Source organism: Biomphalaria glabrata, chromosome 3, assembly GCF_947242115.1.
Source record: "Biomphalaria glabrata chromosome 3, xgBioGlab47.1, whole genome shotgun sequence".
NCBI classification, from domain to species: domain Eukaryota; kingdom Metazoa; phylum Mollusca; class Gastropoda; family Planorbidae; genus Biomphalaria; species Biomphalaria glabrata.
The window spans coordinates 21,276,330-21,420,508 of NC_074713.1; the positions used below are offsets into that span (position 1 = coordinate 21,276,330).

The 144,179-nt window shown below is 37.2% G+C and overlaps 3 protein-coding genes across 12 annotated transcripts; 2 read left to right on the top strand and 1 right to left on the bottom strand.

Annotated features, from left to right (window-relative positions):
- Nucleotides 1-1,406: 1,406 nt before the first annotated feature.
- On the bottom strand, nt 1,407-92,849 carry LOC106063040 (synaptosomal-associated protein 25-like). 6 transcript variants are annotated; one of them, XM_056023951.1, is made up of 8 exons: nt 92,705-92,849; nt 88,907-89,012; nt 52,595-52,636; nt 24,385-24,433; nt 13,710-13,827; nt 10,774-10,911; nt 9,395-9,539; nt 1,407-4,288 (listed from the first exon to the last, which is right to left on the bottom strand). In XM_056023951.1, exons 2-8 carry the CDS (start codon nt 88,988-88,990, stop codon nt 4,220-4,222), a joined length of 645 nt encoding a protein of 214 aa, XP_055879926.1. In that variant the 5' UTR covers nt 88,991-89,012; nt 92,705-92,849; the 3' UTR covers nt 1,407-4,219. The 6 variants fall into 6 exon arrangements, with proteins under 6 accessions (XP_055879926.1, XP_055879923.1, XP_055879927.1 ...); XM_056023948.1 differs by lacking the exons at nt 24,385-24,433; nt 88,907-89,012; nt 92,705-92,849 and adding exons at nt 51,799-51,847; nt 72,418-72,864; nt 77,005-77,163; XM_056023952.1 differs by lacking the exons at nt 1,407-4,288; nt 24,385-24,433 and adding exons at nt 6,501-7,009; nt 51,799-51,847.
- A 123-nt stretch (nt 92,850-92,972) lies between these two features.
- On the top strand, nt 92,973-96,791 carry LOC106078823 (uncharacterized). 2 transcript variants are annotated; one of them, XR_001219898.2, is made up of 3 exons: nt 92,973-93,206; nt 94,815-94,897; nt 95,122-96,791. XR_001219898.2 is itself a non-coding variant. In XM_056023946.1 (3 exons), the coding sequence occupies exons 1-2, from the start codon at nt 93,326-93,328 to the stop codon at nt 94,833-94,835; spliced, it is 1,182 nt and encodes a 393-aa protein (XP_055879921.1). In that variant the 5' UTR covers nt 93,213-93,325; the 3' UTR covers nt 94,836-94,897; nt 95,122-96,791. The 2 variants fall into 2 exon arrangements, 1 of the variants encoding a protein (XP_055879921.1); XM_056023946.1 differs by lacking the exon at nt 92,973-93,206 and adding an exon at nt 93,213-94,486.
- An 11,149-nt stretch (nt 96,792-107,940) lies between these two features.
- On the top strand, nt 107,941-127,349 carry LOC106050329 (uncharacterized). Of its 4 annotated transcripts, XM_056023956.1 has the most exons (10): nt 107,961-108,067; nt 113,012-113,455; nt 115,404-115,528; nt 116,824-116,987; nt 117,362-119,897; nt 120,207-120,497; nt 122,477-122,596; nt 123,115-123,320; nt 125,204-125,321; nt 126,542-127,349. In XM_056023956.1, exons 2-10 carry the CDS (start codon nt 113,428-113,430, stop codon nt 126,893-126,895), a joined length of 3,942 nt encoding a protein of 1,313 aa, XP_055879931.1. In that variant the 5' UTR covers nt 107,961-108,067; nt 113,012-113,427; the 3' UTR covers nt 126,896-127,349. The 4 variants fall into 4 exon arrangements, with proteins under 4 accessions (XP_055879932.1, XP_055879931.1, XP_055879933.1 ...); XM_056023957.1 differs by lacking the exon at nt 113,012-113,455 and having other exon boundaries at nt 107,941-108,067; XM_056023958.1 differs by lacking the exons at nt 107,961-108,067; nt 113,012-113,455 and adding an exon at nt 108,982-109,447.
- Nucleotides 127,350-144,179: the final 16,830 nt, after the last annotated feature.

The following is a 144,179-nucleotide window of genomic DNA, read 5'->3' on the forward strand; positions in this document are numbered from 1 at the left end:
GTAGAATGAGACAAGCTGGGATTGTTGCAACACATTAGATTGAACTTGTTGACTTCAACTCATCAGATTTAATAGATATAGAACTTCAGAAAGTGTTGCTAAAGTATCTATTCTCAGGCCGCAGTCTGATTCCCCATTACAATGGAAGACCTATACAGTCTAGGTCAAGGAAAATTTCTGAACGAAACCATAATCAATTTTTAAATTGATATTCTCCATTCACAAAAATTGAGTGTGAAAGATAATAAAAGAAGTCACATCTTTAGCACTTACTTTTGAATGAGTTGAACTCAGACAGTCAAGACAGACAAGAAGTGAAAAGGATGCTAAGAAATTCCTTCCAGAAAGACATCATGCTGGAATGAAGAAACAGGCTAAAGATGTGAACTTTTCACTCTCAAGATTTCATTAATGAAAACTGTCACAGGTATCTAGCTGTCATCTGTATCCCTGGTCTAGAAGCACCTCAGAAAATACAATTTGAGCCATCTGTTCATGAAGATTCTTTTACCATATTAGGGGTTCTGTTAGATGAACAAGAGGATAACAATGACATAGGATTTAAAGTATGTTGTGGCATAAAACAGCCTTTGATAATTATCAAGGACTCCCTGGCAGGGCCCAACAGATATTCTACACTTCAGATATTGATAAATATCTGCAATGGGAATGAAACACCAAGAAGCTGGATTGTGATTCTGTTCAATATTATCAAAGGAGCCTCTCCAGATGTCCTGAAACAGAACAATATACATGATTGTGGAGTAGATGTTCTTCAGTATGCGGAGAGCTTCTTAGAAGACCCGTTGGAGATCTCCAGATCCTCATGGACAGTACAGAACTGGATCAGAGATGACGGGTGCTTCATCCATGAGCTGACACACATGCTACCAGGTCTCCAGATCCTCATGGACAGTACAGAACTGGATCAGAGATGACGGGTGCTTCATCCATGAGCTGACACACATGCTACCAGGAAGAAAAAGGCCAGACCTCAAAAACACTTAAAATCAAGTATGACTCAACACCACCAGAGCCCCCCTATGAGCACTGAGAACAAAATAATAACTTATTAGAGATTAAAAACTATAACAATCTACAGCCAACTCCTTTAAAAAGTACTTTGTTAGAAAGATATGAAGATTTTAAAATAGTTTTTAAAGACAAAAAAAGACTTCTATAGAATAGATATATATACCAGGTAGTAAACTTAACTGTTAACAGATTTTTAAAATGTCTCTCTATATTTTTGTTTGACATAAATTTTTTTTGAATGGTATGCAATTTTGAATGTTGTTGATCAAGTCTGCATTGTTGTCAACCTGACCTTTCAGAGGTTCGGCAAGATTGTTAATTGTTTATGCCTTAAGTGCAACATTACCTTAAAATGCTTCCAATGGTGTGTGTCACAAATAGCCTTTGATAAACAATCCAACTCCTGGCTTTCACTGAGAGGAGAAAAGGCAAAGGCGAGCAAATGTGCCTAAGCCAGTAAGCCTTTGGGCAGGAGGGGCTTTTTTAGCCTTTGTTGGTTACCCATCTAGGAGAAGGAAAACTTTGAATAAAAACCTCAGCTGTCTTGCGGCTATACCCAAACATTGGAAAGGCTATGGGAGACAACCCTGAAGAATAATCAGGAGCTGGTGACCTTAAGGCAGATTGTGGCAAAATGTGCTACAACCTTGCAGAACCAGGTATCAGATATTTCCATTCCTTTGGTCAGATCAACTGCATAGAGAGGGGAGAACTTCTGTGTGGGCAACATCGTTCCAAATAGAAATAATGCCCAGGCTTTCATCTCGCTTATCCAAAGCTCTTAGTAACCTCAAAAACTAGCTGGCTCCTCTACCATCAAAGTGAAAGCCACCTTAACTTGTGGTACATGTGTCTCTCCAAAATAGGGCTCCACATGCACATGAAAAAGTGCTCTACAAGATGAACCCTAGTCGTTACGACTAAAAGAGGCCAACATACACAACAACATGTACATATAGTGTGGTTTATTTTTCTTTTAAATATGCACATAATGGTCATATTAGTATTAATAAACTTTTGTAAAAGAAGTCAAGAATATTATTTAAAAGGATACAACCCTAACACTGAACTGTGCACTGTGAGGCAGCTCTAATAAAGAAAGCAGACATCCAGTCAACAAACGTGCACTTAGATCACTGTCCAATGGCATAAAAAAAAATTTTCTTTTTTTTTTTTGCAATAATCAAAGCAAAATAAAATATTGAAACCATATAAAAAAATCATTTTAATGACATTTCAGGAACTGTCTTTGAACTATATATGACATTAAATAACCTCAACACCACTTTGACTTATTTGAGATGGATACTAGATCTGTGTTGAACATTGTAAAACTTCTAAGAACATCTGAGCTTTCAGAACTATGGGGGAAAAGAATTATTTCATGCATAAGATTTTTTACTGTTTAATTTCCTTTTGTTCAACAGATGAGCAAATGGTCGGTCTATAATACACATACAATGTTCTATGGAAGTTTGACTCTGGCTAGGAGTTCTTAAAGTTAAAGAAACAAAAACTTTCATACAAGATTGAAACATTAAACAAAAAAAAAGATGAACATGCTGGCATTGACCTACTTATCATTTACCGTTCAACTCTTAAACTAATGCTAAACTCCAAACTAAGTATTTCTATGTTCACTCCTGTCTTGGCAGCAAGTAGGCTGCTCAGTCATCCTGGCATGTTCTCTTCAGGAAAAGGAGGAAGGGAGGAAAATGATTATACATGATGGTGGATTGATAAAACAACAAAAAGATCAATTCTATTCAGTTCACTCTGGACTTTGGAATAGTGTTGAGATTTTGTTCATTGTTTTCTGTTGATGATCTCAGGCTGTGGGAGTTATGATCAAATGTAATAGATAGGAAATATAGAGCACTTTTCTGGAGTTACACTACAATTACATAACAGACTATGATGTAACAATCATATCATGAACTGTTTGTTTGCTTAACAAAACATTACTTTTGCAGATTTAAGATAAAACAAAATCCTTCACATACAAACAAAATAACATTTAACATTGGACACAAATTTGAGCTTTGTATCACCTGAACATTTTGTGTGTTGAAAAATGTATTGAAGCCTAAACTGAAATATTTACCATGAAATTCATACAAATAAATAAAACCAAAACTGCAACTTGTCCATTGAGGAACGTTTCAACCACACGCACAGTCTGCTACACACACTGACACTCACCTTCATAGACTGCATATATTATATTTGGTTATCACAATTGAAGTGCAATTCATACTGGAAGGAGAGACAAACCTTAACAAAGGGCTTTCAAGCTACTTTATCATCCTTCACCTCACTCTTGTCTGCATAATACACCTAACATAACTTTACAAACAATGATAGAATTAGTGTACAGGGACCTTGGACTAAAATCAGGGATTGACACCAGATTGTTGTAATTCAATCTAACATTGAAGAAATTTCTCTTAACAAGTTTCTCTACATAAAACAGATTTGTATTAGAAAACTTACAAATACTTTCCTACATCTTTAGAACAGTTCAACCTTAATACAATTAACTGCTCTGAATACATCTTTAGAACAGTTAAACCTTGATACAATGAATTACATTGACTAATCTGTGACTATCTGAACTACTTTTATCCCTGACTTACTAGAGTCTGGAAAGACAAACTGTTCCAAGTAATATTCACACATAATACATAACTACCAGACTTCATAGCAAGAGCTTCTTATATAAAACAAGAGAAATTTCAGACAAGTTTTACAAAAATAAATGTATCTAGCGTGTCCTATATACATTGTAAAAATAACAAAATGTGTTTCTTATATAAAGAGACTGTATAATTGAACATTCTATTTATATGCGTTTGGTATAAAGAAGGTTGACAGTAAAATATTTTTCAAAATGTTTTTATTACATAAACAACCAAATCATTGTCTAATTGACAAAAACAAATTTCTTTCAAATTCAATACTTAGTATCAATAAATATATAACCAAAAAAAAAAATATTTCTAGTGATTATCTCCCCATGCTTAAGTAGTACATCAAGGTTTTTGTTTTCTAATATTGAAATAACAATTTCAGAAAAACTTAAACAAATGAGCATGATGAAATAAAAACAAAATGTCAAGACCTCATCAACATAGCTTTCACTCAATAGATAACAGCCAGTGGGACCTTTTACCACATGTGTCTATCATTGGTTCCGCAGTATTCGATTGGCTCGCTTGTTAGCTTCATCCACTCGTACGTTCAGAGACCCGCCCTGTTCCGCCACACAAAAATGAAAGGGAACAAAGAAAGTGAAAACAAAAGAATAAATAAAATAGAAAACGAAAAAACAAGCTACTAAATAAAAACAAAAATGTCATGGAATTATTTTATAACTGCTTATAAATATTAAAACACAAAAAACAAACTATGCACATTCTACAAAAGGGAAGATTCAAAGATAAGAGGAAAATGAAGTTTCAGGAGATAAGATTTCTAACTAATCAAGTTGAAGAAAACTATACATCATAGTTAATAGTTTTTAAAATATATATATATTTAAATACAGCTAGAATATCGCTATACAATATGGAAAATGAATAAAGTACAATTTTAAGACTAATTTTATTCTAGAACTGTTCTATTTTTCCAATATTTTAGAAATTACATCAAGAAAGAGAATCAACAAATTTTTGTATTTAAATAAAAAATCAGAAAGAAGAAAATGAAAAGGTGATTCTAGTATTGTACCAATATGTTAGATATGAAATCAGGGTAGAGGATAGTATTTCAAAAGTAAAGTTGAGTTTGGCTAAGTAAAATCAAAAACACAAACTACTAGTACTAGCTAAGTACTAAAACTGAAACAAATAAATAAAGATCACAGCAGTACATGCCCTTCTAACACAGAGTCCACATTCATCAACTCAAATGTGATCTAGGATCTATGTGTTGGTATGATTGAACATGTGGGTATGACTGAACATGTGGGTATGATTGAACATGTGGGTATGATTGAACATGTGGGTATGACAGAACATGTGGATATGATTGAACATGTGGATATGATTGAACATGTGGGTATGATTGAACATGTGGGTATGATCGAACATGTGGGTATGATTGAGGTGTGGGTATGATTGAGCATGTGGGTATGACTGAACATGCGGGTATGATTGAAGTGTGTGTATGATTGAACATGTGGGTATGATTGAACATGTGGGTATGGTTGAGCATGTGGGTATGACTGAACATGCGGGTATGATTGAAGTGTGTGTATGATTGAACATGTGGGTATGATTGAACATGTGGGTATGATTGAAGTGTGTGTATGATTGAACATGTGGGTATGATTGAACATGTGGATATGATTGAACATGTGGGTATGATTGAACATGTGAATATGATTGAACATGTGGATATGATTGAACATGTGGGTATGGTTGAGCATGTGGGTATGGTTGAGCATGTGGGTATTAATAAAGATGGAAGTTTGACACACAAACACAAATTGAGCAAAGAATTGTGTGTGTGTTATGTACACTAGTTGTTTAGCTATATGTTATAGATGTCTTTGTTCAATTTGGTCAATGTGCAAAGCATTTACAAAAAAAAAAACATTCAAAACTAGTGGAGATTTAACATTCAAGAACAGAAACTATGGGGTCGAAATTTGAGCATTTAAAGCTAACTCTTTTTTTCCCTGTTTGTTTCTTCTACAGTGTGAATTGTTAAATGTTTTTTTTGAAGGTTTCTCAAAACTCCAACTTCAATGTTCAACATTCCTTACATCAAGCCACAAATCAAACCTTGAATAAACATGACCTTAAGACTACGAAAACTTAACACACACACACACACACACAAATATGAAAATTAAAAACATAAAAATAACGCCAATTTTAACCAGTTCCATGAAAACAAAAAGAAGGACTATATCTAAATACAACAATACTAATTGTAGAGCTAACATACTGGGGGGGGGGGGGAGGGGATTGGGAGAAGTTGGGTGAGGGGAAACAGTGAGGATGGATGAGGACTGTAGTGGAGTATATGCTTTACAATATTTTTTTCTCTTAAATTATGAGCTAATATTTCTGATGTAACATATTGAGATGGAAAACAAAATATTTTAATGTTTGGTGTGAGCATATTTTAGCCACAAGGAAAAAAAAAATATTGACTTCTTTTTAAAAAGTGCCTAAAAGTTATTTGCATGCATCTAAATATATAAATATATACACATGTATATAACAGTTTATAATTTAAGTCCAACAACAGGTTAGCATGACAGCACATGGAGTGAGCACATTAAAATGGTGAACTGTTTCATCCAGAGAAAGAAAGTTGGCAAGTATGGAATTAAAAACAACACTGAAAGCAAAGAAACAAAACCTTCAGAAACAGCTTCCACACAGAGCATGAGAGCAAACAGTGAGCATCTAATTCTACTCTCTACAACAAACCATGAAGAAAAGAAAAGTATACAAGTTGATTGATTCTTGTTTTTATTGTTTTCTTTTTAAAGACCAATTAGGACAAACCTCTTAGTAGTTCCATTGAAAAGAAACATAAAATATTATCTGATTGAGGACTGTACAGAAGAAAAGACTGATAATATTATCCAATTATCATTAATAAAATGTTAATGGTACAATGCTTTGTCAAACTACTGACGCCATGTTGAAACAGAAATAAAAGCAAAAATACTTGTGACATTTTGTAGAAAAATGAGTTTCACTCTCAAAGACAATAATTGAACATGAAAAAAAAAAAAGCGATCTGATGAAAAATCGAACCAGGCTCTACAGCTAAATTTGTGACAACAATGGAGATGTGACAACAAAAACAGAGATGAAGTTTGCAGGTTGATGATGATGATGATGATGATGTAGAGGAGTGCAGCTTTGTTTTTTTTTATGATTTTTTATGCCTCCTTAAGTAGTTTGGTTGCCCTCTGGTTAGCAGCAGTGATGCGAACTTCATTAGACATGCCCTGTGATGGGAATCAGAGAATCAGTCAAGGATGTTATCAACAAAAACAACATAAAACATTTTCTCTGTAAGTAGTTAGCATTGTCATGCAATACAAAAAACACAAACTCATGATGGACTTGTGAACAATTGACTTAGTCCATTGGGAACCAAGCTACATGGTGTAGAAATATATTCTTCTCAAGTGATACATTTTTATTTTCTTTAAAAATGTGTAAGCATTGATATACAAGCAAAAATGAACTGCAGGTGGAGGTCAATGTTTTAAACATGTTATAGCATTGTTAGCAGATGATTTATTTTTTTAGCAGCTGTGCTGATAATCACACTTACTAACACCTGAAACATCTTTTTTAAAAATTTCAAACTGAAACTATTGCTACTACCACAAAGAAAACTGAATACAGAGTAAATTATTTTGAAAGGTAAAGAAACGAACTGCTCTGTATTTAGCTCACAAAAATATGAACCATCTTTTCTATGGCAATAGAAATTAAAGAATAGATACTAAGCAAACTGAATTTTTTTTTGGTTGTTTCAAAGTTTGAAGACTACACTGGTACATAGACAATATGTAATGGTCAGTTCTTGACTGAGACAAAAATGCCAATGATAGGATGATCACACCAACATGATGGACTGTGCAGACAGAAGCTGTTAAGTTGGGAGGAGATGGGTACAATACCATACTGTGCGTTGGATTTAAAGCTTACAGTACAACACAAAGATCTTGATCAGCAATGTCGTTCAAACTACAAGATAACTTAAGCGCCAGAGTTCTGTACAGACAGACATTATTAACTTTTCTCTTAGATATCTTCCTGTATTAAGCCAATTTCTGTCTAAACCATTGCCTAATTTCTGTCTAAAACATTACCTAATTTCTGTCTAAATCATTGCCTGATTCCTGTCTAAACCCTTGCCTAATTCCAGTCTTAACAGTTGCTTGATTGTTATCTGTTTAGTAAACCTTGTCTTGATTCTTACCAAGTTTGTTTCACAATTTCCCCCAGAATATTGACCAATAACTGTCTAGACCATTGCTTGATTCCAGTTGCAACCATGTCTTGTCAAAGACCATTGTTTCTGATGTTCTTATTATAATTATGAAATAATACTTAGTTCTTTAGAGCCAAGTGTGAAGGCCTACAATGATATTATCCTAGCCCTAAAAAAATGTGTGATTATCTGAAGGACACAAATTTTAATAATGTACTTTAAAAGTTAACTCAAAATAACTCAGATTTTATATGAACCAGCACTACAAAGTATAATTTGTATTAAGTTATCCATTCTTTATTAGATATTAAATTTTCAAAATTCCAAATAAAAGGGCTGATATCATTCAATAATACAGACATCAATTGATTATTTAATTAATCTGTAATGTTTTTTTTTAAAATCTGTCTGTACACAAACTCACTTTCCAATCAAACACAAGAGTACACAGGACCAGTGTCTAGGTTACAGGGTGTGTCATACAAAAGTTACATTTTCCAGTACAAATACATAACAAAGAATATAATTGCACTGAAGTTTTGCAGGCCTCATGAAAAGTCACATTTGAGTTGAGGTAGCTAATCAATTAAAGCAAATTTTGAAATATGTGGGTATTGGAAAGGGGTTAGTGGCATAATATATACATGTTTCAGTTGGAATATTTGTTACAAAAAATGAAACTAGCTTATTGGTTTAAAGGGCAAGTAAAAATTTAGTTCAATCAATTTTAAAATCAGTGAGTGTTATGTGGCCAGCTCAAGCAAAAGCTTTCTAAACTTTTCCCTATAAAATGTAATATACACATTAGCTTCTAAGTGAATATAAAATATCTAGTTATCAAGAGTAAAAAAGACACTTAACTAAAATTTATATATAAACCTTTCAGTTCTACCAATCAGTCACTATGTTCAATGAACTTTGGTGAATACTGATCTAAAGTATTATAGTGTTATTGAAAAGTATAGGAAAAGGTCAAAGTAGATGGGACATCGTTGTGCCTGAACGCTACTGAGTGATGAGTGAACTACATTGGAAGGTCATGGTTTAAGATTTCAAAAGCAATTAGCAGGTAGGCAAATATATGCAAGAAAAACTAAGATTTAGGCAAGCTAAGATTAGTAGATAATTCTGGCCAGGCCGTGTAAGTAGTGGGGGAAGAGATATATTGGCAATGTTAGGCAGACATTGTTAGTTGTCAGTTATATATGCAACTGGTCAAAGTACAAAGACAAAACATGGCAGGCTCTAATTCAATATTATAATGCACTATTAAGATTGACAGTAAAACCTGATTTACTGAAAGAGCTAAAAGGTCAAAGTAGGAGCTCTAATTTGACCTTGACCTATGGAACGGAAATGTTACTAATTGTCTCAAGGACAGTCTCACCTTCATGTTAATGCGATCTAACTGTTTGTTCTGGGATTCAATCTCATTACCCATGTCCACCGCCATGTTGCGGAGGTTACTGACCATGCCAGCCACTTCTCCAATATTCTGTTCCATCTCATCTTCCCTGGCATCATTAGTGATTCTGAAAAAAAAGCGGTGACAATGATTGAAACTATTACTACTACTACAAAGAAAATAATTTTTTAAATACAAACCAAACAAATTATGACAATCAGGTGTTTGGTAACTAGGTTATAAATTTATGCATAGTCTAGCTTTCAGAGAAACAGCTTTGAATAGAAAAATATTTCCTAAAACAAGAAAAAACCCACCTCCTTTAAACGACTTAAAGAACAATTATTTTTCTCTTAATCATTATGAATGTTGAATTTACAAACATTTTTTTTACCCCGTCCCCTTTCCTGGTTTAATGAATGTATAGATCTACTATCTTTACTATCCAATGAAAGGAATTCAGAGTTAGATGATGATGCACAAAGTGTTCCTGAACATTAATTTATGAAATGAATAATGCCTACAACTTCTTGTTCTCTAGCCAAACTTAAATTTATTTCTTTATATATTTTGAAAAATGTTTATGGTGTTAGTAATTCTTTTCCCAATGTTATACAGCCACTGTCAAATTTCTAGGACAATTGGTAGAGCCGTTTTTGACATTTGTGTCAAGGTTCCACACCCACCCAGAAAGTTCCAGGTTCCATGAAATTCTGAGTTGAAAAAATGTATTGTAAAAAAATCTAGAATGAACAAGTAAAAAGAGAACATTTCTAATGACAGAAAGAATTGAAAACAATGAAAATTTTACAACTAATTGATTGGTGTGGCAAGTGAATCAATTTTTTTATGTATTTAAAAATAAACTACACTGGTAATGTTTACAATAATTCATCTATATTTATTATATTTCTTAGGTACTAAAAAAAAAAAAAAAACTATATCTGATTACTCCTTTTTTTTTCTACTCTCATTAGACCAAAATGGTAATTTATTGCTAAGCTTGGAGATTTCAAAACAATATCATGGCCCTAGTTATATCAGCTAAATGTGCACATATCTTGCTGTATAGTCAGACTCCAATTAACCAATAACTGAATACACACATAGTTATATTGACTCCAACTGGGGCTGAAACATGAAGGCCAGCATTTCTACAAATTGCTTACATTGTCTTCTGTATGTTCTTAACAATGATAATTCTGTAGATATGTTGTTATATAACTTACTTGGTTTGGGTCAGTAGTAATCCTGTTCATACCTAGTTATATGCCCTCTCAAGGTAAAGAATACTGGTACAAGACTACCATTAATATAAAGAATTATAATGCACTCTTATTCCCCTAAACTCATGACCATACCTTGTTATATAGCCTCCTGTTGGTCCAGAGCCATTGCCTTGATCAACTACTACTCGAGGACCATTTGTGTTGACTTTACCATCTTCAGAAGCTTTCCATGTCTTGCTGTAGTCTGAGCCTTTCTCAAAGTTCTTGGACCTTGAAAAAAACAATAAAATTATATAAGTTGAAATATTATCTAAAGCATGTGGTGTAAAAAATCTTCTTTTTATGTTTCAGGATTTTGAATCAGTGTTGTGTAGCATTAAGATGTCAGACTCTGAGGTGATCTCATCACTACCATACAACAATGTAGTGACTAAAAAATGTTTCCCCCTTTACATTTTCTAATCTTTAACACTAGTCTGAACGTTTCTTCTATAATTCCCATTTTTTTTCAAACTGGTAAATGCTTAATTTTTTCCTCCCCAACAACCAACAACATTTAATGAAGAATTTTGCTTGTCTTTATAGTTTGTTTGTAGATGGTGAAAGCCTCATGGCCCAAATGTCCATTCTTTTTACATTGGTGTGGCAGGGTTTTCTATATTTGTTTCTATTGCAATGAATCTACAGCACACACCTAAACATCCCTCACCTCTTCAACATGCTTTCAAACCTGTGACCTCTAACCATCACCTCTTCAATATGCTTTCAAACCTGTGACCTCTAACCATCACCTCTTCAACATGCTTTCAACCCGTGACCTCTAACCCTCACCTCTTCAATATGCTTTCAAACCCCAGTGACCTCTAACCATCACCTCTTCAATATGCTTTCAAACCCCAGTGACCTCTAACCCTCACCTCTTCAATATACTTTCAAACCCGTGACCTCTAACCCTCACCTCTTCAATATACTTTCAAACCCCAGTGACCTCCAACCCTCACCTCTTTAATATACTTTCAAACCCCAGTGACCCCTTACCCTCACCTCTTCAATATGCTTTTAAACCCCAATGACCCCCAACCTTCACCTCTTCAATATGCTTTCAAACCCCAGTGACCCCTTACCCTCACCTCTTCAATACACTTTCAAAGCCCAGTGACCCCCAACCCTCACCTCTTCAATACACTTTCAAACCCCAGTGACCCCCAACCCTCACCTCTTCAATACACTTTCAAACCCCAGTGACCCCCAACCCTCACCTCTTCAATACACTTTCAAACCCCAGTGACCCCCAACCCTCACCTCTTCAATACACTTTCAAACCCCAGTGACCCCCAACCCTCACCTCTTCAATACACTTTCAAACCCCAGTGACCCCCAACCTTCACCTCTTCAATATGCTTTCAAACCCCAGTGACCTCTAACCCTCACCTCTTCATACTTTCAAACTCCAGTGACCCCCAACCTTCACCTCTTCAATATGCTTTCAAACCCCAATGACCCCCAACTCTTCAATACGCTTTCAAACCCCAGTAACCCCCAACCTTCACCTCTTCAATATGCTTTCAAACCCCAGTGACCCCTAACCCTCACCAGTTCAATACCCTTTCAAACCCCAGTGACCCCTAACCCCCACCTCTTCAATATACTTTCAAACCCCAGTGACCCCTAACCCCCACCTCTTCAATACACTTTCAAAGCCCAGTGACCCCCAACCCTCACCTCTTCAATACACTTTCAAACAACAGTGAACCCCAACCTTCACCACTTCAATATGCTTTCAAACCCCAGTGACCCCCAACTCTTCAATACCCTTTCAAACCCCAGTAACCCTCAACCTTCACCTCTTCAATATGCTTTCAAACCCCAGTGACCTCTAACCCTCACCTGTTCAATACCCTTTCAAACCCCAGTGACCTCTAACCCTCACCTGTTCAATACACTTTCAAACCCCAGTGACCCCCAACCCTCACCTCTTCAATATGATTTCAAACCCCAGTGACCCCCAACACTCACCTCTTCAATATACTTTCAAACCCCAGTGACCCCCAACCCTCACCTCTTCAATACACTTTCAAACCCCAGTGACCCTGAACCCTCACCTCTTCAATACACTTTCAAACAACAGTGAACCCCAACCTTCACCTGTTCAATATGCTTTCAAACCCCAGTGACCCCCAACTCTTCAATACCATTTCAAACCTCAGTAACCCCCAACCTTCACCTCTTCAATATGCTTTCAAACCCCAGTGACCTCTAACCATCACCTGTTCAATACCCTTTCAAACCCCAGTGACCTCTAATCCTCACTCTTCAATACACTTTCAAACCCCAGTGACCCCCAACCCTCACCTCTTCAATATGATTTCAAACCCCAGTGACCCCCAACCCTCACCTCTTCAATACACTTTCAAACCCCAGTGACCCCCAACCCTCACCTCTTCAATATACTTTCAAACCCCAGTGACACCCAACACTCACCTCTTCAATATGCTTTCAAACTCCAGTGATCCCCAACCCTCACCTCTTCAATATACTTTCAAGCCCAGTGACCCCCAACCCTCACCTCTTCAATATACTTTCAAACCCCAGTGATCCCCAACCCTCACCTCTTCAATATACTTTCAAGCCCCAATGACCCCCAACCTTCACCTCTTCAATATGCTTTCAAACCCCAGTGACCCCTTACCCTCACCTCTTCAATACACTTTCAAAGCCCAGTGACCCCTTACCCTCACCTCTTCAATATGCTTTTAAACCCCAGTGATCCCCAACCCTCACCTCTTCAATATACTTTCAAGCCCAGTGACCCCCAACCCTCACCTCATCAATATACTTTCAAACCCCAGTGACCCCCAACACTCACCTCTTCAATATGCTTTCAAACTCCAGTGACCCCCAACCCTCACCTCTTCAATACACTTTCAAGCCCAGTGACCACAAACCCTCACCTCTTCAATACACTTTCAAGCCCAGTGACCCCCAACCCTCACCTCTTCACAAGCCCAGTGACCCCCAACCCTCACCTCTTCAATACACTTTCAAGCCCAGTGACCCCCAACCCTCACCTTTTCCATGGCAATACACAGAGACCACAACATTTCTCCAGGCCTTCCAGATTCTTTTCAGCATCTTTCATGTCCTGGTTGATCTGATCCATACCTTCCTCTATCCTATCCAATTGTTCTGCAGACAAGAATAGAGACATGCATTATTTACCCAACAGAGACAAAAGTGAAATAAGTCTGTACATGAACAACTAGCAGTTCAATACATACATTCAATATCAACTTTACTTAGGGTTGAGACGGCATCATCTTACCAACACAGTCTCAATGAAATAATGTTTTCAAAGTGTCTTTTTAACAAATTCTATAAATATAACAATAAACTCTAAAGCCAATTGAAATAGAATTAATTTGGCATTAACAGAATATCAATTGTTTGTAACTTCACTTTGTTAAAAAAATAATCAACTATTTGACTTTTGATTCCCTGGTCTAGTGTGATAAACAGTTCAATGAGCTCTGTATTTAAAGTGAAACAAAGAATACATTTAAGTCAAATATTGCATTGGACAAATAAGTTGGGGCTTTTTTTTTCCTTTTTTGGTACGGAGTTAAACCACAACGCACATGCAGATCGGATATTACACAACTATGAAAGGGGGCAAAGTCACATGTAAGGAAATTGGAGAGAACATATGTCATGAGCTCAGTCTCTACATCACAGTCACTCAGTGATCCTCACATTTCTTCTGACAACCCCAAACAACACTTTACATTCCTACGTGTCCATCACTTGATTGAGTGTGTCAAAAGGAGTATCTTCAGTGGTGATCAGAAGACATACTATTTCCATCCCCTTTAGAAGATTTAGAATTTTAGATAGACACTAAAACAGTAGTAAGCAAAGTGTGACATCACAAGGGGCAAAGTCATGGTAATAACTTTCAAATGTAAGGGTTATGTAACATGTCTAGAGACAAGGTCAGAAATACATTGAATATTACATGTCTCTAGTCTGTAAAAACGAACAGAGATTAAGTTGCATTATGAGATGGCAGTTGGCCATGCAACTAGGGAAGTGCTGACAAGGGAGGGGAGAAGGTCGTCTCTCTCTCTTTTTAGTTGTGTTCGGGACTTGGACCTCTGTTCATGTCTACAAGAAAACTACAAAGAATGAAGTTCAATGAGATGTCGTCGTTTTCTCTTCCAAGTAGAACCGTTCATACCGTTGTTTTTTTAAGAGCGGCGTCTGCAACAAGCAGGGCCGGTCCTAGCAATTGCCCTATGCGAAACTGATTGCGCGGGGCCTAGTCTGTGTGGGAATAAGGATAATAAGTGAAATTTAAGATTTTGTATAAGAAAAAAAGTTCGACTTTACTAAGTTAAAAATTGCGATCTGTACTTTAAGAACCTTGTAACCAATGGCATGTTTATATGCTAGTGACTATAAAAGTAAATAAAGTATTGGAACTTCAGATTAAGGTTTAAATTCGCCCGATTATTACACGAAAGCTGACAATGCCTTTTTTTCTTTTATCACGCGTAGGATTGAGATTTTCCGCAATTAATGACACCCACAAATGACAATTTAGTCTATTTTTCTGGAGATTTTTAAGAGTTTTCAGAATATTTTAATAAATTCAGGAGATTTTCTTGAGTTTTTTCGTTTATATTTTGCAATTTAATAATTACATCCTGAATTAGCGCGGGGCCTATGAAAGCGCGGGGCCCACTGCGACCGCATAGGTTGCAGTGGCCTAAGACCGGCCCTGGCAACAAGACTCTAAACGTTCTTTTGAAGAAGACATTCCAATACGTCTCCGCCAACGCGATTCTACCCATCTCAGTCAGGTCAGAACAGTCGATTTCTTCCGTGTGTCATTTGACAATTCGACTGACGTCTTTTAAATGCCTGTTCCAAAACGTTTCGCTAAACACATTGAGATCGTACGACGATAGAGCCCATTAAAAAATGTGCCTCGATTGGCTCTCACTCTTTCGCACTCTGTTTGATCTGTAATCTACCAACATTCTCCAAAGATGGAGAAGTGGGCACAGTATACATCAGGAGAAGCATTGCTGAATCTCAAAATGTAGGAAAACGCTAGTTGCCAAGGAAAACCGCTAGAGGTTCTTAAACCGCCCCCGCTGCCTAAAACAAATGAGGAGGATTTCCGTCGGGGTGAGAGGCGCCTGAAGTAATTAATCTACAAAAAAACTGAATTGTTGTAGGATTCTATATCACTTTCTATATTTTTTTTTATTTGACAAATTGGGCATAACTTAAAATTAAAAAAAAAAAAAAAAAAAAAAAAAAAAAAACAAATGGAAATGCTTTCTTTTGGAAAGTTTATTAAAAACATGGAAATAAACTTGAAATGTAAACCAGGAACCAAGACGAGGAAGTCAGATGACTTAATGAGGGAGAAAGAGATCAATTAGAGAAGTTGAGTGGATGGATAACCGAAATATGAAGAGAAAAACTATAGGCCATAAGAAGAGAACAGTTGATAACGGGTGAAACAAAATAAATAAAAATATATATACATGACAAAAATTAATTCCCATACATAAAAGACAACATTGAAAGCCAGTCCTGTTGCTCCTTGTCATATATTCTGAGGGTAGCTCAACATAACAACACTATTTTGATGTGCCCCAAAGAAATTCAATGAAGATCAATGCATAACAGATTGCATAAACAATGATTGCACTTCAATGTGTTAATAAGCTTTCTATAACACAACCCCTCTATTGAGCCCAGCTGATAAAAAACATAAACTCCATTGGCCTATTCCTAATACACTACGCTGGCCGCCGGCCAATATCTGGCCAACCAAAGCAGACCTGGCCGAAAGCTGGGTATAAAGCTATTGAGTGCGGTACGAGCAGGAGGGGGGGGGGGGTGAGAGAAACTGAAGAGAATCGCTGAACAAATACAAAGGAGAGGTGGGGGAAAGGAGACCAACTCGACCCTGAATAGTTGAACTAAAAACACTAGGATGATATTACTTAGTGACCAAGACACACACACAGACACAAGTGCGCACACACACAAGCAACTGGAACAATGACAATGGAGGATGTGTGTTTTTGTTACTTGTCATTTCGTTTTACTCTGTAACATGATCAGCTTTTCAATTAAACTGAAAACTCCATAGCTGGACAAGATATCGGATACGCTTGGCACTAAGACTTGGTTCCAAAAGTTCTTCTCTTTCCTTTGGGGGATAGGGAGGGCAGAAACACAACGCAAGTGCTAACCAGACTTTTCCCAGATGTTTGTTTAGTGTGTTTAATATTTAGTGCAACTGTTTGAACCCAAGAAATGGGGTTGGGGAGCTGATCGGTGGCGAGCTGAAAAGAAGAGAAAAAGTAGGTGGAGGAGCTATGGAAAAAAGAGAAATACCCAAAGCAAAACAAAAAAGCAACAAGTTTATTGCCACAGGAACATTTGGCTCCTTTCGATTGTTATTAGAAACGCCCATGCACTCCAGACCATACAACTTTACGCATCATCAGTCAGTTTCTTATGAACTAAATTGAGATCAAACTTTTCACTATAAAACAAAAATTAAATATAAAATTACTTAATAATAAAAAACACGCGCTTGGATTGAGTGAAACTGCAACAACTATTTTGAGTCAACCCTAACTGTACACAATGGCATAACTCTCCTGGTCATGAGACTTGTACGCGTCTGCTATCTTGTTGACAAGTCAAACTCGCCTCTTTGAATGTGAGAGCACCGTTCATACGCTGCCATATATCTCATTATTGCAAGGTGTATCTCCCGTTACCTTAGCACATTTCCCATAGAAAACAACATTAATGAATTAGACTGATTACCAAGTTGGTTAAACTTAGGACTGGTTCGAGTGTTGTCATCGACAATGAATAATTGTGCAAAGTTTAAACTTCATCCGAGAATAGGTGGTAGGAGAAAAAACGTGTCTAAGACAGACAGACAGACGGACAGACAGACGGAGTGAGTTGATATAAGATTGGTAAAAATAAAAACTATTTCTTCAAGAATCTAAACAGAATTTCCCACTCCTAAATGTATACTATTTGTAATTCGCTTGAGTAGATGAAGTTCTCGGGTGACCCCAGCAGCAAGAGGCAGTCATTAATGCGAAATATTATGCCCATTTTTTGTTGGTTTTTGTTTTAAGTGGAAGGGGAGATGATCGTTTCTGAAAGAAAGACCCCTGCCGCTCACGCGAGTGCTAAGCCCTTGGGTTACTGTGACGGCTACAAGAGACTCTCGAGCAGACTGTAATAAAATGGTTCAATGGAGTGCCACTTCTCATCTAGACTTACACAACTAGGGACTTGGTCTCCTGGATGACGATCACCAACATAGTTTTTGTGTTTTTTAGAGTTTACGTTAGGACACTAATACCATGCTAGTTGTTGCCATAAAATAGAAGGGGATTCCGTACAGTTAATTAAAATAGATGTAGATTCCGTACAGTAATTAAAATAGATGTAGATTCCGTACAGTAATTAAAATAGATGTAGATTCCGTACAGTTAATAGGCTATAACCAACGTTTCTGAACGCCTTTTTGCTAAAAGTAATTCATTCTTTATTTAGCATTTCCTTTCCACTTTTTCTAGCGGTTCTCAACATTTTTGTTTTATTTAGCTCGGCGACTCTTTTTTACGATTCCCCACTATATGGCGACCCCTACCTTAAAAGTATTTTCGTTCATAAGCAGACATATCATAAAAATATGTCATTTTATTTTGTCAAACATATATTTCTTCTTATAATTAAATTTCAAATAAATGCAATTTTACCATTATAACTTGCATTCATTGACTTGCCTATAGCATATTCACCATGTTTTATGTTGCATGCTTATGGGACAATTGGAAAAGTATGACGGTTGCTAGTAAACTCCATCAAACAGTTTGTGCGGACAGAATATAGATTGAGCTTCACCAGATCAGGGCTTCTCAAGCAAACAAAACCACAACAAATGTCATCTGCCTCAAGTCTATTTCTTTAATGATAACTAACAGACTGTAAGACCATGTTTCACAAAATATGTTCATGGAAATGGAAGAGAAAAGGCGACACACATACAAGACGGTACTGAAACTACTTGATCCAGAATTGTGTAAATCACATTTTAAAAAATGATGTTCGCTGTATCGCTATAAAAAAAATTCAATAAAACACTTTTTGTGATGTCTCCGGAAATTGTTCAAATCCAAGCAAACGTTCCATCCCAGAAAGAATCATTGTTTCCGTTTGTCAGGTTCAAGAATATTTTCCTCAGAAAGAGTAGATAAAGTTACAAACATGTCAATAATATTTTCGTCCTTTTTTTTTTTTTTTAATTTTCAAAGCTGGAACATTTCGAAGGATCGGAATTTTCGTTTAGACAAAACGAGGCACGTGGCATTTGATCCTTGAAGAGAAGTTTTTCAAAGCTTCTTGTCATTCTTGACGCAGTACTTTCATTACTTATATCCGCCGATGAATCATACAATGAGTTCCGAAGACTTTTGATGTGGCTCAGTTTGTACCAAACGTTAAAATCCAGCCCATCAAATTGGCATACTTGGAGCACCATGTGAACAGATACCACTTATTTCTGTCCCAAGAGATTTGATACTTCTCCAAAAATGAACCAACTTTCTCATGCCATAGGAGTTTCAAGAGATTTGCATACAGATAAACTCGTCAATTGGCTGGTGATAGAACTTCGTTACAAATGACGCGATGTTGTTGTTTTGGTATTCCTGCTGGCAGATCAACACAAGTACAAGTTTGTCGTGATGTGAGACAGCTTGATCTAACTTGGTGACTTTCAACGTCTGCCAGGTCCTAGTTTTGGTGCTTGCACTCACTGGAGGACACGAATTCAACCCAAACGTCCCTTTCCGAAAAACCAGGCCAAGGGGAATCATTTTTAAGACTACAATGTCCATGATTTCTCTCCCCTGTGTGTAATTAATAGAGACCTACTAAAACTATTTCAGCACTTTAACGCCTGACTTTCTACATTCACCATGTTGCCTCCGTTGAGGCGAGGTGGAGAGGGTGTGGCAAAGGGGGGGGGGGGAGGGGGCATGCGGTGAACAGCCAATCAATACCACAAAAGTAAGGAACTCTTAATGCGACTAGGTTGAGCAGGAAAGGGTCAAGGTCGTGCCCATTGTTACGTGCTCACTAATCAATGCTGTCCCGTCTAGTCCTGGGTCAACACAGAGGGAGATATCCCCCCCCCCCACCTTTTTTTTTGTAAAACGGATGAATGTTTGGGGAGCCACTACACTGTCCAAGCGGTCATTAAAAGTTGATTAGATGGAGGGAGGGGGGAAGGACTCTAGCTAATCACGTTTGGACCCAGCCGTGCCTCGCCCCCCCCCCCCCACCTCCTTCCATTGAAGGGCGGTGTTCCTGCAGAGTAAATAAGTTTCGATCAACAAGGACGGAATGTTGGAATACAAGCTGGGTTTGTTTGTTTTTTTCTAAATACAAGAAGACCGTCTGTCTCGTGAGGATGTGTGTGTGTGTGTTTGTGTGTGTGTGTGTATACGACTGAGTATCGAGCCGCATTCCCCTTTTAGCTGAACTCCATTGAAAACTTTCTGTTTACAATCAAACCACGCAACACGAATGGACGCCATTTGAAGTGGCCTTTGTTTTTTTTTAATGATGTCCTAAAATCAGTTGACTAAATAGTATTCGTTTGTCTGTCTCAAAAAGTCGCAGCTCAACTCAAAAACTTCCAGGATAAGTTGAGGCAATTATTTATTACGTAGACTATTCCTAGACTATCGCTTCTAGAAGTACTATGCAGTGGTAGCAGTATTTCTTGATCTAATAAGATGAACTGTCTCTGAGACATTGGCACTAGCCTCTCACTGACTGAAAACTTTTTCTATTAGCGTCCTGCACATAGTGTCTGTAAACTCTTGTCACTAACTTGAGTAGTTGACATCCAACTGTACTGTTTAATGGACATTCAACTTCATTTAATTGGACATCCCACTGCATTTAACTGGACATCCAACTGCATTGATTACTGGACATCCAACTGCATTTAACCGGACATCCAACTGTAGTTAAATGGAAATCCAACTGTATTTAAATGGAAATACAACTGGATATCCTACTGCATTGCTAGCTGGAGCTCCAACTGCATTAAACTGGACATCCAACTGCATTGTTAACTGGACATCCAAATCCATTTAACTGGACATCAACTGCATAGTTAACTGAACAGAACATTGTATAGTTAACTGGACATCCAACTGCATTTTAAACTGGACATCCAACTGTATCATAACTGGACAGAATATTGTGTAGTTAACTGAACATCCAACTGCATTGTTAACTGAACATCCAACTGCATTGTTAACTGGACATCCAACTGCATTGTTAACTGGACATCCAACTGCATTGTTAACTGGACATCCAACTGCATTGTTAACTGGACATCCAACTGCATTGTTAACTGGACATCCAACTGCATTGTTAACTGGACATCCAACTGCATTGTTAACTGGACATCCAACTGCATTGTTAACTGGACATCCAACTGCATTGTTAACTGGACATCCAACTGCATTGTTAACTGGACATCCAACTGCATTGTTAACTGGACATATTTGATTTTTTTTTTGGCACGTCGGCCAATTTAGGCCATGTCGTGCCCATAAATCCTGAAGGATTATTTCCCCTGTATAGCTCAAGATCTAAATGTTATACAGCTAAGTTATTCAAAATAACTGTAGAGTTAACTGGAAATCCAACTGCATTTTTAACTGGACATCTAACTTCATTGATAACTGGACAGTAATTGACTGGACTTCAACCTGCACAGTTAACTGGACATCCAACCAGTACACAGCCAACTAAATGTAACAAATATTCCATTAGGAAAGGCGTGGATAGAAAGATGAGTGGAATGTTGGAGAAGTAAAGAGAGAGAGAGAGAGAGAGAGAGAGAGAGCAAGAATCTGTCGAAAGTTCAGTTCAGTGGAAAGCAATGGGAACACAGTCACATAACCTTTTCACACAGACGTATGGAGAACAAGGCGATCAATACGCTAGTCCTAATAGATATGGAGACTAGGGGACATAACTAAGCTACTCAAAACTAGCCAGAGGAGGGTAAAACAAAAAAGCTATCATTCTTTTTCCCACTTCATGGAACAGCTTTTGAAGAATATTCGCTACCCTCACCCCTCTCCCAACATTATACATAAACACACACACACACACAAATTTTATTTCGATGTTAAACCATAGAAATCTAAAAAAAAATAATTTTAAAGGCTTTTTTTTTTGGACGCTATTGAGAAAAAACTTATTGATTTTACTATATGCATTAGGCTATAAACTTTTTTTTATCTGCACGGGATATTGTGGAAACGTGATTCCGTTTTTATCGCCATCATGACCTGCATTATCACGGACGAAAGCTCCGCGCATATATAGTCAGACGTGAAAGAGAGTCATGAAGAAACGCCAGACGACCGAGTGCTGCGTCAGACAAGTAGATCATCTTGTTTGGGTTCCCCGCACTGGTGGGCTGAGGCAATGCTTTGGACTCACACGTCATGTAGAGGCTAGAAGGCTAATAGGTATGGTCAAACGCGAGCAAGCTACTCTGCCTCATCGTGGCGCTCGTGTGGAAACGACCATTAGAGGAAGTGGTTAGGCTAAACGGGTAGCAACACAAGACTCCCGTGGGGATGCCCACGGGTAGACAAGAGTCGACCCATTGCACGGAGCGGAGTTGTAAAAGAGTCCCCACCAACCTGTCACAAATCCGTGCGCCGTTCCTCAAGGGACCGTTGCATAAATGGCGACTCCCCCACGGTTAGCTTGGTATAACGAAGGAAAATGGCGGAGGTTCTCGGTGCACTCGGCCTTCGGCCGTGTCTAGCCCATGCGTTGGGGGCCAGATGCATCGGAAATAGCAATGCTTTACATAGGCATTGAATTGGGTCTCTTCCAGACAGAACTGTGTGTTCACACAGGTTGTTTTTTTTTATTGTTTGACGCTCAAACAGGGTTTATTTCAAACTTAGAGCTCGAAGAGCCTTCGGCTCAGCTCTTAAGACGATCAAACGGTATGGTCAAAGGGAATATAAACAGATTGGCCTAGACGAGATAGACACTTCAGTGCGTTGCATATAAAACAACGCAATCCAGTAAAAAAAGAGACGCCTCTTGGTTTAACAAGAATGAGCTTATAACAATTACAGTTTAGAGAAGTTTGAAATAAAAATGCAGCTATGAGAAACAGATAACAGATCTGAAATGGGCGTTTGGTTTGCTTATCAAAAGAAAGTATTTTTTAACAGCGAATAGAATAAATTTGTTTACAAATAAGCCAACAAGCTTCTCTTAATATCAACTAGAAGTCAGAACAAGCTGATAGCGGTAGAGCTTACGTCACACATTCCTATAGGAACCTAGACAAGTGTTTCTCAAACCTTTACTAGTCCCACATACTTTTTTTTATTTCGAAAAAAAAAAAAAAAAAAAAAAAAGGTATGTCCTTTAAACAGAAAGGTCGTCTTAGGGGGCGGGGGAGTGGAGAGAGGCTTCAAGCGTTTTTCCTGCAATCTGAACTTCAAAAATGCATTCTTCTAGCGTTTACATAATAGTCCAAAGAGCAGGGCTAGTCACGTCAAATTAGGGTCAAGAGAACCGAGTTACTGAAGTGTGAAAGACATGTCATGGACTTGGTCCTCGTAAGCAGGCCGGTCTAACCAATAGAAAGATGGTACATAGTCCTCGTAAGCAGGCCGGTCTAACCAATAGAAAGATGGTACATAGTCCTCGTAAGCAGGCCGGTCTAACCAATAGAAAGATGGTACATAGTCCTCGTAAGCAGGCCGGTCTAACCAATAGAAAGATGGTACATAGTCCTCGTAAGCAGGCCGGTCTAACCAATAGAAAGATGGTACATAGTCCTCGTAAGCAGGCCGGTCTAACCAAAATAAAGATGGTACATAGTCCTCGTAAGCAGGCCGGTCTAACCAATAGAAAGATGGTACATAGTCCTCGTAAGCAGGCCGGTCTAACCAATAGAAAGATGGTACATAGTCCTGAAAGATTTGGACCATTCTGATGCGAGAAAGACGGATAGGATTAAGCTGGAAGAGAAGAGTTAAAGTGTCTCTTGCAAAAGAACTATTCGAGTCGATCTTGTTGCAGACGCCTTTCAACGAAAGCGATAAAAAAAGATCCTTCTATTAAGAAGTTAATATTTTTAAACTTTCCTAAAAAAAGTTCTTTCACTTCATCTATATCGACACTATAACTACAATGCAAGTTCAACAGTTTTTTTGTGGGTTTTTTTTTGGGGGGTCCCTTAAAGAAAAATTAAGGCTTCAACGACCCACACAGATAGATAAAGTTGTTAGAAGCTTTGTAAAAAAAAAATTAAAAAATCGACCTAGACACAGCACTGAGTGGTGTGTGTCCAACATTAAATCACGTGACTCCACCTTAGTAACTTTGTATTTCTAGTTGCGCCTGTGTGTATGCTAATGCAAGTAGTTGAGCTCTAAGTGCTTCGTAATAATAGAAAAACAATAGCTGTAAATAAAAAATGAATCAGAATACATTCAGTTCCAAGCAAACAATAACAACACAAAAGCACAAACACAATTAAAGCCAGCAAAGAAAATAAGCTTTAAAAAACAACTTAAACATAAAATAAAAACCCAAGCAACAAAAAAGCCGTGTACATACCGCCTTGCTCATCCAGCATGACTATAGTCCTAACACCGACATCACGGGACTGAAAGAAGAAGGACAACATTGAAACACAGCTAAAGCACTGGCTACATCACAGGCATGCGTAGAAAAAAATTGGGTGGAACTAGAAATTATAAACAAATATACACAACTAAAACTTGTACAATAAATAAAAATAAAACTACAACATCTAGTACACCAACCTACTGTATGACTCTCCAATAAACGTAAAATATATACATAAACATATAATATTTTTGTGACTGCACTTTAAAAATATGTATAAAATAAATTAAAATATTCAACACTTTATTCCTATTCCAAACCACCTGTTTCAAGTTCAGTGCTCCACAATTTAATTCTTGTATACTAGAAGATGTACGTACTGCGACATGCAGGTGCATAAGTATTAAAGCTATACTTTCAGGAAAATACATTGCAAATATACTCTCTTTAAAAATCAAACAATTACGGCTTCTTTCATAGTTGAAGTAGCCGAGCGATCCGAGGGTATGGCTGTATGCAATAGTCTCTCTTGACGTGAGTTTGAATCTACTTCTGTCTGGAAGATGTGTACACCTTTTTTTTTTTTAACCATCAAATTATCATCAAAACGGCACAATGAATAAAAGAAGTCAGAGGTCACGTGAATAAATGCAGAGAGGTGGCGAAAACAGACGCTTGGTATGGAAACCTCAAAAGGGAGGGGGGGGGGACGACCATCACGCGCCGCCACCCAGTGGATGGTCATGCTGCTAACACTAACAAGCTCCATGAGTGCACAAAATAAAGAAAGTCGCTAAAGAGAATTAGCCCATATGTAGATATCAAGGTGCCCACCAGCTTCTAAGAGATCAACGCTACTGGTGTACATCAGTGTTTCCCAAACTGATTTCCGTGGAACCCTAGTGTTTCGCGAGGCATGAATAGGTGTTCCACAAACTACTGGAATAATACACCAGGTGTATTAATCTCTCTGAAAATTAAGCAAAGTGTTCCGCTAAATACTTAGAATGTGCCAAGTGTTCCATTAAGGAAAAAGTTTGGGAACCACTGGGTGTACATCATAAAAGGGAGGATAGTGTGTGAAACCTTGCAGTTAAAACCTATCGAATGACTGGCGACCTAGCTAACCTTTCACTGACAAGAAACAAACAATGAAGCAAGGAGGAATGAACAATGGACTGCCAGTCGTTAGGAGGTGAACTCACCCAGTGGCTTCCAAAGTTAGACAAGAAAGTAAATCAAAATAAGAGGGGACAGCGTCCACGTTTACCAACCCCCACCCCCACCCACTGGCGGATCCAGGGGGGGGGGCGGTGGGGCGATCGCCCCCCCCCCCCACTTTATATTATGTCGTTCCCTGTTGGCCGATTGGTGGGGGGGGGGGCGAATACCTCTACTGCCTTTCCCACCTAAACCCTTTGAGTGGGGGGGGGGGGCGGGGGCGGTCCGTTTTTATGGAGAAATCATAGTTTGTGAACAAAATTAGTTGAATTAATATATATATTGTATATTATGTCGCTCCCTTTCTGGTATCTTGGCCGATTCGGTGAGGTGAGGGGGGGGGCGATTGCATGTACTGCCCTCCCCACTCTAACTCTCTGAGTGCTGGGTGGGGCGGTCCTATTTTTGTGGAGAATCATAGTTTGTGAACAAAATTAGTTGAATATCTATATAATATAAACTACGTATTGATATGTGACCCATTGTATATTATGTCGTACCATACTCTAATCTCAAATTGTATCATTAATAAATTTAAATGAAAAAGGGTTGTACCAGGTGGGAGGGGCGATACATGCAATCGCATTTCCCCCCATCGGACAAATCAATACTTTTTCTTTTTGTATTATAGTTAAGAAATTACAAAATTTTAAAAAAATCTATCACTAATATAATTTATATATACTATAAATTAAATTCTTATATCGAGTCGTCCCACCCATATTCTTTAATACCAAATGCAATCTTTAGCAGAAATTATTAAAGGAGCGAGGATTAATCGTTTTCACTCTACCGCCCCTCCCATTTCCAGACAGAGTTTATATAATTTCACATGAATTTATCATAATTATTTTAAGAAAGACTGTGCATTGGAAAAGTTAGAATTCGAACGAAATTTTTCGGTATAACAGTCATAATTGAGATGAGTTATAAACTCAAATAATAATTTCATAGTCGCCTTTTACCAACCTTTACTCAATCTGATATTTTTCTAGTTAAATAAATTTGGGACTATAACTCACAATTTACACTTTGATCTTCTTAAATACTATTTATCGAATATTTTTTTTTTCGGCGGCGATCCTTAAAGCAAAAATCTAAATATGTGGGGTAACCTATCTTTTCAAGGAACAAAACAGTTTTATTAGCAATGTATTATGGGCCTATAAATTTATATTAGAATATTTTTCAAGTACAACATTATTCGAAAGGTCCTTTTTAATAGTATGAATAATGAGCTTTAGGTCAGGAGAATGCGTTTCTGCAGTGAAGAATGAAAGAAAACGCTTTTGGCGTCGGGGCTTCGCCCCGAACTCCATTGGTGAATAATGAGCTGTACTTGTCAGGAGAATGCGTTTCTGCAATGAAGAATGCAAGAAAATGCTTTTGGCGTCGGGGCTTTGCCCCGAATTCCATTGATGAATAATGAGCTGTAGATGTCAGGAGAATGCGTTTCTGCAATGAAGAATGCAAGAAAACGCTTTTGGCGTAGGGGCTTCGCCCCGAACTCCATTGATGAATAATGAGCTTCAGATATCAGGAAAATACGTTTCTACAGTGAAAAAAGCAAGAAAACGCTTTTGTCGTCGGGGCTTCGCCCCGAACCTAACAAGAGAACCTTATAGCGCTGCCCCAGTTGTTTTGTTTTTCGCCGAAGGTTGAGAAATGATAAATATATATATATATGTATGTGTGTGTGCGCGCGCGCGCTGTACGCACGTTTATGCATAGGGTTAGGGTTTACTGGGCGTTAGGGTTAGGGTTTGGAAAAAAATCGCCCCCCCCCCCCACAGTTCTGGATCCGCTAGTGCCCCCACCCCAAACCAATTAACGTCTAGGGTAAAGTGTTTTTTACTTAATTTCTACTGCAAAAAACTTAGACTATAAGATATCAAATGAAAAGAAAAATTCTAAAAAAAAAAAAGAGCAGCTACAAAACTTGCACTGAGTACAAAAACAATCAACATCTCCCTCGGCTTAGATGTTCTCACATACACGTCATCAGAAATTATCAGACAATCATTCAAAGACTAGAAGGATGGGTGGAACGGAAGCTGGGACATTGAAATGACAGAATGTGTCAGCACTACATTGGCCTTGTCTGTTGTGTGAGATAGGATGGCAGAGGCAATTCGGGGTGATCTAAAGGGTAGGAACCGTATGAAGGTAGTCAGTAAGATGTGTATGGAGTTAGTAAGATGTGTATCAAGTGAGTCAGTAAGATGTGTATGAAGGAAGTCTGAAAGATAGGCGTGCAGGGAATGAAGATGTTGCTTGTAAGTGGTGAGAAGATTTGAAATTACAAAATAAACAAGACAATATTTTTAAAATACTTTTTTTTTTAAACAAAGCTTATTTTAAGCTTAATTGTATCAATTAGTTTGGATCAGTCATGCAATTAAATTTGTAATAGAACTAGACCAACAATAATTAATCTGTTCGATTAGAAATATTTTTGTTTAACACATTTTCATACTTTAAGCTTTCTCGATGCGCTATGATCCTATCACTTGTCTAGTTGGGGGAAAAGGGGGACGGGGAAGAAGGGGGGTATCTCTGTGAGTGTCACCGTGATCGCTTTTTAAAATACATGAAGAAAAATACAACTTGAATTTGAACTCAGGGCTCAAGACTCCTCAAGGAGACTAATTCAACTTATACCACAACATAAGTCAAGAAAAATTTCTTTCCCTTGTTTGATACCAAATAACATTATTAATTACCGATCATTAGCTAAATGTTGTTTTTAGCGGCCCCCGAAAGGAGAATAGATTTGTATTAGTTTTGTGTGGTTAGTCTGATATTTCAGATCATTCAAAGTTCTGATGCAATGACTACTTTTTTCTTTTAGAAAAGTGAACCATTTCATTTTTAAAATTACACATGCAAGCAAATTTTCAAAAAAATACACCACTTTTAAATGAAAATCTTCAGGGGATGTAATTTTTTTTAAAAAGGTCACAGACTTCGTCAATAAATCAAGCTTCATTCATCGATTCGCGCATTCAATTGTTTTAAAAAAATTGCTTCTAAGGTCACAATGGAAAAAGTGTGCATGGATCATTATAAAATATATCTTCCAACTGACTCAATGAATGGAATACTGATTGAAATGTTGTTTGAAAAAAATAATTTTGATACAAACTTTGTTTTAATTATAAGTTAAAAAAAAAAGCACTACTTTTATAGCGCGCAGTTTTGACATATCCTCAGTATAGGTAGGTCTACACTTGTCAGTCTAAATAAGACTAAATAGAGCCCAGATCTAGATATATTTATAATATACATTTTATTATTGATTCTTGTTTTTAAGCTACAAAAATAATGAAACGAAATCCGAGATTGGGTGTGCGAGAAATAACGTGTGCAAACTTTGTACCCAATAGACAGACAGACAGACAGAGTGAGTTGCTATACGCTTTGTGAAAAAGAAAGAAAGAAGATAGAAAGGGGTTGGAGGGAAGTCTGGAAGATTCATTTTGAGAAGTTTTGGGAGTTGAAAAGGGATTAAATTAAACTAGGAAATACACGCTCTATGTCTATGTATGTATGGGAAAGGGGGGGGGACAGGGAATGGGAGAAACAAGAGAGGAAACCCGGGGAACTTTTGGTATAAATGGTTGCATGCACAAGGAATCTCATGGGAGAGGATGTATTCTGCAAGTACAGCGCTGGTTACTCAAAGTCTTAGGCACACGACAAGACAAGCCAATGTACTCACACTCTGGAATGTTTTAAAACCATCTTCTCACAACACATCTATACCAGTATCTATTGAAATATGACTTCAATACCAATTTTCAGAACTAAAAACATGCTTTTCCCTTCTTTCCTGTAATAAATTATTACATTTTCAAATCAAATGAACTTGTTTTTAGGAAGCATTCACAGGAAATTTGATTGTATATATCTATTGTATATATAAATATAGATTGTATGGATTGTATATATAAATATATATACAAATATATATATATATATATATATATATATATATACAGTGCTTTTTGTAAAAAATTAGGTGCCGGTACTCAGTAGTTGATTGCCTAACCTTTTAACAACTAAAAATTAATAATATACGTTAAAATACAAGAAAAGTAATAATTTTTTCAAAACAGTGCCGGTACGCCGTACCGGTGCGTACCGTCACAAAAAAAGCCCTGTATATATATATAAAGATATTGTATATATCTTTTATTGAGATACTTTCGCTACATATCGATCTCTATTCTTTAGTTTGATCAACTTTAGTTTCTAATATCGAATGCAAAAATGTTGTTAGCCTTTAAAAAAAAACAAAAAATTGTGAGCCTTGAATATGAACAGTTGATGTTGTTCTTTAAGCTATACCTTTCTCTTCTTGCTTTTTCATTTCTATCATTGATAGAAAGAGAGGCGCGGTGGCTGAGCGGTAAAGCGCTTGACTTCCAAACCGGGGGTCCCTGGTGAAGACTGTGATTTTTATTTTCGGGATTTTCGGGCGCCTCTGAGTCCACCCAGCTATAATGGGTACCTAACATTAGTTGGGGAAAAGTAAAGGAGGTTGGCCGTTGTGCTCGTCACATGACACCCTCGTAAACCGTAGACCACAGAAACAGATGATTTTTATATTATCTGCCCTATAGACAACAACTCTGAAAGGAGAACTATCTAAAGGAGAACATTGATTGAATACTTAGTACTAGTCGACCCACGGCGTAGCATACGCCGCTATTTAGTGACGGGTGAACACTTTCTGAAAAACACAGTTGTCCAAATGGGATAGGTTTGGACAAACGACTGTAAGTCAATAAAAAGAAGGAACCCTAAAGACAGCAACATACAATTGTCGACTGAAAACAGGTTTTGGAAGATATATGCATATCTTTTTGAACTTTTTGCCTTGTGCTTTATTAATTGTCAGGGCAAAGGCTAATCTATCGTAAAGATAAAAGGCAAATTTGAATCTGATGGATTCGGGGATATCCGGGGAATAAGGACAGTTTGTGAGGTAGCAACTGCGATAGTTTTACACTCCAGTACGATACGGTGAATGCAACCGCTAAATAGCAGGGATATGGAGAGACGAGCCGGATTGTAAACTCGAAGAGGGTCATGCGAACGTTTTAGGAAGTGATAAATGATAGTAGCGGGGTGCGGATCCCACCTACAGTTTGTGCAAAGCTTTTATCAGCTCAATCTGTCTGGTAGAGGGATTGAACACCTTATTTCTCCCAGACCCTTTCTCCAATAAAGTTGAAACTTTGCACCATTATTCACGGGAAAAGACAATGTATGAATCAATAAAACACAAAATAACCAAGCAGTCGATTAATTATTGGTAATTACTTTGTTTGAAGATTTAAACTATTATTTATTGTACCTAACAAAACATGAATTAATTTTTTTTTGATATCGAAAAGGGAAATAGCTTCTGCATATTTGCGTGATATAATTTCAGTGTGGAGTTATTTCCCTTAGATAATCTTTGTTTTTTTAAGGTTTATATATTTTGCTTGTTTGTTTTTGTTTTTATAGAAGTCAAGGGGAAAAAAACAGAACCACGATTTTAATTAGGATTACTTACTATCCAGTTTATGTGAGCATCTAATGGCCATGACTGGAATGATCGATCTACTAGATCTAGTAACAGTTATAAATATGAATGCACTCAATCAGATCAAATCATATTTCAAATAGGAAAACATCTTAAATACAGGTCGCTACTAGGTTTGTGTGGGTTCTATGAAATACTGCCCTCAGCCTTACTACACACACACACAAACACCTGTTTCTAACGCTTGTGTTTAAATTGTGTTTTTTTTTTCAGAGAGAGAAGCAAGAGGTAAATAACTTAAGTATTTCAAAACATATCAGCTGCGATGTCAAGAACACACACACACACACAAAGAATGTTCAACATTTCTCTTTCGATCTCTCCCTCACAGGCTCATGATATACACATAATGTGTGTGTGTGTGTAAGAGAGAGAGAGAGAGAGAGAGAAAGAGAGAGAGAGAGAGAGAGAGAGAGAGAGAGAGAGAGAGGGAATCAATATTTCAACCCTCCAGTAAATTCTATTTCTGTTCATCTGAAACCTTTCAGCTAGACAATAACGTTGACCTTCAGAAAGTATGGCTTCAAGTTTCTGGCTCAAATTATTCACCGAAATCTGAGACCATCAACACAGAGACATAGGGAGCTCTACAATGCTGCAGCCAGCAATAGCCCCACCCAGTGCCTGCCAATAGTTTGGTTCAACTTTTAACTCAGCCTTTTTTTTTTTTCCCTTTTCATGTCTACAAATAGAGGATGCAAAAAACTAGCTACCCAACAAAACAAGATGGAGATCATAAAGGAGAGAATCCTTCAGTGTGCAATACCCTCACCCTTTAAGGAAAGTCTACGTCAGAGTGACAGTCAATGGACACAACAGTTTATAACATGTCTACACCATCATGACATAGTGCGTCATAAGAGCCCGAGGACAAACAAACAAGTAATGGTTCAATTCAGAAGTAAAAAAGTAATGGTTCAATTCAGAAGTCAGGCAGCGTTTCTCAGGCTATTTGACGTGCATTCACTGGGGAATCTAAGGCGATCACTTTTTTGTGTTTCAATAAAAAATATTGACTATTAAACACGTAAAATATTTTTTAAAAATGAGAACAATTGAAAAGACGTTGATTCGTCTTCTGAGTAGGACTTTCTCGAAGGTACACCTGACAAAACAGGCAGCTCCAAGACATCTTGATGAACACGAAAATGATCTTAGGAAGATCACACCCACGTGCGCTAGATGTTTCTCCAACGGTCCTCACATTTCACTGTTGGCTCTTGTCGTCTTCTCCTTTATTTTATCTAAGTGGAAATGGGCGTTTTAAAAATTTAATATTATTAATAGTGGCCTCTGGACGCCAGAAGAATGCCTTTCTGCAGCTCAGAATGCAATAAGACGCTTTAGAAAGAAGGGTTAATTTTTGTTTCGTTGATGGGGAAGCGTCACTCGTAAACGTTGGAGATATGCTGATCTAAGGTCAAGCAATGGATTTATAGATCGTTCTGGAGCTGTTCGTCTGTCACATCTGGATCTCGCAAACTACAAGATTATTAAAATTCGAATTTCACCATTGCCTGTATGGTGATCGAAATACGCGCTAAGACTGTTTTTAGCGGCCCCCGAAAGGGGAAAAGACGCTATTAGTTCTGTGTGAAATGTCTGTCCGTCCGTCCCGTTTAGATCTCGTAAACTAGAAAAGATATGCAAAAATCCGACTTCACAATATTTTAGACCATTCAAAGTTCTGATGCAACGGCTACTTTTTTTTTCCCTGAAAGCGAAAATTCTCATTTTTAAAATCAGTTATGCAAGCAGTTTTTTAAAGAGAAAAAGCTAATTAGTATGCATTATAAGTTAGACCTAATTTAAAACGAATAGTAATCTTATAAACTTCATTTTCGTAAACATTTTTTTTTATATAAATAGCGGAAATTTTTTTATTTTTTTTTTGAGGATTCGAATATGAGATTGAGCCTTTTCAAAACAATTACATTATTTATTCCGAACCGAGGGTCCCGGGTTCGAATCCTGGGATTTTAAACTTCTGAGTGTACCCAGCTCTAATGGGTACCTGACATTGGTTGGGGAAAAGTAAAGGCGGTTGGTCGTTGTGCTGGCTACATGTCACCCTCGTTAACCAAAAAAACAGATGAACTTTACATTATCTGCCCTATAGACCACAAGGTCTGAAAGGGGAACTAGTTAGGCCAGGTTCACATCTAACTTTACATTCACTTTCACCTATCCTTTGATCTGCGGGACCGTTGGGGCACTACACAAGATCTGTTAACCTTCTTTCTCCATTCTTATCTCTCATTTGTCTTTGATATAATTTCATTCGGATGTTCTTTCTGAAAATATTGAAGCCTACCTGGGCGGACCACTGGTCGTGCGGTTTGCGCGCTGGACTGTCGTTCAGATTTATCGACGGTCGAAGGTTCAAACCCTTTCTGCTCCTATCCCCCGTCGTCCTGCGGGAGGTTTGGACTAGGAAGTAAACTATCTTCAACTCTGAAGGATTATCCGAATTATGTAAAACATTTTACTTCGGGGACCGATTGTGAGTTTGTGTTTCCACACAAACTGTCTTTTGTAACCTTGTTTTTTTGTTGTTTTTTTTTTGGTCTTTGTTATTTTAAATTAAGATTTAAAATAATAATGTACTATAAACTTAAATTATATTTGAGAGTGGCATATAACTGTTTTGTTTTCTTTGGCATTTATGTATTATTTTTTTATTTGTCTCAAAAGAATATAATTAAAAAAAAAAAGAAACTTTAAAAATATAAAAAAATCGATACTTATATATTTTAAGTTCCAAAAAAAAAAATACAATGACATATGCATATTGTATGCAAGCACATTTTTATACATTTATAAATGGATGAGACTGTGTTACATAATGGTTAAATATCAAGGGGCCACATACGAGTTTGTGTAATTCACAGTATTCTATTGAGAAAGAGACGCCTAACTATGAGTTTGATCTCTGATCTACGTCAATCTAAACGTGTTTTCTACTTCGCATCTGTCGGTCCTTCTGTCCACTACTTCAGAGTGTACAGACTCCCATGCCATGTCCACAACTCGATGGCTGTCCAAAGGTTACAACACTGACACTTCCGGGCAATACAGCAGCAGATAATCTTTCCCGCCACAAATCTAATGATTACGCTCTGGCGGCTGCCGTCCCTCCAGCTCCACCCCCCCTCCCCCGATTGTGTGCCTGGTGTCAAAAGCTGCTCCCATGCGTATTTGCGCACTAGCAATCACGCAATTCTGACGCAGAGGCGAACACAATGACAAATGATAGCTATAACATAGAACTTTCATAAATAGTATCTAACTGAATAAAAAATTGGAAGCACTGGGACCCGGAAACAGACATTTCATTGTGCAGACATGAACTTTTACCATACGCCCGTATGAATAACATGGGTTTTACCTAGTGACTGAGCTTCCTCAACGCAACATTCATCTACACACATCACCAATAGAACAGTGCAAAATAGAGATATATAGAGAAGTGAACGATTAGTTCGTTGGTTACTTGAACAAAAGATCTTTGTTCTCCAATCAGTTATTTGGTTACTTGAACAGAAGATCTTTGTTCTCCAATTAGTTATTTGGTTACTTGAACAAAAGATCTTTGTTTTCCAATCAGTTCTTTAGTTACTTGAACAAAAGATCTTTGTCCTCTAATCAGTTCTTTGGTTACTTGAACAAAAGATCTTTGTTCTCCAATCAGTTCTTTAGTTACTTGAACAGAAGATCTTTGTCCTCCAATCAGTTCATTGGTTACTTGAACAGAAGATCTTTGTCCTCCAATCAGTTCTTTAGTTACTTGAACAGAAGATCTTTGTTCTCCAATTAGTTCTTTAGTTACTTGAACAGAAGATCTTTGTTCTCCAATCAGTTCTTTAGTTACTTGAACAGAAGATCTTTGTTCTCCAATCAGTTCTTTAGTTACTTGAACAGAAGATCTTTATCCTCCAATCAGTTATTTGGTTACTTGAACAGAAGATCTTTGTCCTCCAATCAGTTCGTTGGTTACTTGAACAGAAGATCTTTGTTCTCCAATCAGTTCTTTAGTTACTTGAACAGAAGATCTTTGTTCTCCAATCAGTTATTTGGTTACTTGAACAGAAGATCTTTGTCCTCCAATCAGTTCGTTGGTTACTTGAACAGAAGATCTTTGTTCTCCAATCAGTTATTTGGTTACTTGAACAGAAGATCTTTGTCCTCCAATCAGTTCGTTGGTTACTTGAACAGAAGATCTTTGTTCTCCAATCAGTTCTTTAGTTACTTGAACAGAAGATCTTTATCCTCCAATCAGTTCTTTAGTTACTTGAACAGAAGATCTTTATCCTCCAATCAGTTCGTTGGTTACTTGAACAGAAGATCTTTATCCTCCAATCAGTTATTTGGTTACTTGAACAGAAGATCTTTGTCCTCTAATCAGTTCTTTGGTTACTTGAACAAAAGATCTTTGTTCTCCAATCAGTTCGTTGGTTACTTGAACAGAAGATCTTTGTTCTCCAATCAGTTCTTTAGTTACTTGAAAAGAAGATCTTTATCCTCCAATCAGTTCTTTAGTTACTTGAACAGAAGATCCATATCCTCCAATCAGTTCGTTAGTTACTTGAACAGAAGATCTTTATCCTCCAATCAGTTATTTGGTTACTTGAACAGAAGATCTTTATGCTCCAATCAGTTATTTGGTTACTTGAACAGAAGATCTTTGTTCTCCAATCAGTTCGTTGGTTACTTGAACGTAATATCCCATTGCCATCGCGTCTTTCATCTTAATCTTACTCTTTTATTTTCCAATAAATGTTTCTAAATTTAGACATCTCGTCTTTCCACTTTTTGTACTCGATCTAGATCTGTCTTTGTCACGGAGTGTTCAACCCGGGCAGTGCTCGGCATTATTCCAAATCTTCATATCTGTATCAATTACTGAAGGAAGCGGTCACGTGCAAGACTCCCACAATGCTAAAAACGCCTTTAGCGGTGACCAGTTTCTAATAGTTAGAAAGTGTTTAACATGAGAATAGATGGTCACTGAGCGTCAGAGTGTAGAGTTCAACCCAGGTGACTGGATATTCTGTGAAACTCAAGTGTAAAGCTGACATTTGAGTAATGGTCTAGTAAAAGAGGTTACCGTCACTGCTTCATCTTATACCTTGCTGAGAAAAAAAAATTCTTCCTTGCTGTCTTGAATTTTTGAATGAGTCATTGCAAGTTGAAAACAAATATAGACTGTTCATTAGGGAAATACTAAATACTGGCAACATTTAATGTCATTGTTTTTAGGTGAATATTTAAAGTGTGTTGTTTTTTTTAGAAAGTCAACAACCATACAAACAAAATATGTAGGCTAGCTTCTTGAGAATGTTTCCCTGCAATTAGATGTATCCATCACTGACCTATAGAAGCAGGCTCGATATATGCAGTCAATCTACACAGCCGTTTTTACAAAGCTTAGATCAACTCTGTCTGTCTGTATGGTAAAAGGTGTGTATGTCTGTCTGTATGGTAAAAGGTGTGTACATGTTATTTCTTCCACACCTATTCTCGGATTAAGTTGAAACTTCGCACAATTATTCAATGGCATAGACAAGACATGAATCAATAAAAAAAAGTAGTCAATTAATTAGTGGTAAATAATTATTATGTTTGATATCAACAAGGGAAACTAATTATTTAGTTTTCACATATACGGCTAAATTTTATGGATTTAGTCCTCTTTAATATTGTTAACGCTATTTTTCTCTCGCGCATTCTCAGATCAAGTTGATACTTTAAACAATTATTTATTGTACCTAACAAAACATGAATCAATAAAAAAAAAGTACCCATTTAGTCAACTTATTATTGGTAATTAATTATTTTGTTTGATATCGATAAGGGAAATAACGCGTATATTATCGATAGATATAGTTTTAAGGGCGAAGTTCTTCACCTTTGTTTAAAAAAAGGATATATATATATATATTATATATTGCTTGTTAGAAACATGTTTTTTTTATCAAAGAAGTAAAGGTGCGTTGAAGTGTTTTTGTACATAGACCTAAGTCCTGAAAAGAGAACAATGTAAGCTATAAAGGTTTTACAATAAGTACACATGAAAAGACTTTCTAGCAACAAGTCTATGGTCTGCGGGCCTTTTTAGTGTACGGACCAAAGGTTTGGAACACACTCCCCATTGATCCCAGACAGACAACAATGCTACACCACTTTTAAGAACATTAAAACCTATCTGTTTAAAACTTTTTAAGATTAATTGTCATTGCAGCTGTCATGTTTGTGTTTGTAATATTATTACAGCGCCTTGAGCCTACATTTTGTTTAACAGCGCTTTATAAATAAAATTATTATTATTGAATTATTATTGTAAATAGGCACATGAAGTCATTATTAATCTCTCAGGAGCCGATGTCGCCTTTAAATGTCCACCGTTATAATGAAGCGCTGATCTACAGAGTCAGTGAACAAACTGCTGTCGTAGCTCATTTAACTGAGTTCTAGCCTCAAAGGATTTAAAAACAAAACAAAAAGACAAGGCAGCCACTGGACAAACAGCTCCCCAAGCCCCCTCTAGAAACTGAAAGCTACGCCCGGAGAACACCAAACAGTTCTTATGATGCCTTCCTAACTGCCCTATAGGAAACAATAGAATGAGGCTGCTGGACGTCACTGCCATGTTGTTTTTTTTATGTCATTTCGACTTGAGTGAGGGGGGGGGGGGAACCGGCACGGAGTGTGTAAAAACAAAAAAGGTGGGTGGGGGGGGGGGTATTTAGTGGTATTTCAACAAGAATATTTTAATTCATCCTAAGAGGACACGAATGTTGAAACAAATCGCAAACTTTACATAAATCCGTAATACATAAATATACCCCCCCCCCTTTTTTTTCAACAAAAAGCTGGAAGAAAATGTGATGAGAGTAGAACGGTGAAAGAAATTAGGAAATTAAGGGGGGGGGGCAAGGGCGGTGCTAACATTTGGAACCAATCAATGTCAATTACAGATGTGGCGTATGGGGTGGAAAGTGTCAAATCCCAGAGGTCACTCTGGCGGACACACTGGGGTGGCCTTCCCCCCCCCCCCCCATTTTAACCTAAAAATGAAAGAATTAATTTATCCTGTAAAAAAAAAAAAGGGATAGCGTGGGTGGTATCATTGAAACTTTATTGTCTCAGAGAGTGTTGGGTTCGTTTGTAATTTTAAAGAATAGCATTGCTCTTTTTTTTTTTTTTTTTTTTTAAAGGACAAAAGAGGGTGAAGAAAGGTTGACATGGGAACTGATTCCATTGTGAGAACGAGGCCAAGAAATTCCATTTGTTCTGCTGGTTAGTGTTGTTTGAAATCAAAGAAGCCAAAGTCGTCGTCTTTTGATGTGTTATGGGACCACTGTGCCATTGATTCGATTTCTTTTGATTGGGAATAAAACCTAAATACAAACAAGGTTACAAAAGACAGTTTGTGTAGAAACACAAACTCAAAATCGGCCCCCGAAGTGGTCCACCCAGGCAGGCTTCAATATTTTCAGAAAGAACATCCGTATGAAATTATATCAAAGACAAATGAGAGATAAGAATGGAGAAAGAAGGTTAACAGATCTTGTGTAGTGCCCCAACGGTCCCGCAGATCAAAGGATAGGTGAAAGTGAATGTAAAGTTAGATGTGAACCTGGCCTAACTAGTTCCCCTTTCAGACCTTGTGGTCTATAAGGCAGATGATGTAATGTTCATCTGTTTTTGTGGCCTACGGTTAACGAGGGTGTCATGTAGCCAGCACAACGACCAACCGCCTTTACTTTTCCCCAACTAATGTCAGGTACCTATTAGAGCTGAGTGGACTCAGAGGCGCCCAAAGATTCCAAAGTTGAAAATCCCAGTCTTCGCCAGGATTCGAACCCGTGAACCCCGGTTCGGAAGCCAAGCACTTTACCGCTCAATCTTTTATTCCAATCCTAAAAAAAAAAAAGAAAAAAAAATTCCGCAATAAAAAAAAAAGGTTCATAAAATTGTACTTTACAAGATTACTATTCGTTTTAAAGTAGGTTTAACTTATAATGCATACTAATTAGCTTTTTCTCTTTAAAAAACTGCTTCCATAACTGATTTTAAAAATTAGATTTTTCGCTTTCAGGAAAAAAAAAAGTAGCCGTTGCATAAGAACTTTGAATGGTCTAAAATATTGTGATGTCGGATTTTCAATATCTTTTGTAGTTTACGAGATCTAAACGGGACGGACGGACAGACATTTCGCACAAAACTAATGGCGTCTTTTCCCCTTTCGGGGGCCGCTAAAAAAGCAAACTTGTTGAGTATTTGGTTAACTAATGCTGTCATGGTGTATATGACTCTGTTGGCTGTCCTCTCTAGTGTGAATATTAATCAGCACAGTGGCGCGAATAATATGCATGTCATGTTTTTATGGCAGAGTGAGTTTTCTCTTAATTATAAACAAACCTTAAAAACTTTCACCTCTGGAAAAAAAAAACGAAATACGTAAATAAGGTTGTGTGTGTGTGTATATATATATATATATATATATATATATATATATATATATATATATATATATATATATATATATATATATATGTGTGTGTGTGTGTGTGGGTGGGTGTGAATTGTAGGGGGTTGAACATTTTTCCTGCTGTATTTCCTGCTTACATTACAATTACGCCAAACACTCTTTCAATGAATAGTGGTAAGAAGGGTTAATTAAAAAAAACAAATAACAGAAAATTAAATGAAACGCATTTAAACACAGTCTCATCTTTCATTAAGTCAAGAATATAAAGATTTGGACTTTGTTTTGAATCTCTCTCGTTGCTGTGTTCGGCCCTAAAGGAAACGCTACGTAAAAGCTCATTACTTTTAGTATGCCTCCAGCATGACAGTACCAACCTGTGTAGACTGAAGGTCCAATATTAAAGATGTCATTTGACTGAAGCCTATGACTATTCCATCTTGGCTGCTGGAAGGAACGGTTAAAATCAGGTTTCGAATCCAGATGAGCGGAAAGGCCAGAATCGAATTTTGATCTAATACAGAAGGATCAATCAGAATCGAATTTTGATCTAATACAGAAGGAGCAATCAGAATCGAATTTTGATCTAATACAGAAGGAGCATTCAGAATCGAAGTTTTATCTAATACAGAAGAAGCAAATAAGAATCGAATTTTGATCTAATACAGAAGGAGCAATCAGAATCGAATTTTGATCTAATACAGAAGGAGCATTCAGAATCGAAGTTTGATCTAATACAGAAGGAGCAAATAAGAATCGAATTTTGATCTAATACAGAAGGAGCAATCAGAATCGAATTTTGAACTTATACAGAAGGAGCAATCAGAATCGAGTTTCGACACTATGGACGGAAAAGACAGAATGGAGCTTCGATCCCAGATTGGCAATGTTTCACACTTGCCGCTCTTACGTAACTAACACGTACTCTCTATTTGACGAAGTTTATTTACTTTCAAGTCAGAAGAATAAACATTTGGAAGATAAAAGTGAATAGCACAATCAAAAGTCAATTAGAAGTTTTAAGTCGTTTTGCACACGCGCGTTGAGATGGTGGTGTCCCTTTTACCCTTCTTGCACACGTTACTCTTTTGATTCATCCAGTAGAGCTATACAGATGATCTACCCGGTACTTCTCATTATATAAAATTCATGAATAACCTATTAGCGGGAAATAAAAGAAACAGAAGTGGTTAACAAAATCGATTGAAATAATTGATCAGGAAATATGGAACGAGAATACAAAGTTAATTAAAGCGTGTAAAAACAAAATCACAGGGCATAATGGCCAATGTGACCTTTTTTTATAAAGCTTCATCTTTTTTTTTCTCTCTTATAATATCTAAAACTATATTAGAGTTTTTGTAATGAGCTATCCATCTGAATCTTATCTCTGATTCTGGTAAGCCTACTAGATCCCTCTCTATCTTCATGCCATATTATCACATGTATACACCAAACAAGAGCAATGATGAGCACTCCAATACATTGCTCAGTTTATCTTAACACGGACAACAAGACTTCAGCCTCACACAAACACACATGGGCATAAGTGTGCCGGGCATAACCACACCTCACCTCATCTTGAGAGAGAGAGAGAGAGAGAGAGAGAGAGAGAGAGAGAGAAAGAGAGAGAACTTGGCAAATTCATGCAATTAATTGAACATCAACATCCACTTCTCCTTTCTATGGTTGATATGATTTTGTGTCAGTGAACTCCCCTGATGAAGTCATCTCTCCAAAACGTTGTTTCGATCAACACCAGCATTAACTGATGATGTCATTACCAATATGTGTCACTTTATGCGCGCCACGGACGGCATCAGTTGTCAAGATTTCCATCCTTATAGGACAGATGTACAGAAAAAAAAAATAGCAAGGGGGGAAGGAGTGAACGAAACCAATTAGAAACTCGGGTCAAGTTGCTCGGGAAACGGATTTTGACGTAAGTACGCTTTAACCCACAGGTGAGTGAGTGCAATGCTGTCACCAAAGCTACTCCATATGTTTATGGGGAGGAGAGAAAGCGAGGCAGAGAGAGAGAGGGGGGGAGGAGACATTAAAAGGTTAATGTACTGGTCAATGGCTACCTTGGACATTAGGTCAAACGACGTATGGGCAATTAGAGATCAATCAAAAGAACAGCTTCCTCGATGTCGCGTGGCTCACTATCCTCTGTGGAATTTCTGAGGCACGCGTTTAGGCTGTGTTTTTCCTAAACACTTGTATTTTTGGTTATGTAACGCGCTTTACTTCCTCATTGTGTGAATGGTCAGAGTGGCTTCTTTCTGCGTCTAGAGTGGGACAGGAAGAACCAATGAAATGCCAGAGTGCGCCTGCGTTGGTTGGCGGAAGGAAGTGTCCTCTCGAACTGCTCTATGGGATACAGAAAAGCAAGTCTATTTCATCCATAAGGATTTTAGCCGTTTGTGTGTTGGAATAAGTGGCGGCTATGTAAGAGACCATGTGAATGTATTTTATGTCAAGGGCTACAACTGATGGGTAAAATAAAAAGGCGCGTGTAATGGACGAACAACTAGATGGTAGAAAGAGATGTCCCTATCGGACTGTTGACATATTTAATAGCTACTAGAATTTACGGGCCGAAAGTATGCGTGTTTCAAGGGAATTATTATGCGGGCCATTACAATGAAAGAACAAAATGTCTACGATTAAAATAAAATCTTTATTTTTACAACACACGGATATCAGCTGGAAGATATATAGATTGATAAATAAATAGATAGATAGATACGTGATATGTATACATTTTTCCCCACTCACACGAGTTCATTCTGGACCACATGACGTCAGAAGTATTTTGAGCCCTTCTTATGACTATGTTAGTAACTTATTTCCCCGTTGCCGTCCTTAACGTCATAATTACCTACTGTTCAGCGTAACACAGCATTTGTGTAAGTTATAGTTTACAGACACAAAGATATAATTACTTTTATGTTTGTAAACGTCCCAATGTCCTAGCAGTGGTAACATAAAATTGGGCTCTCGACAAAAAGTGTCATTCTACGTTACTTGTAGTTCCATCCCAATGTTAGGGTGATTGCGATGTATGCTGGCTGGAGAGCAGTTAAAGACTGGACTCTCCAGACTTTAGTTGTTACCACATAGCAGCAATATTTCGCCACCTCCTCGATAGCCGTCTCTCCTATTTTCAACAAGACTGACTAACTCAGCGACATCAATCAACCGTGGCCCCCCGAGCGCTCTGCCAACCCGGCTGCCAGGGCATGACATAAGAGTAAATGTCACAAGAGAAAGAGGAGCGCTGAGGGCGCAGTGAGAACGACGGGGTAATAAAACAGGAACGAGCTCTAGATGTGAATAATCAATACTCATATCTGCGACATTGACCCACTACCAATGACCCCCTTTCCTTTTGGGTGTAGTGACCTACCAGCTGTGTTTAAGTCACATCCAGTACTAACATTTCATCTACACAAACACACACACACACACAGCTTCAAGCTTCATGATGCATAAGTTACGTGGAAAGAACGAGCAAAATACCAAAAGAAATATTATTTAAAAAACAAAACAAAAAAAAACAAACAACTAAGCTTTTATTAAGTGTATCAATTAGTTTGGATCAGTCATGTAATTAAATTTGTAAAAAGCCTCAGAAGAAAATCTATAAAGGAGACTAATTCAGCTTATACCACCACTTCAATCAAGTACTATTTCTTTCCCTTGTTTGAGATGCCAAACAACGTAATCCATTACCAATAGTTAATTGACTAATTTTTTAAAAATCGATTCTTGTGTTGTCGGTTAAAAAAATACTTGTGCAAAATTTCAGCTTGATCCGAGATTGGGTGTGGGAGAAATAACGTGTAAAAACTTTTGGACAGAGTGAGTTAATATTAGCTTTGTAAAAATGTGCAATAAAAATTAGCATAGATTTGTAATATTTTCTTAGGCTTTCAGTTGGAGTTGGAGGAGGTGACAGCTGAAAGAGCAGAGGCCTAGTGAAATGAAATGTTTTGTTATCTGGTACTATCCAACTTGTTCTGAAAACAATGTGCTAAATTGAGTTCTGGACTAGATGATACCAAGGAAACAACGAAACGAAACAGCTAAAGACCTTTCTTAGATATCTTTCAGTACAGCAGCTTCACAAAACAAAACAAGATTACAAACAGAGTTTGTGTTTTCAGACAAACTCAGAAGCGGCCCCCGAAAGGAGGAATATGAAAATGTGCAACCATTGATAACGGCTGATAATAGCAAATGCTCTTCCACCTACCCCTCTGTCCTATTTTTTGGCTGGGCACCCCCTTTAACCTGCATAATAAGTTGCCAGGGCTTTATATAAACACCTCAATTCCGTTTAATGTCACTTGTTCAAAACAGACGTGGCCTGAAAAGGACGACATAGTTCTCGAAAGACATTTCCAGATTCGTGGACAGCGAAAAACAATGGTCGCATTATCTTTGTATAGAAACAAAAATGTGTTCAGTTGAAAACTAATGCTGGCTTGTGTTTGTATGTGTGTGTGTGCTCTCGCAACAAACAATACAGTATGCAGAATAAGGGCTAATTAAACAAAATCATTTATTCAACCAAAACAATGGGCCAATAAAATGTCAATAGATCTAACACAAAAATCCAGTATAAAAAATAATATCACAAAGAACAAATACAATGTACTACGATTGAAGATGTAAACAGTAGAAAGACAAAGTCACACGCGAGGCTGAAAGTACATGCAAATGTTTTATTGAAAGAAGAAAAAAAAGGAGCAACAATGTATCTCTCTGTTGAATGATCTTTTTAGCATGTCCAATGATTGACAAGATCAGAAGCTAGATTTTCTTCTTTTGACAGTTTTACTCTTCGATCTAAGGCCTGTTTTCCGTTTGATCTTTATATTTTCAGCAACTTATATTTTCTGAAACCACCGCACCAAGAGTTGCAACATGCTTTTTTTTTAGGTTGAAGAAATAAAATTCGAGCTTTTTTTTTTAAATAATACAAAATGAAATAAATATAAGACTAAACTAAACTTGGAAAAGAGGTTTGCCGAGTCTTTTAAAACAAAAGGTTCTGACGTCTCTTGATCGACAACAGAAGATACATGTGTCAGGCGTAAGTGAAGATAGCAACACATTTCAAACTGTTCAAAACTATCTGCACAAAACGTAGTTGAACTCTCATCTTTATGTTTGTTATAGTATCATACATTATGTTTGTTATCATACATTATGTTTGTTATCATACATTATGTTAGTCAACAGCGCTTTACCTTCAACGATTATTACTGTTACTCAAATAAGGCAAATGCGTAACGACTTCCTGCTCTAGCGAAGATGGCGGCTAATGTTTTTTCTAATCTGATGCTGCAGTGATGTTAGACGAGAAGTAGAAGAGACAGAAGAGGAGAAACGTTTCCAAAACAGAATGACCTCCACCAATGAAACAGATCCAACTGTTTAGAAAGACGCGAGGTGCAAGACGGTGTGTACCAAAACAGGATGACCTCCAGAGGATGAGTCACGAATGAAACAGATCCAAATGTTTAGGAAGACGCGAGGTGCAAGACGGTGTGTACCGAAACAGGATGACCTCCAGAGGATGAGTCGCGAATGAAACAGATCCAAATGTTTAGGAAGACGCGAGATGCAAGACGGTGTGTACCAAAACAGGATGACCTCCAGAGGATGGGTCACGAATGAAACAGATCCAACTGGTTAGGAAGACGCTACGTTGAGGACGAGGAGACAATCTTGTGAAGCATTAACTTTGTACGGCGATGGCGTAGCTAAGGTTTGGGAGAGGGGATCCAAATTTGAAAATCCCCCGGGCCCCCACTTGAGGGGCCCCAAATGAGAGTCCAAATTTTTTTACATTAAATATTAAACCCATTCCATGTTATCTTGCTATTCATGTTGTTATGTAAATAAGTGACCAGTTTGCATGTATTCAACATATTAGACATATATTTTTTAAGTACATTATCTCATGTCGTCGAATGTAAAAATGCAGGGGCCCCTAAAGAGGCCAAGTTCCCTTGCTACGCAACTGTTGTACGGGATAGGATTTATATAATAAATTTATTGTTTGATAGCGAAGTTTGATTTAAAGTTGAAATTCAGTAAGTTGTCTTTGAAAACGGTTATAAGAGCCTTTGATAGTCATTGCATGTAGTTTATACCATGGCAGGTACAAAACAGTATATTCTCTTTTAACTCCCAAAAACTATTTCCTATTCCTTCGACCAATCTATGACTAGAACTCTCACCTATATACAATAAGCACTCATAAGGACGAGGCAACGTATGATAAAAGTTAGAATTCTATTTCTTGGTTTCTAGTATCAAGGAACTTCTAAAACAGCATGGACCTTCCCTTGGATCGGCTACAGCGGCGCTATATTTGGGGCTCTCTTAGAACTGATACCTACGTCTAGGTGTTACTGAACCATGGCTAGTTACTTCGAAATAAGACGTGGCTGAGTGGTATAGCGCTTGGCTTCCAAGCCGAGGGGTCCCGGGTTCGAATCCGGGTGAAGACTGTTATTTTTAATTTCAGGATCTTTAGCTCCAATGGGTACCTGACGTTAGTTTGGAAAAAGTAAAAGGCGGTTGGTTGATGTGCTGGCCAGATGGTAAGATCTGAAAGAGGAACTTACTATACACATATTTCTGTATGACACCGCATTTTACAATAAATCGAAATGGATCGTAAGGGTGTGTGTAAAAAAAATAAAAAATAGGTCGCTAGTTGGCAGAAATGTTAATGAGAATATACCAACATTTTTTTTCCCAGACAGGAAAAATCTGAGATCAAATTGTCTCTTCGTCTGACCAAATCTTTTGTGGTACTCGTGACTTGACACATCAGTATAGATTTGAAGTTGTTTTGTTTTCATAGTATTCAGCATTTGTTGTTCAAAGTATTAACATATTTAAATAATAAATGGTTATTGTTCTTAGCACTGAACTGTGGCTCAAAGAATTGAGCTGTTGCTGTTTTTTCTTCCTTCCTCATATGGTGACCTGAATTGACATGAGCGTACTTGCAACATACTCCAACACAAGAATGAACTGTTTATTGAGGTGGGCACCACTGACATATGTCTGCCTGTTTATTGAGGTGGGCACCACTGACATATGTCTGCCTGTTTATTGAGGTGGGCACCACTGACATATGTCGGCCTGTTTATTGAGGTGGGCACCACTGACATATGTCTGCCTGTTTATTGAGGTGGGCACCACTGACATATGTCTGCCTGTTTATTGAGGTGGGCACCACTGACATATGTCTGCCTGTTTATTGAGGTGGGCACCACTGACATATGTCGGCCTGTTTATTGAGGTGGGCACCACTGACATATGTCTGCCTGTTTATTGAGGTGGGCACCACTGACATATGTCTGCCTGTTTATTGAGGTGGGCACCACTGACATATGTCGGCCTGTTTATTGGGGTGGGCACCACTGACATATGTCGGCCTGTTTGTATGCTGCTAATCTTCCGTCCGTTTAGTTAGCCGCGCATTCAAATGTCAGACAACAGAGTTTGTTGTTTGTTGTTGTTGTTTTTTTTGTGGACAATTTTGTAGGAAAACGTCCTAAACAATAACAAACAGTTCTGGGATTAAACAATGGCGTCGTGTGAGCGAACGTGCACGCACTGCGCGAGTGTGTGTGTGTGAGTTTCTCAGAGGCTGTGGGGGTAATAAGAGTTGAGGGCGGCAAGGAAAACAAGACAGTGTGATATTTTAGATGGCGTGTTAAGATGATCAGGCGTGGGTGGCAGTCGATCAGGAAAAAAAAGGGGGGGAGGAGGGGGGAAATAGTCTCGGATATAGAATACAACAAGTCTGTTAAACAATGACGTTGTCATGGAAACTAGAAGGCAAATTTAGAAGCAGCTGGAAATGGATCCACCCTCAACTCTCTCCCTCTTCTCTCCCTCTTCTCTCTCTCTCTCTCTCTCATGTCTTTCTCTCTCTCATGTCTTCCTCTCTCTCTTTATCTCTCTCAATGCTACAGATGGTGTTACAGAGTACATACGACTCGTACACACACGCACACACAGATGACCTTTTTTTTTTGTTGTTGTTCAATGATTCTGTTGTGTTTTTAATTTCTTAGCAAGGCTTAGTTCATGTCGTGGTCGCCCTGGGGGGAACAAAGGGTGGGGGGGAGGGGGTTAGGGTTAGGGTGCCACCTCATTGTTAAACCAGTACATGTTGAACAAATGATTGTTTCAGCCTCTCTCGTCATGTGTCTACCGAATTTGTGGCCATAATACTCGGACTTGACAAAGCAAACAACTATCAAAGTCTAGGATACGATATATTGACTTTATTGATATCACACACAAGTACCTAATTACTACTATTTAATTCATTAATTTGAGGCGCTGTGGTGAGTGGTAAAGCACTTGGTTTCCGAACCGGGGGTCCCGGGTTCGAATCCTGGTGAACACTGGTATTTCAAATTTCGGGATCTTTGGGAGCCTCTGATTCCACCCAGCTCTAATGGGTACATGACATAAGTTGGGGAAAAGTAAAGGCTGTTGGTCGTTGTGCTGGCCATATGACACCCTCTTTAACCGAGGACCACAGAAACAGATGACCTTTACATCATCCGTCATATAGATTGCAAAGTCTGAAAGCGAAACTTTACTCTTTTTTTAATTAAATTTTGTTGTTGTTTTTTATTGAATCAAGTTTTGTTTGGGGCATTGAATAATTGTGGAAAGTTTCAACTTAATCCGAGCATAGGGAAATGGCACAAAATGTATACCAGACGGGCACAAAGAATGAGTTGATATAAGCTTTGAAAAAAGGAAACAAATCTTGTGTCGAGAAAGAATAATAATAAATGGCTAATAAAAAGATGTCGAAGGTTATGCCCCCCACCGCCAACTAACTTCCCAGTGTCTTCAGCTCCAACAGTAGACTCAATGTGTTGTGAATCGCCTCCGTTGACAGCACTTAGCTCTAAAGCCGGGACATCAGTATCCATCAAACCGCGAGCCCAACGTGAGGTCTAACGATAACGAACGGTGTGACAAGCTAATGGCTGATACTAACTACCCAATGTATGCAGAACCTAAAGTTACGTCTGTGACAACACGCTTCACACACACACACACACACACTGTTGTTGACGGTCGTTGACTTGTAGCAGCATACTGCTGGTAGAAAATTAGATCTGAACTTGTAAAACTTGAAATCACTTGAAGAGCTTCTTGTGTGAACAAGACTAAATATTAACTTTTATTACAACATAATCAAAATCATCTTGAGATGAAAATAAAATGAATGTAATAGACTTAAGTAATAATATAAAACAGTATTCTGAACAAAATTGAACTCACTACAAAAACACGTCTTTTCTTTATGGCAATCTGGAGTCGTCTGTCCTACTTCAGAAAGCTGACGACAATGCCGCTTATCCTGCATCATTCACACTGCATAGCTAACCACTTCCACTGTCACCTTAAACACTCATACACACTGCATAGCTAACATCTTCCACTGTCACCTTAAACACTCATACACACTGCATAGCTAACATCTTCCACTGTCACCTTAAACACTCATACACACTGCATAGCTAACATCTTCCACTGTCACCTTAAACACTCATACACACTGCATAGCTAACATCTTCCACTGTCACCTTAAACACTCATACACACTGCATAGCTAACATCTTCCACTGTCACCTTAAACACTCATACACACTGCATAGCTAACATCTTCCACTGTCACCTTAAACACTCATACACACACAATCCATAACACACACACACAAATCTTTTCCTTACATGCTTTTTTTTTTAGAACCTAGTTTTCTGAATGAATTTCTATGTATTAATTTGACCCCCGTATCAAGCTCGTGCAGTCTTAAAAAGATCAAATCCTATTGGGGGGGGGGGGGGCAATCTCGAGGTTAAACCCTAGACGTTGGGTGGTAAAGAGTATAAGTCCTGAACAGATCTAAAGCAAGTGGCTTCTCCGACCTGTCCAAGTGAGATTACGAAATCTTAATGTTGAAAAGGGAGGGGGGGGGGGTTGATAACATACAAACAGACATTTTTACTGACGGAACATATGATGTCTTGAAAATGTTGAGACCTAAATTGTTTTGTATTCTCAACTATTGTATTTTAAAAAGTTCACCAAGGAAAAGTGCTGCTAAAAATACTCAACTCAGATTGAGGTCCAATTCAAATAAATTGATAATAAGATTCCTGAAATAGAATTGTACACATTATTGAGGGAATTTGTTTGTTTGTTTTTTAAAAGGTAAAATGTCATTGTCATATCCAAAATACTTTGGGATTGATCTCATATTACTTAGTTTATCAATTAACTAATTGGTTATTTTTGTATTGATTCTTGTGTTGTCAGGTAAAAGAAATAATTGTGCAAAATTTCAGCTTAATCAGAGATTGGGTGTGGGAGAAATAATGTGTACAAACTTCTTACATACTGACAGAAAGACAGACAGACAGAGCTGACATAAGCTTTGTAAAAAAAAACAGAAATGACATAGATTAATTAATACACGTATAGCTTAAACACTTTCGCTTCACAGAAATGTGATTGTGTGATAGTATGTGCCTGTGTCTTTGTATGCTTGTGACAAAATGGCGTGTGTGTTTGTGGTGCATGTGTAAGAGCGTGTATGTTTGTGGTGCAAGTGTAAGAGCGTGTATGTTTGTGGTGCAAGTGTAAGAGCGTGTGTGTATGTTTGTGGTGCAAGTGTAAGAGCGTGTATGTTTGTGGTGCAAGTGTAAGAGCGTGTATGTTTGTGGTGCAAGTGTAAGAGCGTGTATGTTTGTGGTGCAAGTGTAAGAGCGTGTGTGTATGTTTGTGGTGCAAGTGTAAGAGCGTGTATGTTTGTGGTGCAAGTGTAAGAGCGTGTATGTTTGTGGTGCAAGTGTAAGAGCGTGTATGTTTGTGGTGCAAGTGTAAGAGCGTGTATGTTTGTGGTGCAAGTGTAAGAGCGTGTATGTTTGTGGTGCAAGTGTAAGAGCGTGTATGTTTGTGGTGCAAGTGTAAGAGCGTGTATGTTTGTGGTGCAAGTGTAAGAGCGTGTATGTTTGTGGTGCAAGTGTAAGAGCGTGTATGTTTGTGGTGCAAGTGTAAGAGCGTGTATGTTTGTGTAAGGACTGCAATCGTGTTCAACCCTGTCGTCCTGGAGAGTCCAACATCAACTACCACATTTTGTGAAGACAACAAAACACAAGAGAAACTGTGATGCCAATGAGTGAGCTGCACGAACACTGCTCAGAACTCAGTCATAGATTTTCATATTTACAAGGGAGTCAGCCAAGAACTGTGCGTCATCTGAGGGATTTATTTGTAGTCACAGTTGAACCTTAAGACAGACAAGCCAAATAAACATTTAAATCCAAAACACAAACAGTAAACACCATGAACAGCTGAAGCTCAAGGGCGGAAGGAACATCTATCAGACAGACATTCCAATACAGATGACCAGACAAACTGACAGCAGACTCGTAGAAATGATTGGAGAAATGAAAACATAATAATTAACTCATTAGATGAAGAGAAGGACGGACAGACAAATGAACAGACAGATACCACAATCAGATTTCGCTAGTAAATAAAACAAAAAATAAACAAGTAAATGGGTCAAAAAATAATTGACTATTTCAATTGAAACTATTTTCAGCTACTGCCGCCGCTAGGTTGATGATTCAATTACTGGCATTTAAAGAAAAGTAGCGACAGGAAAGCAGCCAGACAACGTCATGCTAAAACACAAGAGAGAGAGAATGGTATGGTTGTGATCAGACCAACAAAGCGGGAGATAATAAGGAAACATCGAGTCTAGATTCGAAACGAAATGAAAACATCTAGAAATAGAACCAAATATACTCCATTACAAAATATACAACGTCCAAAGCAACCAGCAAAATAAACAAAACTAAAATGATGAAAATAAAAATAAAAATCTTTAACTCAAAAGTGAAAAGAATATGGTTATAAAAAAAAAAAAAACACCACCAAATACAAGGGAGGTAATAAACTAGCGTCAAGGCCACACCAATCAAATCAAAACTAGTGCGAGTGATGAACACGGCTTACCTCCCTGCTCATCCAGCATAACCAATGTCTTTATTCCCGCCTCTTTACTCTGGAGACAGACGGAAGTGGAATGGGGAAAAAAAAAACACTGGCTATTTGATCTTCAACACACATGCACAACATCCAAGAACTGTTCTTAGTCATACACAGCACATATTTGTGTATGTCTACTTTACATTTCTGATTTTCAGGGCTTTAAAGTAAGTCTTCCGTTTAATGAAAATCTGCCATCACCTAATAGCCCTCGAGATACATGAGATACATTATCATAGGCCCGATGCCAAAAAAAAATATAAAAAATTGTGTCCTTTGAAGCAAATTCTCACAGGCTCAATGCATTTAGAAAGATGCCATTTGTAATGGAAGAAATGCTGCATATTTCGGAAGTCTCTTGGACGTCGAGACACCTAAAGTGAGAACACTTTGCTCACATTGATTACTTTTGACTGTACTCAGACAAATCTGCTAGCTACGAACAATCTAGTCCTCCTCAATGGGCCAGATCTTCTAGAGTTGGGTTTTTTTTTCTGCAAGTAAAACTTTGCCTAAACTATATTGAAAAAAAAAATCAACAGAATTGATGTTAATTTGCTAGTAGATAACGTCACCCACCCCCGGCCCAACAAAAAAAACAAAAAAAAAACAGGTATATTGTTGACCTGACAATATGGAGACTTGCGTGTTCTTCCTCCAGCTCATCAGCTCCGTAAAGACGGTCAAACCCAAGAGGGTCAGCCAACCGCACGATCAGTAAGTACATTAGCCCAAACTCTAGAGAGGAAATCTCTGCACTTACCTCTTCACACATGGCCAGCATACGTCTCGTGCTTTCCAGGGACTGGAGAGAGAAACAAAAACATTCTATTTAAAATCAAAGAAAACTTTTCATGAGACTAGCTTTCCAAGTCCGTCACATTCCTCCCAAAGTCAAGTTTCAGAAGCAATGTGAGCAGTAACCAATCTGTAATCATGAGTGCAGTGTACGGGTACTAAGAGATTGTATTTATTTGGCCTTCTCATTTCGTTCCATAACAAAGCTTACAACAACTCACTCTGTCTGCCTGGTACACAGTTTGTACACGTTATTTCTCCCACTTCCCATTCTCGGAGCAAGTTAAAAGTGTAAAAGTTGACACAATTATTTATTGTTCCTAACATGAAACAATTAAAAAAAAAAATTAACAATTAGATTAATTAAATAATGGTGTTTAATTGTGTTTGATATCGAAAAAAGGAAATACATCTTATAGCATAGAGATTCTTACACGTGTGTGTGTGTGTTTGTGTACAAGCAAGAGTGCTCACTGGATTGGTTTGTTTACATTGAACATAATAATTGACTTATTTCTCATATATGCATTTGACACACATTGACAGCAGCTGAGAACCTGAACAATCAGGTAAGTGATTAACAGAGCCTTGCACTCCTTCAGGGAATAGAGGACACACACACACGCACGGACACACACACACATGTATATAATATATATTTACAGAGAGAGAGAGAGAGAAGTATACACAAAAAGTATACAATATATCTCTGTTGCTTTTTATACACATATGTATATTCAATTTCTAGATGAAACAACGGAATCAACTATAGCACTGAAGTGACTTGTAAGGGCGCTACAACATTCTAATCAACTTCGTATCTTAGCAAGACCTAGATATGCAGGATGTGTTAGCAACAAATTGAACAACTTTATCCCTTCCCTCCTGAATGAAAAACACAATGTTAAAAAAAAACTATTTCCTAACGATGGGAAGTCTGTTCATGTTTTCATGACACGAAGAGATTGTCAGACAAAAGGATATTCACAGAAATCTGCTATTAGTTGAAACTTTTGATTGTGACTCTAAGGAGATATAAAGGTTTGAACCATTACATGAGAGATCTAGAAATGTTGAGTTGGTTAACAAACACTCTGCACACCGGATACACCAAACTGCTTGCTATTTTTGGAATTGCTTCCAATTTATGAAAATCTATCCTGAACAGACTGATACACTTCAACATGAGGGTTAATGTCATACACACCAATCTATTGTGCTGTTTGCTGGGTAGACAATGATCGAAGTCGAATTTGACTTAAACAAATAGAAGGAATCTATAGAGGGTCATACGAGCTCAGTGCACAGTTTAAGAAACAGAATACATGCATTGGCGTTGCATGAAGAACATTGGTAGGCGCCAGCTGTATCTTTCATACCGGTAGTGAGTCTTTCAATGAAATAATGTACCCAGGTAGCCAATGTTTGTAAAGGAACACGCCTTCACCCAAAATGCTCGGGTCACACTGGTCTCGCAGAGAGAACCAACAGAGTTATGTTTTCTTTTCTTATTGCAAGAATGAACTCTGAAGTTACCATCATCATTCACGAAATAGTTGCCATGGTTACTAAGGTTGTTCAGAACATATTTTATTACTAATATATATATATATCAGTCCGTCCGTCCGTCCCGTTTAGAACTCGTAAACAAGAAAAGATATTGAAAATTCGACATCATGATATTTTGGGCCTTTTATAGTTCTGATGCAATGGCTACTTTTTTCTTTTTTAAAAGTGAAAAATTTAATTTTTAAAATCAACTATGCAAGCAGTTTTTTTCATAAAAATACACTATTGTTACAACTATTCACTATTAATAGTAACAAACACGGGAGGCTATTTTGTAGGGGAGATGACTATTACCATATTTTTAACACATTTATGCAAACAGTTTTAGATTTTTCGTAAAATTTTTTTATCTTATGTACAATTGTATTGCTAGGTTAAGTACGTTCTATCATACCAACTACAACATTTACAACAAAAATGTTTACTTTTTTTTTTTTAAAGGAGGCACTGTGGCTGAGCGGTAAGGCGCTTGGCTTCCGAAACGAGTCCCGGGTTCGAATCCAGGTGAAGACTGGGATTTTAAATTTCGGGATCTTTGGGCGCCTCTGAGTCAACCCAGCTCTAATGGGTACCTGACATTGTTGGGGAAATGTAAAGGCGGTTGGTCGTTGTGCTGACCACATGACATTCTCGTCAACCGTAGGCCATAGAAACAAATGACCTTTACATCATCTGCCCTATAGACCACAAGTCTGAAAGGGGAACTTTAATATTTTTTTAAAGAGAAAAAATCTATTTGATATGCATATAAATGGAACATAATTGAAAACAACAATAAATAACTAGTTTTTTCATATTATCTCGTGAACTATTGTTCTGAGACACGGCCATAGGGCACTGAACTGAAGGAATTTTATATATTTTTTTTAGGAATTTTTTTTTGTTCTTGAGGCTTTGAATAAGAAATTGACCCTTTGCAAAACAATTAGATTAATTAGATAATCATTATATGACATCAGTTAGGCGAGGTTCACATCATAGCTTCGCATTCACTTCCATCTATCCCTTGGTCTGCTGTACCGTTGGGGCACCACACACGATCTGTCACCCTTCTTTCTCCATTCTTCTGTCATTTGCCTTTGATAGAATTTCATTGTGATTTTCTGAAAATATTGAAACCTGCCTTTTTTACCTGGCTGGGTGGACCACTTCGGGGGCCAATTTTGAGTTTCCACACAAACTGGTTTTGTAACCTTGTTTAAAACTTAAAAAACAACCATGGGTATCACAGCGAAACTACGGTTCAATTTCAACGGGGCATTCAAAATGGAGCGCATGTAAAATGTTTGAGTTTTACACAAACTCCAAACGCCGTGTATGAGCTGAGCACTTTAAAATATAAAAAGAAAAGGTTTTAATTTACAATTATTAGTATGAGTAGCGGGAAGTGGACAGACATCTTTTCTTTAATTCTCATGACATTATTGTCTACTGACCCCATCATTCTCTGTGGCTTCTCGCCATCCAAATGTTGAATTAAAGCGACAAAACCAACATCACCATTTTGAAAGGTATCGTAAGTATTGGTGCCTCAATGTATCAAGAACAGAGAACCACTGGGTTACATTATACATCATGTTAATGTCAGCCCAAACGTCATTTTCCGTATTATCTCCACCCCCGCCCCCTCCTTTCTCTCTCCTTCCTGTCCAGAAGTCTCCCCAAAATGATATTCCTATTATTTGTCTTTCAGACGGGTCGCGGAGATGTTCCGAAAATAGAATCTCACCTTGTCTGAGACTTTAAGAATGACGTATGTCTCCTCTTCGGGAAAAGCCGATGCGTTGGACAGCAGGAAATGAAATGACGAGGCTGAGGAAGTGGGGAAAGAGAGGGGGGAAGGGGGAAAAGAAGCTGCGGAGAAAATATTGTGGAACTGGTGGGAGCCGAGACAACAAATTTAGGCAACAATTGTTGTCTTCTGTCAGAGAACAGAGTCGTGCTCATTCCACGAGTAGGATGTATCTCATTGACATTGTATCGCCAAACAGACAACTGTAGCTTTACAGACTGCATGACATGCGTTGAGAGTAGCCTTAACAATCACATTCATAATTACATCTTTTATTGAGAAAAGCGTTCAATGACTTCAGCGGCGACTGAATAGCATTTAAGCGGTTCACCTTCACCTATTCCTAAGTCTGTAGGACCGTTGGGGCACCACACAAGATTGGTCGACCGTCTTCTGATTTGGAAGATATTTGATATTTTGGGTTTTTGGCACATCGGCACAATGCATGCCATGTCGTGCCTGTCAGGTTGAGGAGTTATTTGTGTTGTTAACTAGCTGTACACAATTAAGATCCCGAGGTTCAACCTGACAAGAACATCATTCAGACACAGTCGACATAGAGTAACCAACTTGCTACTGCTACCACTTGTCACCGTGATTTCGTAGTCAAACAGACCCTGACCAACTGACTTCACAATACTGCCAACATCGGCAACAATAAAGTTCGACCTCAGCTGATCCCAACTGATGTGTGGCGGCCCTGACACTCAACGCCGTCGATGATCACCAATCTGACAATGACACTCAAGACTGTACTATATATTTCTGAGACGACAATCGACGCCCACACTGGCATAGAATGGAGCTCAGTACATACAACTCCAACACTGGCACCCCTAGACAGGGGTCCAAAAATCATACTGAATAACAAGTCCAAGGAACTAGTACTTGTTTACACAGACTAATCTTTTACGGACCAACACATCGTCCGTTTCAACCAAATTCAGAGGGTGAACTGCCTCATGACAAAGAATGACCAATAAATGTCACCGGACTTTGTGACTTAGCAAAAACAATTCAAAACAAAAATACAAGGCACTCCCGCCCCGTACAAGTATTACGAGTAAAAGGAAAAAACTAAACAGAGCTCTTCTCTTCTTCTTCATCGTTCTCATTGTTATGTTGGAGTGTTCATATGACTAGACCAATACATGAGATGAACTGCGCAGTGGTTTCCAAATCAGGGAGCTCTCCATATAGTTTTCTTTCTATTGGGGTGATTTGGGGCCAATGTCTTATACGGGCCTCTTGGTAAAGAGAGCAGTTTTGGAGGACATGGTCGGCATTCTCTGGTGATACTCCACATGGGCATATTTCACTGGTTCCAATTTTGAGCTTCCGGTGCATGTGTTGTCGCATTCTGTTGTGTCCGGTCCTGAGTCGAAAGATTAGACGTTGGTCTTGTCGGGATAGCTTATAGTAAGCGTCATCTTTCTTGTGATTTGGATGAGAGCTCGTTTATTTCTCATTTATTTTGTTTAGAATTAATTTCTTCATTTCTTCTGGATAGAGTGCAGAGTTTATTTGAGAGTTAGTTCTCCCACTCTTGGCGAATGTGTCAGCCTTCTCATTTCCTTCTAGTTGTATATGGGCTGGTATCCATTGAATAACAGTTTTTTTGCTGTTGTTGTTGAGCTTTGTAAGTGCTGTTCTGAGGTTTTTAATATAGGAGGAATCAGAGTTTTGCAAGCTTTGGAGGGTTGTTTTTGCATCGGTTAGCAAGACAATCTGACTGTGAGGGGAACTTGGATGATTTGCTAGCATGGTAGCAGCTAGTGCTAGTGCTTCCCTTTCTGCTCTGTGATTGTCAGAGAGCTCTCCAGTTGCAATGGATTTTTCTAGTTTTCCTCCATCTGGCCATTCGATAAGTATTCCAGCTCCTCCATTTGTGGTGGCTTTATGGGATGAGCCATCCGTGTAAACTCTGATCCACTGATTGCTAGGGTAATTGGTATGTAGAAAACAGTTCACTATTTCCTTAAGCTCTGTTGGTCTGTAATCAGATTTTCTTTTTATGTTTTCAATATGGTCCCTTATAGTAGGAAGAGGGCTTTCGTCCCAGGGTGGAGATTCGTTATAGTGTATCGAGGATTCCAGAGTAATTTTTTCAAGTTGGTGTTTCTTTTTTAGGTTTAGAGATTCCTGTATGTAATTGGTCCTTTTGAGACGGTTTTTTGTGCCTGTTTTGTGGATTTTTGTTCTGAGTGGGTGCCTCTCCAAGGTTTCCAATTTAGTGAATTGGGAAAGGATTTTTATTTCTCTTCTTTCATCCAGAGAGATCAGGGCAGCGGTTTCCTCCATAGCTCTTATGGGTGTTGTTTTGATTGCTCCTGTCATTATCCTTAGACCAATATTTTGAACCTTGTCTATTTTTCTTAGGTTGGTTTGGGCTGCTGAGCCCCATGCTGAGGCACCATATTCTAGTACAGGTCTTACATAACTGGTATAGGTCTTTTTCAGGATGTTGTGATTAGCTCCCCAATCTGTGCCAGCTAATTTTTTCAAGAGGGATAGTCTCTGGATGCCTTTACTCTGTGTTTTATCTATTTATTTTTTCCAGGTTAGTGTCGGGTCATAGGTGACTCCAAGATATGTAGGGCTGTCATTTTTTTCTAAAGCTTCCTTATCTAATGTTAATTTTATTGTTTGTTGTTTTGTTGACAGTGAGAATATGGTATATGTTGTCTTTTTTGTGTTAATGGACATGCCCCAGTCTTTGGACCAATTATTGAGTATATCGAGAGCATCTTGTAATCGAAATTTCGATGTTCCTACATATTCTTCTGTGCTAATTAAGGCAAGGTCATCTGCATACATGCTGCTTTTAACTTTTCTTGGTAGGTTTTGATTTAGATCGTTTATGAATATTAGGAACAGTGTTGGGGATAGGACTCCTCCTTTGGGGACGCCATTTTTTATACCCACTGTGTGGCTTCTTTGTCCTTGCATGCAAACTAAGGCTTTTCTATTATTTAGATATTCCTTTATCCAGTTGTACATTTTGTGGGATATGTGATGCTGGATTAGCTTGAGCAAGAGACCTTGTTCCCAGACTTTGTCAAATGCTTTTTCTAAGTCAACCCACACAATTGTTGTTGGTTTCTTTTCTTGAAAGCCGTCTTCTATTTCTTGTGTGATGAAGGCGATTTGATCTTCTGTTGATTTGCCTTTTCTAAAGCCAGCCTGGGCTTCAGTGAGTAGGTTATTTACTCAAGGATCCATGTCAGCCTTCTATTTATCACTCTTTCCATCAGTTTGCATGTACAGCTAGTGAGGCTGATGGGACGGTAGCTATCCAGTTTATTTCTTGGTTTGCCGTGCTTTAGTATATGGATCATATGGCTTTTTTCCAGATGTTTGGAATTCTGCCAGATTTCCAGCTAGCATTGAATATTTGTAGCAGTTTTCTTTTGGCTTGAGGACCCAAGTGAAGAAGCATGTCATTAGATATTTTGTCTGGGCCCGGGGCTTGTTTTGGTTTGAGGACTTTTAGGGATTCATCTAGTTCCTTCATTTTAAAATTAGTGGTCATTCCCAAGGAGTAAGCTGGATTGTTTTCTTTAATTTTATCTTGTATTTCTGAGTTTACATCTTTATTTCTACTTTCATTAATTTGTATTTGTCCTACGCTTTGGAAAAACTTAATGAATTCATTTGCTGCTTCTTGGCCTTTCAGGGGTTTGTTGTCCTTTTCTATTACTATAGGACTTCTTTTTTCTTCCAGGTTGAGACATTTGGCTATTCGCCAGATTTTATGGCCGTCTCTATCTACGTTTAGTTGTTCTGTTTTTTCATGCCAACTTTTCCTCATGGCGGAAAGGTAATTTTTCCTAAACTGCGTGACAGTGCCCATGATTTGGAAGAACCTTTCTTTTATTTTGTCTTCCCATCGCTTTCTCTGTCTGCCTGTTCTTCTTTATCCTGGTACTGTTCACTAAAAAAAGGTCTTAGGGAGCCATTAGGAAATTGTAACATGGCCATAGAGTTTTAGTTTGCGTGTTTTGACTGTAGTTAACAGCTCATCGTGGGGTCCAATCGCTGTAATAATCTGTCTCTAATCTCTTCGTTTGTGATGCGGTCTTTGTATGTGATACCTAGGATCTTTTTGTAGCATTTCAATTCCATTGCTAGGATCCTCCTTTCTAGTTCTGCAGTCAGTGCTCAAGAGTCGCAAGCATATAAGAATGTGGCCATGACCAGGGAGCGCATAAGTATGCCTTTGTCTTTTCAGATGCGGTTCTGCAATTACAACCTTTCAATATTCTAGCAAGTACTTCGACTCATCGAGCTACACATTAAGATCATTGGAACATTGAAGTTCAAGCTTTTCATTTCATGGACTAATGGGCTGAGGTGTTCTTGATGGAACATGGACTTCATGGGCTGAGGCGTTCTTGATGGAACACAAACTTCATGGGCTGAGGCGTTTTTGATAGATGTCTTATGTCTACAGCAAAACGAATTGTCTTTTTTTTTAAGGGGTTTAATTATTATTATCTAAAAACAAATGTTTTATATGTTTGGGAATAGCTAATACAAGAGACACTATAGTGAAAATATTTTGTGACACAAGAAGAAGAAGAGCTCTTCAACTGGCTATCACCTTCCCATTGATGTCTATCGGGTTCCCGTTCTCCCGTGTTTCAATAACTGATAATCATCAAAGTCAAAACTTTCATAGTTTCATTTTTTTTTTCAAATTTTATTATAGTTTAGAACTTAGAAATGAACAGTAATAAGAAAAATGATTCAATTTTTAGCGGCCCCCGAAAGGGAAAAGACGCTATTAGTTTTGTGTGGAAAGTCTGTCCCTCCGTCCGTCCCGTTTCGATATCGAAAACTAGAAAAGATAGTGAAAATACGACATCATAATATTTTAGACCATTCAAAGTTCTGATGCAACGGCTTTTTCCTTTTCTGAAATCGAAAAATCTAATTTTTTAAATCACTTATGCAAGCAGTTTTTTCATAAAAATACACCACTTTTACAGCTATTAATTGTAACAAACACTGGATACTTTTTAGTAGGGGAGAAGACCATTTACCATATTCTAATATTCCACTGACAGTTATGCAAATGGTTTTAGATTTTTTTGTCAAATTTTTTTTTTTTTTTTTACATTTCTATTGCTAAGTTAAGTTCTGTCATACTAACTACTACATTTACACACACAAAAAAAATGTTTACTTTTTTTTTTTTTAAAGAGAAAAAAATCTATTTAGTATCAATATTAAGTTGGACATACCGTAATTTAAAACAACAATTAATAAGTAGTATATCATACTGACGCGAGAACTAAAGGGAATTCCTTTTTTTTTTTTTTTTACGGAAATGTTTTTTTCTCGAGGATTTGAATAAGAGATTGGCCCTTTACGAAACAATTAGATCAATTAGATATTCATTATAAGAGATTAGTTAAGCCAGGTTCACATCTAACTTCACATTTACTTTCAGCTATACTTCGGTCTGCTGGACCGCTGGGGCACCACAAAAGATCTGTCAACCTTCTTTCTCCATTCTTCACTGTCATTTGTCTTTCCCCACAAACTGTCTTTGTAACCTTGTTCAAATATCGTACTCTTTTTTTTTTACTAGAAATTCTCTAATGAGAAATGAAAACAAGTGTTCCATAGCAAAAAATGTTGGGAAATTCTGCTCAATGGAATAGTCAGGGATGATACGAAGGTGTATATTACATTCAACAGCTTGATTGATATCCTGGAGAAAGATGCGCCAAAATAATTCATGAATGAAAGTCATGTGATTGCAGTTTGTCATCGTTACAAAGCATCGAGCCTCGTTTGAAAAATGTATCAAGTCGACAGCCAATGAGAAATGTTCATCCTAGTTTCGGTAACGTGGAGTCAAGATATCAATAAATCAAAGCGATGGGTTCAAACATGAATTGTGGCCAATGTCAGATGTCATGATCTCAAACATGAATTTTGTCAAATGTTTGTTCTAAAAAATGATTGGCGTCCAATGTCATATATCGTGAAAAGCTTGTACTTTGTCAGATCTCAGGTTGTCAGATGTGAATTGTGACTAATGTCAGATGTCATTATCGCAAACATGAATTTTTTCGAAAGTCAGATGTCATATTTTGAATCGGAAATGGTCACAAATGTTCGATGTCATGGTCGCAACCATGAATTTGTTGAAATGTTAGACGTCATGTTCGAAAACACGAATGGTGTCAGATGTTACGCTGCTTACGACTTGAGTTTATTAAACTATACTTGGAAAAATGTGTATTTATTTTTGAAAAACGGAAAAAGTTTTCAAAACTTAGAGAACTCGATATCCAGACAGAACGAAATAAAATACGCGCCGCCACAGAAACTCCTAAATATGACAAAAAAAGGGGGGGGGGGGGGCTTAAAGGTTAATGGAATTAATGTTCCTTTCTTGTCTTCGTGATGTTCCTTTCTTGTCTTCGTGATGTTCCTTTCTAGTCTTCGTGATGTTCCTTTCTTGTCTTCGTGATGTTCCTTTCTAGTCTTCGTGATGTTCCTTTCTTGTCTTCGTGATGTTCCTTTCTTGACTTTGTGATGTTCCTTTCTGTCTTTGTGATGTTCCTTTCTTGTCTTCGTGATGTTCCTTTCTTGTCTTCGTGATGTTCCTTTCTTGTCTTCGTGATGTTCCTTTCTTGTCTTTGTGATGTTCCTTTCTTGTCTTCGTGATGTTCCTTTCTTGTCTTCATGATGTTCCTTTCTAGTCTTCGTGATGTTCCTTTCTTGTCTTCGTGATGTTCCTTTCTTGTCTTTGTGATGTTCCTTTCTTGTCTTCATGATGTTCCTTTCTTGTCTTCGTGATGTTCCTTTCTTGTCTTCATGATGTTCCTTTCTTGTCTTTGTGATGTTCCTTTCTTGTCTTCATGATGTTCCTTTCTTGTCTTTGTGATGTTCCTTTCTTGTCTTCGTGATGTTCCTTTCTTGTCTTCGTGATGTTCCTTTCTTGTCTTCGTGATGTTCCTTTCTTGTCTTTGTGATGTTCCTTTCTTGTCTTCGTGATGTTCCTTTCTTGTCTTCATGATGTTCCTTTCTAGTCTTCGTGATGTTCCTTTCTTGTCTTCGCGATGTTCCTTTCTTGTCTTTGTGATGTTCCTTTCTTGTCTTCGTGATGTTCCTTTCTTGTCTTCATGATGTTCCTTTCTTGTCTTTGTGATGTTCCTTTCTTGTCTTCATGATGTTCCTTTCTTGTCTTCGCGATGTTCCTTTCTTGTCTTTGTGATGTTCCTTTCTTGTCTTCATGATGTTCCTTTCTTGTCTTCGTGATGTTCCTTTCTTGTCTTCATGATGTTCCTTTCTTGTCTTTGTGATGTTCCTTTCTTGTCTTCATGATGTTCCTTTCTTGTCTTCATGATGTTCCTTTCTTGTCTTTGTGATGTTCCTTTCTTGTCTTCATGATGTTCCTTTCTAGTCTTCGTGATGTTCCTTTCTTGTCTTCGCGATGTTCCTTTCTTGTCTTTGTGATGTTCCTTTCTTGTCTTCATGATGTTCCTTTCTTGTCTTCGTGATGTTCCTTTCTTGTCTTCGCGATGTTCCTTTCTTGTCTTTGTGATGTTCCTTTCTTGTCTTCATGATGTTCCTTTCTTGTCTTCGTGATGTTCCTTTCTTGTCTTCATGATGTTCCTTTCTTGTCTTTGTGATGTTCCTTTCTTGTCTTCATGATGTTCCTTTCTTGTCTTTGTGATGTTCCTTTCTTGTCTTCATGATGTTCCTTTCTTGTCTTCATGATGTTCCTTTCTTGTCTTTGTGATGTTCCTTTCTTGTCTTCGTGATGTTCCTTTCTTGTCTTCGTGATGTTCCTTTCTTGTCTTCGTGATGAACAGAAAGCACAGAATGCAACATAGGTTTTAGTTGACACCTAAGTTATTACTGAAAACACAGTACAATGCTTTCAAATGTTTTCCAAGGGTCAGTAGTGGCAGGGTTCATGTCCAAATGGTTCCACTCAAGGCTGCTCTGGAGTGAGTCCTTAGTTTGGTTCATGTCCAAATGGTTCCACTCAAGGCTGCTCTGGAGTGAGTCCTTAGTTTGGTTCAAGACAACTACAATGTGTGCGCACGAGTTTGAATCGATTATGTACGTAATACACAGCCAGACAGGTCGACAAAGCTAATCAATAATAATCTAACAGATAAATATCCAAATCTGGCCCGCTTCCGGTATGAGAGAGAGAGAGAGAGAGAGAGAGAGAATGAGTGTGAAATCAGGAACAAAGTCGTGACATCATTGTTGTCGAGCTCTATCCTCATCATTCGGTCATGTTTAAGAATCATTGATTTTTGTTTTTTGAACATTGTGTATCTAAGTTTAATTTCTGAGGCCGTCTTCAATTGTGACATGTCCACAGAATGGAAGAAAACCGAATTTCGAAAAAAAAAAAAAAAACAATTCCAGAACTTGTGTCCAAGGGAAAAGATTCAAAGGATCAAACCTTAGGACAAGAGTTCAAGCAGTCGAGAGCTCAAAGTAGATGATAATAAAACCCGATCATGAGATAATAGTTCTCATGTTAATGCTGAAACACCCACTGAAAAAGGAAAATTCAACGGACGTAATTTTCTAAGTTCTAAAGAAGTAACTTTCAAATGTCAGAAATAGAACATAACAAATAAATAAAAGTCTACAGCCGAAGAATTGTTGAAAGGCACAGAAGAATTATTGAAAGCTACATTTGCATTTGGAGAGACAGGGGCGATGAAGATGATAATTATATATATATTCTAATTATGTTACTAACTTCAAGGCAAACAGATGTCAAGAGAGAAAGCATACACGGCGCGAAATCAAGGGGGGGGGGGGGGAAACTATGGAACATTTTGTATAGCAACTTGAACTGTTCAATATCGATACCGTCAAGTGTTATTGATTGTATTGGTTTAAATGTAAGTGTAAATAGGGACATCGATCCCTGGCATCGATGTAGATGAATATATCATGTGTGGCTAGACATGCCCTTTTCAACAATGGTGTAGAGAATACCTTAGGGAGGTGCCGGACTGGAACGTGTTGGTGGCGCTAACTGGAGAGATGTGAACGAGGCTGAACGGGCTAGCTGTGTTGTTTAGAACAAAAGAAAACGAAACTAGTTCACGTCCTCCTAGAGCCAGAGATGCCAGGGACACAGATTTGGTTTAACTTTCAGAAGTGGACTTGGTTGATAAGAAACCCAACTAGCTACAGAAAATATAGAGAGAGCGATAGTATGTTTGGAGAGAACTATAAATATTCTATCATTTTGCTGGGTATTAAGATAAACTAGCTTTTACCCATTGGCTCAAAGTCACTCTGCACAGGCCAATGCGATGTAATTAGAAAAATGGCAGAAGCCCACTAGGTCTAGGTCAAAGGTCATACTTTGAAGATCAATTATCAACGTAAATGAATCTATGAATCAACCTGGTCATGGACTAGATTGATGTCAGCTAAGTTCTCGTCCATACAGCTGTAAGTTTCATGTTCCAATAACATTCATGACCTCTTGATATGCTCCAATTCGCTAACCGCAAACAGAATAAAGACATTCTCTTCACCTCTTGCAGATTATTTACTTCCGTTCGACTTTGTTTTTTGGTAACATTTTGTCCTCCCATGTCCACACACATCATTAGAGGCAACATTTGTGTACAATTCTTCTTCTGTTTACATTTCTTTCTTGCTGACGGAAAACAAAAACACATCATAGAAACATATCTTCTCGTGCCTTGGTGAAATAAAACAAGGCTTACAGTTCACTCTTGACAGCCCCGACACTTCATAATCCGACACATATAGTCATACGAGACGTAAATTGATGACATTTATGTATACTGTAGGAAGTATATTTCAAGAATTGGTTTGGTTTGGTTTGTTGATTTGAGGCACATCGGCACAATTTAGGCCATGTCGTGCCTGCAGTCCCTTAAGGACTACTCTCTCTCTCTAAACAACAAGGGCCAGATTCTATACAGTAATATAATTAAAATTAAGGTCTATTCACAGTTAAAATAGTAAAGGTAGTAAAAATTTAAATATTTGGTAAAAATCTAATGTAAATAGTGCATGTTCACAAATTCAGAAATCAGATCTTCGTAGATAGCCCCACTTCCCGAATAAAGCCCAGTACCTTCCCAGGGTCGACATTATCAAATAGTGTTTTTAAATTAGTGGCTCTAAAATATTTCAAGAATCTGGGTAGGCTTAAATGGCAATTTATAACAGTATTTGAAAGCTGAAATGTTTGGTTTTTTTTTTTTTCAGATCAATACCAGGCACGTTTTTTCGTCTATTGATACCATTGAAAGTCTAAGAGAATATGTTATTACATCATACATAGAATTATCTTGACCTATCGGGTAAATGTGTTAAAGTACAGCTGACCTTAGGAAATCCGACATTTTCGGTGGTCGCCCCCCCCCCTTACCGCCGGACTCGAACCCTTCACAACTTACCCACACAAGGGAGGCTACTCTTCCCAATTAAAACTAATGCTGGGCTAACAAATGCAGAATGTTCACAAGCACGTGCGGCAACAAGTGGACGCAACCAATCAACATGAAAGCCAAGGCCACTAAGGCAAGATGTCTTGACCTTCATAAAACATGCATGGCTGCACGTGATCTAAAAGAGCCAATCTGTGTCTAGGCAGTAGAATTCAACCAAGAACCGTGATTGAACATTTCAAAAGAAAACGTTCCATGTAAATCTATAACAGAAGCAAGTCGAGATTCTCACCATGGTGTTACAAAGTGGACAAACTACCAGTGTGACCACGGATGATTAAGTATATAGAGTAACTAACACATGACAATTTTTAAAAAAAAACAACGTGGTGTGGTGTAGAAAATAGATGCAATGCATGGTCTCTGAAAAGTTCCCCTCTCAGACCTATGGGGAAGATGAAGTAAAGGTCACTTGTTTCTTAGGCTCACGGTTAGCGGGGGTGCCAGCACAACGACCAACCACCTTCACTTTTCCCCAACTATTGTCAGGTACCCCTAAGATGCGCCCTAAGGATCCCGAAACTGAAAATCCCAGTCTTCACGAGGATTCGAACCCGAGACCCCTCGCTTCAGAAGCCAAGTGTTTTACCACTCAGCCACAGCGCCTATTTTTCACTAAGACTCAGAGGACTAAAGGGGACTAACTCAGCTTATACCACCACTACAGTCAAGTATAATTTCTTTCCCTTGTTCGAAATATCAAACCAAATAATGTGTAACTAATAGTTAACAACTAACCGTTGTTGTTTTTTTTTCTATTGACTCTCGTCTTGTCAAGTAAAGAAATAATTGTCGACAATTGTTCAGCTTGATCCGAGATTGGGTGTGGGTGAAATATCGTGCACAAACTTTTTACCAGACAGACTGACAGAGTGAGTTGATATAAGCTTTGTAAAAATATCGGTAAGAGAAGAAAACAAAATGAGTCTACTTATTTCAGAATGAAACTCAAGTTATTACTGAAACAGGCGGAAATAATTCCAGGTTCCAGAATCATTCAGACTTTACTGAAAAGGGGAAAATAATTTGGGAGTTTTTGAAGGGAAAGTCATTATAGAGTTAATAAAACGTTACAGAAGATCATTCAGGAGTTAATAAAACTGGGCAAGAACATTCTGGGCGAAATGCAAAAAGTAAGTGAAAGTGACAAGGATGGATGGGATGCAAGGGCCTCCATCATTCATACGCCTATGGAATACCCAGACCATTAAAAGGAAAATAATTGCTAATGCTAGAGAGAACAAAACGCTAATGGAGTCACTGAAGCCTTCCTAATTAGTTCAAAATACAATGTGTATATGTGTGGCAGTGTAACAGACAAGGGGCTAGGAATATGTCAACCGGTCTGGGATGTGTATTTCCACAGACATGCAAATAAAAAAAATGTTCCGAAAATTAAGCAATGAAAAGAAAATAAATCTGGCAGGCTACGGCTGGATGTGTGGGAATTGTTCTCGCGAAATCAATACGCACACACACACACGCGCGCGCGTGACACGGCACCATGGACCTAATGTAAACATTGTCTCCTGGTTGTACTTTATACCAATGTAATAACGCTCTAGAGTAGTCTGGAGATCGTCCTGAAGATCAACCTACTTAACATCCTTATGTTCTTAACCCTACACCCCCATCCAGACGTCCATTTGACCACTCGGTCTGCTATAATTAAAATGAAATTTTGGTTTGTGTGTGTGTTTGTGATAGAGAGAGAGGGAGCACTGTAAATGTACTTTTGTTTTTCTGTGCCCCCTCTCTTGATAGAGCTATATCTCAGCTATAGGAGCCCATTAGACTAGGATTAGACCAGCGTTCCTCAATCGTGTTTCTCATTCATCTTTTAGACTTTTCACAGTGCTAAATAATTCCCCCCCCCACTCCAAAGCCTTAGAAAGATCATACAAAGCTTTTTTTCTTTTCTCTCATTGAGTGTCCCCTAGCTGTCCACTGAATAGCCCTTACGGGTACTCCGTGTTGAGAAACGCTGCATCAATGATAGTTTCATTAGGCCACTCGCTCTGAGTCAAGTCAATTCCATATATCCACAAACAAAAGCGGCGTGACTGGACATCAGTTTCACTGTTCTCCCCTTTCATTCATTCTAGGACTTTTTTTTGCCAGCCTGTACCGCTTGAGACCCTAGGTTAGACCTGTCTATCTTTAACACCCCCCCTCCCACTTTGTTTTTTACCCTAAACGTAATAAAGAAGGTGGAAATAAATTGCATCAATATTTAAAAAACAAGAAATTACTCTTTGTGCGTGTGTGTGTGTGTGTGAGTGAAAGACAACGCGATAGAATGAACGAGGAAAAAAGAGACCCCCCCTCCACCACCCATTCATTACAAAGAACGAGACTGAACAATGAAGAAATTGAGTCAGGTCCATACATACATGAATTGATTTTTAAAATGCGTTAATGCCATTTCAGGTTTTAAGCATAAAATTGATACTCTTAAGAGATACCATCTTGCCCACTTGTTTGGCATATAATTTAGAAAAAATAGATATTTTTTTTACCCCCCCCCCCCCCCCAAAAAAAAAAATGACTGCACCATCGGCAGTCTATATCTATACTATAGACATCGAAATATATAGACTAGTGAACGAGAACATTTTAGTTCCTTAATTAAAAAATCTATTTAAATGGATAGTTTTTCTATCACAGTGGCGATTCTGTGAACTCGCTCTTCACTTAAAAGACAACCTGACCTTCAGTGCTAAAACTCTACATACAACATAAGTTCCATAGTCCCGATTCGTATATCAAAAGCAGAACTGATGAAAATCCTTGCAACCATTGTTTTCGGTTTGCAACTTCCGGGGAAAATAATAGTACAATATGGCTGACATCGTGGGCTCGCTTCTGCTTGTTAGATATTGGTTTTAGTCGAAAATGTGTCTACCTTCAGACGTTCAGTAGCGAAAGGCGCATATCAGATGCTACATAGATTAAAGGATATATTTTTTTTACAATAGTAATAGAGTTAGATTTACATATACACATCTAGATCTGGAAAAAACTTTATTTTCGTAGGCTATGTACCTTTTTTTAAAAGTATCTCTACTTCCCTATTGAAAGAAATGTGCGATTGATTACATAATAGCTTTGTCAAGTCTAAATAAAAAAGGGGCAGATATGAAGGCATGTGACCTGTAATTTAGTTTACAAAGCTTATATCAACTCAACTCTGTCGGTCTGTCTGGTACAAATCTTGTACACATTATTTCTCCCAATTTCCATTCTCGGATTAAGTGGAAACTTTGCAGGATTATACATTGTCGATGACAACACACGAATCAATAAAAAAAAGTAACCAATTTGTTAACTACTTAGAGGTAACTAAGTTTGTTTTATATAGATAAATGAAGATAAAGCCTGCTTTATTAAGGGTATTGAAGTAATTTTCACGAAAATATGCAGGGCACCGTTCAGTTTGAAAGTTCTTCCTCCAGGCCATTCTCCATTAAGAGCGATGTCAAACAAGGATGTGTACTGGCCCCTACACTATTTGGCATCTTCTTCTCAGTCGTACTATCCAGTGCTTTTAAATCCTTGGAAGACGGAATATACATCCATAGCAGATCCGATGGAAGGCTCTTTAACCTGGCACGTCTTAAAGCCAAAACGAAAAGGCGTCGTATCTTGATAAGGGAGCTGCTGTTTGCCGATGATGCGGCACTCGTATCTCACTCACAAGGAGGTCTACAGAAGCTAGTGAACGCCTTAGCAGCTGCTTGTCAAGAGTTTAGCCTTACTATAAGTCTCTCCAAGACCGAAATCCTGGCACAAGACGTCGCAGAAATACCTATAATACAAATTGGGAACCACACCCTTTCAGTGGTGCAGGAATTTACCTACTTGGGTTCAACAATTGTCAGTAACCTAGACTTAGACATCGAGCTGACAAAAAGGATAGGAAAAGCTACCACAGCATTGGCAAAACTCTCCAAGCGCGTCTGGGAAAATGGTAAATTGACCACAGCGACCAAAATCCTAGTCTACAACGCCTGTGTTGTGAGCACTCTCCTCTATGGCAGTGAGAGCTGGTCAACATACATGTACCAAGAGCACAGATTGAATAGTTTCCACTTGCGCTGCCTGAGACGCAAAATGGGCATCTCTTGGAGGGACCATGTCTCCAATCAGGAAGTTTTAAGATTGGCCAATATGAACAGCATGTATGCTCTCCTGACACAAAGAAGATTACGCTGGCTCGGACATGTCACCCGCATGCCAGATGGTAGAATCCCGAAAGATATCTTATATGCTGAGCTTGTGGAAGGAGTCAGACCCAAGGGCCACCCAAGACTAACATATAGAGATGTCTGCAAGCGAGACATGAGAGCCTCAGGCATCAGTGAAAGTATGTGGGAAAACATAGCCAAAGACCGGAGTGCATGGAGACAGACTGTGCGTGCTGGGACAACCCTTGCTGAGAACAAAAGAATTGAAGCGGCTTTAATCAAGAGGGATAAAAAGAAAGCTGCCCTGTCTGCTAGCCCTAAATCAGAGGCATACACATGTACGAATTGTGGCAAAGTCTGCCGTTCTAGAATTGGCTTGATTAGCCACACCAGATTCTGCCCCGTCTCAAGATTAAGCCAAAACCAGTGACTCATTTGGGCGCATCCATTGCCTTTCGAGACAAAAGGAGCCATATATATATATATGAAGTAATTGCCTTATAAACTTTGTTTTTATTAATTTTTCTTTCTTTTTTTTTAATGCTTCGATTATATTAATGAATATAAACGTCCATTCTATTAATAATCGCATTAATTAATAAATTAATAAACGCATTTTTTGTTTCTGTCACTGGGAGAGGTGACCCGAGTGGTGAAACGATTGGATTCCAAACTGATATTGATCATAAGTTGAAACCAGGTGAACACTGATTTTGAACTTCGGTATTCTTCAAGTCACTGAGTCTACCAATCTAAAATTTGTATCAGTGGTTGGTCGTTGTGCTAGCCCTTGACCATAGCAACAGACGAGTTTTACATCCTCTTCTTCGTCGACCAAACAGACAAGTTTTACATCATTCTCAACCGTCAGCGTTGACTGTCGACCATACAAACAGACAAGTTTTACATCATTCTCAACCGTCAGCGTTGACTGTCGACCATACAAACAGACAAGTTTTACATCATTCTCAACCGTCAGCGTTGACTGTCGACCATACAAACAGACAAGTTTTACATCATTCTCAACCGTCAGCGTTGACTGTCGACCATACAAACAGACAAGTTTTACATCATTCTCAACCGTCAGCGTTGACTGTCGACCATACAAACAGACAAGTTTTACATCATTCTCAACCGTCAGCGTTGACTGTCGACCATACAAACAGGCAAGTTTTACATCATTCTCAACCGTCAGCGTTGACTGTCGACCATACAAACAGACAAGTTTTACATCATTCTCAACCGTCAGCGTTGACTGTCGACCATACAAACAGACAAGTTTTACATCATTCTCAACCGTCAGCGTTGACTGTCGACCATACAAACAGACAAGTTTTACATCATTCTCAACCGTCAGCGTTGACTGTCGACCATACAAACAGACAAGTTTTACATCATTCTCAACCGTCAGCGTTGACTGTCGACCATACAAACAGACAAGTTTTACATCGTCTACCCCATGGATCATAGAGAAAGAAAAAAAAAACGAGTTAAGTCATTTATTAGGTCGTTCATTGAAACAGACAATTTTGACATCGTCCATCCCTTGGATCACTAGGGCAGGAAAGGGAACGCTACAATTTTTTTGTTCAGTCACTTGTTATGTTTAGTGATGGCAACTTTTAGATGTGAAACAGAAACTAACTATCGAGAATTTAAACTTAACCAGTCGCAAACGCACAAATCTTTTACTAGTAAAACTAAAGATTTAAACACACACACACACACACAAGTAAAAAAAAATGTTTACTTCATTTGTGTTATCCTCGATCTGCTTCCTCAACTGGGCGTCCTCACTCAGGTCCTCCACTTCTTCAGGGGGCAACATGGCCGCCGTGCTCATCTTAACACACTACGAGCCCCAAAGGGGGGGGGGGCAAAAGAAATTCTTACAACAAAACCAACGGACAGAAAAACAAAACTTTCGCCTTTCCAGTAATCCTCCAGAACAAAAGACTTCAGACAAATGGGAGACAAATAGAAACGTCTCTAATCCAAACAGCGTAAAGATATTTGTCGAATTCAATCCGCTTTTAAAACACACGCGAAAGACCGTCAATAACAAATATGTGTAATCCAAATGAAATCACATTTAAGAAAAAAACAAAATTCACTGTAGGGAAAGAATTACATCTTCAGAGTCAAGGTTGACTTGACACTCTTAATAGTGCATCGGTACGTTTCACATTGTATCCACCTGTACAAAGGAAATGATCCGATTAGAGACAGTATACGGGACATTCAAGAAGCACATTTCTCTCGTTCAGTCCTTAGCGTCAATGTTAAGATGTCAGTCCGTAGATGCGCTTAAATGTGCAGGGGGAAAAAATGTCTGCTAGTCTCTACATTTCAAGTAGATACATGGTGAATGTGTGTGGGAAAAAAAAGGGTGGGGGGCTGTTTCGCTCCCTAGCAGTCATCGGTCAGAACGTGATCCCGGCCTGCTGCCACTAAGCCATATGTCTTGGGAGATAAACGAGGCAACACTCGAGCTTGGACAATAGTTTCGTTCCCCATCGGTCTGCGCCATTCTGAGATCCCAAAAGGAAAGGAAAAGTAAAGAAATGGGGGAGGAGATGGATGGTAATATCGGAAGCTACGTTTACATGCTGCTTCTTATGTGTAGTGGTCTTCGAAGTTCCAGTAGTCCCTTTAGTGTGTGCTTTTAGTTATTTCGATACTGTACAGCGAGACGGATGTTTAATGTTACTATGTAGTAATACTGCAAATACTATGGGAGATTTGATTAACCAAAAGAAAATTAAGGGTCTAAGTCTAAAGGCTTGGTTGGTTTACTATTGTAATAAAGTGGTGTTTACATATATTGTTGGTATAATGTTCACGCTCAAAGTACAGTATAAGGTTAGGTACTTAAAATAGCCTGACAACTAAAGTATGTTTAGTTTAAAGTTAAAGACTGCTGCTAACAAGAATATATAGTTCAACTATTGGAAAAATGTTCTTCCTATCTGTGTTATGATTAGTGTGTTTTACATATCCTTTGAGACAAAACAGGTGAGTGCTAATTATATTTATTTGAATTATACTTAATTCGTCCCACTCTGCACGGTTCATGTGTGCTTCTACAAGAGACAGTGTTCAGAAACACTTATTGATTCCGTTTTCCCGCCGCCAGTACCGATGGTGTGCTTTATGTCAGAGCCAGACTCGTGGGAGGTCAGCCCTAATAAGTTATTACGGTCACTTTCTCTGACCAATTGCCTGGGCAGGCTAGCGGAAACAAATTGTAAAGGAATGATATATCTCTAGTCTGGGCAAAGTGATCAGTTAGCGATCAATTACATAGCACAAAACGCAAACAACAAAACCGTTGTGTCCAGCATCTGGTCAAGTGCAAACAAGGAAAATGCATGTAATCCTTCCTTCAAAACACACAAAATTAATGGAGCGCTCACATGTCTCCAGGTTTAACTTGTCACGTGTTCAAAACACACACAATTAACGGAGCGCTCACATGTCTCCAGGTTTAACTTGTCACGTGTTCAAAACACACACAATTAACGGAGCGCTCACATGTCTCCAGGTTTAACTTGTCACGTGTTCAAAACACTCACACGTAAGCACGCAGACAAATGCTGCAACGTCCACCAGGTCTCCACCAATCGAAGACTAACTTACAGTACTTTCTTGGTTTCAATGCTTTAATTCACTTCACTTACTGGTACTTTTTATGTTACAATGAATGAGTACCAAGAATGAATGACATGTAAACCAAGTGGAAACTCTATAACCGTGATATCACGGTGATATGCAGCTTATCAGCTTGAAATCTGTGTAGGCTGAGTATATGAAGTATCTTATTACTAACTCCAAAGTTTAGGCCATCGATGTTCTGATGACTCCGTAGTGGTGCTGTACAGAAGGACATTCGGATACAACAGCACCTCTGTTCAGGCTAACTTTGTTTCATTCTTCCAGAACTAGTTCAACATGTAACAAGGTTTTCGTTTGTTTTTTGCTTGAATAAAAAATAAAATATAAATAATCATAGGTCTTCATGGTCACCTAGAGAAGGTCAAAAGTCAGGGTCATGTTACAATACAAATCTCTAACCAGTCGTTGAATGAGCTGGTTCCTGTAGGTCAAGGAAGTGGTAGATTATCCACTTTTATTATAAGTAGAGACAGACGGTTAGAATAGGGGAGGAAACTCGTCAAGTGTATTAAACATGAGAGAGGTGTCCGAATGAATAGTACCGGTACTAATTATGTAAGTTGCGACTATAGTAGATCTATAAGAAAAACTGTACTAGAAGTGTGAGATTGCGTTTAACGATGACACAAAATTCAGGCCACTAAATGAAAGTGATGAGCTTAATTCCTAATGAAGAAAAGAGATTTAAAACTACTATTGAGGACAGTGCAGTAAAAGTCTTCATGCAGTGAATGTAATCAGCTAATCAGCTTTTCTAAAAGAAAATTGTACTCCAAGGCCATCTTTGTCTTCATAGGAAATGAGATTATGTTGACTTTTGAGTTAAAAGAAAATGAGATTGTCTTCAACTTTGACTTCATAGAAAATGAGATTGTCTTCATCTTTGAACTCATAGGAAATGAGATTATGTTGACTTTTGAGTTAAAAGAAAATGAGATTGTCTTCAACTTTGACTTCATAGAAAATGAGATTGTCTTCAACTTTGACTTCATAGAAAATGAGATTGTCTTCAACTTTGACTTCATAGAAAATGAGATTGTCTTCAACTTTGACTTCATAGAAAATGAGATTGTCTTCAACTTTGAACTCATAGAAAATGAGATTGTCTTCAACTTTGAACTCATAGAAAATGAGATTGTCTTCAACTTTGAACTCATAGAAAATGAGATTGTCTTCAACTTTGAACTCATAGAAAATGAGATTGTCTTCAACTTTGAACTCATAGAAAATGAGATTGTCTTCATGTTTAAGTTAACAGACTATCAGAGTCTGCTCCGAAAGTAAGTCGAAAATGTCCATTGAGACAAAGGAAACCATTGCAACAACGTGACCACTCCGTGTTAGTTTTAGTCAACACACATCCCGTGCAGCTGTTGACTAGACCACTTCCAGAGGCAGTTCGCTCAATGTCTCCTCGTGTTTTGATTACGTCACGTGTCATTTGGATCTACATCCAGGGTCGGATTTAAAGGAGGGCAAGAGAGGGGTTACAGCCCCAGGGACTCCACAGGAAAGGGGCCTCCACAAAAGATACAAATATATCCGAATATCCACGGGTCAGAAACTTTATTTTGTCCTAACATTTGTACGGCTAGCAACAAAACAAAAATGTGGTAGTTAAGAAATGTACGTGTGTAACATGCTCGTCCTATGGAGATACAGAGCAGCATTGACGTCTAGCTACATGCTCGTCCTATGGAGATACAGAGCAGCATTGACGTCTAGCTACATGCTCGTCCTATGGAGATACAGAGCAGCATTGACGTCTAGCTACATGCTCGTCCTATGGAGATACAGAGCAGCATTGACGTCTAGCTACATGCTCGTCCTATGGAGATACAGAGCAGCATTGACGTCTAGCTACATGCTCGTCCTATGGAGATACAGAGCAGCATTGACGTCTAGCTACATGCTCGTCCTATGGAGATACAGAGCAGCATTGACGTCTAGCTACATGCTCGTCCTATGGAGATACAGAGCAGCATTGACGTCTAGCTACATGCTCGTCCTATGGAGATACAGAGCAGCATTGACGTCTAGCAAGGGCCTTACCCTACACAAAATGTAAAATATACACTTTTAAAAGTCAACTATGGGTATGAAATATTTGTTTAAAAGGAAAGTGAGATGAAATATACAGGAAATCGATTTCTTTTGTTTCACTATGGCTTTTAGATAGAAATATTTTCCTACATAAGTGGATCTTTATTGAAACTTTCGAAAACTTTTAGGGGCCTCCACAAAAATCCAGCCCCTGGAGCCTCCATATACTTCAATCCTGCTCTATCAGTATATAATGTACGGCAGTGTTCTTAGTCCGAAAATTAAGGGGAAAAGTAACGTCAAAAGAGGACCCATCAGTGACCCATATATATTGCCACACTAGACGCCTATAAAGCTGTTAACTGCAGTTGCAGCGAAAAAAAAAAGGGGGGGGGGGGTAAATTTCAGTTCTCAAAACATTTTAGTTTCAATTAGAAAAATACGCCCAAAAAGTACATCTTCACGGAGCAGTCAAAATCCAAATAGACTTGATAGAGCAATGAATATCTTATAATCAAATCAAATGCAAACAGAAACCAGAAAAGCCTTAAATGACACATGCACTGAAATTTTAAAGAGAAAACGACTTTGTCTTAATTAATCTTTTAAAAAAAACAACTTCCTATAACATTCCAGAGCGAACCATCAGGAGACGTGAAAAGCTCTAAACGTATCCATGACACAAGGCAAAAGACGGCACAGCTCCGGTCCACTTAATGTCATCATTAGAAATGATCCATCTGGTCCGAGCAACTCCCCCGAGTGACCAGGTCGTGGAACGTGAATGGAGATCAATGGAATCAGGTAAGTCCAGGCCACCCCCCACCCCCATCTATCCTAAGGGGTGGCACTGCGCCGCGGCGTACACGAGATCCATCTCAATACACCACGAGCCGGTAAAGGAGGGCGCGGCAGACTCTACGAAGAAGAGGGGGGAAAGCGGCCAGTCAAAAGAGATTTTTAAGAGATGAGCGAAAAAGGGAAGGGGGGTGTTTGAACTAAATTAGTCACGGATGACGAACCGACTGACTTTTTTTGTTCTTCTCATTTAAATATTTTATCATCACTAGTCTACCCAACGTATTCGCTAAGAGAGAGAGAGTGAGAAGGGGAATGGGCGAAGAGAAACAAGCGCAGCTACTTGTCACAAACACGGGAGCAAGAAAATAGAGAGTTCTCTCCCCATGCTATAATATTGTGTATTGTCTGCTTGTAAAATCAATAAAGTAAGTAACGCTAGATTCAAGTGCTGGAGCAAAAGACAGGAAAGGGGGGGGGGGACCAAAAATTTAAACAGACAAAGCAACAGGGAAAAGACTGCAAGGTGGAAGACATTATTGAGAAAAACAAGAAAGTCAAGAAACGACAAGAAAGATCTGGCCATTGGTAACACCCCTTACTCTCACAACCATATCCTAGGATCCTACGATGCTAATGATCCTTTACCGAAAACGGCAGCGAGAGACATCCACGAGACCAGAGAAGGTGGTCGACATGGGTTGTGATGCCAAAAAGGATTTTTCTCCCTACAGAAAGTGACAGTGGAGCCTGGAGGATGCATTACGACGAGATACTGTTACCCTAGACTCACTCTCCTCTAACTAGTGTGTACGTATTCACTCAGTCAGAGATTCCCCTCCTCCAAGGCCTTTGCAATGACCTCTTTGCAATGACCTCTGGACGCGTTTTTTTTTTTAATAAGTAGCTGTCTCCAGGGGAGGTAAGTAAAATTGTAAAACCATTGTCAATTCAAACACGCAACTAAAAAAATGTTTCACTAATTAGTTTATAAATTGTATACATTATAGGCCCGCATAGATATTTATGTATGTGTTTGTTAAAGGTTAAGAGGGAATATACAAATGTAATACAGTTGATTTTTTTCTTACAAGAAATATGTTAAGATCCAATTTATTCTAGTAATTTAAAACGTCAATACCCAAAATCCATACAGTCACAGTCATGAACAGCTATATTTTATAAATGAGATAAAAATTGCAATCCCAATTACCCGGAAAATGGTGGGTTAGATAATGGAGGGACCTTGCCTTACACACCGAAACAAAGATGACAGGTGACAGTGCCCGAACAAAGGGTAGAACAAATTACCAGACATAATAATACCGGTAGTAGTAATAATAATAATAATAAGGCTTGTTTTCGAGTCCGAAGATTAATGAGGAATGCAGTATTTCCCGTAGCTACGCAGCCCCACATATTTTCCCACATCCAGGGCAAGCATAACCATTTTCCGCCGGTGGTCAATTAAGATTTTCTTTTCGCCTTGCTGCGTCTGTCTTCAGCAGCGGATTTTCTTTTGGTCTCAAATGTGTATCCAGCGGCCCTTGTGAGTGACCTCCAGCTGTCTCGTTCCGAAGCCGCATGCAGCCAGGTGCTCTCTTCTATGTCAGCTAAAGCAAGTTGACGCCTACGGTGGTCTTTAAAGCGTAGGGCACCTCGGTATGGACAATATAGAGGGACCTCTTATGGTCCAACAATTACGTTGGGCAGGGCACGTATCCCGTATGGGAGACGAACGTATGCCAAAGACAGTCTTTTTTTTGGTGAGCAAACTGAACTAGGGAAAACAAAGCTGCATCTGTCATTATTCGTAAAAACAAATAATAAATAAAACGGCAAACTGAATTCCCAGGGGAAAAAAAGTTGGTCAGTTGCATAGTTTTGTTTCCTATTATATTATTATTTCTCTTAATAGTCAAGGAATATAAAATAGTTACATACATTCATGATCATTCATATAAATAAATTAATACTGGCGTGTACATAAGTAATAAGTACTTGTGATTTACCAAAGATTGTACTTATGGTTTACTATACAATCTTGAACAAACATACAAGATAATACCAAAACAAAAAAAAGCATGGCTTATTTATTATCTTAGAATTGCAAAAGGTATCACCGAATGATACGCTGCTGTTATGGAGACCACTGACATCACCGCCAAAATGAAAAACGTCTCGAAAAAGGTAGAAATGTTCAAGAGAACTCTTCAAACCGTAACAGCGCCTCTGGGTATGATCTTTTGAGCCAAATGAAGTCCCACAAGAGGAAGTCTCCCGAGACACGAAGTCTCCCAAACATTCACTAACATTAACAAGATATATAAATATATATATGTATATATATATTATACACATAGAATTGTTCGAAAACCTAAGCGCGACTTTCTTGTGTGGGTGGTTACATCAGGTTTCAAGACGAACCAGCCAAAGTAATATTTTACACACACAAGTCGAAACTACAATAAGTCAAGCCAATGTTACCCCCCCCCCCACCACCACCACCACCACCACCCACAACTCTTTTCTCTTCATTTTATGAAATAGTAATCTATATTCAGGACATTACAGGGAGGGTGAGACGGGCGGAAGATGTAGCGAGAGGTCGCGGCTACTCTAAGGGAGACAAGGCAAACGTTTAAATTGAACTGAGACATGAAACCCAAGAAAACGAGTTGCAAAGGTCATCTCCTCGTCTCCTGTGTTTTGTCCAAGTTAAAGCAGGGACAAACGTGAAGACCTCTCTCTCACACACACACACCCGCAACCACAGTGTTGGTACAAGCAGGAGACATCCTTTTAACCCACGGTAAGACATTTTTACAAAGCTTGCATAGACTTAATCTGTCTATCTGTCTGGTAAAAAAGTGTAAACATATTTATCTCCCATTCCCCATTCTCGGATCAGGTTGAGACTGTGCACAATTATTCATAGTACCTGACAAGACATGAATCTAATAATTTAAAAACAAAACAAGGTTACAAAGACAGTTTGTGTGGAAACACAAACTCAAAATCGGCCTGCGAAGTGGTCCAGCCAGGCAGGTAAAAAGGCAGGTTTCAAAATTTTCAGAAAGAACATAAGAATGAAATTCTATCAAAGAAAAATGACAGAAGAATTGAGAAAGATGGTGACAGATCTTGCCAGCGGTTCAACAGACCAAAGGATAGCTGAAAGTGAATGTGAAGTTAGATGTGAACCTGGCCTAACTCATGTCTTATACTGAATATCGAATTCATATAATTGTTTTGTAAAGAGTCAATACCTTATTCAAATCCTCAAGTTAAGTGTAGTTAAGTGTTCCATTGGCCTTTCGATATGCTGCAGTTCACGCGATAATATGAAAACCTACTTATTAATTGTTGTTTTAAATTATGTCCAACTTATATGCCTACTAAATAGATTTTTTCTCTTTAAAAAAGTAAACATTTTTTGTGTAAATGTGGTAGTTAGTATGACAGAACTTACATAACTTAGCAATTCATTTGTAAAAAAAATATTTTTTGGCACAAAATCTAAAACCATTTGCATAAATGTATTAAAAATATGGTAAATAGTCATCTCCCCTACAACATTCTACACAGAACTAATAACGTCTTTACCCCTTTCGGGGGCCGCTAAAAATTAATTAATTATTGTTGATTGATTATTTTGTTTGATATCGAAATAAGTTTTTAAAATGCTACTTAATGAGAGATGGATGTATATGTATATATGGATTTATTCCCCTCCATTACGTGTTAACACGTTTTTACTCCTACTTCCCATTCTCTGATCAAGATGACATTTTGCATAATTATTCATAGTCGATTACTTTTCCCAAATCAGTCAAAAAAACCAACCAATTAGTTAATTAATTTTGTTTATATAGCAAAAAGGGAGCTAAACCCAGCCCTTTTGAAATACATCGCAATAATTTGTGTTTTTTTACCTTAGATAAACTTGTTTTTTTTTAATTAATTTTTTTTTCCTTTTGCTTGTTTTTAAATATATTTTACAGAAAGTCTCAAAATGTTGAGATCTTGTGTTGTTACTGTTGGTTGGGCTTCGAGGGCTGTTTGTAAAACAGAAATGTTAAAATGGACAATCAAACATTGATTTGCAAACACTGAATGTCATTCTAGTCAGAGTCCAGGTTGACTTCTGACTTCTTAGATTCGTTCTGGGGCCAGTGAGAGAAGGAGGCAAGGCCTTAAAACGAATCCAAAGGATTTCTTTAACGAAGCTGACTCTGCGAAATGACTCGGCTTTTCTAAACAACCAAGACTAAGGCTGCTTTATTCTTTCTAATTAAAATAGCCGCGGGCTACGCTGCCCTGCTTCATAGTTGCGCCCAGGTGAAAACGGTCCTAAGAGGAAGCTTTTAGACCAAAAGGGTAGGTATCAACATTAGACTCTCGTAGGTGCGACTCTCATAGAACAGGTTGGGGTTGCAAAGAAAGCCGTGTTTCAGTGGGCCGTTTCTCAAAAAGGGATTCTTGCACGGTTAGTGTGGTAAAGAGAAGGGCGATCGCAGTGGTCCCCGGTGTGCTTGGCCTTCGGCCACGTCTCCACGTCCGGAGTTTCCGAATTACTAGAAAGAGTCGTGTTTTACATCAACTCTTACAATAGAACGGTCTGTTTAATCAGTCCGGTGAAAGGAAGCTCTTGTTCTTTTTTTTCTTTCTTTTTTGCTGGCCTAGAGTTTCAAGAAACTTCGGCTCACAACTCTAACTAAGAGTTACACATTGGAAATATGTTGTGATTAAAAGGGCTCTTTTTTTTTTTTTTTGGTCAACTAAAAACAACATTTCTCAGAAGAGACTAAAAGCCACACATAAAAGTGTTGATCCACAGACCTATATAGGTTGATCTTTTTCACGTTCCCTAGTCAACGAGTAAAACAGTTTCTTAAAGAGTAAGGAACACTTTCGTTTTTGTAGGCTCTGGTTTTAGCCTTAATGGACAGAAGTCGCTTTAATTTAAAAGATATTGAGATCCCACACCTGTGCTAAGCCTGGTAATGGTTCAAGGGTGTGATTCTTAAAAGAGCCCTACTCAAACTTAAGTTTGAAAAAAAGTCCAGTGTAATAGAAACAAGTTATTTAGAAAAATAGCACTGATCTCGTGTCCATAACAGGAAATATATTTAAAATAGGCACATAAATATGGTTAGAGAGTAAGCGATCAAACAGCTTTCATCCTAACAATAGTACATGTATACAAGTTATCCCAAGATCTATTTAAAATTTAGCAAAAATTACATATTAGCCTAAAATCAACTTTTTGGTAATAATTTCTAAACAAAATTGGCGCCAATGGAAATAAAAATAAAAACATGTAGCCAAGTCAACCTTTTAACGCTAACCCTAACCCATGCTACCATTAAAATGTATTTTCTTTAGTTATATCTTTTACCCCCCCCCCCCCCGGTTAAACTACTATCTTTACGACCTCGTTCACTAAACCTCCTTAAACCTGTATTCCACAGATTCACTCTCCATACACAAACAAATAGAAACGAATAAAAAAAAAAAAAAAAAAATCCAAAGCCAAACTGTCAATGATGTAAGTATTTATACAGTTTACGAACATGGCAATTACGTTCATCGATTGTCAAGTGCAGCTGGTGAAGTATCTAATGAGAAAGTCAATAGTTGTCTTTCAGTTTACAGAAACACTGACTTCAGAGGGCACATCAAAAAGTGTCATCCATCTGTCCACATTCAAAATGGTCTAAATTAATTGTGAAAAGTTTAAGTGAGCCAATGGATAGTATTTGTTTTTTTTCCCACCTGTTAATGGTCGGGTCGTTGGTTTGTAGCTCTAAAACAGATAGTACAACTAAATCTATGTAATCGTATTTACTTCTTAATGCTTGATAGACTTCTTTTCAAACTGATACCAATTCCAACGATATGTAGACAAAACCTCACTACTAATGCCTGTCTTTTCTTCGGTCTCACGTCTCTTGGTGACCTCCCCTTCAACTTCCATACCAGCCTTTTTTATTCACTTGAATTACGACAGACCAAGTCGTGGTTTCGTCAGAAACTCTTCAGCATACAGTATCAAAACATCCGCCCAGCTTACATCCTAAACACGCAAATACACCCCATAACGTCATCCAAAATCTTCCTGGAGCATAAAAAAACTTACGTTGACAGTTTTCTAGTCTGGACTAAGTGGTGCCGTGTGCTCAAATGTATTTTAACGGTTTAATAGGGGAAACGAATATAAGGGAGGACCGAACAAACACCTGCATCTTTGAGTGGAGCAGAGGGTACCATAACAACATCCAAAGGTCAAAAAGCAGGTTCGAACGGAGATAAGAATCATGCCTACGGGGTGGGGGGAGGGCATTGGCTGGCAGTCCACTCAAGCGTGACAGCGTAAGTCTAATCAATCTCAAGTCAAACACGCGGTGGTAGGCTGTAAGTACAGTGAAATCGATGGGGAGATGGCACTAAGGATTAGGAGTGGAGGGCAGAAAGTCAGGTATCAACCGCAGTGATACGTCAAGTGTAGGTTTAATTAGGACATAGCAGGTCTATATTGTCATGTGGAATCCAACCTCCAACAATAATTCATTGAAGTTTGAAGATTTAAAAAAAAAAGGCTTTCTTTGAAAGAGTTAAAGCAGGGGAAAATAGTATTACAGAAGCATGAGCTATTTAAACTGTGACTGAACATAACTAGACAGTAGTCTTACATTGCTCTCGAAGACCTAGAGTTATCAGCACGCTCTTCCGTATAGAAATAGTCAGGGAACAGAATAATTCAGTTCAACTTGAATCTTGTCTAGAAAGTAGGATTCTTTGTGGTTTTGTTTTTATTATTATTTTATTATTAGTTTTGTCTGTAAATGGTGGTGCTTTAGAAAGGTGAACGGTCAACGGGAAGATCCCCCAGCCACACACACTCCCTTAAACTTGTTAAACTCTACAAATTGATGATAGACTCTAAGAAAAAAAAAATACATCCGAAACAAAAAGGCTTTAACTTAATTTTAAAATTTGACAGCATGAAAAAATCTTACTGCATGCAACATCTGGAATGTATCAATGAAGTGATCTGACGATGTGAGCTTCACATCCGGAAACACTCCCGAAGAAGAGAGGAAAAGACTTTCAAGTTTAACCTCTTGACGATGTTCAACCAAATCTCTTAACAAGAGACTCGTATTTCATTACATGACTGGTCCAAACTAATTGATACAATTACATTTCGTGTAAGCTTTGTTTTTATTTTTTAAAGTCTCTTTTATGTTTTTCATGTTTATTACATCTTATTCTGCAGACCCTCTTAAAAGACTAGTATTTCATAACATCTCTTTCTGACAGGCCCCCTTTAAAAAGACTAGTATTTCATAACATCTCTTTCTGACAGGTCCCCTTTAAAAAGACTAGTATTTCAAAACATCTCTTTCTGACAGGCCCCCTTTAAAAAGACCAGTACCGGGTATTTCATAACATCTCTTTCTGACAGGCCCCCTTTAAAAAGACCAGTACCGGGTATTTCATAACATTTCTTTCTGCCTGAAACACGACAAATCGTTCACCCGACATATCGTTCGCCGACAACTGTTTCACACGACAAATGACTCCTTCCAAAAGAGACAGGCTCCATTATAATTAGGTAAAGTCGTCGCGAAGTAAGCGTCTTCTGTCCATCAAGACAGAACAGAACGGTACGAAAACTCATCTGTTCTATATTCTGTCAGACTGTATCAGCGATACATGTTGATTAAGGACGTGAAAAAAAAGATCAAGACGTCTGTGTGTAGTCAATGAACTTCTCTGTCTGTTCCATTTTGTGGAATTTTATTTTGTATAATCACAGTAAAAATTTAAATAAGGTTCAATCTAGCAATCTGTCTTTATTTCCTAACATTTTGTTCTGCCAGCTCTCTCTCTACAAGAGAACCCCCACCCCCCCAATTCAAAGGTTGTCAAAGCCCAGAAAGAATTCATTGGGAGACATAGCATTTATAGTGACACGTAGAATTTAGTGACTTGTTGAGCTAAAAGATTTGTTAACAAGATCATGTGATTGATCTCTTTAAAAAAAAATGAACCCTTTACTTTCATCTAGCTGATTGAAGCGACTGAAAAGAAAAAGAGCAAGGTGCCATTTCAGCTTTCAAACATTGGCGAACCAACAATTTGTAAAGTTTGTTATTTCATTTTTCTTGGAGAGTGGAAACAAAAAGGTGTTGGACGGCTTACAAAATGGTGCAAAACTATGACTGACCGTATGGACCGACAGAAGAGAGTTTCATGTGGACGTTGTCCAGACGTACGCATATGCTCGGAATCATCTCGGATCACTTTCTCTCCCCCTCTCTTAACATATGTATGAGTAAGTTTACTATGCCCTCCCCCCCCCCCCCCATTTCCAAAGCAATGACTTGCCCCCTTTTTACTGCTCCTTCCGGTGCTGTATTACTACCCAATGAAACTAATGCTAATAGGTTCGATGACATCTCCTGAGAAATGAGTCTTTGTATGGCCCCCGCCATGTTTCAATTTGGTAAAGTGCAACCCATCGCCCGGGTCGTCTTAATGTCCAGTACTTAATCCGACTTCTACGTTACTTAATAGTCTAATGTAATTATCTGTTTCTCGGCGGGGTTCTCGTGTAACACATATCCTACACTTCGTCGTGGAAGTAGCAGTCAGATGAAGGGTGACCGAAACGACCGGTCCTACTATTTACTCGCTAGTGTTAAAGACTCAGAGTAACTTGCTTTCAATATTAGGTATTAAAGTAGTGACTTCAGTAAAAAGCGAAAACAAAATAATTATAAAAGTCGTATTGATCAAATAGTGGGCGCGCTATCACGTGACCTAAGTTCTTGTCAAGCGGCCATTTTGTTCACAAATATTAATCAAGCCTCAATTAGAAAACGAGGTAAATTAAAGAACAGCGTAGAGAGACTAAACGAAATTAAAGAACAGCGTAGAGAGACTAAACGAAAAACACGTGAGTTCTTAAATGGAAAAAAAAATGAATAACTTAAAATTATTCATTTGAAACTGTCTGAGTAACTACTTTACTGAAGATAACCAATAAAGGTTAATCGCCTTTAAAACAAATTACAAGTTTTTACAAAATAAAATAAGGCTTCGCATTTGTTTTTTCCTTAAATATAAGCTAGTTGTGATACATATAAATATAGAAATCTAGCCGACCCAGTCAGACTTGAAGGAAAGTGCGGAAGTGTGTGTGTGTTTACCAGAAAGGGAAATATAAGGTCATTTATATCTGTTCACACACACACATATAAAAATAATAACACCAACAGTTTTGTCTGGTTGTACTCAAAGCGAGAATTGAAAAAAATATTCAGGAAAACCTAATAATGTAATAAGGTAGGTGCTGACTTTGAGTATATATAGCAATGTTCACAAAAATATAGATCATGAGAGAGATCAGGACATATATCCATTTCACAAGGATTCTCAGTAACACTCATTCCAACAACAGTGAATCTGAATAGATATTATATTTAATATGACTTTGCAAAACATACAGATGAGCATCCCAATCAATAGTGCCTGCCGATTAAAACTGTTGAGATTAGTTCATTGCTCAGTGTAACTACCGGCCATCCACAGTGGCAAAGTGCTCTGGTAAAAGCTCGGATTTTATCAGGATGCCCATGAATCCGACAAAGCAGCCTACCCATTTCATTTTCTGAACTGAATTTCTATATTACATATCTAGAGTTACGGTTTGCGGTTTTTTTTCAGTACACGGACAAAAGGTTTGGAACTCACTCCCCATTGATCTAAGACAGACAACATGCCTCACTATATTCAAGAAGAACATTAAGACCTATCATTTTAGCTCTCTAGTTTATGTTTGTAATGCTCTCACAGCGCCTTGAGCCTACATCATGTTTGTTAACAGCGCTCTATAAAATAAATTATTTTATCTCTACACAACCAGTAGAGTTTACAATAAACATGATCCGAGGCCTAAAATGGAAACTATATAAAGGGACATAATTCATAAATAGCGTCGACCACAATTGGCAAATGAAAAAGAAGTTACTACTCTTGAAGAAGATCATAATAATCTTTTTAAATATCCAAAAATCTCTATGAATATTCTAACCCTGGATGCAAAACGCAGATATGATTGATTATAAGACAAATAGTTGTAGTAGACTAAGGTTTAAAGTCAAGTGATGTTTGTTACCACAGAACACAGAAGAAAAAAATAGCGTGCCAATTATTCACTAGCATTATCATCAGACTACAGTAATGGTAGAATAAAATAAACCTATATATATTTTTTTTTTTTATTTATTTATATATATTCATATATACATAGTTCTAAAAGGTTTTCATTCAAAACTGTTACAATATATCTATTTACATCAAATTGCCCTAGAAAATAACAACTTTTTTTTTCTTTGTATACTTAAAGCTCTACTGTGTCCTTATAAAGTTACCCATTCATGAGCCCATCTAAACATTTAGCTACCCTTGTCATTTCCTATTAAGCATCTTGAATTGATTTAGAAGCTTCACAAAGAGTGCACTTTATATGATACAAAGTGACCTGTTTAAGGTTGTTTTACTTGAAATGGTTTCCCAGAGATTGCAATAGTCAGTTAACTAACAAACTACATAACAGCGATAAGGTAAGTACAATTCATAAAAATGAGGACTGGAAAAAAAAATCAATCGGAAACAATTTAGGTTGACATTGAACTTTCGAAAGCCATTTTTCCTTCCAAAATTTTTCATACATAATTTACAAAGCTTGAGAAGAAATAGTAAATATGTTGAAAAAGTTATTGTCAAATACTGCTCCAGTGTTTTTTTTTAGTACTAAAATGCCTTTGACTTCAAGTAACTAACACTGAATGTATAGCTTTCAATGGAACATAATATATCAATTCAATACCAAAAATTTGAACATCCTTTTCTTTTCACATCTTTTTTGCCAAAACTTTAGCATTTATCTCTTAGAATGTTTCATGCTTTGCTTCCGTAACATGTTCCCTGTTAACTCACATTGAAATACAATTGCTATGTGTTCCTGCAACCACTGCCTGATTTCTTATACATCTAATGTTCCACTATTTTGTTAACCTCTTTTTTCAGCCACCAATATCACTAGAACTTTGTGATGTAGGACACTCTCTTCACTTTTCCACTGCCTTGTTCCTATTGGTTAGGTAGGCAAATTTATGCAGCCCAGGAAAAAGTATCATGTAGATGACAAATCAACTTGTGTTAACATGCCCCATTCCCGATAGATTTCCCCTCACAGCTGCACCATTGGCTATCATTTTTATACACCCCTGCAACAGGCGATGGAACAACTGCAGCTGAGACTCCTCTCTTAATTTTTTTCAGATGTTCAACCATTAAATATAGGTGTTGCTTTTCAAGTGCTACTTAGATTCAATAAGACTATGGTCAATGTTGATTTTTTTTGGGTGACTAGTTTAGTAAATTATTATATATATTATAATCTAAGTAACAGATATGTTACAAACTTTAGATTACCAATTAGACTGATATTTAAGGGTCAGTTTAAGCCTACTAATTAACAGAAGTATTTTAATATTATTAATATAAATAGTACATACAACATGCATTTAGTTTTGAATTATTCACTATAATTTAAGAGTTAGTTACAACGAGGGAATTAAGATAGATTACTATGCTGAGTTGATTTACCCTCATTTATTATTACTTCTAGATAGGTTATTAATTACCTCATCTGTAATCAGATTAGCCTGCATTTGCAGTTCTTGCAATTCACTGCGCATGTCATTGTCTCCTTTGCCTTCAGTAGACATTGTGAAGATTCTTTAAGTTTTACTATAAAAATAAAAGAAGACATAATCATAATGTTGTTCTAAAAAAAAAAAATTGTAGGTGAAAAAGACTTTTTTTGTTTACTTTTCAAAGATCTAGTATAGTATGCATGAATAGTTGTTTTTAGATTGATAGGTTCCGCAAGGCTGTCACTGCCAGAAGTGATAATGGATTTAAGCACTCCAATACTTACTGGCTTGAATCTCAAATATCTTATCTTATACAATACAGAAGTTACTTCAAAAAGAAGATGATTACATTCTATGTGTCATGCATGTTGACCATGAAATAAAATTCTGCCAAGTCACTGGCTCAGGTAACCCATTCCATGCTCTAATAGCACTAGGGAAGAAGGAGCATTTGTACTAATTTGTCCTAATATATGGAATGAGGAATGTGCCTTTATCTTTGTGTCTTTCTGAGTATTTTATTAGATTTTGTTTTTGTATTTGAAGATTATGGTTCAGTGTTTTATGTATAATTGCTACTTTACTTTTGAGTCTTCTCTCCTGAATGCTAAAGTTAATGGACCACTGTAGCTCCTATCATGCAAATTGTTCTTATACCAAAGACTAAAGACAGTATTTTCTTTTCCTGGTAAGCTGTTTGGCACAATAGCTACTGGAGGCCTATTAGTAAACGAAAGCTGCTGCGACTGGAAACATCTTGATAATAAAATTCAGCAGCACAATGTTTCTGTAAATCACATTAAAATGTTTGAATCTCCAGCAGGACAAAAGTGTCGTGCGCATCTTGTAGGGTATTTTCGTTTGAGCACCATAAGGTTTTATTAGTTCTGTTCCTAAGGATGCGCTATATTGGTGTCATTGTTCTCTTGTTGTGCCTTGAGATGAGTCTCTTTGTGTTCTCTTGGTGTGCCTTGAGATTGAGTTATCTGTGTGGTGTTATTCCCCAGTATTGGGTAAGTTAGTTTATTTTACTATCTTCTACATGTCGTAGCTTTACAATCGTTTCTTTAATAATCGTGAGAATGGCGCTATCAAAGGAGTGTGTATTTTTCTTATCTAGGGACGCAGGCTTGGGACTCTGCTGGAGTCAAGTCTGAGTTGTAGGCTTGGTAGTTGACTATTGCCCGTTGGCGTTGGTTTGGCGTTGTGAAGCCTGATTGACTATGGCACTGAGATTAAGGTGTGCTATAGTCCTTTGAATGTAATCTGTAATTGCTATTGATATTTAGTCATAATGTATGCCTCATAATATCATATATATCATTAACCCATTAAACCTTTGTTGTTATATGCAATATTGTTATTCACTAGTATACGTTAATATTTGGTTTATTCGTTCCTAGATATTTATTGCATAAATTGATACTAGAGGGGGGCCCAGCAATTGGAGATTTCCTTGTCACCTTCAGCTTCGCAATCCAGATCAGTTCTCATTATATAGGACTTGTTAATCAATATTTTGGAAGCCTACAAGGCATCCATATGATACTAATTACCATGCAAGCTCTTAACTCTCTCGCTGTAATTATTTATCCACGTTTCAACGAAATTCTTCCTTTCGCTCATTACTATTTCACTCGCCTGTTATTATTAAGCATCAGTAACTTTTTCGTTTGTTATCAGAAAGTGTTTTATTGGTATAGAATTAAAGGGGAATGCATGCTCTTTTTATATAGTAAAGTAGTATAGTTCCCCTTTCAGACCTTGTGGTCTATAAAGCAGATGATGTAAAGGTCATCCGTTTCTGTGGCCTACGATTAACGAGGGTGTAATGTGGCCAGCACAACGACCAACCGCCTTTACTTTTCCCCAACAAATGTCAGGTACCCAATATAGCTGGGTGGACTCAGAGATGCCAAAAGATCCCAAATTTAAAAATCCGTCTTCAACAGGATTCGAACTCTGGACCCCCAGTTCGGAAGTCAAGCACTTTACCGCTCAGCCACAGTGCGTTCATCTCCATTTTTATATAACACACATTAAAGTTTATAAAATCAACCATTTTTAATAATTTAAAGAGGTCAAATCAATGATGGTATGGTCAATTAGGAGATAAAGAGTTAAGAAATTTGGTTTCAAATAACGTTCAGTTTCGGTAAAGACAGCATCTTATGACCTGTCGGTTCTACAAGGCTATCATTGTTTAACAGTTCACCTTGGCATTTATAAAAACAAGTAGTCTGATGCGACCAATTAACCAATTAATTAAATTGGGCCAATTTTGTAAATAAACAACATCCAATTGGATTTGAATAGAAAAACGTGAAGTGATCAAGTTTGAACCAGTTGCAAGGCTATATTTATTTCTACATGAGTCATCTATAGGTCATTTAATGTGCAACTTAAATGCAACTTTTTTGTTAAATTATTTTTTAAAATGAAAATCAATAAAGAAATATATATAGTGTTTTCTTGATTCTTCAGGGGGATATGTTACAAGACCACCCACAAAATTAAAATTTTCATGGTATTTAATTTCATATACACACACTATTTTTGGATACGAACAGTATCACAAGACATCCCCTAATATTTTAATCTCCTATAAAACAATTTCTTATCTCTTAATACCCTTTTTATGCCAACTTTTTCTGACATCACAACCTATTGGTCTACACAGGTTGCAACATTGGAAGTCAGTGTTGAGGCTTACCGATTGGTCTCAATTAAACCAATTAATGTGCTATACGGTTATTTCAACCAATCAGCATCCAGAAAGTTTGGCGATGACGTATTCATTTTTTTCCCCAATAGGCTACTGTGCATATACATTTTGTTTTCATTATTTATTTAAAAAACCCGCGAAAATTATAACTGCCAACATGTTTTTAAAGAACATCAATTGGGCTTCAGCATTCGGACTGCGCATCAGGAGAGAAGATACATAATATTATTATTAGTGCAAAGTGACAGGCCATGACATTTCTGTGAATAAATCTATCTCAACAACTATTTGGTTAATGCAAGTGTTTAGGTTCTCCTCCATAATTAATAGTTACTTTCCAGCATGCTTAGCAGAAATTATTATTGTCTAGTTTGTTGATTTTTCATGCTAAATGTTTCTGAAACTTAAGTTACATTTTTTAACGTTAAAAGGCAATATCTTTCATGCACAACAATCACAATACAGTATGCAATTAGCAATTAGTGAAAGCCCAATAGTACTAGCAGTAAAGTATGCATGTAAAGTGCTATGTTTAGTATAAAAAATAAGGCCTACAGAGTTAAAGGCGGATGAGCCTGTTAACATGATGTGGATTGGACGTTTGGTATTACTAGTATAACTAGATCTATATATTAAATATATAAATATAAGTAAATAAATAGTAGGATAGGATCAGGGCCCCACGTGACACTCGCCCAGGACCCTTGAGTCTGGCAGTCTGGGTCCCTTGCTCTGCTTTAACTTTAAGGCTGCCTCCCTCTGAGTAATATTAAATATTATATAGTATTATAGTAATAGAGTCTAAATCTGGAGAGTATATTTATAATATATATTTTATAGAATTTAAGACTAACTCTAAGTTAGACTAAGATTACTATACTACTAAATACTAGTAACTAAGAAAAACTAAAAGATTATCATTTATCATTTAGATTTTATTTTTAAGATTTCTAGTCAGACTCGATCTACTATTTACTCATCTAGATAGCTGGATCTAAATTATAGGATACTTTATCCAAGATTGATTTATTATTAATAAATCACTTGTTTTAGACTCAGACCTTTTATCTATAATGTGTCAAAAATATATTGAATGAAACTAGACTCTCGATTCTAGGGTCTGCAATGTTGACAAATTGGCCCGTCCCACAAATATGGCGATACAGTGACGTCACATCTGTATTATTATTCTTTAACAAAATATGGGAAATAACTCTAAAAAAAAAAAAAAAAGGACCATTCATTCTGTTAAAAGTCTTAGTGGGCATCGATTGATTTAACATTTTCTTTTAGTTATCTAATATAAATCTACATAGATCTATAGTGAGTTTGTCTATTATAGATCTAAAATCTTATCTAGATCTGTATTTAGAAACAATAGGAAAATAATGTCATATATTTCAGCTAATTATGACAAATCAAATTGTGTTGACGATTAGTTTTTATTTTGAAATAGTTCCTTTTTCGTATCGGAGTTCAATTTGAAATGTGACGTCACATAAGCCAAGCCAACGAGCCTGTTGCGTTTTTAAAATGGCTGTCGCATGAAATCAACACTAATTGGTAAGACGCGTGTGGCTTTCTTGGACTATTTAGACTGGATCTAGACGCTATATCTATTCCCTAATTTAAACTTTTTTTTTCGCGTTATATTTGAAATTGTGTGAACCAATATAAACATAATGAATGTTTTAATTGGTACCGATTTAAATCTGCTAGAATGCGACGATCTTCAACAAAAATTACAAGTAGTCCTTCCTGCTAGGACTGTTGACGTTGGTGGTCACGATACTTTTTACGATAGCTCTAAGGCCGTTCAAAATGAAGATTTATTAAACAATGGCTCATTAACATTTGACGAGGCTTTTGAAACAGAACCATTCAATAGTATAAGTGTTTCAGATTTATCTTTTAATAGTGCTGGAGATTTTAATGAACCACCTTTCTGGGAACAACCTACTGACAGCATGATTATGATTGATAGATATAGATCTAGTAATAACGCTGATAAATTCTCATTTGTTGCTGTTAGTCCTGAAACTGACTTGAGTCTTAGTGAAAGTGATTTAGATCAATCTGCAGTCTGTAAAAAATCCTGTAGAAGATCAGCTAGATCCAGCTCTGGACACTCTGGTTACAACAGTGTCAAACAATTTTCTCGAAATGATAAACCTTACCATTTTTCTCATATGAAACATTCTACATCCATAAGAAGTAAAAACCATTGGGGTGATAGTAATTCAAAAAACGCTATAGCAGCTAGAGATAATAGGCTTAAAAAGAAACAATACATAGCAGGCTTGGAGGAATCTCTAAATGTTTATCGGACTGAAAATCAACAATTGTTAGAAGAAAACAAGAAGAATAAAAAAACAATGCAAGAACTAAAAAAAGAAGTCATTTATTTAAAAAGTGTTATTGCAAACCAAAGTACTCTGGCTGCTATATTAAAGAACGTTGCAAAGACCCCAGGAATAAATTTATCATCATCTTTTCAATATGTCAAATCTGGAAATAATCCAGCTTCAGATTCCAAAAATGTATCTGCTGAGATTGTAAATGACATTTTTAAAGTAACTGTAAATAGTGTTACCAATGAAAGTGTTCCAAAATGTTCTAGAAACCTGCGTTCATCTAAACCTCGTCTCTTAGACACTCTTTCAAAAATTCCACAACAGGATTTCAAGAGAAAACACAATGGAACAAAAGTGCCTGTTACTTCCAAACAAAAAAAATGTAATCTCAGCAGTGACTATATCAGTCAATGTGAAACACTTATAAATGTTGAAGACACTGATTCTGACAGCTCACTAGAAACAGAACATTCATCAGAAAGTTCAAATGTAGGAATATGTTTGCATGTGTCAGGCAACAATGTATCTTTAGAACTTTGTTCCAAGTGTAATGCAAGAGCATTATCAGAAATAATGATAGATCATGCATATGTAAAGAATTAATTAGATTTTATAACTGTTTAATGTACTAAACATACTTTGAATATCTCAGCAAGAAATTTTTATAATTGTTAACTTTAGCTTCCACAAATAGTACATTTAATAATTATATGTAAAATAATAGTATATTTTTTTGTTAGTTATTTTAGTGGATTTTGTTTCTTGACATGCATATATATTAGATGTATGAGATTGATGTGCAAGTTTTACATTTCAGCCCAGCTGTGGTTATTTCTGAATTTGTACAGACTTCAGCATCTTCATCTCTTAGAAGTTAATTCTTCACCAAAATAAACAATGGTCCGTTGTAATTTTATAAGATATTTATGTTGTACTTTATTAATTAGAAAAATATTTGTGTCTGTATCATGTAATAATATTTATATATATAATGTAATTTTGTAAATTAAATGAGTCGTGAAGGAATTAATGTGGTTTGCATATATAATATGTTAATGTGATGTTAGCTTTAAAGTCACGAGTTAGGTATTTTGTAAACTCAAAGACTTTTCTTTCTTTTACAGGTGATGGTCCTCCAAAGAATACTGTCTGTCAAATCAGACTATGGTTGAGAAGCGATGAGTCTGTAACAAACAGACAAGTTATAGTATTAAATAATGTTAAACATACATTGTTTATATTAAATTTAGAAGGCTTTCTAATTAGGCTCACTAACTCCCAAGTATGAGCAAACCATAAAGAACCAATATAGAGCTCAGCTAACACATTGTTCAGCTGAGTCAAAAATCAGTTTATAAACTAATTACTCTTACTGCCTTATCTATAAGATAATTGGGTTGAACGTAGATGGGCTTTGATTTTCAAAATCATACAAGTTCTAAAGCTCGAATCCAACTTATGGAAACAACAGTTATATACATTTCTGAATTATTCTCTGCTAGTAGTAATACTAGTACTTTCAATTCCTTCTGATCTTGAAATATTAAATACTTAACATTGGAGATCAGCTCCCACGTTGTTTTCAAATATTGACCTTGAAGCTTGCTTTATAGGTGTTATATAGGTTATGAATACTTTGTTATATCGGAGAAGAAATTTCTTTAATTCTTAAATATATCTTTTTAATTTTTTTATGATTTATATTTTTTTTTTCGGTTTTAAATAATTGCAGAGATGTTAAGTTTTTCATCAACTCACTTGTAGTATTTATTCATGCCATTCAAGAAGGACTCTGAAGCAAATGTTTTTACAATTTTAATTAGTTTTCCTTTCTATTTCTTATTATCAAAGCATAAATTTGTACTCTTGATCAGGGCTTTGAATGCAGACAACAAATCAGGGTCATATGTGGTAGATGTAGATCTGTATTTTTTTTATTTTTTTTTTGACATTTAAATTAATTGTTGTAAGGTTTACAGATATGGTGGGCCTGTGCCTACTTATAACTCATTCAGTGAAACCTTTTGAACAGCCTCAAAATGTCATACCGGTAATATTAAAGTCTCTTAATGGATACCTGAAAAACATAATTCATCATCTGTATTTTGTATCATCAAAGGTTTAAATGTATATAGATACCGGTACCTTTAAAGTAAGATGTCAGGACATGTGTTCAGTCTAGGTTCTGTTGATGATGCTACCGGTACTGAAATAAATTCTATATTTTTAAGAATAAAATCCATTTTATTTTATAGTGTATGCACTTATATATATAGTATTGTTCCTCTTATTGTTGGTGTATTAAATGTGTTCTGCTGACCTGTCTTTTTAAGATTCCTGTTTTCTGTCATTCTGAATTCTTTTTAGAGAGTGGCCCACTTATTCCATAATGTTATCTCCCAATTGTTTTTAGGCTTTTTTTTTTGTTCTGATCCTGTGCAGGTGCAGATGGTTTGATTGAAAGATCTAATCTTGTAAACATGATTGTAACATGAGATCCAAAAGATCTAGTCATCTACATCCTCTCTATATGTAGTGTTTGTAGATGTTGGATAACTTTCTATAACATCTCATTTGCTTGGCTTTCACTGAAATTGGTTGGCAAATATGTCTAGGAGAAAATATACCTGAATTTTGTGTTATTGCATGTTATACCAAATTGTATTAGCTCATCGTGTACAGTACCTTAAAGCTACCTTTCCTTTTTTCCTCATTGATACAACATAATAAATAATGTTATTTTTAACTTATTTTGTCTTCAAATGTTATTGTTACAAATAAAAATGCTTCTTTACTTAAGTTATTCATTTATTTAAATGTGCTGTCAACATAATCTCTTTATACTTAGTGGTCATGATGTTTATTTCACCTTTCAAATACAGTGCCGTAGTTCAAGCGATTCATGAGAATGCTATATTTATGATATAATAAGATGTATGCTAATGATATAATAATGCATCAATTTTCTTAAATGGTACTTTTGTAATCAATTTAAACTATAGATAGTTGCTCACAGATAATGGGTTGCAAACCTGAACATTATGCATTAAAAAAAAAAGCACCAGCCTTGGCACTTGAAATATGTGACACCTTAATTGTGCCGATGTGCCAAAAAAAAACTCAAAATATCATGTATTTGTGAGGATTTTGCAGATTTGTAATTTTTAGTTACCCGGTACACAATATCCAAAAAAAATCAAAATTCATTACAGAACATAAAATATTTTAATATCACAAACTTGAATAATAAATGAGCATTTACAATGGTCTAAGTAGGCCTACTGGTATACAGATACAATATTGCATCTATCTCAACAATCAATGTACTGGTACAGAGATAGTGTTGGAATGTAACGTACCGGTAATAAAAACTGATTTTTTTTCATTTGTACTCCCCTCTCCATTTCTTTGTACTCTGCCACCTAAGAGTACCGGTACTTTTATAGAGCTATCTGGATTATCATTTGCGCTATAGCTTAATTTATATCTTTAGATCCCTTGAGATTTTAATAAGAGCAATTTTTGGCTCTTCTCGAAGCTTGCAGTGATTTCGAGAAAAACAAAGGTCACAAAAACAGTTTGTGTGAAACTCAAAATCGGCTCCGAAGTGGTCCACTTAGATTCGAGTCTTCACGCGGATTCGAACACGGGACTTCCAGTTCCAAGTGTTTTACCCCTCAGCCACAGTATCTCCATATATTCATTTAGCGTAGCCTACACTTCTCTCTTTTAAAATAAAAATGATTAACCTTATCCGTGCATTCAAAATTAATATGTTACTTTGTAATGAAAAGAAACTTTAAAAAGACAGACTTAAATACCGGTATAGTATATCTAGACTGGACATGGAGATCTTGTAACACTACAAAAAAAAAATTTGATTGAAACAAGGCGTCGTTTTGGAAAGTATATAAAAGAAGTAAAGTTGTATTTTTTTCAACCCTAACCTATGTAACATATAATTTAATTTTTAGATCTAGACATAGACATAAATAAATATAGACTGGCCGAAGGAAGTAACTTGAAATCATGTATATCTGTTGTATTCGGATTTCCGAATTATGAAAAATTGCATGATCTTCATTCTTAGAGATTAAACAAAACTACACTGCCTCCTTATTTACAATATATATAGGTGTGTGGCTGAAATAGATATGAGTACTTAACTTTTATACTGCTCACAAATGCTGTATAATAAAGTAGGACCTACACAAAATTGCAAGTCACAAATTTTCGTGTCATGTCTATGATCTAGCGGAGCAGGCACGTTTGCGGAACAGCTCGTCGAAATTAGTTAAAATCTACTTTATTTTGAAATTTTCTGCTAAACTACTGTAACGGTACTGCGGATGGTCCGTTTCTCTACATTTTTTAATTTAAGGGTTTTCCTTACACAGCCGAAAATTAATTTTGACTCCAGGTTAATGACAGGTGTGGAATCGTCCATTATTTTTCACGTACCAGGAGAACCGCATAGGTCAGAGCTTAAGTTTTTTAAAAAATGATAATGACACATCACCTGCATGATACACCTATGTTTCAGTTTATAAATGGATGTGGAAAAACTTCATGTCGTAGCCATCTACCAGGAATTTAATTTGTAAAAAATTGGGAGGTGTTAACCCAGTTTTTACCTTTTTAAAGATAGTCACAATTTATTTGACCTGCGCATTTAGCTTAACATTTACATAGTGATTTAGAGCAGGGGTGGGCAACCTTTTTGTATCGAGGGCCGCATTAACAAAATTTTGGGAATGGGGGGCCGCATATATGTATATATATATATGTGTGTGTATACTTACAACTTAGAAAAATACGCTAGTTAACTGTATAATGTCTTTTAATTCATATTTATACTGTATCATACATTCACTTTTCCTTTTTTTCACATTCCAAATTGAGGAATTACTAGAGTTAGCAATTTATGAAACCCATTTAACAATTTTTTTTTAATTTGCTATTGTCTTTTCATATTACATTTCACCACAAATGTACAGTTGTACTTAATGTGAGGAATTTAACTATTTACACTCGTGCGTAATGTTCCTGAATTGTGGAGCTAGCTTTCTAGTTGTTATACTTGTGACTGCTGTCAAATTATAGTCATTCACTATCGACCTGTGATTACACTTGTTTATTTTCCACAAGAAAAATACTTGTTCACATATGTATGTGTACCAAAATAATGTTAAAACTTAGCTGCAAAGTTTTTTTAAGTGTGTAAAATACAGCTTCTGGCACCCATTAAGCTACAGTGGAAGTACTGACTTTAACTTCTCTTACAGGTTATAATTTGCATGGCGTTATGTTCTCTGGAGCTGAATCAGCTTCTGCACTAAATGGTGAGCTGATGGTATTGAAAACTGGTTCTTGACGTCTTAAAATTTGCCTTCATAAATTTCATAATTAAGGAATCCAAATAAGTCTGGTAATATTAACCATTTCACTAGAAATTTTTTCACCTTTCAACAAAGGAAAATGACAAAACCTATTTTCCCCTGCTGGCCTGGAGAAATTGGAAAGCCTTGTTTAAAAAATTTAACATGCATTACATAAGCAAGCAGCCCATTGCAATAGCTACCATGAAAAACATAAAATATCTTCCACTCTTCATTAGAAATATTAATTTCAAAGTCACAGTCAATATCCTTCTAAGAATATGGGCATTTCTACTTGGAGAATTTATATTCTTCTCATTACCTTGCCCTTTATAAGCCAGCGGATGCATCGGAATATTTAGTTTATAAAACTACAAGTACTTTTCTATACTGCCTGTGGTTATGACCATGGGTCTGATGTTTTTATTAAATGACATTTCATGCAGCTTTGTGCAAACTTTTCTGTTTAGAGTTTATGGTTGGGATATTCTTTTTAAAAAAAAGTTTTTCTCAGTCAAAGATCGAGCTCCATCAGTTGTTACACTTGCCATCTTGTTCCAATCATACCCAACATTCAACACAGTTCATTAAAGCATTGAAGAAATACTGGTCTGAGATTGTGTCTTTGACTTTATATAATGAGAGAGTTTCGATAATTTGTAGGGAAATTTAGAATTATTTTTAATAGATTAGCATTTTTATATGTATATACTGTGGGTACACATGATTTCTGTAGGTATTCGCGGGCCGCATAAAACACTTCAGCGGGCCGCATGTGGCCCGCGGTCCGTAATTTGCCCACCCCTGATTTAGAGTATCGGAATTTAAATATGAGTTTGTATTAGTAAACATAAATTTAAAAACATTTAGACAATAATATTACATATAATTTATGATTACCAGACGTCAAGCAAAAAGAGGACAAATCATAATTTCATATAGGCCTATATAATATTAATATAACAAAAAAAAAAGAATTAAAGAATAGTGAAAAATAAAACCTTTTAAGGATAATCAGGGTAGTGTGACGTCAATTAAAGAGGTAAAAAAATCAAAATGTGACAATGTGTTGTCTTAAGCTTTAACAAAATAAAATTAATGTAAAGGATATGGAGTTCAAGTATTATATAAGACTAATAAATACATGCTTTATATAGGCTTTGTTTCGACATTTTTACCGTGTTCCGCAATTGTGACTTCTTTAAAAAATCTTGTTCCGTAATTGTGACTGACCATATCTCAGTCGATTTGAATGTAAAATTTAAATATCTGTTGAAAAACTAAACAATGCGTCTACTTTTATCGGAAAATGGATGGGCAATGCCTAGATACTTATAGTTTCTCCATAGGTCTAACCATTATGGAGCAAAAAATTGAAAACTAAAAGTAGATGCAAACTGTTTCGCAATAGTGACTCTACTCTATATCTAGACTGGAAACCGGAAATAAATTCTTATCCTCGGCTGATCGATTCACTAGACCTATAGGCCCTACAGATATAGATTTTTATGTACCGGTACGTAAACTCTTTTTTTTTTCAGGCTCTAGGGGGAGTCGCCCCAATCAAACTTTTCTGTCTTAGAAAAGTAATGATCTTTAATTTTCAAAGTTTAGAAATAATGCAAAATCATTTCTCGGATATTCACGCAAAGCCATTTCCTGTTAGTTTCCATTGAGATAATGTTTCAAAAATCCTAGATTGAAATAATTCATGTTGATTTAAATCATCTTATTCACATTTAAATAGATTTATTACCTAGATCTTTCTAGATTATGTATCTAAAGCTGCCGGAGGAAATTTCGTAGCTGATACTCCCAACGCCTAAGGGGCTTCACTCATGATTTCTCCTCGAGGTTGTCTCCTGAAGCCTCAGTACCGCAAGGCAGCGGGGGTTTGAAGTCAGAGTACCCCTCTCCTAGATGAACTGCCTTACTAGGCTGACGAGCTCCATCTGCCCGAAGCTCCTGGTTTTGTGGCGCCAGGTATCCGCCTTCACCCCTTCACCTGTTAGTAAGAGCAGTTTCGCCGGGCTTAATATCTAAGCCACACGAGCAGGTCAGGTGCTGGACTTAGTTGTCAGAGGCTATTTGAGACGCATGCCATTAGGAGTATTTTATAGACAATGGGAGCTTAACCCCATTGACACCCCTGGCCATGACAACCTTTGAAACTAAGGCAGCTTCTGCAACTGAGTTGGTGCCAAATGTAATGCGATGCGTTCCTTTGGATCACATCAGCAAGGTCGAGAGAGGGATCATGACGCATGGGCCACCCATGACCCCTTTATCCAAGACCCAGGAATGCGCCCCGGAGAGGAAACTCTGGTGCTGCTGCAAAGCGGCTAAAACAACACGGGAGACAACAGTTACGGGTTATAAGTCCAACTCGATTGGCGTAATGTATGGACGCCACGGGTTGTCTCTGACGGTGGGAAAGGTCTTCGCGCCTCACTGATCAGTTACCGCCCGCCTCAACCTGGGCAGCCCCCAGTCAGTTAGGTGCTGATCCGCCACAGCCTGCCTGCTCTAATGGGTGCGTAGAGCTTAGTTTAAAACGACAAGTAGGCTGGAAACTTGCACCAAGCAACAAAAGAAGAAAAATTAAACTTAAAAAGAAAATCCCTGTCATGCGACTGGCCACTTGGAATGTCAGGACAATGTGTCCTGGTCTCACTGATGATCTAAGGCAGATCGACGATGCAAGAAAGACGGCAGTTATAAACAACGAGCTAAAAAGGCTACATATTGACATTGCAGCCCTGCAAGAAACCCGACTGGCCGAAAACGGCATGCTCCGCGAGACTGACTACACTTTCTTTTTCTTTTGGAAAGGGAAAGCATAGGATGAGACTCGAATACATGGTGTGGGCTTTGCTGTCAAGAACAGTCTTCTTCCCATGATAGTCCCTCCAGTTGGTGGCTCGGAACGGCTACTAAGCATAAGTATGACGACAGCATCTGGAAAAGTCACTCTAATTAGTGCCTATGCCCCCACACTATGCTCGCTTCAGGAGGACAAAGACAAGTTCTATGAAGACCTCAAAGAAGCCATTGCAAACATTCCTCAAAAATACATATGATCCTTCTAGGTGACTTCAATGCCAGAGTAGGATCAGATCACACTACCTGGCCAGACTGCCTTGGGCTTTTTGGAATCGGAAAGATGAATGAGAACGGACAAAGACTGCTTGAATTCTTCACATACCATAAGCTCTGCATTACCAACACATACTTCAGAACAAAACCACAGCACTGTGTCTCATGGAGGCACCCTAGGTCTGGGCACTGGCACCAGCTGGATATGATACTGACACGAAAAATGGACATTGGAAATATATTGCTAACACGTAGCTACCAAAGCGCGGATTGTGATACTGATCATACTTTAGTGTCCTGCCGGACAAGACTGCTGCCAACTAAGATCCACACATCACAGGGAAAAAGAAAATCACGCCTGAATACTACTAGCACAAAAAATCCTGATCTTTGCACCGAATTTGAGAAAAAATTAGAGGAAGCTTTTAAAAACTTCTCTGTGACTGAGGTAGAAAAAAGCTGGACGTTTATGCGTGATACAATCTACCAAACATCATCACTGGTCTTTGGAAACAAAACCAAGAAAAGCGAAGACTGGTTTGAAGCTAGTCTACCAGAAATGGAAACTGCCACTACGAACAAGAGAGCAGCCATGCTAATCTACAAGAAGGACCCCACCCCAAGCAACTTAAAAAGGCTCAGAGCTGCACGTAACAATGTCCAAAGAGTAGCGAGACAATGCGCTAACAAATACTGGCAGGAGCTATGCGAAGATATTCAATCTTGTGCCGACTGTGGTAACATAAGAGGACTATATGAGGGCATGAGAAAAGCCTTTGAACCTCACACCAGCAAGTGTGCTCCGCTCAAGTCAAAAGATGGCTCAATCATCAGCGATCGTGCGCTGCAAATGGAACGATGGGTAGAACACTATGCAGAACTCTACCAGATTGAAAACGCCATCTCACCAAATACTGTTTCCAACTTCCCATCACTTCCAGTTTTGACGGAATTAGACGAAACGCCCTCAGTAAAGGAGCTGAACATTTCCATTGACATGCTTGCACATGGGAAAACACCCGGAGGAGATGGCATTCCTGCTGAAGTAATTCAGGCTGGAAAACATGCCCTAATCAAACCACTCCATGAACTGCTAAGCTTGTGCTGGGAACAAGGAATGGTCCCCCAGGAATTGAAAGACTCCAACATTGTTACAATTTATAAAAATAAAGGCGACCGCTCTGATTGTAACAATTACAGAGGCATCTCACTGCTTAGCATAGTCGGAAAGGCTTTTGCTAGAGTATTACTAAAGCGATTACAGATCCTGGCAGATCGTGTTTATCCAGAGTCGCAGTGTGGCTTTAGCGCAGGTAGATCTACAACAGATATGATTTTCTCTCTGCGGCAGCTACAGGAGAAGAGCAGAGAACAAAAGCAGACCCTCTTCATAGCATTTATTGATTTGACCAAGGCCTTTGACCTTGTTAGCAGAAGCGGTCTGTTTGCTGTACTAGAGAGAATCGGCTGCCCAAATAAGTTAAGAAAACTAGTGTCAGCTTTTCACGAAAATATGCAGGGCACCGTTCAGTTTGTAAGTTCTTCCTCCAGGCCATTCTCCATTAAGAGCGGTGTAAAACAAGGATGTGTACTGGCCCCTACACTATTTGGCATCTTCTTCTCAGTCGTACTATCCAGTGCTTTTAAATCCCTGGAAGACGGAATATACATCCATAGTAGATCCGATGGAAGGCTCTTTAACCTGGCACGTCTTAAAGCCAAAACGAAAAGGCGTCGTATCTTGATAAGGGAGCTGCTGTTTGTCGATGACGCGGCACTCGTATCTCAGGTCTACAGAAGCTAGTGAACGCCTTAGCAGCTGCTTGTCAAGAGTTTAGCCTTACTATAAGTCTCTCCAAGACCGAAAACCTGGCACAAGACGTCGCAGAAATACCTATAATACAAATTGGGAACCACACCCTTTCAGTGGTGCAGGAATTTACCTACTTGGGTTCAACAATTGTCAGTAACCTAGACTTAGACATCGAGCTGACAAAAAGGATAGGAAAAGCTACCACAGCATTGGCAAAACTCTCCAAGCGCGTCTGGGAAAATGGTAAATTGACCACAGCGACCAAAATCCTAGTCTACAACGCCTGTGTTGTGAGCACTCTCCTTTATGGCAGTGAAAGCTGGTCAACATACATGTACCAAGAGCACAGATTGAATAGTTTCCACTTGCGCTGCCTGAGACGCATAATGGGCATCTCTTGGAGGGACCATGTCTCCAATCAGGAAGTTTTGAGATTGGCCAATGTGAACAGCATGTATGCTCTCCTGACACAAAGAAGATTAAGCTGGCTCGGACATGGATGGCTGCCTGGTCGTGCGGTTTGCACGCTGGACTGTCGTTCAGATTTATCGATGGTTCCGGGTTCAAACCCTGCCCGCTCCCATCCCCCGTCGTCCTGCGGGAGGTTTGGACTAGGAAGTAATTATCTTCAACTCTGAAGGAACATCCGAAACATGTAAAACATTTTACATGTCACCCGCATGCCAGATGGTAGAATCCCGAAAGGTATTTTATATGCTGAGCTTGTGGAAGGAGTCAGACCCAAGGGCCGCCCAAGACTAACATATAGAGATGTCTGCAAGCGAGACATGAGAGCCTCAGGCATCAGCGAAAGTATGTGGGAAAACATAGCCAAAGACCGGAGTGCATGGAGACAGACTGTGCGTGCTGGGACAACCCTTGCTGAGAACAAAAGAATTGAAGCGGCTTTAATCAAGAGGGAAAAAAAAGAAAGCTGCCCTGTCTGCTAGCCCTAAATCAGAGGCATACACATGTACGAATTGTGGCAAAGTCTGCCGTTCTAGAATTGGCTTGATTAGCCACACCAGATTCTGCCCCGTCTCAAGATTAAGCCAAAACCAGTGACTCATTTGGGCGCATCCATTGCCTTTCGAGACAAAAGGAGCCATATATATATGTATCTAAAAATTTCAAAATAATAATTATGAGACGAGAGTAGGCCCTACTCTTATTTTTGATGTTCAATTACTTCTAAAAATAAGATTATTACTCTCGACGATTTTCCTGTGTCAATCTAGTCATGGATGTTGTTCTGGAATTTAAACTATGCTAAGTCGTTGGTTTTTCTGTCTGACTCAGGCGAACCATTAAAAGATTAAAGAACGCAGAACGGTTAGAGAGGCACTTATGTGAAAAGCTCTTAAATTGCTTCGTCCTAGTAGATTCTCAAAAAAAAAAAAAAAAAAAAGCGAATGGTAGCATATATGAATATAAAATGACCAATTATTTAAAATATAAATATAAATCTCCTTTAATTAAATATCGGATGTGACAGCGCCATATAAAACTATATAATTATTATAAGAATGTCTGTCATTAATGACTTCATACTAAGCATAAGTATTCCTATAAATATAATAACCAAAAAAAATTATACATACCGGTATATATATATATCTAGATTTGGAGGCGCGGTGGCTGAGCGGTAAAGCGCTTGGTTTTCGAACCGGGGCTCTCGGGCTCGAATCCTGGGATTTTTAATTTCGGGATCATTGGGCGCCTCTGAGTCCAGCCAGCTCTAATGGGTAAATTGTAAGACAAATTTCCATACGGACAATAAAGATTATTATTATTATATATATCCGCCAAAGATCATTTGAAAGATTTATGTTTATGACTTGATTAAGGCATCCTACAAGAAATCTATTTGAACACAATCATAAACAAACGCAATCATAAACAATATTGGTTTATATGATCGGGATCTTGAAGTGGCTAATGTAGGTATAAGGTGGAAAGAATAATTTACTCTTTTAAATAAATCCAATAATTTCAAAATCATGTAATCAGATTTTAAAGTCTTACAATTAAAACAATTTAAGAAACTCCTATGCCGAACTGGAAGTCGACCACTTAATGGTCTTGTGACATAAGGCTTTTCTGGGCATGTTTCCGACAAAATGAACTACGCATACCAAGAGATGCGGTTACATGGAGGCCAATATGAGGAAAGCGCAAACAGGGGCGTGTTCGTTTATTTTGGCGCCACAATTTCGTGGACATCAGGTAGGAAGAGTCTTCAGGCATTGCCAGTGCGCCGAAGGGCCCGGAAAAATCTTAGTCGTTTAATTAAGACCAAGTAGACGATAAACCAAGTAGATAGTTTTATATACCTTGGGAGTGTAGTCAGCGACAGTGCATCAGGTGGAACAGATGAAGACATTAAACGTCGCACAAATCTAGCGCGAGTAGCGCGTCAGACATTTACACTAACCCTAACCCATCTCCCCACAACTCTAACAAGACTAAAATAAGAATCTTAACTCTAATGTCAAGGTGGTCCTACTGTATGGTTCTGAAACATGGAGAACAACTGAAGCAACAACAAAAAAAAAAAAAAAAATACGGTACAGACTTTCATCAACAGATGTCTAAGAAATATATGTAAAATACACTGGTAAGACAAAACAGAAAACACTAATTTAAACTTTGAGAGATGCGTGGACAGAAAAATATAGAGAAGCAGATCTTAGCGTGACCTCCGTGACCGATATCGAAGGTGCCGTTCTTAGAGAGGAAGTGGAGATGGATTGGTCACATCCTTAGAAAATATACCAACAAGAAAACAGAGCTAGATAGGCCTTATAAAATAAAATGGAATCCCCCAGGGAACAAGACGTAGAGGATGACCAAGAAAGAATGTGGCGACGCGTTGGGGCTTGAGTTTAGGCACATCGGCACAATTTATAATTAGGCCATGTGTCAGTAGCCTATAGGCCATGAAGCCGAGAGGACAGGAAAGAGCTGGGAAGCCATTAAAAAACTAGCAAGAGATAGTGAAGAGTGGCGTGTTTTTACTGAGGCCCTAATTTCCACTAGGAACGCAAAGAAAAGATGATGATGAATAAATGATGATGAATTATTATACTCCAGTTTACGGGGTGTTGGGTTGAAGTTTGAATTATTAGATCTATATTTAGTTGCGATATACAATTTGATTAAAGTGTTGTTTTTTATTTTATTTATTTATTGGTCATTTTATCATGCGTAACCAACTTAATACATTATAAGACAGATATGAACCCATCACATTTGTGGGCAATTATAGGCCTTTTATAGTTTATAGTAATCATAAGTAATGACAGGCCGGCTTTAACAGCCACTCGCCTTCCCCGTGTAGAGTCTACATTTGGATTTAGTGGTAGAAAATATATAGAAACTTTTTATTTATATCGGCTCTAGATCTAGGCATAGAAAAAAACAACAACATTAGACTAAACCATTAGTATATTAGATGACTAAACTATATAAAACGTAGATCTAGATCTATAGACTTTCTTTCAGAAGTGATGAAAATATGCGATTGATTACAAGTCTCTCTCTCTCTCTATATATATATATATATATATAGGTATGTGATTTAGATATACTAAATGTTCGTTTAAAAATCCAATCCGTATTTCTAATTTTCAAAAAGAAGGATTAGGAACAATTTTTGTCACAAATTTTTATTTTATCCATAAGTATAGCTCTAACTCTAACTCTAGCTATATTCAACTGCTAGATCTATATATTCTATCTAGATATCTTGATCTAGAATCTAGTAACTAGATTCTAATTCTAGTAAGTCTAAAATCTAACCTAAATCTTGTATTCTAGCTCCATGGTTATCTTATCTATAGATCTAGATCTACGTTTTATATTTTTAGAATCTAGATAATTTTATATATAATATTATATATAGGTCTATAGAGTAGTTTATGCTATTCGGACACCTATAGCCTACTATAGGCCCAAATTTGAAAGTTTGACTTTGACAGCGCATTATTTGACAATGGTTTGACATAGAAAAGAAAATGACGTATCAAAATCGTCTTTAGTTAAAGTAGAATAAAAGGATGACTACTTATATTTGTACCCCTAACATGTATTTGTTATTATATTTAAGGTCAAAGAGGCCGTGTGTTTTCATTTAATTCGGACACATTTGACCCACATTATTTGATTCCGGACACCATAATTTATTTCGGACAGTCTCTATATTTAGGCATCAATAAACTCAGATTTTAATTCTATATTAACATTAACTAAATTTTAAGATCCCCAGGCATAGCCCCTCACATGAAATCATTACGATGTTTTCAAACTATGCATAAATACGAACACAAAAAAATAAAAATATGAACACACTTATTCTACCAAAATTAGGTCACTGGAATAGTGATTTCTGCACCGACTTTTAGACTTATTTTATGTTTGTTTATTTTATGTGTTTTGAATGTTTGGGGTTTGCATGATTAGATGTGTGTTGAATGTTTGTGTTTTTTTTGTTTATTAATTTAATAAATTTCTAGTACAGATGATCTTTTGTAGTATAGTAGGCCCCTACAGGTTACGATAGCCATTCTTGCCTAACTGAATGAATTCTCTATATTATCTCTATATAAATCTAGATCTATCTAGTAGGTCTAGATCTAAGCATTTAACTTCATTCAATGTACCAACTCACTCCAAACATTTGCCCATTTATTCTCTATTAAAACAACAACAACAAACGAACAAATATAATATAAGATCATTTTTATTGATGTCCAAAACTGGCTGTCCGAAATAAATGTTGGTAAGAAAATCGTAATTTAATTCGGACACCGTATTAATTTTTTTTTTGGTATGGAATTAGAAAACTTGGCTTATGAATCAAATAAATTAGCTCCAAAAACAGAATAAATATTGCCGGGCTCATTAGTATAGACTTAGCCAATCAAAAAATATAGTCTTAACTCTAGGAAGAGGTAAAGTCATCCGGGTAACGTAGGAAAAAACAACAACCTGACTAACAAATTTGAAATTCGTTTTTCTTACATAAAAAGACAGCTAAAGGGAAGGAAATTGGGTCAGAATCATTGGGAAATGGACAAGCACATTATACAGCGCACTAGTTTTATAATAAATATTAAAATAATTAATTTAATGACCACGAAAACAGCGAATGTCCGAATTCATGTAATGTCCAAAATAAATAAACTACTATAGATTTAATACTAATAGATCTCATCTATGATGATGATCTATTATAATTATTCTATACATGATCTAAAATCTAGATCTATATTATATTAGATCTAGATCTATATATTTTTATATTTAATTATAGATCTAGAGTATTCTAGAGATATATTTTTTTTTATTATAATATAGACTCTAGTTTCTATTTACTTTTAGACAGTTTAGTGACTAGTCAGTCATTGAGACTTTTGAGTCATCTATAGAGACTTAATTATAGACACTATTTATACTTAGTTTTCCCTTTTTACTATAGATCTAGCTACTTATACAACTTATAGTATACTCGTCTATTATACTATAATAGACAATGGTTTAGTCTTAGTCTTAGTCTAATGTTGTTTTTGTTCTATCGCCTAAAGAAAAATCTTACTCTGGAATAAATGTAACCTAACACAACTGCAACTACACCAAGCTGCATTTAACTTTCAACAAACATTCTTATTAGAAAAAGACATTAACCAACCAGTCGATGACCTCTGGAATTTCATTAAAAACCATCATATAAGCATTATAGAAAATCATAAGAAAATGGAAACAACAGGCAAAGCGCCATTAAAAGATGAACATATTCATAATGATAATGAAACTAAAGCAAACATCAACAAATAATCAGCATTCTCAGCCCCAGGAGCCAAAGACATTACTTAATTTGAACCAAGTAGACAACATAGAAGATATAGTAGTACAAGAAAAGGGAATCCAAAAACTATTAGCCAACACCAAACCAAATTTAATAAAGCGTCTGGACCTGATGGTATTCCAGCTAGATTACTCAAAGAACTAAGCAATGAGCTAGCCCCAGTGTTCAAAATATTCTTTCAGGCATCGCTTAACGAGGGCAGAGTACCAAAAGACTGGAAAGAAGCTAATGTCACCCCCCTATTTAAAAAAGGAGAAAAATCTGACCCAGGAAACTACAGACCAGTATCACTTACCAGCATCACATGTAAAATCCTAGAACACTATAATATGTAGCAACATCATTAACCACTTAGACAAACATAATGTCCTCATCCCATACCAACATGGCTTTAGGAAATATAGATCATGTGAACACAACTAATAGGACTAATTGATGATTTTTCAAAAGGTTTAGATAATAGTGAACAAATAGATGCTATCTTACTAGATTTTTCCAAGGCTTTTGACAAAGTTCACCACCATAGTTTGCTTAAAAAATTAAAATATTTTGGCATTAATGGTCCATTGCATCAGTGGATTAAAGATTTTCTGATAGGGAGAGAACAAACTGTAATAATAAATGGCTCTAAATCAACACTGATAACAGTAAACTTAGGTGTACCTCAAGGAACAGTCTTGGGTCCACTACTATTTTTAATTTACATAAATGATTTACCAAATTGCATTACTTCAGGAACAAAAGTCAGATTATTTGCAGATGATTGCATAATATATAGAACAATAAAAACAACACAAGACACAGATATTTTACAAAGAGAATTAGATGAATTACAGAAATGGGAATCAAATTGGAGCATGTCTTTCCACCCAGAAAAATTTCAGTTGTTAAGAGTAACAAAAAAACTAAAACAAATTAATTCCACATATCTTATTCATGGCAAACCAGTAACACAGGCTAAAAACGCAAAATACCTAGGTGTTATTATAAATGAAAAACTGTCATGGAATCCACATATTGATAAAACTATAAAAAAAATCAAACAAAGCATTAGGGTTTATTAAAAGAAATTTCTATAAATCAAATAAGAACATAAAACTAAAATCCTATTTAACATTGGTTAGGCCAATAATAGAATATGCATCCTCCGTTTGGGACCCCTCAACTCAAGAAAACATTAAGAAACTGGAACAGACACAAAATAGAGCAGTGAGATTCATAACAAACGAATATTCACATTTGACTAGAGTAACACCTTTAGTAAAATCACTAAATTTAGAAAGCCTTCAGGACAGAAGACTCAAAAGTAAAGTAGCAATTATACATAAAACCCTGAACCATAATCTTCAAATACAAAAACAAAATTTAATAAAATACTCTGAAAGACACAAAGATAAAGGCACATTCCTCGTCCCATATGCTAGGACAAATTTGTACAAATACTCCTTATTCACTAGTGCTATTAGAGCATGGAATGGGTTACCTGAGCTAGCCAGGAAAACCAGTGACTTGGCAGAATTTAAGTCATTGGTTAATATGCATGACGCGTAGGACGTAATCATCTTCTTTTTTGAAGTAATGTCTGTATTATACAAGAAGATAAGATTAATATTCTAGATTCTCTAATTATCTAGATCTATTCTAGTTAGTAGTTTAAAAATTTTTCTATGTGTACTATAAATATATTACTATTATATAATATTAAATATATAGTCAGTATAGTCTAGTAAATAAGTAATATTATAGATTTATTATTAATAAAATTTATATACTATTTAAGTATTTGTAGTATAGAATATATATATCCATGGGCGTAGCCAAGAAGGGGGGGGGGGGGGATCGGAATTTAGTGACTGATTTTTTGCTTTGATTTTGTTAGGTGAGATTTTAATACTAAACCATCACTTACCCCAGCACAACCAAAGGGGTTTTGAGTTTAAAAACCCCTACCAGGGGGGTTTGAGTTTAAAACCCCTACCAGAGGGGTTCGAGTTTAAAAACCCCTACCAGAGGGGTTCGAGTTTTAAACCCCCTACCTGGGGTTTTTGCAGTTAACTCCCCCTTTTCTATGAAACAAAACAAAAAAAAAATGCAAGCGAAAATTCCCTTAATTCCAAGACCACAGTTAAGGAAGATTTTGATTTTAAAACCCCCTCTAAAATTTACGATAAACCCCCTCTTCAAAATTAAAAAAAAGCTAATTACGCACTCAAAATGTTATGAGCGTAGCTAAATGGGTTTTGACTCAGTTTTGAGTTTAAAAATCCCACTTCAGCGGGGTTTGAAGGTAAAAAATACCTCTTTAATAATAAAAACAAAGCAAATTATACACTCAAAATGTTATGAGTGTAGTCAAAGGGGTTTTGATTTTAATGTCCCCTCCTGCGGAGTTTGAAGCTAAAAAGTACCTCTTCAATATAAATAAAAGCAAATTGCTCACTCTAAAATCTATGAGCGTAGCCAAAGGGGTTTTGAGTTTAAATCCCCCGCCAGGGGGGTTTGAGGCTAAAAAATACATCTTCAGTGTAAGAAAAAAAGAAAATTACGCACTCAAAATGCTATGAGCGTTGCCAAAAGGGGTTTTGAGTTTAAACCCCCATTCAGTGGGGTTTGATGCTAAAAATACCTCTTCAATATAAAAAAAAAAGTAAAATACACACTAAAACTATTTGAGCGTAGCCAGTCCAATCGGGGGTTTTGAGTTTAAACCCCTCTTCTACAGATGGCTTTTTTTTTAAAGTTTAAAACCCCTCCAGATGGTTTTAAGTTTAAGATCCTCCCTACAGAGCATTTTTGTGGTGGAAAACCCCCAACAGATTATTTTGATGATAAAACTTCTCTTTTTGATATAAAATCTAAAGCAAACTACAGTCACTTAATTCCAAGAGCGTATTCAAGAGAGGCTACACATTTTTTACCAGTGGCAGGTCTCCATTAATAAACTGCATTGAATAGTCATCTGCCGAAATTGAAAAACACTAAATGTGGCTCAACAAAGATGGCTAAGACAGATTTTAGGAGTCAGTTATAGAGATCGGGTCTAAATCAAGGAAATCCTATGCCGAACTGGTAGTCGACCCCTTAGTAAGATTGTGAGAGAGCGACGCATGAGGTTTGCGGGACATGTTCTCTGACAAAATGAATTACGCATAAGAAGAGTTGCAATGATATCCTAGTACAACTTGACGCCACTCATTCATGGAGGTCCTCATGGCAGGTGGGAAGAGGCTTCAGACATTACCAGTGACAGATTTTTATGGAAACAGCTTGACGGCAAATGAGCCGAACGGCGCGGGAGGATCTAAGTGAGTAAGAATAGCACATTAGGTTTTTGAAATAGAACTTTTTAATAGCAGGAAATTGCAGTGTAGATACCTCAGAATATGCATTTTGTTGGCTTTCAATATCAGAAATAGTGTTTGGCGGCGGGGCAAAGCCCCGCACTGGGGGAACTCCTAGCGCTTCCCCAGACCCCATTGCTAGTAATGGCGGGGAATCTACAATTTTTCCACTAACTCATGGAATAACCTATTCTAGGGCACAATAAACGTCTTCCGAAAGAATAAGGGGTCAGAATCTTATAAAGATTATGTACACACACATAAATACATATAAAGAAAAATTTCATGGGGGGGGGGGGGGGGGGAGGGGAAATCCACCCCCAAAAACCTCCCCCGAAAAAAAATCCTGGCTCCGCCCATGTATAGATCTATATATAGAGTCTAGTCAGTCTAGAATCTAGATAGTAAGACTACTATAGAATCAATCATAGATTTAAAATAATAGATCTAGATAGAGTATTCTACTTCTAGACTAAGTAGATCTAGAAATCTAGTACTCATAGTAGTAGTTACTTTACTGGTCTTTAGTAGTAAGTAGCCTAGTCTATAGTGTCTATACTCAGTACTGACTATACTGTCACTATACTATACCCACTATACATAGATAATGGTACATTTATGATTTAAATTAATTAATTTTAAAAGTAATAATCTGATCTGCAGATATCTATATAATTTTTTTAAATATAATATATTATTTATATAAATATTATATTATAAATATATACTTATAGCCTAGTTAGTAGGTAGATAATTAAATTTGAAGATTAGATTATCATTAATTAGAAAGCCATTGACTATGATTGACTTGAATTGACTTGATAATCCATAATTTTAATTCATAATTCATATATAATAATATCTAGTTAATGTATTTTATAGATTATTCATTTGCCTACAAGAAATAATATATTTTCATTTTATAATAAAACAAGAAAGGGTACAAGAAGAGTCAAGAGTTAGATTTTAGATCAATTATAAATATATTATAGATCTACAAGACAAATCCCCCCCCCCCCCCAAACAAAACACAACATATAAACAATTATTGATACTTTAAATAATCTAGGAGATCTTTTTATTTAACTATTACTTTTATTTCTATCTAGAAGATCATCTAGTCAAACAATCTAGAAAATATATTTATATATCTAGTAGTAATTCTAGTTATAGTTATATATATATATGTATAAAATTATTTAATGATTGTTTTAAAACAAACTTGTGTTTATGCCAAACAACTGAAAAGAAAATGTGCAATAATTTGATGTTAGATTTTCACTCTTGAGAAAATGTTAACATACTAATTTTTTTAATTTGCAAAGTACAAGTTTGTATAATGTTACTCACTCTTACTTGTACTTTTGTGTGTAGTGAAAGAAATGCTTTTGCTTCTTAACCATAATTTTTGTGTTTTTCTGTCTCTAACAAGGTGCAATAAATAAATAAATTATATGGCTTTTATATAGCGCTACTTTCATGCTTATAGCATGCTCAGAGCGCTATGGTCCAATCTCATTTGTGGACCAGAGGGGGAGGGGGTATTTGGAAGTAGGTTTTCCGTGCTGACTTTAGGCGCTCAGTAAACACAACTCTGCTCGAGTCATTGTCGAACCTCGAGCCCCCTTCATAGGTAGCCAAGCCAAGTTCAAGCCTCTCGACCACGCCTCCATCAAAAAGTTTTATTATACTTCCTCTTTTAGATTATTCACATAACCTCTAGAGATAAATTTGAGGGAAAAGTATAAAAATATTAAAGGTAGACACATTGATTCATAAAAATATAGATTTAGCATATATATCTTAAAATACCACCAGTGGTATGTGTACCACAGTTTGAAAAGCACTGATTTAGTTGCATAGTACATTTATATTAAAAAAAAAAAATTTTCTTTACCATGTAATGTTGCAGATTCGCATAGATATCTGGTCATTCTAGATCTGTATATATTGAAATTTATTATGGAAGTTGGCAAGGAGTTTACATCCTGGGAAAGTTTTCAACATGCTTTAGATCAATATTCTAGAGAAAGCAAGGTAAAGTTATAATGTATGATGTTGCCCTATAATCTATTGGCTATAGATAAAAATATGTTATTTTTATCACTCATGAAATTTAATATTTATTGACTTTGTTACTGTGACAACAGGAATCTCAATGGCCAATATAGCTTGTATTTGTAATTACTGTAAAATATTTTGTTTTATATCCACATAATTTATTGATTGGTGCTAAGAAATAAATTTGATTTGCTGTGTGAAATAGAGCCTAAGAGTTCAGTAAAAAGACAAAACAATTTAATCTTGTGCAGATTTATTAATACTCAAATTACTCAAAGGTCAACACTGTGCCTTTTTCACCAAATCCAAGCCAAAATTAGGACAATATTAAAATATTGTGAGAACATATTATATTTGTATTAGAACACGCATATATATATTGTTATAAACCTGGTGGTGGCACAGAGGGGGGTAGTGGTGTGTGTGTAGTCAGCCGATGCAAATCGCCCCAGGCCAGCGCTAGACGAGCGGTCAACAGTGACGAGTTACAACGGTCAGCCGAGACGAGTGTTAACACGGCGGTTCGGGAAGGATCGACGTCGTGAACAGAGCTCAGGAGCATCACGTGAATTGTAGTCATCTGACCACCTGGAAACGTCGAGCGGCGTTCTGTCCGGTTCAAGAAGGCCAGTATGGACCCTATATAAGAGAGGAGGTGTCGCAGTCAAGACGGTCGAGAAAAGGGGCTCAATACAGCAATGTTAAGAAAGGAGGTTCACGGCAGGGGTTCAGAGCCCGGTTCACTACAGTCCAGTCGACTACAGCACAGTTCAGCGGTGTGGTTTTGTACGGAGCATTACGACGGTTCAGTGCGGAGTACTGTCAAGTACAGTTGAGACGACTGGCGTCTTGATCTTGGTCTGCGATCGAGTCCGACACAACGAGCCTAGTGTGTGAAGTCAGTCCTGAACTGTTGAACCCAGTGCAAGCCCGGAACGAGACGGAGAGGCCAGTGCAAGAGTTGATACGGCGGAACGGTGTTATCGGAGAGATATTTGTACAGTGTACGTGTTGCCAATTGTACAGTATTTGGCTGTTATTTATTCAACTATTAAAGTGTTAAGTTGCTTTGGAGCCCTGAGTTGTCAATTTCTTTAAGTTGGTGGTTTAAGGTGCAGTTTGCAGAGAGCCTGGATAGTGAGATTCGTAACAATATATATATATATATATATTATATATATTGTTATATTTGATGTATGAATTATAATATATTTACCAAAGCTTATGATTATTGATGTATTAAATGAGAATCTCTACTGATACTTGTTCAGGTGGTTTATATTGTTGGAACATGTAAGCCTGTGGAAGCAGCCAATAGAAATGAATCTCTGCAGATCAAGTTCCCAACAAAGTTCAAGTATTGCTTTGCCAGAATGTTGTGCAAACATTATGGCAACTATACATCTCAAAGTATTGGGCAAAGACCGAACCAAAGGTAACATGCATTAGAAAATAATGGGACAGTGCAGTACTTCTGTTATATTATATTTTTTTATTTATATTCAAGCGAGCAAGCTCCACACAATTTCAGTGTTCTAGTAATGAGGATTAGTTCAAAGAGTTATATCATTTTCCAAAGAAAAGTATCTTAAATGTGTAGTTCATTACCTGTCATTAGTTGAAAAACTTACACTTTGGTTGAAGAGTCAAAATATCCCGTATCCCACTGTAGCCAGAAAGCTCTCTTTGTCCATCAAAAAGAACTTGAACATTATCAGTAATATTCTGTATTTGCAGGTTTTTCATTGAAAAATCATTATTATATTAATTTTTTAAATTTATATATATATTTATTTATTTGCTTTTCAGAACATGCAAAACTGGCTGTACATCATCGATACTTGTATCTGTGAATAAAAAAAGAACAGCTCTAGTGATAAAAGAGGCTAACTTACAACACACACATGAAGTCTCTGAGCTCATTTTCAGCAAATATTCTCAGAACCGCAGACTCCAAGGAGAAGAACGCCGGATGGCTACCATATTGTTGAGAGCTGGAGTTCCAGTTAATCGCATACAAGAATTCATATTTAACTGCAGCACCAAGTCACCCACCATTAAAGATCTGCAAAATATCAAAGCCGCAATGAAAGGATATTTGCCTGACAATGAAGGCCATGAGTTTGACTTTCTGACCAGTTTAGACCAGCTAATGGCAGAAGATTCACAGTCCATCGTCGAAATCATTAATTTTGACCAAGTGCCAGGAGCCATCTACATTCAGACCTCAAAAATGCTGGACAGAATGAAATCTTTTCTAGGTGAAGGACTTCAAATTATAACACAATCTATCAATGATGCCAAAATGCCTGTTGTGAGTATAGTAGGAGTAGATAGCGATTTGAACCTACATACCTTTGTCTTTGGGATTCTCATAGTTGGAGGAAACTCAGCTTTTCAGTACTTCCTGGAAGCATTTGTCAAAAACAATCAGGACTTTTGTGACTCCATGACTGGTGTGGTTCTTGACTTTCCTAAAGAAGAAGCAGAATTCTTATTGCAGTTAATTCCACATGTCAATGTTGCATGGAGTCAATCTTATATTTTGCAGAAATTTTCTGAAGAACTAGATGGTAAAAAAGACATGCAGAAAATGTTAGTTTTACAAACAGACCTGATGAAGTCTGATAATGAAAGTATTTATAAGAAAAAGTTAAAAGAGCTGTGTAATGTAAAGGGATTCTCTGATTATAAAGAATTTCTTCAGAACTGGGACAATTGTAAGGACTTATGGGTACAGTATGAATTGAAATCTCATAATGGACTTCATCACCAAAAATCTGCAGTTGAATTAACGTATGTAAATACTTTGAATGTATTTGTCAAACCTAACATGAACCTTTCAGAGCTTATTGAAGCTTTGTTGAAATTTGACAGAGCTGAAGATCCTGGCAAGATGAGCAAAGAGATGTCCTTATCAGGTGTACTGCATCCAAGCTGTGAGCAGTACAGACAGTTTTGTTTTCCTGAAGCCTCTCATGCCATTTCTTGTCAAATAGGCATTGCTTTGTCCAGTTCGTACTGCATAAATGTCCAATCTGACATGATTTTTGTTAAACGTTCCGATTCAGACCAGGACTACATTCTGGATAACGATGGGAGTAAATGCACCTGTCGATATTACATTGACACTGAGCTACCTTGTCAGCACATATTTGCCTGGCTGAACTACGCGAATAAATCTTTGTTCCAGGAGCACCTTGTTCCTGTCAAATGGCAGGTGTTTGGTAAGTCAATAACACTTGGTGCTCTTGTTGAATCTTTAGCACAGGGTCAAGTCCCTTCTTCCTTTCATCATGACCAAAGATTAAAAGAACTACAGGGTATTTTGAAAGATACCCTTACCCTTTGCTGCTCACACTCTTATGAGCAAATGGGAAAAGATTTAGTTTTGCTGAGACAAGTTCTAATGGTCATGAAGAGTTGTTTGTCTCAGAATACTAAATTGGTGACAGAGTCACAGGATGAAATCATTAAAGATATTCCACCAGAGTCTAGTACTGTTTCAGTATTGCCACGCCGACGTGGGCGACCCAGCAAAAAAGATAAACTGCTTCAAACTCAGCAGCGGCAGTCAGTTACAGAACCACCCATTCCAGTAGCTCCGCAACCATCTTACACCAGGTCCAGGCATAATCTACGAACAAACATTAAGCACAAATTTGTAACAAGGGATGTCCACTTAGAAAAACAAGGAGAAGCTACTCCTATAAAGAAGCTTAAAGAAAGCAACTCAGACCAAGACAAAAGAGGTTGCAGAATCAAAAATGTGAACAGTAACCATCTTAACACTGTCAGTAATGACATAGCAATGAAAGAAACAGAGGAAACACCTGCATCAATTACTGCTGACAATGAAACAGCTCAATTGCAAGTCAAGAATACAGCTTTAAAAGGCAGACATTCGCTCTCCACAAATGACTCTTATCATAACAAAGTGATAAGCCCAGAAAAACCTCATCTGGATTCTGAAACCATTTCTTCCCACCATGCCAGTCATGTACCACCACATAACAATGACCACAGACAAAAATCAGATATAGAAGAAGGCTCTGATGAAGAAGACGAAAATGATTCTGATGATAATGAGGAGTCAGAACATGCAGAAGAAAATGGTCTTTCTGGAGAGGATGTTAGTGATGAACCAGTAGCCAAAGAAGAAAATCTTTTACAGAAAATAAAAGAGTATCTCCAAGAAACTGCTCAGGAATCTCTGCTTCAACTTATCAACACAGTTGTTGCTCTGAGCTCAGATGAAGAAAAAGCTGAATTTGAAAGAAAAGGCCTTGTACTAGGACCTGCCCATCCTGTAGATAGTTTGACCAAAATGTGTTCCAATACATCAGTAAGTTGATTAAAATGTAGTAATATTTTTGTACCTCCTTATTAATATATATTTAATTAGTTTTATATATGAGATATATTCACATTGGATTTATCATTTAATACACGTGGGTTTATTTTATGTTTCATATGGTTTCAGTGGTTTGAAAGTGCATTAAGTTTATGTTACTAAAAAATGAAACCTAATCATTTGATTGATAAACTATATATTGATTCTATGGACTGTTAAATCACTAGTCTAAATTCTATCTTGTATACATCTTAGTTTAGTTCATTGAGTACATTGTATTTTATCTATGTTTTGTTTTAGTTGAGAGATCACATAATTAGTCATCTCAGGGAACTTTCCCCAAACCACAGTGAGACAGTTTATCAGGCCTCTGCAGGAATAATAGAGAAATCTGTGCAGACAGGGCTGCCTATCTCACAGCTTTCACAGATTCTTAGTTACTGGCCAAACCATTTACCTGAATTTCCATCCTCTCGACCACTGGAGGGAGAATTGACCTTAATTGAAGGACAGATTCTTCGATTGGGCAGTCACAAATTGAATCAGTTAGACATAGATACATTGAGAGCAGGTCAGGAGATAAGTGTAAAGGTAAGTTTTACTCCAGTTGTATTGTTACTAATTCTTGTTGTTGGTCTGTCATTGGCTTGTAGCTCCAAACAGCTAATACAACTAAACAGATGTAGGTGTATACTATTTTAAATAAATCAACTTAAATAATTTGAAATTATAATTTATAAACAAAAACTCAATATATAAGTTAAATCACGATATGCACAGATTTAACTTGCAAGTATCTGGGTTGTCTACCATTCTTAACATAAATTTTGTCAGACCGTCATGATTTCTTCATTCTCAAAAAACTAATGCTCCCTTTGTTCATCATCCCCTTTGAAACACACTAACCCTCCATAACACTAATTGCTTTAAAATTAGAAGTGAGGCTTTGTCTTCAAGTCCAAAGATTAAAAAGTTGATAGCAGTATTTCACAGGACAACCTACTACGCAGAGCCAGTTGCAACATACATACTTTGTCATATCTGTAGACAACTGTTGTCTTTAAGTTCCCTTTTTTATGTCTGTTTCTGTCTTAGGCAATTTCTTTTGTTTCTTTTGAGGGGTTAAATTAGAAGTACTTCTAATTAAGATAACACATACAGAGTATTAAATCATAATTTAGTAATGCAGAAATATGGCTTAGAAGAAGACATAAATTATAAATTCAATAACTTGTACTATAGCAATGAAACATTTTATTCCTTTTCTAATAAGTTTTTTTCCTGAAAGTATGAAAATTCATTTGAAATTCAGATACTACATGAGACAAAAACTTTCTAATGGAAGGTTTTCATTATTTACATTGAGCAGGCTTTTATAAGAAGTCTTCTAATGACTCAGTTAAACTCATTAAATTTGCTGATCATACTGCCATAGTCGGTCTTATTTCAGGAGATGAAACATGATAGAAGAGTACTGGTGCACTGACAACTATCTAGAACTTAATGTCACAAAAACTAAAGAACTTATAATAGATTTCAGAAAGAAAAAAAAGATGATACACGAACTCCAAATAAAGACTACATCGATACATTAAGGGAAATCTTATAAATATCTAAGAGTCATCATAGATAACAAGCTCTCATGGGAAGACCACCTTGGAATTCTGGCAAAGGAAACAGCCCAGCGACTATTCTTTCTATACAAACTCAATAGCTTTAAACTAAACAAGAAGATCTCAGATAATTTTTACGGCGCGACTATGCCAAATCTGCTAACATACGGAATAACTTGTTGCAAGGCAACGCTTCATCTAAACTGTTGCCCCGCCTAGAAAACATCATAAAGAGGGCATCAAAAATCACAAGCACAACATTACCATATTTGAATGAACAGAAATGTCTACGAAAAATTTTGGAAGACAATAGCCACCTGCTCCATCTTAACTATGTCAAGTCGTCACAAAGTGTGTGACTACTGTCAATCTAGACTAGAACAGAGTGGTACAAAAACTCGTTTGTACCTTACTTGGGTCAGACTTTATCAACCCCACTCGTTGATCATGAAACATGAAAAGGACCAAGATGCATGTGTGTAATCGCTGAATGAACTCTTTATGTTGTGTCTATTTATTTGAATGTTTCTGTTGTGTTGTCTTTATATGAGAAAAGAGTCCTTGTAATCACAACAAATTTCCATATGGATCAATAAAGCAGTCATTGTCTTAGTCTTAATTATTTCAGTTACCTAATTGGAACAAAACATTTTTTTATTTGTTATCGAAATCACCCTAGTCCACAATAGAACATGTGATCAAAATATTGCAGATATATAGATGTACTTCTCATTTGGTTAATGTTTTTGATAACTTTATTTGCAATGGTAAGAGACTGAAATATTTGTGAAATTTTATCATGGCGAGTAAATAAAACTGGGCAATTTCTATGAATTGACAGGATAAAACCTAGAATGCACTTAGAAAAGAAAATAGTAAAAGGAAAGAAAAGACTACACCAGCAGTTACTCAACACAATGTTCAGCTATTACTTATTTTTTTAATTCATCTTATTAGATTCTGCATGCTTATCTGGAGATCTTGGCCCAAAGACACAGTGGTAAAATTTTCATCATTCCATACGATATGGTGCTGTCTTGGAGAAGTGGAAATTATAGTGACAGAATATATAAAAGGGTAATTTCACTTATGCTTTTAAATATTTTTTTAACCTACAAAAGCACTTTATTATGTCAAACAGGACATTGTATTACTGCAATATTTAAATATTAGTCGTAATGAAGTAATCAGTTTAGCACAAGGTATTTAATTAACTTAGTAACACGTTTTAGCTCATTCAACAAGATTGAATTTGAGCATATGAGTGTGATATCAGTTATATTTTTTATGGGGAATGCATTAGTTTAATTTTGGTTATTAAAATAGTTCATGTCTTTGAATTATGTTAGTTTTTATGTTACAATGATTCTATTTGGCTGCATGGCACCATGCTGGCTCAGTAAGACTTGTAAATTATGTAAAATTTAAGAATTTATACCTTGTGTTAGAATATTTCGGACCCTAAAACATTTTAATTTATTGTTTGTTTTTTTCTGTGTCTGTTTTTGTGTGAGAATTTTAAAAAAATCTCCTCATGTCAATTGTTTTGTGAACACTATTTCAGTTTTGCTAATTCTAAATTTTTCATCTGCCAGGTTCATCTTAAGACATTTGAATACATTATTTTGCCGATCAACTGTGGAGCTGAATTTAGCCTGTCTGAAAGGCTGACTGGAGATATTCCTGAGCCATGTTGGATGACTTTAGTTGCAGACATCAAAGAGAAGACAATTAGTGTACTGAATCCCAAAACAGAAGACAAATATGCCATTGCTGCTAATGGATACATGTTTCAGTGGAGGTTGGTCTAATTCCATCTTTTACATTTGTAGTTATGTTTTGTAAAGAAATATCTCAACAGCACTAAATGATAAGCCATTATCAATTCTTGAAAGGGCTAAAAGTGAAAAATTTTTATTTTTACTATTAAAGAAAACATCAACGATGATTTATATAACTAAAGTGGAGTCAGTTTGACAAGAGTTCTTTTTTTTTTTTTTAAAGCCATCATTTGGGGGGGGGGGGGGGGTAATTGAGGAAAGCATAATAAAAAGAAAAAAGCACAAAAATATCCTTTTTTAAAAAAAGAAAGCTTTTAAGAAGTTTAATTGAATCAATTAGTTTGGATCAGTCATGTAATTAAATTTGGATTAGATCTAGACCAACAACAATTAATCTGTGTGATTAGAAATATTTATACCAATTGATTTTGTTAAGCTCTATTTCATGCTTTAAGCTTTCTCAATATGCTATGATCCTATCACTTATCCGGACCAGTTTGGAAAATTGGAGGGGGGGGGGGAGAAAGAAAGGGATATCTGGGTGAATTTTACGGTAATTGCTTTTTAAAATCATTTATAAAAAAAGGGGGGAGAACAATTTGAATTCAAACTCATGGCTCAATCCGACATACTAACCACTCTGATAATTAGGTGCTTATGAAAACAGAATACTGTTTAGTTATCTATTGTTTGTTTCAAACTTACTTTAAAGCTGCCACCTATAAAGGTGACTAATTCAGCTTATACCACCACGTCATTCTAGAACAATTTCTGTTCCTTGTTCCAGATACCAAACAAAATAATTAATTGCCAATAGTTAATTAACTAATAAATTATTTTTTTATTGATTCTTATGTTGTCAGGTAAAAGAAATGATTATGCAAAATTTCAGCTTGATCTGAGATTGGGTGTCAGAGAAATAACGTGTACAAACTTTTTACCAGACAGAGACAGAGTGAGTTGAGTTGATATAAGCTTTGTAATTATCAGGTAAAAAAAAAGCAACAATTTAATATTGAAGGTCATTTGTATCTGGAGAAAATCAGAACTTTGAAAACTCTGTTTAAATATTTTTATTTTTTTAATTAATATTCGACTATGAAAGTTGGTATTTAAATTTACTTACAAATAAATATGTTTTATATATATATATGATAGTTCAGATTAGAAATCTTTCCTTAAGAAAACAACAAAAACAACTTTCAGTACTTATTATTTATGGGCACGACATGGTCTAAATTGTGCTGATGTGCCAAAAACCCAAAGTATCAACTATAACCATATTGTTTGACTTCAAGTAGCAGCAGTTTAACGACCATCTTCACATTTACATCTGAAAATATTTTATTTCATTTTTTTTTTAACATCATTCAATGTTTCTATTCACCATTCTTAATATTGATTTTAATTTTTTGAATGTGACTTTGTCTTTAAACCTGTTGAACTATGTAGGCACTACAAGTGGTGGGATTACCAGTTTTTTCTGTTTCTGATTCCTGCCATGGATAGCATTTCAATCACATATATTCCTTCCATTCATTGAAGTCTTCTCATTTTGGGTCGGTCACTTCTTTTTTTTTTTTTTAGTGCTTTTCTTTTTAAAAGGATTTCTGCAGATCCTGAGAATGTTGGGGAGGTCATACATTGTCTTATTTGTGATGTCTAATCTGATCAAACAACAAATCTTCATGGCTCACATAGGCATATAAGAATGTGGCTGTCACATCAACCTGAGCCTGTCCATCTCTTCTATATTGATGGAATATTTCACTATAGTATCAACAAATAGCAGTTGGCTATGCTCACAATTGGACTCACTGGCTGTTATCTAAGCCACTCTACATTTCAAATATTTTTATTTCCAAAAACTAAATGTACTCAAAAGCCATCATTTGTCTTGCAGGCGTTACATGCAGATCCGCTCCATACACACTGGAGAGATGCTGTCTACTTGGACCACCAAGCAGATCCCATGTAATACAATTGAAGATAACTCTTCTTCAGGCATTCACTTGTTAATGGTAATGGTTGTCTTCCTTGTTTTTTTGTGTCACTATTTAGACAAATAAAAAAAACTTAACTTTCGTAAAACATTATTAAGCAGTTAATGTAAATGTTCTCTTTATTCTATCAAGCAAGGTTTCTTCTTATTCCCATTGCTTTCTTAATTGGAATAGCAGTCCTAGCAGAGTAATTAAGCAATTTTACAGACACCACTGCCTATGATACTTTGAGCCAATTAATAGTCATTATTACATAAAAATCACGAAACCAGTGTTCAGTAACCAATAGCAATTATTGACTACTTAATAGTAAAACAAAACTCCCATTCTAAAATACACATACACAATTGTCACTTTCTTCTGTAAACATTGTTACTTAATTGCAACTGAAATTCTTCTCTACATTAAAAAAAATGAAAATGAATTTTTAAAATATACTTTGTAGAAATAAATTTCAGCAAAAGCAGCCTATTTGACAAAAAATTTGTTTATGTGTTATTTAGCTCTGTCATTGACCTAAATATCAAACCTAACTGTGACATAACTAAATCGTCATACTCAATCATAACTTAATTAAATGTTCTGACCGTAGAATTTTTTTTTTCTTTTTGTAGAGAGAAATGAATATAATATAGAGCCTGTATAAAACTAGATTATGCTGTGATTGTGTCATGTGTTTTTTTGTGTGTATTGGCTCTTGGATAGTGTTTTTATAAATGAAATATTTAGATACATCTTGCCACAAATGATGTCATTGATGTTAAGAGCACAGTAGTTGTGCCAGCAGTCACTAATGAAAGTAAAATTGATTCTAGTTCTAGAAAAATTTAACATAACTGAATCAAGAGTATGCTAGAATTGAAAACATCTAACTTGTTAATCATAGAATTTTCTGTGAAGTGTTTAGATATATACAAGTTGTGAAGGATATAGAAATGGTAATTTTGTGCTTCTTGATTGTGTAGACTCAGTCCTTTTAACCAATTCATTGTATTTCAAAAATATTTTGCGTTTTATTGAAATATAATTTAAAAAAAAGAATAAAGCTTGAAATATTATTCAACATTTGTTTTCCTATGTCCTCCATTTGAGCCTGGTTCACATAACAACCACTTGCTCAATGTACTATATTTACAATGACCAAAAAAAAAAGAAAAGAAATTTAAAAAATGCAAGTTTTTATCTTGTTAAATGATTCATAATTATGTCATGTTAATTCAGAGCTTCTCTTATTCCAGAATGTGGAAGCTCTTGTGAACAAGGTCTCCCCTTTGGTGATGACTTCAGCCCACATTACTAACTACTTCAATCTGATAGCTGTGGCACTACGAGATGCTGACCAGGAGACTACTGTTCTCTGCGTGGGTGGACCTGAGTGCCAGACTCTGGCTGCTAGAGATGCAGACTGGATTCAGTGTGAGAACTGTCGCACTTGGTGGCACAGGGCCTGTGCTGACCTGACCAAGACCATTTTTTACTGTAACTCTTGTCACCAGAGGATCCTAGCAGTGAAAGGTGAACTTCCTGCTCCTGTGCAGCCACATGAGGAGGGAGACAGTGAATGTCACAGTGTTGAAGATATTAACCAATGAAATGATCCCAACCGCAATCAGCACAATTCTCAAGATATTAAAACTCAATATGGGTGTTACAATACCGATGCTGTAAAGGGAGGCAAAAAGGTTTCTCATTGTCAGGATTCATCTTGATCTTGGTGCATTCCTGTTTTGCAAGGAGGTGAGGATAGTTATATTCTTGCCTTACCATTGGGTCATTTGTTTTGCTGCCAGAAAGAAGTATGGAAGTTTGTTCTAGGTCTACTGGTATGCTCCTATTTTAAGTTTAGAAAAAAAGTGACACAGTTATGATATGACCATCACAGACTTGCTCATTCATTCAATTCTATGCTACCCAATTTCGGGGTACCTGATAAATAAATATAAATTTGGTTTAGAAATAAGAGTTGTTGTTCTTATTTTTAATAATAGTAATAAAAGTAAAATAATTATGTGATAAAGAAAATTGTAAATAAAATATATAATAACTTCAGATCTGGTTTGCTTGCATCTACACAGCCTGGTACAGTCAAGTAGTTAATGTGCTGTTGTTATATTTATCTCTTGTTTCCTTAAAAAATAAATAGTAAAGTTCCTCTTTCAGACCTTGTGGTCTATAGGGCAGATGATGTTTAGGTCAAATGTTTCTACGGCCTACAGTTAACAAGGGTGTCATGTGGCCAGCACAACGACCAACTGCCTTTACTTTTCCCTAACTAATGTCAGGTTCCTATTAGAGCTGGGTAGACTCAGAGGTGCCCGAAGATCCCGAAATTAAAAATCCCAGTCTTCACCAGGATTCGAACCCCGGTCCCCGGCTCGGAAGCCAAGCGCTTTACCGCTCAGCCACAGCGCCTCCTCTTGTTTCCTTTGCTTCCTACAATTGGTTTGTGCAGGTTTGTAGCTCTTCTGTTTCCTTGTTCCTGGTTAGAGCAAGTAGATGCCTTGATCAGACTATGAAGCTTGTTCCTGGTTAGGGCAAGTAGATGCCTTGTTCAGACTATGAAGCTTGTTCCTGGTTAGGGCAAGTAGATGCCTTGTTCAGACTATGAAGCTTGTTCCTGGTTAGGGCAAGTAGATGCCTTGTTCAGACTATAAAGCTTGTTCCTGGTTAGGGCAAGTAGATGCCTTGTTCAGACTATAAAGCTTGTTCCTGGTTAGGGCAAGTAGATGCCTTGTTCAGACTATGAAGCTTGTTCCTGGTTAGGGCAAGTAGATGCCTTGTTCAGACTATGAAGCTTGTTCCTGGTTAGGGCAAGTAGATGCCTTGTTCAGACTATAAAGCTTGTTCCTGGTTAGGGCAAGTAGATGCCTTGTTCAGACTATGAAGCTTGTTCCTGGTTAGGGCAAGTAGATGCCTTGTTCAGACTATGAAGCTTGTTCCTGGTTAGGGCAAGTAGATGCCTTGTTCAGACTATGAAGCTTGTTCCTGGTTAGGGCAAGTAGATGCCTTGTTCAGACTATGAAGCTTGTTCCTGGTTAGGACAAGTTAGTTTGTTTTTAAAAGGCTTTTCAAACTAGCTTTGTATACTTCACCATCATTGTATAGTGGAGGTAATACATTGTCGTGTATATTTATAGAAAGCTAGCATTGGGCGAATCTCAAAACTGCGTTGAACCATCCTCAATATGTGGTGTGTGCTGGGCAGATGATAGTTACCTTGCTGATTGAAGACATGATACCACAAATTGTGGAGCTTAGTATAATATTGATAGCCTGTTGAGCTGGTTGTTCACTAATAAAAGATACTCATCAATAATTTGCAAGGCTTGATCAAATTTTGTTTGTTTTACATGTTCACAATGTTCCGTCGTATGTTTGAATTTGTTGAATCCTACTACATGTCACTCAGATCATTCAAGTGCCTGGGCCTGAAACTTAAATGAACAGGAATAAACATTAATCTAGCAACAAAACAACCTAACCATTGTTAATTACCAGGTACTTATTCAAATAGTAGCTGTAATATTTCTTTAACTTTAGCAAGAAAAACATAAAACAGTATTATATTAAGTCTAGAAAAAAGTGAGACAGTTATGATATGGCCATCACAGACGTTCTCATTCATTCAATTCTATGCTACCCAATTTTGGGGTATCAATTAGTTTGATCAGTCATTCAGTCTCAATTTGTGACTACATTTGAATTTTGTTTTCAGGTAAAGGGAAATAACGGGATTTTGTTAACTACGACACAAATGATGGATTATCTCCCTTTTATTGACTTGTTCGTTGTATCTTATGTTGAAAGTGTCCCAGATGTGTTTCTTTAAGTCTACAACAAGCTATGTGCTTTCTATTTTTTTCCCCAATTCAATAATATTGAAAATGTTATATCGCTAAGAACACAAAATGTCATGAATACTTACGATGGCACGATCTTCCTGCTGACCAAAGGCTACAATCTTTTTCACCGGAGACAGTTCGTTGTTCAACATGTACGGGAGAGGGAGAGTTTAGATGTCCAGTTTTCCAAGGACGAAGTTGTAATTGTTGTTTTATGGAAAAATTGTATTTTATTCATGTTTGGATGGTTCATAGGGCTATCCAACGTTACAGATTGATCCTAGTGTTCTAATCACATAATTATGGAGCTATCCAATGTTGCAGATTGAGGCTAGCTAGTGTTCTAATCACTTACGGGGCTATCCAGCGTTACAGTTACATCCATGCAGTTCAATTGAGGCCTACAGTGAATGTATGCTGTTTATGTTTACGAGCATGTTCTGTTCCCCCATGAAGCTCCGAGACAACCAAAATGTCTAACAGTTGGAGATCCAGGTCTCTGGGTGCAAACTGAAAAAAACAAAATTGTTTCCGTCAGTGACAATGTCGTGAACACTCAAGTTTGGTAATCGCGCATACATTTTACTCAACCCATCATAGCTTAACGGCGTTTAAACAGAACATTGATGATTCATTATAGTATCACTTCAATAACTGGATTTAGAATGTAGGCTATTTATAAAACCAAATTATAATAAATATTAAACATGTAATTAACGTCAAATTCTATGTATACTTTGATACAATATCTAATTAAAATTATAAATAGGTACATTGGCGTATATATTTGTGTGTGTGTTTATCACATTCTGACCCTTCATTCTTTCGGAAGACGTTTATTGTACCCTAAAATAGGTTCTTCCTAGAGTTAGTGGAGAAATTGTAGACTCCCCGCCCTTGCCAGCAAAGGGGTCTATGAGAGCGCTATAAGCACCAAGCACTATTTCCGGTATTGAAAGCATATTCTGTGGTATCTACAGTGCATTATCCTGCTATTAATTAAAACGTTTTATTTCAAAAACCTTGTTTGCTATTCTTACTGACTTAGATCCTCCCGCGTCATTTGGCGCATTGGGCGGCAAGCTGCTTCCACAAAAATCTGTCACTGGCAATGTCTGAAGCTTCTTCCTACCTGTTTGGAGGACCTCCATGAAAGTGTGGCGCAAGGTTGTATTAGGATGTTCCTGTTTGCGCTTTCCTTGTAATGGCCTCCATGTCATCGCAACTCTTATGCGTAATTCATTTTGTCGGAGAACATGTCCCGCAAACCTCATGCAACGCTCTGTCACAACCTTACTAAGGGGTCGACTCCCAGTTCGGCATAGGATTTCCTTGATTGAGACCCAATCTCTATAATTGACTCCTAAAATCTGTTTTAGCTATCTTTCTTAAGTCACATCTAGTCTTTTTCAATTTGGCAGATGACTTTTCACTGCACTTTATTAATGGAGCCCGGCCAACGGTAGAAATATGTAACCTCTCTTGGCTACGCTCTAGGTGACTTTAGTTTGCTTTAGATTTTATATCGAAAAAGGAATCCCCGCTGGAGTTGGATTTTAAACACAAGACCCCTCTTGGCTACACTCATAGAATCTGGTGACTGATGTATGGTTATTATTATATTGAAGAGGGGTTTTATCGTAAATTTCGGAGGGGGTTTATAAAACAAAATCTTCCTTAGCTACGCTATTGGAATATGGGGATTGGCGTTTGCATTATTTTTTTGTTTTGTTTTATAGAAGAGGGGGATTTAACTGCAAAACTGGAGGTTTGACCCCCCACCCCCAGCTACGCCCATGGATACCTTAATAACTTCTATAGCAATGGTCTATTAACATTATAATTAGTGCTAAATGGTTGAAAATGAATTATGAATTTAATATGTCTATATTTGTGCTAATCAGAGACTAATAAGGCTCAGTCTACATATAATAAATCTCTGTTAAAGAATTGGTCAAGACATTAGTGATCAGCCCATTCATCGATTTGATAATCTATATATATAATTCTCTTCTTCCCTCAAAAGTTTAAACAAGAAGTAAAGGACAGATCACTCACTTATTTCTGCTGATAGTCCACGACAAAACACAAGAGTAGTGTTCACACTACGGATGGCTGCCTGAGCGCTGGACTGTCGTTTAAATTTATCAAACCCTGCCCGTTCCCATCCCCCTTTGTTCTGAGGATGGTTTGGACTAGAAAGTAAACTATCTTTAACTCTGACGGAACATTCAAAACATTGTAAAACATTTTACAAACAAACATTTTACAAACACAAAACAGCAGCGCCGGACTTTATCACTGTGACTTAGAAGTCATGGAAAGAGATTAAGTAATCTACTATATATATATATGTAAATAGAAGGGCCGTACTTAACCATTGTGGGGCCCTATGCGAAACGGATTTCGCGGGGCCAAGTTTGGGTAGGGAAGCGGACAATAAGTGAAATTTAAAAGAGTTTGTAAATTACTAAATATTCAATCTTTCTTTGAGAATTGTTGACCTCAAGTAATTCTTCATTAGTTTGAGGCGCGAAAAGCATCTTTCACCAGGTGACACAATTACGGCTGATGTATAATGCCGCGCGTAAGATTGGCGTTTTTCCATATTGAATGACACCCCAAAATGACAATTTTTGTCTGTATATTTCCGTATATTTTAAGGACTTTTTGTATATTTTGCGATTTCGGGAGATTTCCAGGAGCTTTATTTATTTATTTATATACTTTTGGATGTTCTTTTCAAATGAGACATTGTTTCCACCCTCTCTTCCAGAAATATTTGGCTGCGGGACTGCCCATCCCAAACGTCCCGCAGGACGGCAGCGGTGCGGGGTTCAAACTTGGGACTATCATGTTAACATTCCGAAGCGCATACACAATGAACATACAACATGAACATACAACATGAACATACGACATGAACTAGCATGATTCGTTTCACTGTAAACATTAAAGACATTCTTTTACGCTTTAAAAACCTTTTAACTTTTTTTTTGAACACCCCATTATATTCTCATAATCTCTCTCTCTCTCTCTCTCTCTCTCTCTCTCTCTCTCTTTTAGACACATACAAACAGAATTATACTAACGTTAAAAATATCTTATATATAAGAAACATAAAATAAGTGAAAAACAGCATTTCATTTTTGTTTTCAAAAGACTGTACATCAAACTCTCAAGAGACCCTGTGGCGTAACAAAAGAGCGAATTCATCAATATCCCATAGAACGATACAGGCCAATTACGCTGTTATATAATCAAATAAAAACAACTACTCTAGCTTGCAGCATAAACTCTACTGTATTGATTTTGTTACGTCTAAAGTTACTGTCCAGTATGTTGGCCGAACTCCGAATCAAGGTCAAAGATTATGAATGGAGCAATTTATTTTGAAATTTATAATTCACGAGTTTCATTTGAGTGTCCAGTATTTCTGTCGTTGTCTCAATCATTAGGAATTTCTTTAGTCTGTCGGATGTTTTTAACTTTCTATTATTCGGTAGCTGCTCTTTTGGGGGGAGGGTAGTGAGGGGGAGTGGTGGTGGAGAAATCGCGGGCCTGAAACCTTCTGTATCAGTGTTCAATTTGTAGCCAATCACTTTATGATATAAAACACATCCGTTTTAGAGTGCACATTTTTACAAGGTTTTTATTAACTCTGTTAATACGTTTGTACACGTTATTTCTACGATACCCAATCTCGGATCAAACTGATTATATGCGAACTATAGCCATTAAAATATGTGGTTGAAAATGTCCAATGAATTATGAATTACGCACATTTTAGTTTATGCAAGATAACAAAGTATTAAGGTTCAGTCTAAATAAAGGCCTGATCTATATAAATATCAGTTAAAGAATGGGTTAAGGCATTAAGTCATCAGCGTATTCATCTCTTGGATAATCAAAACAAAACATTGATAAAAAATAGTTCTCATTGAACAGAGTTATTATGTCAACGTAAGTCTGACTGATCCAAACTCATGGGCGTAGCCAGGGGGGGGGTTTTGGGGGTTCACCCCCCCCCCGAAATGAAATCCCCCCCCCCTGCGGGGGGGGGGGGGGAATCGGAATTCAGTAATTGATTTTTTGCTTTGATTTTGTTTATTTTGGGTCACGTTTTAATACTATATCATTACTTGCCGCAAGCCAACGGGTTTTGGTTTTAAAACCCCCTACCTTGGGTCTTTTAGTTTAAAGCTCCCTACCAGGGGGGGGGGGGGTGAGTTTATAACCCCTATCAGGGGGTTTTGAGATTAAAACTCCTTCCTGGGGGTTTTGAGTTTAAAACCCCCTACCAGGGGGTTTGAGTTCAACGGGGTTTTGAGTTTAAAACCCCCTACCTTGGGTCTTTTAGTTTAAAACTCCCTACCATGGGGGGGGGGGGGGGGGGGGGGTGGGGGTTAGTTTATAACCCCTATCAGGGGGTTTTGAGATTAAACCCCCTATTAGCGGGTTTTGAGTTTAAAACCCCCTACCAGGGGGTTTGAGTTCAACGGGTTTTGAGTTTAAAACCCCCTACCTTGGGACCTCCCCCCCCCCCCCAAAAAAAAACCTTCCCCGAAAAAAAATCCTGGCTACGCCCATGAAACTAATTTATACAATTACACATTGCATAGGCTTTTTTTTAAAATGTATTTTTATGTTTCTCTTGTGTTTTTTTTTTAATTGATTCGTGTGTTGTCATCGACAATGAAGAATTGTGCAAAGTTTCAACTTGATCCGAGAAAGAGAAGTGGCGGAGATAACGTGGACAATGCGTACCAGACAGACAGACAGCGTGAGATGATTCTCAGGATATTAAAGTCGACAAAGGATTGGTTTATTTTATTGAAGAATCTATATTATTTTTCTAAAATACCACTCACCGACCGACTGATTTATGTATCAAGAGATCTCTTAAACCAACTAACGGATTCACTTTAAATTTCGAACACGGGTTCCTTTTGCCTCTTAGGTTCCCCACTAATACCAGGTTTTGACATATTCGCAGCCTGAACACCACAATTCGCTAAGAACCGCAAGCTTTCTATTAAGCCTTCGTATTTTTATTTTGGGTACATCCTCAAAAGGCCACATTCTTTATATAAAGCTTACATAGAAATCAATAGATCACAAGGTCTGAAAGGGGAACTTTACTCAACTTTTACTAAATCTATAAATCACAAGGTCTGAAAGGGGAACTTTACTTTTACTACATAGAAATAGCAGTTTTAAAAGGTTCCTGTATTTTTAAAGAATATTTTCTTTTTTTCCCCAAAGTCATCTTATTTTTACTTTGCATTTCGTCATTTCCGCTTTCGAATAAAATATAAGAACATCTGCTAATAAGAACGTCTGCTAATAAAATATAAGAACCTATTTAGGCCTACACAAGTGAACTTGTGCTAACAAAATATGCCAACATATGCTAAACAACGTGGTCAAGTTGGTTAGAGTGAATGTCTGTAGAGCTTTCAAATAACATGAATGTCTAGAGAATATGAAATAATATTCTTCTTCACTTTGTTATGTTTGAATATCAAACTTTCAGTTGTCATGGCCACTAGAGGTCTAGGTAAAACTATTTTGGAATCCCCTCAGTACTAAGTGGTTATATTGCATCATTTTGTCCACTTTAGAAGAATGGATAGTCTGTAAGGTTAGAGGAAATCACGTGGTTCATTATAATTTTCTGTGGAATGGAGCGGGAGAGATGAACGTCACATCTGGGTACAGCGAGATTCTCCTGAACTACTGACTACAATTTACTTACATACTGTTGTCCAGCCCTCCCCCCCCCCCTTACTTATTTGTCCTAGGTCTAATTGGTCGAATTTGGATAAATACATTGAAAGGGAAGGGAGAAGGGGCGGTGTGTAATCTCACCCAACCGGAACATGTCATCGATCATAATCATCCAACTCGCTCCGGAAACAAACTAGGGTTGGTGAGGGGGCGGGGTGTGTGCTGTCAAATTAGGAAGTGTTTGTGTGTGTGTGTTTGTGAGCGTTTTACTTTTGTGTGAACTCCATCGACTACCACAGGATGATTACCTCCCCTGTTCATTATGTCAGTAAATGGGAAAAGAGACAAAACTAAACAGTATTTTTATCGCTTTTTTTCGTTCTTATTTTAAGGACCATGTTATGCTAATTGGCCAGATCAATGATCTGATTGGCTACCGCTAGTTGATGACAATTAGCGTCTGCCACGATCAGCACTTCCTTGAACCTTTTCGTGATCATCACGCAAGTCTACAACTGCCCGGGGCGATGCCGATACCGCAGAGCTAGCGATGGCAGCGATTTCAAGTCTAGAAAACATTTCCTCTCAGAAAGTGATGTTACAACGTCAAAAGTTGACCTTGTTTTAGATCTGGCGCGAGACATTCTTAACATGGTTCACCAAGCTAGAGATGAACAACTTGGTCCAGCCGTGCCCTTTTTTTAGTGTTGCTATTTACTTTTATAATTATTTGAAAATATGACACAATAACTCAAAGATGTTGTCACAACTTGGTCAAGAAAGTATCGAATTAAGCAATTGAAAATATCGCGATCGAAAGTATAATATTTAAGTTTTTGAAAGTATCGTATCAGTGAATTATGTATATATATATATATTAGCCAATAGGTCAGGCATATCACTTATTGAGACTATTAGGTCTTGCTTCATGTTGCAACTTTTGAATACTATACCATAGCAGGCATTTTGTTTTTAAATAACATCTTCGAGTAAAAAAAAAAAAGACTGCTTTTGGCAAACTTTATCAGTTTTTTACTTTTCATATCTCTACTGGAGGTTCCAAGCCAAGTTCTGCCGACTCGGCCACACACACACACACGCACACACGCGCACACAAACGCACACACACACACACACACACACACAATACTTAAACTCAATCATCTTTCTCCACATTTCGTCTGTTAGAGGGTGTAGTCAAGCGTGTTGGCAGAGTGGTGCTGCGTTTGGCTTCAGAGTCTAGGGTTCACAAGTTCGAATCCCGTTGGTATTTTGAACTTCGAACTTTGCAAGACGTCCCCGAGTTCAGACAACTGTAATGGATACCAAGACATTAGCTGCGGTCGTTGTCCTGGCCACATGACACCCTCCTTATCCGTCGGTTATAGAAATAGAGGAGCTTAAAATCCTCTGCCCCCCCCCCCCCTCAACCCCATGGACTGCAAGATCTGAACAGGTAACTTAGCCTTTAATGTCTAAGTAACATCGCAGTCAATTAATTGAAATGGTCACACCATCCCATGCCTTGATGGCAAGATTCAATGCATTAAAGACTAATGACACAATCTCTTCTACCAGGTCTTATTACTTCACAAGAAGTTTTAGGAAAGTCATTCATCTAGCAGCACATTTCACTTTTCTACTTGGGACGATTTATAACAGTGATTCCCAAAATGGTTTTATATCGACATCCTAGGGCCAACGGGGCGGCTTACATGGGGCCCTACACCTTCATCTATCCCTTATATAGTTCGTCCATCTTGTTTCTATACCTTAGACCGCTGGGAACCACACATGATCTGTCGACCGTCTTTCTCCATTCCTTTCTATATTTTGCCTTGGATAGAATCTTTGCCAGGCCCGTCTAATCTTTATGTTATCTTACCATCACTGTCTCTCTGTCTGTCTCTGTCTGTTTCTTTTGCTAGCAATGTTCCCTGAAGGGGTCTATGTTAGTGAAAAAATGGGTCCATGAAATGTAAACGGGGGTCCACAATAATGGATCTCATTTAAGCAGGTACTGAAATGGGGTTACGGCACGACTGCCTTTTTTTTTTAATAAAAAAAAACAAAAAACAATATGGACTAACTGAGGAGACGTAAGGTGAAAAGTAAATGGAAGCACACTATTGAACAACTAAAGCAACAGTTTCAACCATCCCACTGAAATGCGTTAATTTTTGTTTGGTGACTTCATGTAATATTTATTTTAGACCAATAATAATAATTTAATTTCTATAGAGCTATTAAAAAACATGATGTGGTCTCAAGCCCGCAAACCGTAACTTTTGAGGGAGAAACGTGGCATCACTAAAGTCCATGAAGGGCAGTGTTCTCTGAGGGACATATGGAGTGATCAGTTCTCTAAGGTACAAGGGCATTTCATTAGTATAGATACACTGATGACAAAGTCTGGCCACCTTATAGATACACTGATGACAAAGTGTGGCCACCTTGTAGATACACTGATGACAAAGTGTGGCCACCTTGTAGATACACTGATGACAAAGTGTGGCCACCTTGTAGATACACTGATGACAAAGTGTGGCCACCTTGTAGATACACTGATGACAAAGTGTGGCCACCTTGTAGTCGAGTCTCACTTTCACAGGAAGCCAATGGACTGTGTGCAAGAGAGTAGCGGCAGAATCTCGTCTTGTATTCCGCAGGACTTTTCCTGCAGCCTTGTTCTGAATTCGCTGCAATTTGGCGATCTCGTCATCAGGTATACCTGCTAGCACAGCGTTGCCGTAGTCAAGTCGGCAGAGTATGAATGCTACAGCTAGCTTTTTGTTGACTCCGTCGTCAACTATGGTCGGATCTGGCCTACTCTGCTCAGCTGTAGATAAAGACTATTGCCAACTACAGTACCACTGATTTTTTCTGCCAGATGCGACACCTCTGAGGGTACTGTTGAAATCGTATAACTGTGAGTCGTCGGCAAAGAAGTGGTATAAGATGCCCGTCGGTTGTATGACACCCCAGAGTGGATATGTATACATAGTGAACAATACTAGGCCTTGAACCTTGGTTTACTCCGTACGTCAAGAATAAGCGTGTTGACACTATCCCGTTAACCACTACACTCTGGGTGCGTTCAGTCATGTAGGATCCAAGCTACTTTAGGACGATTCCTGCTAAACCAAAAGTGGCAGCGAATCTGGCCATCATAACCCCATAATCCAGCATATCAAAGGCTTGCTTCCTTTTGATTTGATTTCATTAATAGATATATAAAACTTAAAATTTTTTTAGGTTTCTTTTTTATTCTTTACCTCACTATAGTATGAGATCTTTAAAAAAAAAATAAATTTGAGGAATTAGGAAATAAACAAAATATTTGCAAAGTACAATTATGGATTTTATATAGCGCTACTTTCATGCTTATAGCATGCTCAGAGCGCTTTGGTCCAATCTCAGTTGTGGACCAGGAGTAGGTTTTTCCGTGCTGCCTTTAGGCGCTCAGTAAACACAACTCTGCCAAGCTAAGTTCAAGCGCACTTAGCCTCTCGACTACGCTTCCCACTCGTAAGGGGTCTACCGAAATCATGGCAAGTGATCCACTAGACAAAAAGTTTGGGAACCTCTGGTTTACAACAACCACGAGCACTGGTCAAGTGGATCTAACTTTGTGTTTCCTGGACCCATCGCTTTCCATACAACGACATTTCATTACGTGCCGTCTGGACCCCGCCTAGAAATGTCTGAGAACGCTCTTAGAAACACCTCAAAGATTCCTTCAACTTTCCTGGAGAGAGCCAAAGGTAACTACACATGACAGGGTAATGAAAGCGCAAGTTGAAACAACGAGGGCAAAAAAGTGTTTTGTTTTTGTTAATTTGTTACACATCACTTTGCGTCTGATGGATTCACTGCATGCAATTGTTAGATTGACATCTCGGCGGATGACTTCCGTTGCGAGATCTGGGAAATGGGGCCATGGAATGTCCTGATTTCATCAGGGAGGCGTCTTGCTCCTAGACATTTTCAATTTTTTATTTTCAAGTCTAGTTTTTTTTTTATTTGTGCGTCAAAGTTACAAGTAAAAAAATCTACTAAAAAGAACTAATACCCACCTCTGGTGAATTTCTACTCACCTTTTTACACAGATGATAGCTGTTATTTCTCTCACATTTAATCTCGATCAAGCTGAAACTTTGCACAAATGTTTTCTAGTCAAAAGTTTTCTAGTCAAAAGTTTTCTAGTCAAATGTATTCCATTCAAATGTTTCCTATTCAAATGATATTTTAAAGGATGTGAAGACACAGTGTAGACACTCTCATTGAATGAGATTTGACTCAAGGCTAGAGACGTAGAGAACACTTATCCAGAGAATTAATGTGTGCCTCCCATTTCAATGGCTCATGACAAAAACTATTAATTTAGACACGAAGTTCTTTTAAATAACAAAAATTGCTTGTTTAGACCTATGGATGACAAAAATTGCTTGCTTAGACCTATGGATGACAAAAATTGCTTGCTTAGACCTATGGATGACAAAAATTGCTTGCTTAGACCTATGGATGACAAAAATTGCTTGCTTAGACCTATGGATTTTCCTGAAATGAGAGACAACTTCCTTCCTATCCCTCTCTTTCTCTCTCTGTTTCTCTTTCTTTCTCTCTCTCTCTCTTTCTCTTTCTTTATCTCTTTCTCTCTCTTTCTCTATCTCTCTCTTTCTCTCTCTCTTTCTCTCTCCTTCTCTCTCTCTTTCTCCCTCTGTTTCTCTCTCTGTTTCTCTCTCTCTCTTTCTCTCTCCTTTCTCTCTATCTCTCTTTCTCCCTCTGTTTCTCGCTTTCTCTCTCTTTCTCTCTCTCTCTCTTTCTCTCTTTTAACACCCACAAAAACCTGTGTGTGCTACTTAAGCACACGCTTCTATACACAATCAATCTTTGATAATATATCATCCAAATAAATCATGAAAATAGATAGTCAAAATAAATAACTAGAATAGATCATTAAACTGGATCATTTTGTTTTGTAATGAATTCTTTGGCTAGATATCTCAAAGAGGAGACTTGTGGTAGTGGGGGCATGGGCAGGGTAAGGTGCCGGTAGAGAACTTGAAAAGATATATTGTAATTGTAGCTACATCTTTGTTTTAGTTCATAGTCTGACTCGGCACCCACCCACGCACATTTCTGGTGGCTTATAAATCCGCGTCTCTCCTTCTCCCTGGTCGTTGCCGCTGACGTAAATAACTTGGTCGTTATCAGTTGGTGACGTAGACATCGTTCTATGGTCACAGGTCTCCTCCTCTCTCTAGTTTCTTAGGCAGCCACAATACCAAAGAAAAGGACAAAGAATCTAGATTTGAATTTTCTCTTTCTCCCTCTTATTATCTCCCCTTTTCTCTGCGCTCGCTCTCTCTCTCTCTCTCTCTCTCTCTCTCTATATATATATATATATATATATATATATATATATATATATATATATATATATATATATATATATATATATATACATACATATGTCCTCGTAGACAAACAGAAGAACTTTGCTTATCTATATATATAATTCTCTTCATGGCCCAACCATGCCTCACACCACCAAAAGTCATGGAAAGATAACTCTTTTATTTCTGCAAGTCGGACCAGAGTCACCCGACGTAACTTTTCTCTGTATTCACCCGTCGCTAAATAACAGGGCCGGAGTTAACCATTGTGGGGCCCTATGCGAATTGGATTGGGTAGGTATAAGTGAAAATTAAGAGTTTGTATTAGCGAAATAAATTCATCTTTGCATTTTATTCATTCTTTACTACGTACAGAATTACTTTACGAGCCTTGCGTGTAGCGAAGTCATACAGTATATCATACCAATTTGTATTTCCTACATAGATCAAGCTCAATATCAAGAATCACATAATGTTTCAATCTATCTACGAGACTTGTTGACCTCAACTAATTCTTCATTAGTTTGAGGCGCGAGAAGATTCTTTCACCAGATTCCACAATTACGGATATTGTATAATGCCTTTGTGTGTGTGTGTGTGTGTATCGTGCGTAGAATTGTCGTTTTCCATATTGAATGACACCCAAAAATGTCAATTTTGGTCTATATATTTCAGGAGATTTGTTTGAGTTTTCAAAATATGTTAATAATTTCTGGATATTTCCAGGACTACTTTGCAATTTCAAGAGATTTCCAGTAGCTCCTGGTTAATCGACAGGAGACCTCGGAAAATCTGTTATAAGTTATGAAATGGTTTAATTTAATAATTTACACATAGAATTAGCGTGGGGCCTATGAAAGTGCGGGGCCAACTGCGGTCGCATACGTTGCAGTGGCCCAAGGCCAGCCCTGCAAAATAGCGGCGTATGCTACGCATCGGGTCTACCAGTATATCTAGTTAGAAATGAATGAAAGTTGTCAATGTCTTCCATTATGTACTTTACTTTTCCATTCAAGTCAGAGCCCCTGTTTAGAAAATATCAGATTTACAACTTTGTTTCGGTGCGTTCCTTTCATCTTTTTTTTTTTTAAATCCAAGACTTTTGCCGGAATGTTCGTTGTTTCGATGTATTTATGAATCTCTTCCATTTCTCTGCCATGCTTCTGTCATTGTCTCTGTAAATCAATTGAACGACCATGCGTTTCTTTCATTTGTTTAAGAGTAGGCCTATAACTTTTGGAAATTATTTTTTTTTAGAAATAACGATACAGACCCCCCCCCCTTTTTTTTTTCCCTTTCTTCAGGTTATTTCCTGTTGAAGAACAAGGGGAGACAAGTAAAATGGTGAGGGCCTGCTATGATGCCTAACACTAGTTAGTAGACTGATATTTCAGGAAACTAGAGACCACGATATAAAACCATAGGAGTTTGGCATTAGTCCAAAGCAACATTCACCCTTTGAAAAATATAAATAACAACAAAGTTGTTTTTTTTTTGTTTTTCAACCTTCGACATAACATTTTTCTTCTTCTTTCCCTTGAGTCGTCTGCTCGAGATTTGAGGCGGCTAGTTAAACATGACCTTCACATTTCTAAGCTTTTTTGTTGTAGTAGATCTAATCGTCTGCTAGAGAAAGAAAAAAAAAATGGAGCATTAGAAAACTTTGTGTACTCACGAGTTGTATGTGTGTGTGTTTGCGTGTTGTTTGTTAGAACCACGATGATGCTATACTTAATGTGTGTGTGTGTGCGTGAGAGAGAGAGAGAGAGGGGGGGGGGGGAAGAGAGAAAGAGACAAAAGGTGGAGATATGAAGTGAGAGAGAATCAGAACAAGAAAGGAAGAAATATACATACATTTTTACAAACCTTATATCAACTTCCTCTATCTTATATGTCTGTCTGTCTGTCTGTCTGTCTGTCTGGTATAAAGTTTGAACACGTTAGTTCTCCCACTTTCCCACGATTATTCACGGTTTCTAATAAAACTTTAATCAATAAAACAAAATAACCAATTAGAATAATTAGATACTCAAAAATTGGTAATTAACTAACTTTGATACAGTAAAAGGGAAATAAATCTTACAGCATTGAGAGGATAGTAGCTGTAACTATGGAGATCTTCCCCTTTCATAACATTTTTAAAAAAAATATTTGTGTAAAATACTTTTTTGTCTATTTTGCGTGTTACAAATGCAAACATACAATGGAATTATTAAATTATCAAATGAATGAGTTCAATTACGAAACCCAATTTAGACTGGACTAATAAACCTAAACAAAAGTTGTGTATGTTATTTGTGTGTGTTATTGTGTTATTTTTGTATTCAATATTTGTAACATTTGATACACATGACCAAGTTTTGTGTAATCTATTCATAAAGAGTGCTCTGAGTGGACAATGGTTCAAACCCAGGAGGAAATAAATGTATCAAAACTTTAGACTTTGAACTGATTAAAAAAAAACACACATCTTTTGTGTGTGTATGAGAGAGAGAGAGGGAGTGAAAGAAAGAGAAAACTGATTAAGAGAAAGAGAGAGAGAGGGCGAAAGACAGAGAAAGAGAGAAGGGGATAGAGAAAGAGAGAGGGGGGTAGAGAGAAGAGAGAGGAAAAGACAAAGAAAGAAAGAAAGGGAGAGAAAGAAAGAGACCTAGAGAAAGAATGGCTGTATTCTCTGACTCTGTGTGAAGTCCTAGAGAAAGGATGGCTGTATTCTCTGACTCTGTGTGAAGTCCTAGAGAAAGGATGGCTGTATTCTCTGACTCTGTGTGAAGTCCTAGAGAAAGGATGGCTGTATTCTCTGACTCTGTGTGAAGTCCTAGAGAAAGGATGGCTGTATTCTCTGACTCTGTGTGAAGTCCTAGAGAAAGGATGGCTGTATTCTCTGACTCTGTGTGAAGTCCTAGAGAAAGGATGGCTGTATTCTCTGACTCTGTGTGAAGTCCTAGAGAAAGAATGGCTGTATTCTCTGACTCTGTGTGAAGTCCTAGAGAAAGGATGGCTGTATTCTCTGACTCTGTGTGAAGTCCTAGAGAAAGAATGGCTGTATTCTCTGACTCTGTGTGAAGTCCTAGAGAAAGAATGGCTGTATTCTCTGACTCTGTGTGAAGACCTAGAGAAAGAATGGCTGTATTCTCTGACTCTGTGTGAAGACCTAGAGAAAGAATGGCTGTATTCTCTGACTCTGTGTGAAGTCCTAGAGAAAGAATGGCTGTATTCTCTGACTCTGTGTGAAGTCCTAGAGAAAGAATGGCTGTATTCTCTGACTCTGTGTGAAGACCTAGAGAAAGAATGGCTGTATTCTCTGACTCTGTGTGAAGACCTAGAGAAAGAATGGCTGTATTCTCTGACTCTGTGTGAAGTCCTAGAGAAAGAATGGCTGTATTCTCTGACTCTGTGTGAAGTCCTAGAGAAAGAATGGCTGTATTCTCTGACTCTGTGTGAAGACCTAGAGAAAGAATGGCTGTATTCTCTGACTCTGTGTGAAGACCTAGAGAAAGAATGGCTGTATTCTCTGACTCTGTGTGAAGTCCTAGAGAAAGAATGGCTGTATTCTCTGACTCTGTGTGAAGTCCTAGAGAAAGAATGGCTGTATTCTCTGACTCTGTGTGAAGTCCTAGAGAAAGAATGGCTGTATTCTCTGACTCTGTGTGAAGTCCTAGAGAAAAAATGGCTGTATTCTCTGACTCTGTGTGAAGTCCTAGAGAAAGAATGGCTGTATTCTCTGACTCTGTGTGAAGTCCTAGAGAAAGAATGGCTGTATTCTCTGACTCTGTGTGAAGTCCTAGAGAAAGAATGGCTGTATTCTCTGACTCTGTGTGAAGTCCTAGAGAAAGAATGGCTGTATTCTCTGACTCTGTGTGAAGTCCTAGAGAAAGAATGGCTGTATTCTCTGACTCTGTGTG

Bases quoted from the DNA above. Each gene is read 5' to 3' on its own strand.
- LOC106063040 (XM_056023948.1), bottom strand. From the start codon at position 72,510: ATGAGCACGGCGGCCATGTTGCCCCCTGAAGAAGTGGAGGACCTGAGT. The intron at 52,637-72,417 runs GTAAACATTTTT...TTCTCTCTCCAG, and splicing joins TCGAGGATAACACAAATGAA to TCCCTGGAAAGCACGAGACG. The intron at 4,289-9,394 runs GTGAGACTGTCC...GTGGCGGAACAG, and splicing joins TAGATCGCATTAACATGAAG to GGCGGGTCTCTGAACGTACG.
- LOC106078823 (XM_056023946.1), top strand. From the start codon at position 93,326: ATGAATGTTTTAATTGGTACCGATTTAAATCTGCTAGAATGCGACGAT. The intron at 94,487-94,814 runs GTAGGAATATGT...TTTACATTTCAG, and splicing joins ATTCATCAGAAAGTTCAAAT to CCCAGCTGTGGTTATTTCTG.
- LOC106050329 (XM_056023956.1), top strand. From the start codon at position 113,428: ATGAGCCGAACGGCGCGGGAGGATCTAA. The intron at 113,456-115,403 runs GTGAGTAAGAAT...GTAATGTTGCAG, and splicing joins AACGGCGCGGGAGGATCTAA to ATTCGCATAGATATCTGGTC. The intron at 120,498-122,476 runs GTAAGTTTTACT...TCATCTTATTAG, and splicing joins GTCAGGAGATAAGTGTAAAG to ATTCTGCATGCTTATCTGGA.